General features: G+C 50.5%; 1 protein-coding gene across 2 annotated transcripts; it reads left to right on the plus strand.

The window, feature by feature from the left end:
- Positions 1-35,484: 35,484 nt before the first annotated feature.
- On the plus strand, positions 35,485-121,631 carry LOC138658198 (dual specificity testis-specific protein kinase 2-like). 2 transcript variants are annotated; one of them, XM_069745718.1, is made up of 11 exons: positions 35,485-35,580; positions 41,691-42,329; positions 77,892-78,013; positions 80,805-80,853; positions 81,103-81,249; positions 81,358-81,440; positions 100,769-100,850; positions 102,195-102,278; positions 107,369-107,458; positions 107,590-107,713; positions 117,364-121,631. In XM_069745718.1, the coding sequence occupies exons 2-11, from the start codon at positions 42,150-42,152 to the stop codon at positions 118,944-118,946; spliced, it is 2,544 nt and encodes an 847-aa protein (XP_069601819.1). In that variant the 5' UTR covers positions 35,485-35,580; positions 41,691-42,149; the 3' UTR covers positions 118,947-121,631. The 2 variants fall into 2 exon arrangements, with proteins under 2 accessions (XP_069601819.1, XP_069601814.1); XM_069745713.1 differs by having other exon boundaries at positions 35,487-35,580; positions 41,660-42,329.
- Positions 121,632-141,395: the final 19,764 nt, after the last annotated feature.

The raw sequence follows: 141,395 nt of genomic DNA on the forward strand, positions 1-141,395 counted from the left end.
CGATGAGTCCCAGAAATAACTAATCAAAATATGTTTATCACTCATAAGGCTCACATACCTCTAGGCTATGGATTCTTTAGAACATTCAAGGTTCAACTTATTAAAGTTTATACTTTAATAGAAAAAGGTTAAATGCTTACAAGAAAAAGGTATAAAAATATGATAATAAAAAGACATACAACTTATGCAAAACAGTATAAAATAAAGAGGAGGAAACTTACAGAAATCATCTAACTTGTAGTCTGCTTTCTGCTCCCTGAGGAAGGGGGGGTGAATGTAGTTGTGGAACACATCAGCTTTTCAGGCTGCCCTCATCATGTGAACACCATTCTCTGTCTGCAGCCTAAATTTATAACTTTGGTCTGAGGTCAGGTTTCTAGACCGGCCCCTCAGGCCAATATCATAACTGCTGCCTGTTTGATTGGGCCACGGCCGCGCTACTAATGAATATATATTATTTTCCTCTGGAGACATGTGTGAAATGGTTCCCAGGGATACCTTCCCTCAAGCAGCATTTAGCATCTCCCCTCCAAGACCTCAGAGGTGTCAAGTGTTCCTTTGTTCTTGGCTCTAGCTAGACCTCCTGGTGAGATATGGAGACAGAATTCCTACTCTTCCCAAGGAAGTACATATTAACACCTAGGTGCCACTGGCCTTCAGGACAGATGCTACATTATCACTAGACAGATGTCAGAGGTGACTACACACATATAGATATATATAATATATATACACATATTCCACCACACAGCCTATGCAGCATCAATAGTAAAAACATGTTAAAAATAATAATAAAAAAAATTATATTTTCACCTTTTGGCATCCGCGGCAGTCTTTGCCGCTCCTTGCGACACCCCGGTCCCAAGAATGCATTGCGGCAATGACCCCAAATGACGTAGCGGTCTCGCGAGACCGGAACATCATCATGGGTTATTGCCGCAAGGCATTACTGGGAACGGAGTTTCGGGAGCAGCATCGCTAAACACCTAGGCTGGATCTGGGGGCCGCCAAAAGGTGAGTATATAACTATTTTTATTTTAATTCTTTTTTTAACAGGGATATGGTGCCCACATTGCTATATACTACGTGGGCTGTTATATACTGCGTGGGCTGTTATATACTACGACGCTGTGCAATACAAATATCTCGCTGAGGATCTGTTTATACCAAGGAAGGTGACGGGCACAAGGGGGCATTCTTTGCGTCTGGAGAAGAGAAGGTTTTTCCACCAACATAGAAGAGGATTCTTTACTGTTAGGGCAGTGAGAATCTGGAATTGCTTGCCTGAGGAGGTGGTGATGGCGAACTCAGTCGAGGGGTTCAAGAGAGGCCTGGATGTCTTCCTGGAGCAGAACAATATTGTATCATACAATTATTAGGTTCTGTAGAAGGACGTAGATCTGGGGATTTATTATGATGGAATATAGGCTGAACTGGATGGACAAATGTCTTTTTTCGGCCTTACTATGTTACTATATATCACTGATTAACTCAGACGTTGCCCCCAAAAAACTATCAGAGGCTTCCAAACACATTACATCATCATTTGGGCAGTCGAAAATAGTTTAAAGGCATAGTAATCTTAGTGTATTTAAACTTTTGACTTTGAAATAAGTAATAAAAACGCCTTAAAAGATTCTCTCTCTCTCATTATTCTGGCATTAGGCAAACATTAATAATTCTAGTAATCCTAATTGACCTAAAACAGGAAAGGTTTATTCTGACTTCATGTCAGATATTGATAAAAATCTGCAGATGTGTCGTTAAATTATGGATGGAAACTTATGGTTTCTACTGTATTTTGGCAGGTGTCAACTTAATGCCCTCTCTCCTGTCAGACCCTCTGTCCCCGGTATCTCCCCCTTTCTCCTGTCAGACCTCCTGTCCCCGGTATCTCCTCCTCTCTCCTGTCAGACCCTCTGTCCCCGGTATCTCCTCCTCTCTCCTGTCAGACCCTCTGTCCCCGGTATCTCCTCCTCTCTGTCAGACCCTCTGTCCCCGGTATCTCCCCCTCTCTCCTGTCAGACCCTCTGTCCCCGATATCTCCTCCTCTCTCCTAACAGACCCTCTGTCCCCGGTATCTCCCCCTTTCTCCTGTCAGACCTCCTGTCCCCAGTATCTCCTCCTCTCTCCTGTCAGACCCTCTGTCCCCGGTATCTCCTCCTCTCTCCTGTCAGACCCTCTGTCCCCGGTATCTCCTCCTCTCTGTCAGACCCTCTGTCCCCGGTATCTCCCCCTCTCTCCTGTCAGACCCTCTGTCCCCGATATCTCCTCCTCTCTCCTGTCAGACCCTCTGTCCCCGATATCTCCTTCTCTCTCCTGTCAGACCCTCGGTCCCCGGTATCTCCTCTTCTCTAATGTCAGACCCTCTGTCCCCGGTATCTCCTCCTCTCTCCCGTCAGACCCTCTGTCCCCGGTATCTCCCCCTCTCTAATGTCAGACCCTCTGTCCCCGGTATCTCCTCCTCTCTCCTGTCAGACCCGCTGTCCCCGGTATCTCCCCCTCTCTATTGTCAGACCCTCTGTCCCCGATATCTTCTCCTCTCTCCTGTCAGACCCTCTGTCCCCGGTATCTCCTCCTCTCTCCCGTCAGACCCTCTGTCCCCGGTATCTCCTCTCTCCCATCAGACCCTCTGTCCCCGGTATCTCCCCCTCTCCTGTCAGACCCTCTGTCCCCAGTAATCTCCCCTTTCTCCTGTCAGACCCTCTGTCCACGGTATCTTCTCCTCTCTCCTGTCAGACCCTCTGTCCCCGGTATCTCCTCCTCTCTCCCGTCAGACCCTCTGTCCCCGGTATCTCCCCCTCTCCTGTCAGACCCTCTGTCCCCAGTAATCTCTCCTTTCTCCTGTCAGACCCTCTGTCCACGGTATCTTCTCCTCTCTCCTGTCAGACCCTCTGTCCCCGGTATCTCCTCCTCTCTCCCATCAGACCCTCTGTCCCCAGTATCTCCACCTCTCTCCTGTCAGACCCTCTGTCCCCGATATCTCCCCGTCAGACCCTCTGTCCACGGTATCTCTTCTCTCCCGTCAGACCCCCTGTCCCTCCCCCTCTCTCCTGTCAGACCCTCTATCCCCGGTATCTCCCTCTTTCTCCTGTCAGACCCCCTGTCCCCGGTATCTCCTCCTCTCTCCTGTCAGACCCTCTGTCCCCGATATCTCCTCCTCTCTCCTGTCAGACCCCCTGTCCCCGGTATCTCCCTCTCTCTACTGTCAGACCGTCTGTCCCCAGTATCTCCTCCTCTGTCCTGTCAGACCCTCTGTCCCCGATATCTCCTCCTCTCTCCTGTCAGACCCTCTGTCCCCGCTATCTCCCCCTTTCTCCTGTCAGACCTCCTGTCCCCGGTATCTCCTCCTCTCTCCTGTCAGACCCTCTGTCCCCGGTATCTCCTCCTCTCTCCTGTCAGACCCTCTGTCCCCGGTATCTCCTCCTCTCTGTCAGACCCTCTGTCCCCGGTATCTCCCCCTCTCCTGTCAGACCCTCTGTACCCAGTAATCTCCCCTTTCTCCTGTCAGACCCTCTGTCCACGGTATCTTCTCCTCTCTCCTGTCAGACCCTCTGTCCCCGGTATCTCCTCCTCTCTCCCGTCAGACCCTCTGTCCCCGGTATCTCTCCTCTCTCCCATCAGACCCTCTGTCCCCAGTATCTCCCCCTCTCTCCTGTCAGACCCTCTGTCCCCAGTAATCTCCCCCTTTCTCCTGTCAGACCCTCTGTCCACGGTATCTCCTCCTCTCTCCGGTCAGACCTTCTGTCCCCGGTGTCTCCCCCTCTCTCCTGTCAGACCCTCTGTCCCCGGTATCTCCTCCTCTCTCCTGTCAGACCCTCTGTCCCCGGTATCTCCTCCTCTCTACTGTAAGACCCTCTGTCCCCGGTATCTCCCCTGTCTCCTGTCAGACCCTCTGTCCCCGGTATCTCCCCCTCTCTCCTGTCAGACCCTCTGTCCCCGATATCTCCCCCTCTCTCCTGTCAGACCCTCTGTCCCCGGTATCTCCCCCTCTCTCCTGTCAGACCCTCTGTCCCCGGTATCTCCCCTCTCTCCTGTCAGACCCTCTGTCCCCGGTATCTCCCCCTCTCTCCTGTCAGACCCTCTGTCCCCGGTATCTCCCCTCTCTCCTGTCAGACCCTCTGTCCCCGGTATCTCCTCCTCTCTCCTGTCAGACCCTCTGTCCCCGGTATCTCCCCTCTCTCCTGTCAGACCCTCTGTCCCCGGTATCTCCCCCTCTCTCCTGTCAGACCCTCTGTCCCCGGTATCTCCCCCTCTCTCCTGTCAGACCCTCTGTCCCCGGTATCTCCTCCTCTCTCCTGTCAGACCCTCTGTCCCCGGTATCTCCTCCTCTCTCCTGTCAGACCCTCTGTCCCCGGTATCTCCTCCTCTCTCCTGTCAGACCCTCTATCCCCGGTATCTCCTCCTCTCTCTCCTGTCAGACCCTCTGTCCCCGGTATCTCCCCCTCTCTCCTGCCAGACCCTCTCTCCCCGGTATCTCCTCCTCTCTCCTGTCAGACCCTCTGTCCCCGGTATCTCCCCCTCTCTCCTGTCAGACCCTCTGTCCCCGGTATCTCCCCCTCTCTCCTGTCAGACCCTCTGTCCCCGGTATCTCCTCCTCTCTCATGTCAGACCCTCTGTCCCCGGTATCTCCTCCTCTCTCCTGTCAGACCCTCTGTCCCCGGTATCTCCTCCTCTCTCCTGTCAGACCCTCTGTCCCCGTTATCTCCTCCTCTCTCCTGTCAGACCCTCTGTCCCCGGTATCTCCTCCTCTCTCCTGTCAGACCCCCTGTCCCCGGTATCTCCTCCTCTCTCCTGTCAGACCCTCTGTCTCCGGTATCTCCTCCTCTCTCCTGTCAGACCCTCTGTCCCCGGTATCTCCCCCTCTCTCCTGTCAGACCCTCTGTCCCCGGTATCTCCTCCTCTCTCCTGTCAGACCCTCTGTCCCCGGTATCTCCTCCTCTCTCCTGTCAGACCCTCTGTCCCCGGTATCTCCCCTTTCTCCTGTCAGACCCTCTGTCCCCGGTATCTCCCCCCTCTCCTGTCAGACCCTCTGTCCCCGGTATCTCCCCCTCTCTCCTGTCAGACCCTCTGTCCCCGGTATCTCCCCCTCTCTCCTGTCAGACCCTCTGTCCCCGGTATCTCCTCCTCTCTCCTGTCAGACCCTCTGTCCCCGGTATCTCCTCCTCTCTCCTGTCAGACCCTCTATCCCCGGTATCTCCTCCTCTCTCCTGTCAGACCCTGTCCCAGGTATCTCCTCCTCTCTCCTGTCAGACCCTCTATCCCCGGTATCTCCTCCTCTCTCTCCTGTCAGACCCTCTGTCCCCGGTATCTCCCCCTCTCTCCTGTCAGACCCTCTGTCCCCGGTATCTCCTCCTCTCTCCTGTCAGACCCTATGTCCCCGGTATCTCCTCCTCTCTCCTGTCAGACCCTCTGTCCCCGTTATCTCCTCCTCTCTCCTGTCAGACCCTCTGTCCCCGGTATCTCCTCCTCTCTCCTGTCAGACCCCCTGTCCCCGGTATCTCCTCCTCTCTCCTGTCAGACCCTCTGTCCCCGGTATCTCCTCCTCTCTCCTGTCAGACACTCTGTCCCCGGTATCTCCCCCTCTCTCCTGTCAGACCCTCTGTCCCCGGTATCTCCTCCTCTCTCCTGTCAGACCCTCTGTCCCCGGTATCTCCTCCTCTCTCCTGTCAGACCATCTGTCCCCGGTATCTCCTCCTCTCTCCTGTCAGACCCTCTGTCCCCGTTATCTCCTCCTCTCTCCTGTCAGACCCTCTGTCCCCGGTATCTCCTCCTCTCTCCTGTCAGACCGTCTGTCCCCGTTATCTCCTCCTCTCTCCTGTCAGACCCTCTGTCCCCGGTATCTCCTCCTCTCTCCTGTCAGACCCTCTGTCCCCGGTATCTCCCCTCTCTCCTGTCAGACCCTCTGTCCCCGGTATCTCCCCTCTCTCCTGTCAGACCCTCTGTCCCCGGTATCTCCCCTCTCTCCTGTCAGACCCTCTGTCCCCGGTATCTCCTCCTCTCTCCTGTCAGACCCTCTGTCCCCGGTATCTCCCCCTCTCTCCTGTCAGACCCTCTGTCCCCGGTATCTCCCCCTCTCTCCTGTCAGACCCTCTGTCCCCGGTATCTCCTCCTCTCTCCTGTCAGACCCTCTGTCCCCGGTATCTCCTCCTCTCTCCTGTCAGACCCTCTATCCCCGGTATCTCCTCCTCTCTCCTGTCAGACCCTCTGTCCCAGGTATCTCCTCCTCTCTCCTGTCAGACCCTCTATCCCCGGTATCTCCTCCTCTCTCTCCTGTCAGACCCTCTGTCCCCGGTATCTCCCCCTCTCTCCTGTCAGACCCTCTGTCCCCGGTATCTCCTCCTCTCTCCTGTCAGACCCTCTGTCCCCGGTATCTCCTCCTCTCTCCTGTCAGACCCTCTGTCCCCGTTATCTCCTCCTCTTTCCTGTCAGACCCTCTGTCCCCGGTATCTCCTCCTCTCTCCTGTCAGACCCCCTGTCCCCGGTATCTCCTCCTCTCTCCTGTCAGACCCTCTGTCCCCGGTATCTCCTCCTCTCTCCTGTCAGACCCTCTGTCCCCGGTATCTCCCCCTCTCTCCTGTCAGACCCTCTGTCCCCGGTATCTCCTCCTCTCTCCTGTCAGACCCTCTGTCCCCGGTATCTCCTCCTCTCTCCTGTCAGACCGTCTGTCCCCGGTATCTCCTCCTCTCTCCTGTCAGACCCTCTGTCCCCGGTATCTCCTCCTCTCTCCTGTCAGACCCTCTGTGCCCGGTATCTCCTCCTCTCTCCTGTCAGACCGTCTGTCCCCGTTATCTCCTCCTCTCTCCTGTCAGACCCTCTGTCCCCGGTATCTCCTCCTCTCTCCTGTCAGACCGTCTGTCCCCGTAATCTCCTCCTCTCTCCTGTCAGACCCTCTGTCCCCGGTATCTCCCCTCTCTCCTGTCAGACCCTCTGTCCCCGGTATCTCCCCTCTCTCCTGTCAGACCCTCTGTCCCCGGTATCTACCCTCTCTCCTGTCAGACCCTCTGTCGCCGGTATCTCCTCCTCTCTCCTGTCAGACACTCTGTCCCCGGTATCTCCCCTCTCTCCTGTCAGACCCTCTGTCCCCGGTATCTCCCCTCTCTCCTGTCAGACCCTCTGTCCCCGGTTTCTCCCCCTCTCTCCTGTCAGACCCTCTGTCCCCGGTATCTCCCCCTCTCTCTAGTCAGACCCTCTGTCCCCGGTATCTCACCCTCTCTCCTGTCAGACCGTCTGTCCCCGGTATCTCCCCTCTCTCCTGTCAGACCCTCTGTCCCCGGTTTCTCCCCTCTCTCCTGTCAGACCCTCTGTCCCCGGTATCTCCCCTCTCTCCTGTCAGACCCTCTGTCCCCGGTATCTCCCCCTCTCTCCTGTCAGTCCCTCTGTCCCCGGTATCTCCCCCTCTCTCCTGTCATACCCTCTGTCCCCGGTATCTCCTACTCTCTCCTGTCAGACCCTCTGTCCCCGGTATCTCCCCCTCTCTCCTGTCAGACCCTCTGTCCCCGGTATCTCCCCCTCTCTCCTGTCAGACCGTCTGTCCCCGGTATCTCCCCTCTCTCCTGTCAGACCCTCTGTCCCCGGTATCTCCCCTCTCTCCTGTCAGACCCTCTGTCCCCGGTATCTCCCCTCTCTCCTGTCAGACCCTCTGTCCCCGGTATCTCCCCCTCTCTCCTGTCAGACCCTCTGTCCCCGGTATCTCCTCCTCTCTGTCAGTCCCTCTGTCCCCGGTATCTCCCCCTCTCTCCTGTCAGACCCTCTGTCCCCGGTATCTCCCCCACTCTCCTGTCAGACCCTCTGTCCCCGGTATCTCCTCCTTTCTCCTGTCAGACCCTCTGTCCCCGGTATCTCCTCCTCTCTCCTGTCAGACCCTCTGTCCCCGGTATCTCCCCCTCTCTCCTGTCAGACCCTCTGTCCCCGGTATCTCCCCTCTCTCCTGTCAGACCCTCTGTCCCCGGTATCTCCTCCTCTCTCCTGTCAGACCCTCTGTCCCCGGTATCTCCCCTCTCTCCTGTCAGACCCTCTGTCCCCGGTATCTCCCCTCTCTCCTGTCAGACCCTCTGTCCCCGGTATCTCCCCCTCTCTCCTGTCAGACCCTCTGTCCCCGGTATCTCCCCTCTCTCCTGTCAGACCCTCTGTCCCCGGTATCTCCCCTCTCTCCTGTCAGACCCTCTGTCCCCGGTATCTCCCCTCTCTCCTGTCAGACCCTCTGTCCCCGGTATCTCCCCCTCTCTCCTGTCAGACCCTCTGTCCCCGGTATCTCCCCCTCTCTCCTGTCAGACCCTCTGTCCCCGGTATCTCCCCTGTCTCCTGTCAGACCCTCTGTCCCCGATATCTCCCCTCTCTCCTGTCAGACCCTCTGTCCCCGGTATCTCCCCTCTCTCCTGTCAGACCCTCTGTCCCCGGTATCTCCCCCTCTCTCCTGTCAGACCCTCTGTCCCCGGTATCTCCCTTCTCTCCTGTCAGACCCTCTGTCCCCGGTATCTCCCCTCTCTCCTGTCAGACCCTCTGTCCCCGGTATCTCCCCCTCTCTCCTGTCAGACCCTCTGTCCCCGGTATCTCCCCCTCTCTCCTGTCAGACCCTCTGTCCCCGGTATCTCCCCTGTCTCCTGTCAGACCCTCTGTCCCCGGTATCTCCTCCTCTCTCCTGTCAGACCCTCTGTCCCCGGTATCTCCCCTCTCTCCTGTCAGACCCTCTGTCCCCGGTATCTCCTCCTCTCTCCTGTCAGACCCCCTGTCCCCGGTATCTCCTCCTCTCTCCTGTCAGACCTTCTGTCCCCGGTATCTCCCCCTCTCTCCTGTCAGACCCTCTGTCCCCGGTATCTCCTCCTCTCTCCTGTCAGACCCTCTGTCCCCGGTATCTCCTCCTCTCTCCTGTAAGACCCTCTGTCCCCGGTATCTCCTCCTCTCTCCTGTCAGACCCTCTGTCCCCGGTATCTCCTCCTCTCTCCTGTCAGACCCTCTGTCCCCGGTATTTCCTCCTCTCTCCTGTCAGACCCTCTGTCCCCGGTATCTCCTCCTCTCTCCTGTCAGACCGTCTGTCCCCGGTATCTCTCCCTCTCTCCTGTCAGACCCTCTGTCCCCGGTATCTCCCCCTCTCTCCTGTCAGACCCTCTGTCCCCGGTATCTCCTCCTCTCTCCTGTCAGACCCCCTGTCCCCGGTATCTCCTCCTCTCTCCTGTCAGACCCTCTATCCCCGGTATCTCCCCCTCTCTCCTGTCAGACCCTCTGTCCCCGGTATCTCCTCCTCTCTCCTGTCAGACCCCCTGTCCCCGGTATCTCCTCCTCTCTCCTGTCAGACCCTCTGTCCCCGGTATCTCCCCCTTTCTCCTGTCAGACCCTCTGTCCCCGGTATCTCCTCCTCTCTCCTGTCAGACCCTCTGTCCCCGGTATCTCCCCCTCTCTCCTGTCAGACCCTCGGTCCCCGGTATCTCTCCCTCTCTCCTGTCAGACCCTCTGTCCCCGGTATCTCCCCCTCTCTCCTGTCAGACCCTCTGTCCCCGGTATCTCCTCCTCTCTCCTGTCAGATCCTCTGTCCCCGGTATCTCCTCCTCTCTCCTGTCAGACCCTCTGTCCCCGGTATCTTCTCCTGTCTCCTGTCAGACCCTCTGTCCCCGGTATCTCTCCTGTCAGACCCTCTGTCCCCGGTATCTCCTCCTCTCTCCTGTCAGACCCTCTGTCCCCGGTATCTTCTCCTCTCTCCTGTCAGACCCTCTGTCCCCGGTATCTTCTCCTCTCTCCTGTCAGACCCTCTGTCCCCGGTATCTCTCCTGTCAGACCCTCTGTCCCCGGTATCTCTCCTGTCAGACCCTCTGTCCCCGGTATCTCCTCCTCTCTCCTGTCAGACCCTCTGTCCCCGGTATCTCCCCCTCTCTCCTGTCAGACCCTCTGTCCCCGGTATCTTCTCCTCTCTCCTGTCAGATCCTCTGTCCCCGGTATCTCTCCTGTCAGACTCTCTGTCCCCGGTATCTCTCCTGTCAGACCCTCTGTCCCCGGTATCTCCCCCTCTCTCCTGTCAGACCCTCTGTCCCCGGTATCTCCCCTCTCTCCTGTCAGACCCTCTGTCCCCGGTATCTCCTCCTCTCTCCTGTCAGACCCTCTGTCCCCGGTATCTCCCCCTCTGTCCTGTCAGACCCTCTGTCCCTGGTATCTCCCCTCTCTCCTGTCAGACCCTCTGTCCCCGGTATCTCCCCCTCTCTCCTGTCAGACCCTCTGTCCCTGGTATCTCCCCTCTCTCCTGTCAGACCCTCTGTCCCCGGTATCTCCTCCTCTCTCCTGTCAGACTCTCTGTCCCCGGTATCTCCTCCTCTCTCCTGTCAGACCCTCTGTCCCCGGTATCTCCCATCTCTCCCGTCAGACCCTCTGTCCCCGGTATCTCCCCCTCTCTCCTGTCAGACCCTCTGTCCCCGGTATCTCCCCTCTCTCCTGTCAGACCCTCTGTCCCCGGTATCTCCCCCTCTCTCCTGTCAGACCCTCTGTCCCCGGTATCTCCCCTCTCTCCTGTCAGACCTTCTGTCCCCGGTATCTCCTCCTCTCTCCTGTCAGACCCTCTGTCCCCGGTATCTCCCCCTCTCTCCTGTCAGACCCTCTGTCCCTGGTATCTCCCCTCTCTCCTGTCAGACCCTCTGTCCCCGGTATCTCCCCCTCTCTCCTGTCAGACCCTCTGTCCCTGGTATCTCCCCTCTCTCCTGTCAGACCCTCTGTCCCCGGTATCTCCTCCTCTCTCCTGTCAGACCCTCTGTCCCCGGTATCTCCCCCTCTCTCCTGTCAGACCCTCTGTCCCTGGTATCTCCCCTCTCTCCTGTCAGACCCTCTGTCCCCGGTATCTCCTCCTCTCTCCTGTCAGACCCCCTGTCCCCGGTATCTCCTCCTCTCTCCTGTCAGACCCTCTGTCCCCGGTATCTCCCCCTCTCTCCTGTCAGACCCTCTGTCCCCGGTATCCTCCTCCTCTCTCCTGTCAGACCCCCTGTCCCCGGTATCTCCTCCTCTCTCCTGTCAGACCCTCTGTCCCCGGTATCTCCCCCTTTCTCCTGTCAGACCCTCTGTCCCCGGTATCTCCTCCTCTCTCCTGTCAGACCCTCTGTCCCCGGTATCTCCCCCTCTCTCCTGTCAGACCCTCGGTCCCCCGGTATCTCTCCCTCTCTCCTGTCAGACCCTCTGTCCCCGGTATCTCCCCCTCTCTCCTGTCAGACCCTCTGTCCCCGGTATCTCCTCCTCTCTCCTGTAAGACCCTCTGTCCCCGGTATCTCCTCCTCTCTCCTGTCAGACCCTCTGTCCCCGGTATCTCCTCCTCTCTCCTGTCAGACCCTCTGTCCCCGGTATTTCCTCCTCTCTCCTGTCAGACCCTCTGTCCCCGGTATCTCCTCCTCTCTCCTGTCAGACCGTCTGTCCCCGGTATCTCTCCCTCTCTCCTGTCAGACCCTCTGTCCCCCGGTATCTCCCCCTCTCTCCTGTCAGACCCTCTGTCCCCGGTATCTCCTCCTCTCTCCTGTCAGACCCCTCTGTCCCCGGTATCTCCTCCTCTCTCCTGTCAGACCCTCTGTCCCCGGTATCTCCCCCTCTCTCCTGTCAGACCCTCTGTCCCCCGGTATCTCCTCCTCTCTCCTGTCAGACCCCCTGTCCCCGGTATCTCCTCCTCTCTCCTGTCAGACCCTCTGTCCCCGGTATCTCCCCCTTTCTCCTGTCAGACCCTCTGTCCCCGGTATCTCCTCCTCTCTCCTGTCAGACCCTCTGTCCCCGGTATCTCCCCCTCTCTCCTGTCAGACCCTCGGTCCCCGGTATCTCTCCCTCTCTCCTGTCAGACCCTCTGTCCCCGGTATCTCCCCCTCTCTCCTGTCAGACCCTCTGTCCCCGGTATCCCCTCCTCTCTCCTGTCAGACCCTCTGTCCCCGGTATCTCCTCCTCTCTCCTGTCAGACCCTCTGTCCCCGGTATCTTCTCCTGTCTCCTGTCAGACCCTCTGTCCCCGGTATCTCTCCTGTCAGACCCTCTGTCCCCGGTATTCTCCTCCTCTCTCCTGTCAGACCCTCTGTCCCCGGTATCTTCTCCTCTCTCCTGTCAGACCCTCTGTCCCCGGTATCTTCTCCTCTCTCCTGTCAGACCCTCTGTCCCCGGTATCTCTCCTGTCAGACCCTCTGTCCCCGGTATCTCTCCTGTCAGACCCTCTGTCCCCGGTATCTCCTCCTCTCTCCTGTCAGACCCTCTGTCCCCGGTATCTCCCCCTCTCTCCTGTCAGACCCTCTGTCCCCGGTATCTTCTCCTCTCTCCTGTCAGATCCTCTGTCCCCGGTATCTCTCCTGTCAGACTCTCTGTCCCCGGTATCTCTCCTGTCAGACCCTCTGTCCCCGGTATCTCCCCCTCTCTCCTGTCAGACCCTCTGTCCCCGGTATCTCCCCCTCTCTCCTGTCAGACCCTCTGTCCCCGGTATCTCCTCCTCTCTCCTGTCAGACCCTCTGTCCCCGGTATCTCCCCCTCTGTCCTGTCAGACCCTCTGTCCCTGGTATCTCCCCTCTCTCCTGTCAGACCCTCTGTCCCCGGTATCTCCCCCTCTCTCCTGTCAGACCCTCTGTCCCCTGGTATCTCCCCCTCTCTCCTGTCAGACCCTCTGTCCCCGGTATCTCCTCCTCTCTCCTGTCAGACTCCTCTGTCCCCGGTATCTCCTCCTCTCTCCTGTCAGACCCTCTGTCCCCGGTATCTCCCATCTCTCCCGTCAGACCCTCTGTCCCCGGTATCTCCCCCTCTCTCCTGTCAGACCCTCTGTCCCCGGTATCTCCCCCTCTCTCCGGTCAGACCCTCTGTCCCCGGTATCTCCCCCTCTCTCCTGTCAGACCCTCTGTCCCCGGTATCTCCCCTCTCTCCTGTCAGACCCTCTGTCCCCGGTATCTCCTCCTCTCTCCTGTCAGACCCTCTGTCCCCCGGTATCTCCCCCTCTCTCCTGTCAGACCCTCTGTCCCTGGTATCTCCCCTCTCTCCTGTCAGACCCTCTGTCCCCGGTATCTCCCTCCTCTCTCCTGTCAGACCCTCTGTCCCCTGGTATCTCCCCTCTCTCCTGTCAGACCCTCTGTCCCCGGTATCTCCTCCTCTCTCCTGTCAGACCCTCTGTCCCCGGTATCTCCCCCTCTCTCCTGTCAGACCCTCTGTCCCCGGTATCTCCCCTCTCTCCTGTCAGACCCTCTGTCCCCGGTATCTCCTCCTCTCTCCTGTCAGACCCCTCTGTCCCCGGTATCTCCTCCTCTCTCCTGTCAGACCCTCTGTCCCCGGTATCTCCCCCTCTCTCCTGTCAGACCCTCTGTCCCCGGTATCTCCTCCTCTCTGTCAGACCCTCTGTCCCCGGTATCTCCTCCTCTCTCCTGTCAGACCCTCTGTCCCCGGTATCTCCCCCTCTCTCCTGTCAGACCCTCTGTCCCCGGTATCTCCCTCCTCTCTCCTGTCAGACCCTCTGTCCCCGGTATCTCCTCCCTCTCTCCTGTCAGACCCTCTGTCCCCGGTATCTCCTCCTCTCTCCTGTCAGACCCTCTGTCCCCGGTATCTCCCCCTCTCTCCTGTCAGACCCCTCTGTCCCCGGTATCTCCTCCTCTCTCCTGTCAGACCCTCTGTCCCCGGTATCTCCTCCTCTCTCCTGTCAGACCCTCTGTCCCCGGTATCTCCCCCTCTCTCCTGTCAGACCCTCTGTCCCCGGTATCTCCTCCTCTCTCCTGTCAGACCCTCTGTCCCCGGTATCTCCTCCTCTCTCCCTGTCAGACCCTCTGTCCCCGGTATCTCCTCCTCTCTCCTGTCAGACCCTCTGTCCCCGGTATCCTCCTCCTCTCTCCTGTCAGACCCTCTGTCCCCGGTATCTCTTCTCCTGTCAGACCCCTCTGTCCCCGGTATCTCCCCTCTCTCCTGTCAGATCAGACCCTCTGTCCCCGGTATCTCCCCTCTCTCCTGTCAGACCCTCTGTCCCCGGTGTCTCTCCTGTGAAACCCTCTGTCCCCGGTATCTCCTCCTCTCTCCTGTCAGACCCTCTGACCCGGTATATCCCCCTCTCTCCTGTCAGACCCTCTGTCCCCGGTATCTCCTCCTCTCTCCTGTCAGACCCTCTGTCCCCGGTATCTCCTCCTCTCTCCTGTCAGACCCTCTGTCTCCGGTATCTCCTCCTCTCTCCTGTCAGACCCTCTGTCCCCGGTATCTCCTTCTCTCTCCTGTCAGACCCTCTGTCTCCGGTATCTCCTCCTCTCTCCTGTCAGACCCTCTGTCCCCGGTATCTCCTCCTCTCTCCTGTCAGACCCTCTGTCCCCGGTATCTCTCCTGTCAGACTCTCTGTCCCCGGTATCTCCCCCCCTCTCTCCTGTCAGACTCTCTGTCCCCGGTATCTCTCCTGTCAGACCCTCTGTCCCCGGTATCTCCTCCTCTCTCCTGTCAGACCCTCTGTCCCCGGTATCTCTCCTGTCAGACTCTCTGTCCCCGGTATCTCCCCCCCTCTCTCCTGTCAGACTCTCTGTCCCCGGTATCTCCTCCTCTCTCCTGTCAGACCCTCTGTCCCCGGTATCTCCCCTCTCTCCTGTCAGACCCTCTGTCCCCGGTATCTCCTCCTCTCTCCTGTCAGACCCTCTGTCCCCGGTATCTCCTCCTCTCTCCTGTCAGACCCTCTGTCCCCGGTATCTCCCCTCTCTCCTGTCAGACCCTCTGTCCCCGGTATCTCCCCCTCTCTCTCCTGTCAGACCCTCTGTCCCCGGTATCTCCTTCTCTCTCCTGTCAGACCCTCTGTCCCCGGTATCTCCACCTCTCTCCTGTCAGACCCTCTGTCCCCGGTATCTCCCCTCTCTCCTGTCAGACCCTCTGTCCCCGGTATCTCCCCCTCTCTCTCCTGTCAGACCCCCTGTCCCCGGTATCTCCTCCTCTCTCCTGTCAGACCCTCTGTCCCCGGTATCTCCTCCTCTCTCCTGTCAGACTCTCTGTCCCCGGTATCTCCCCCCTCTCTCCTGTCAGAGCCTCTGTCCCCGGTATCTCCCCTCTATCCTGTCAGACCCTCTGTCCCCAGTATCTCCTCCTCTCTCCTGTCAGACCCTCTGTCCCCGGTATCTCCTCCTCTCTCCTGTCAGACTCTCTGTCCCCGGTATCTCCCCCCCTCTCTCCTGTCAGACCCCCTGTCCCCGGTATCTCCCCCTCTCTCCTGTCAGACCCTCTGTCCCCGGTATCTCCCCTCTATCCTGTCAGACCCTCTGTCCCCGGTATCTCCTCCTCTCTCCTGTCAGACCCTCTGTCCCCGGTATCTCCTCCTCTCTCCTGTCAGACCCTCTGTCCCCGGTATCTCCCCTCTCTCCTGTCAGACCCTCTGTCCCCGGTATCTCCTCCTCTCTCCTGTCAGACTCTCTGTCCCCGGTATCTCCCCCCCTCTCTCCTGTCAGACCCTCTGTCCCCGGTATCTCCCCTCTATCCTGTCAGACCCTCTGTCCCCAGTATCTCCTCCTCTCTCCTGTCAGACTCTCTGTCCCCGGTATTTCCTCCTCTCTCCTGTCAGACCCTCTGTCCCCGGTATCTCCTCCTCTCTCCTGTCAGACCGTCTGTCCCCGGTATCTCCCCTCTCTCCTGTCAGACCCTCTGTCCCCGGTATCTCCTCCTCTCTCCTGTCAGACTCTCTGTCCCCGGTATCTCCCCCCCTCTCTCCTGTCAGACCCTCTGTCCCCGGTATCTCCCCTCTATCCTGTCAGACCCTCTGTCCCCGGTATCTCCTCCTCTCTCCTGTCAGACCCTCTGTCCCCGGTATTTCCTCCTCTCTCCTGTCAGACCCTCTGTCCCCGGTATCTCCTCCTCTCTCCTGTCAGACCCTCTGTCCCCGGTATCTCCCCCTCTCTCCTGTCAGACCCTCTGTCCCCGGTATCTCCCCCTCTCTCCTGTCAGACCCTCTGTCCCCGGTATCTCCTCCTCTCTCCTGTCAGACCCCCTGTCCCCGGTATCTCCTCCTCTCTCCTGTCAGACCCTCTATCCCCGGTATCTCCCCCTCTCTCCTGTCAGACCCTCTGTCCCCGGTATCTCCTCCTCTCTCCTGTCAGACCCCCTGTCCCCGGTATCTCCTCCTCTCTCCTGTCAGACCCTCTGTCCCCGGTATCTCCCCCTTTCTCCTGTCAGACCCTCTGTCCCCGGTATCTCCTCCTCTCTCCTGTCAGACCCTCTGTCCCCGGTATCTCCCCCTCTCTCCTGTCAGACCCTCGGTCCCCGGTATCTCTCCCTCTCTCCTGTCAGACCCTCTGTCCCCGGTATCTCCCCCTCTCTCCTGTCAGACCCTCTGTCCCCGGTATCTCCTCCTCTCTCCTGTCAGATCCTCTGTCCCCGGTATCTCCTCCTCTCTCCTGTCAGACCCTCTGTCCCCGGTATCTTCTCCTGTCTCCTGTCAGACCCTCTGTCCCCGGTATCTCTCCTGTCAGACCCTCTGTCCCCGGTATCTCCTCCTCTCTCCTGTCAGACCCTCTGTCCCCGGTATCTTCTCCTCTCTCCTGTCAGACCCTCTGTCCCCGGTATCTTCTCCTCTCTCCTGTCAGACCCTCTGTCCCCGGTATCTCTCCTGTCAGACCCTCTGTCCCCGGTATCTCTCCTGTCAGACCCTCTGTCCCCGGTATCTCCTCCTCTCTCCTGTCAGACCCTCTGTCCCCGGTATCTCCCCCTCTCTCCTGTCAGACCCTCTGTCCCCGGTATCTTCTCCTCTCTCCTGTCAGATCCTCTGTCCCCGGTATCTCTCCTGTCAGACTCTCTGTCCCCGGTATCTCTCCTGTCAGACCCTCTGTCCCCGGTATCTCCCCCTCTCTCCTGTCAGACCCTCTGTCCCCGGTATCTCCCCTCTCTCCTGTCAGACCCTCTGTCCCCGGTATCTCCTCCTCTCTCCTGTCAGACCCTCTGTCCCCGGTATCTCCCCCTCTGTCCTGTCAGACCCTCTGTCCCTGGTATCTCCCCTCTCTCCTGTCAGACCCTCTGTCCCCGGTATCTCCCCCTCTCTCCTGTCAGACCCTCTGTCCCTGGTATCTCCCCTCTCTCCTGTCAGACCCTCTGTCCCCGGTATCTCCTCCTCTCTCCTGTCAGACTCTCTGTCCCCGGTATCTCCTCCTCTCTCCTGTCAGACCCTCTGTCCCCGGTATCTCCCATCTCTCCCGTCAGACCCTCTGTCCCCGGTATCTCCCCCTCTCTCCTGTCAGACCCTCTGTCCCCGGTATCTCCCCTCTCTCCTGTCAGACCCTCTGTCCCCGGTATCTCCCCCTCTCTCCTGTCAGACCCTCTGTCCCCGGTATCTCCCCTCTCTCCTGTCAGACCTTCTGTCCCCGGTATCTCCTCCTCTCTCCTGTCAGACCCTCTGTCCCCGGTATCTCCCCCTCTCTCCTGTCAGACCCTCTGTCCCTGGTATCTCCCCTCTCTCCTGTCAGACCCTCTGTCCCCGGTATCTCCCCCTCTCTCCTGTCAGACCCTCTGTCCCTGGTATCTCCCCTCTCTCCTGTCAGACCCTCTGTCCCCGGTATCTCCTCCTCTCTCCTGTCAGACCCTCTGTCCCCGGTATCTCCCCCTCTCTCCTGTCAGACCCTCTGTCCCTGGTATCTCCCCTCTCTCCTGTCAGACCCTCTGTCCCCGGTATCTCCTCCTCTCTCCTGTCAGACCCCCTGTCCCCGGTATCTCCTCCTCTCTCCTGTCAGACCCTCTGTCCCCGGTATCTCCCCCTCTCTCCTGTCAGACCCTCTGTCCCCGGTATCTCCTCCTCTCTCCTGTCAGACCCCCTGTCCCCGGTATCTCCTCCTCTCTCCTGTCAGACCCTCTGTCCCCGGTATCTCCCCCTTTCTCCTGTCAGACCCTCTGTCCCCGGTATCTCCTCCTCTCTCCTGTCAGACCCTCTGTCCCCGGTATCTCCCCCTCTCTCCTGTCAGACCCTCGGTCCCCGGTATCTCTCCCTCTCTCCTGTCAGACCCTCTGTCCCCGGTATCTCCCCCTCTCTCCTGTCAGACCCTCTGTCCCCGGTATCTCCTCCTCTCTCCTGTAAGACCCTCTGTCCCCGGTATCTCCTCCTCTCTCCTGTCAGACCCTCTGTCCCCGGTATCTCCTCCTCTCTCCTGTCAGACCCTCTGTCCCCGGTATTTCCTCCTCTCTCCTGTCAGACCCTCTGTCCCCGGTATCTCCTCCTCTCTCCTGTCAGACCGTCTGTCCCCGGTATCTCTCCCTCTCTCCTGTCAGACCCTCTGTCCCCGGTATCTCCCCCTCTCTCCTGTCAGACCCTCTGTCCCCGGTATCTCCTCCTCTCTCCTGTCAGACCCCCTGTCCCCGGTATCTCCTCCTCTCTCCTGTCAGACCCTCTGTCCCCGGTATCTCCCCCTCTCTCCTGTCAGACCCTCTGTCCCCGGTATCTCCTCCTCTCTCCTGTCAGACCCCCTGTCCCCGGTATCTCCTCCTCTCTCCTGTCAGACCCTCTGTCCCCGGTATCTCCCCCTTTCTCCTGTCAGACCCTCTGTCCCCGGTATCTCCTCCTCTCTCCTGTCAGACCCTCTGTCCCCGGTATCTCCCCCTCTCTCCTGTCAGACCCTCGGTCCCCGGTATCTCTCCCTCTCTCCTGTCAGACCCTCTGTCCCCGGTATCTCCCCCTCTCTCCTGTCAGACCCTCTGTCCCCGGTATCTCCTCCTCTCTCCTGTCAGACCCTCTGTCCCCGGTATCTCCTCCTCTCTCCTGTCAGACCCTCTGTCCCCGGTATCTTCTCCTGTCTCCTGTCAGACCCTCTGTCCCCGGTATCTCTCCTGTCAGACCCTCTGTCCCCGGTATCTCCTCCTCTCTCCTGTCAGACCCTCTGTCCCCGGTATCTTCTCCTCTCTCCTGTCAGACCCTCTGTCCCCGGTATCTTCTCCTCTCTCCTGTCAGACCCTCTGTCCCCGGTATCTCTCCTGTCAGACCCTCTGTCCCCGGTATCTCTCCTGTCAGACCCTCTGTCCCCGGTATCTCCTCCTCTCTCCTGTCAGACCCTCTGTCCCCGGTATCTCCCCCTCTCTCCTGTTAGACCCTCTGTCCCCGGTATCTTCTCCTCTCTCCTGTCAGATCCTCTGTCCCCGGTATCTCTCCTGTCAGACTCTCTGTCCCCGGTATCTCTCCTGTCAGACCCTCTGTCCCCGGTATCTCCCCCTCTCTCCTGTCAGACCCTCTGTCCCCGGTATCTCCCCTCTCTCCTGTCAGACCCTCTGTCCCCGGTATCTCCTCCTCTCTCCTGTCAGACCCTCTGTCCCCGGTATCTCCCCCTCTGTCCTGTCAGACCCTCTGTCCCTGGTATCTCCCCTCTCTCCTGTCAGACCCTCTGTCCCCGGTATCTCCCCCTCTCTCCTGTCAGACCCTCTGTCCCTGGTATCTCCCCTCTCTCCTGTCAGACCCTCTGTCCCCGGTATCTCCTCCTCTCTCCTGTCAGACTCTCTGTCCCCGGTATCTCCTCCTCTCTCCTGTCAGACCCTCTGTCCCCGGTATCTCCCATCTCTCCCGTCAGACCCTCTGTCCCCGGTATCTCCCCCTCTCTCCTGTCAGACCCTCTGTCCCCGGTATCTCCCCTCTCTCCTGTCAGACCCTCTGTCCCCGGTATCTCCCCCTCTCTCCTGTCAGACCCTCTGTCCCCGGTATCTCCCCTCTCTCCTGTCAGACCTTCTGTCCCCGGTATCTCCTCCTCTCTCCTGTCAGACCCTCTGTCCCCGGTATCTCCCCCTCTCTCCTGTCAGACCCTCTGTCCCTGGTATCTCCCCTCTCTCCTGTCAGACCCTCTGTCCCCGGTATCTCCCCCTCTCTCCTGTCAGACCCTCTGTCCCTGGTATCTCCCCTCTCTCCTGTCAGACCCTCTGTCCCCGGTATCTCCTCCTCTCTCCTGTCAGACCCTCTGTCCCCGGTATCTCCCCCTCTCTCCTGTCAGACCCTCTGTCCCTGGTATCTCCCCTCTCTCCTGTCAGACCCTCTGTCCCCGGTATCTCCTCCTCTCTCCTGTCAGACCCCCTGTCCCCGGTATCTCCTCCTCTCTCCTGTCAGACCCTCTGTCCCCGGTATCTCCCCCTCTCTCCTGTCAGACCCTCTGTCCCCGGTATCTCCTCCTCTCTGTCAGACCCTCTGTCCCCGGTATCTCCTCCTCTCTCCTGTCAGACCCTCTGTCCCCGGTATCTCCCCCTCTCTCCTGTCAGACCCTCTGTCCCCGGTATCTCTCCTGTCAGACCCTCTGTCCCCGGTATCTCCCCTCTCTCCTGTCAGACCCTCTGTCCCCGGTATCTCCTCCTCTCTCCTGTCAGACCCTCTGTCCCCGGTATCTCCCCCTCTCTCCTGTCAGACCCTCTGTCCCCGGTATCTCCCCCTCTCTCCTGTCAGACCCTCTGTCCCCGGTATCTCCTCCTCTCTCCTGTCAGACTCTCTGTCCCCGGTATCTCCTCCTCTCTCCTGTCAGACCCTCTGTCCCCGGTATCTCCTCCTCTCTCCTGTCAGACCCTCTGTCCCCGGTATCTCCTCCTCTCTCCTGTCAGACCCTCTGTCCCCGGTATCTCCCCCTCTCTCCTGTCAGACCCTCTGTCCCCGGTATCTCCTCCTCTCTCCTGTCAGACCCTCTGTCCCCGGTATCTCCTCCTCTCTCCTGTCAGACCCTCTGTCCCCGGTATCTCCTCCTCTCTCCTGTCAGACCCTCTGTCCCCGGTATCTCCTCCTCTCTCCTGTCAGACCCTCTGTCCCCGGTATCTCTCCTGTCAGACCCTCTGTCCCCGGTATCTCCCCTCTCTCCTGTCAGACCCTCTGTCCCCGGTATCTCCTCCTCTCTCCTGTCAGACCCTCTGTCCCCGGTATCTCCCCTCTCTCCTGTCAGACCCTCTGTCCCCGGTGTCTCTCCTGTGAAACCCTCTGTCCCCGGTATCTCCTCCTCTCTCCTGTCAGACCCTCTGACCCGGTATATCCCCCTCTCTCCTGTCAGACCCTCTGTCCCCGGTATCTCCTCCTCTCTCCTGTCAGACCCTCTGTCCCCGGTATCTCCTCCTCTCTCCTGTCAGACCCTCTGTCTCCGGTATCTCCTCCTCTCTCCTGTCAGACCCTCTGTCCCCGGTATCTCCTTCTCTCTCCTGTCAGACCCTCTGTCTCCGGTATCTCCTCCTCTCTCCTGTCAGACCCTCTGTCCCCGGTATCTCCTCCTCTCTCCTGTCAGACCCTCTGTCCCCGGTATCTCTCCTGTCAGACTCTCTGTCCCCGGTATCTCCCCCCCTCTCTCCTGTCAGACTCTCTGTCCCCGGTATCTCTCCTGTCAGACCCTCTGTCCCCGGTATCTCCTCCTCTCTCCTGTCAGACCCTCTGTCCCCGGTATCTCTCCTGTCAGACTCTCTGTCCCCGGTATCTCCCCCCCTCTCTCCTGTCAGACTCTCTGTCCCCGGTATCTCCTCCTCTCTCCTGTCAGACCCTCTGTCCCCGGTATCTCCCCTCTCTCCTGTCAGACCCTCTGTCCCCGGTATCTCCTCCTCTCTCCTGTCAGACCCTCTGTCCCCGGTATCTCCTCCTCTCTCCTGTCAGACCCTCTGTCCCCGGTATCTCCCCTCTCTCCTGTCAGACCCTCTGTCCCCGGTATCTCCCCCTCTCTCTCCTGTCAGACCCTCTGTCCCCGGTATCTCCTTCTCTCTCCTGTCAGACCCTCTGTCCCCGGTATCTCCACCTCTCTCCTGTCAGACCCTCTGTCCCCGGTATCTCCCCTCTCTCCTGTCAGACCCTCTGTCCCCGGTATCTCCCCCTCTCTCTCCTGTCAGACCCCCTGTCCCCGGTATCTCCTCCTCTCTCCTGTCAGACCCTCTGTCCCCGGTATCTCCTCCTCTCTCCTGTCAGACTCTCTGTCCCCGGTATCTCCCCCCTCTCTCCTGTCAGAGCCTCTGTCCCCGGTATCTCCCCTCTATCCTGTCAGACCCTCTGTCCCCAGTATCTCCTCCTCTCTCCTGTCAGACCCTCTGTCCCCGGTATCTCCTCCTCTCTCCTGTCAGACTCTCTGTCCCCGGTATCTCCCCCCCTCTCTCCTGTCAGACCCCCTGTCCCCGGTATCTCCCCCTCTCTCCTGTCAGACCCTCTGTCCCCGGTATCTCCCCTCTATCCTGTCAGACCCTCTGTCCCCGGTATCTCCTCCTCTCTCCTGTCAGACCCTCTGTCCCCGGTATCTCCTCCTCTCTCCTGTCAGACCCTCTGTCCCCGGTATCTCCCCTCTCTCCTGTCAGACCCTCTGTCCCCGGTATCTCCTCCTCTCTCCTGTCAGACTCTCTGTCCCCGGTATCTCCCCCCCTCTCTCCTGTCAGACCCTCTGTCCCCGGTATCTCCCCTCTATCCTGTCAGACCCTCTGTCCCCGGTATCTCTCCTGTCAGACCCTCTGTCCCCGGTATCTCCCCTCTCTCCTGTCAGACCCTCTGTCCCCGGTATCTCCCCCTCTCTCCTGTCAGACCCTCTGTCCCCGGTATCTCCTCCTCTCTCCTGTCAGACCCTCTGTCCCCGGTATCTCCCCCTCTCTCCTGTCAGACCCTCTGTCCCTGGTATCTCCCCTCTCTCCTGTCAGACCCTCTGTCCCCGGTATCTCCTCCTCTCTCCTGTCAGACCCTCTGTCCCCGGTATCTCCCCCTCTCTCCTGTCAGACCCTCTGTCCCTGGTATCTCCCCTCTCTCCTGTCAGACCCTCTGTCCCCGGTATCTCCTCCTCTCTCCTGTCAGACCCCCTGTCCCCGGTATCTCCTCCTCTCTCCTGTCAGACCCTCTGTCCCCGGTATCTCCCCCTCTCTCCTGTCAGACCCTCTGTCCCCGGTATCTCCTCCTCTCTGTCAGACCCTCTGTCCCCGGTATCTCCTCCTCTCTCCTGTCAGACCCTCTGTCCCCGGTATCTCCCCCTCTCTCCTGTCAGACCCTCTGTCCCCGGTATCTCTCCTGTCAGACCCTCTGTCCCCGGTATCTCCCCTCTCTCCTGTCAGACCCTCTGTCCCCGGTATCTCCTCCTCTCTCCTGTCAGACCCTCTGTCCCCGGTATCTCCCCCTCTCTCCTGTCAGACCCTCTGTCCCCGGTATCTCCCCCTCTCTCCTGTCAGACCCTCTGTCCCCGGTATCTCCTCCTCTCTCCTGTCAGACTCTCTGTCCCCGGTATCTCCTCCTCTCTCCTGTCAGACCCTCTGTCCCCGGTATCTCCTCCTCTCTCCTGTCAGACCCTCTGTCCCCGGTATCTCCTCCTCTCTCCTGTCAGACCCTCTGTCCCCGGTATCTCCCCCTCTCTCCTGTCAGACCCTCTGTCCCCGGTATCTCCTCCTCTCTCCTGTCAGACCCTCTGTCCCCGGTATCTCCTCCTCTCTCCTGTCAGACCCTCTGTCCCCGGTATCTCCTCCTCTCTCCTGTCAGACCCTCTGTCCCCGGTATCTCCTCCTCTCTCCTGTCAGACCCTCTGTCCCCGGTATCTCTCCTGTCAGACCCTCTGTCCCCGGTATCTCCCCTCTCTCCTGTCAGACCCTCTGTCCCCGGTATCTCCTCCTCTCTCCTGTCAGACCCTCTGTCCCCGGTATCTCCCCTCTCTCCTGTCAGACCCTCTGTCCCCGGTGTCTCTCCTGTGAAACCCTCTGTCCCCGGTATCTCCTCCTCTCTCCTGTCAGACCCTCTGACCCGGTATATCCCCCTCTCTCCTGTCAGACCCTCTGTCCCCGGTATCTCCTCCTCTCTCCTGTCAGACCCTCTGTCCCCGGTATCTCCTCCTCTCTCCTGTCAGACCCTCTGTCTCCGGTATCTCCTCCTCTCTCCTGTCAGACCCTCTGTCCCCGGTATCTCCTTCTCTCTCCTGTCAGACCCTCTGTCTCCGGTATCTCCTCCTCTCTCCTGTCAGACCCTCTGTCCCCGGTATCTCCTCCTCTCTCCTGTCAGACCCTCTGTCCCCGGTATCTCTCCTGTCAGACTCTCTGTCCCCGGTATCTCCCCCCCTCTCTCCTGTCAGACTCTCTGTCCCCGGTATCTCTCCTGTCAGACCCTCTGTCCCCGGTATCTCCTCCTCTCTCCTGTCAGACCCTCTGTCCCCGGTATCTCTCCTGTCAGACTCTCTGTCCCCGGTATCTCCCCCCCTCTCTCCTGTCAGACTCTCTGTCCCCGGTATCTCCTCCTCTCTCCTGTCAGACCCTCTGTCCCCGGTATCTCCCCTCTCTCCTGTCAGACCCTCTGTCCCCGGTATCTCCTCCTCTCTCCTGTCAGACCCTCTGTCCCCGGTATCTCCTCCTCTCTCCTGTCAGACCCTCTGTCCCCGGTATCTCCCCTCTCTCCTGTCAGACCCTCTGTCCCCGGTATCTCCCCCTCTCTCTCCTGTCAGACCCTCTGTCCCCGGTATCTCCTTCTCTCTCCTGTCAGACCCTCTGTCCCCGGTATCTCCACCTCTCTCCTGTCAGACCCTCTGTCCCCGGTATCTCCCCTCTCTCCTGTCAGACCCTCTGTCCCCGGTATCTCCCCCTCTCTCTCCTGTCAGACCCCCTGTCCCCGGTATCTCCTCCTCTCTCCTGTCAGACCCTCTGTCCCCGGTATCTCCTCCTCTCTCCTGTCAGACTCTCTGTCCCCGGTATCTCCCCCCTCTCTCCTGTCAGAGCCTCTGTCCCCGGTATCTCCCCTCTATCCTGTCAGACCCTCTGTCCCCAGTATCTCCTCCTCTCTCCTGTCAGACCCTCTGTCCCCGGTATCTCCTCCTCTCTCCTGTCAGACCCTCTGTCCCCGGTATCTCCTCCTCTCTCCTGTCAGACTCTCTGTCCCCGGTATCTCCCCCTCTCTCCTGTCAGACCCTCTGTCCCCGGTATCTCCCCCTCTCTCCTGTCAGACCCTATGTCCCCGGTATCTCCTCCTCTCTCCTGTCAGACCCTCTGTCCCCGGTATCTCCCCCTCTCTCCTGTCAGACCCCCTGTCCCCGGTATCTCCTCCTCTCTCCTGTCAGACCCTCTGTCCCCGGTATCTCCTGCTCTCTCCTGTCAGACCCTCTGTCCCCGGTATCTCCCCTCTCTCCTGTCAGACCCTCTGTCCCCGGTATCTCCCCCTCTCTCCTGTCAGACCCTCTGTCCCCGGTATCTCCCCCTCTCTCCTGTCAGACCCTCTGTCCCCGGTATCTCCTCCTCTCTCCTGTCAGACCCTCTGTCCCCGGTATCTCCTCCTCTCTCCTGTCAGACTCTCTGTCCCCGGTATCTCCCCCCCTCTCTCCTGTCAGACCCCCTGTCCCCGGTATCTCCCCCTCTCTCCTGTCAGACCCTCTGTCCCCGGTATCTCCCCTCTATCCTGTCAGACCCTCTGTCCCCGGTATCTCCTCCTCTCTCCTGTCAGACCCTCTGTCCCCGGTATCTCCTCCTCTCTCCTGTCAGACCCTCTGTCCCCGGTATCTCCCCTCTCTCCTGTCAGACCCTCTGTCCCCGGTATCTCCTCCTCTCTCCTGTCAGACTCTCTGTCCCCGGTATCTCCCCCCCTCTCTCCTGTCAGACCCTCTGTCCCCGGTATCTCCCCTCTATCCTGTCAGACCCTCTGTCCCCAGTATCTCCTCCTCTCTCCTGTCAGACTCTCTGTCCCCGGTATCTCCTCCTCTCTCCTGTCAGACCCTCTGTCCCCGGTATCTCCTCCTCTCTCCTGTCAGACCCTCTGTCCCCGGTATCTCCCCCTCTCTCCTGTCAGACCCTCTGTCCCCGGTATCTCCTCCTCTCTCCTGTCAGACCCTCTGTCCCCGGTATCTCCCCCTTTCTCCTGTCAGACCCTCTGTCCCCGGTATCTCCCCTCTCTCCTGTCAGACCCTCTGTCCCCGGTATCTCCCCTCTATCCTGTCAGACCCTCTGTCCCCAGTATCTCCTCCTCTCTCCTGTCAGACCCTCTGTCCCCGGTATCTCCTCCTCTCTCCTGTCAGACTCTCTGTCCCCAGTATCTCCCCCTTTCTCCTGTCAGACCCTCTGTCCCCGGTATCTCCTCCTCTCTCCTGTCAGACCCTCTGTCCCCGGTATCTCCTCCTCTCTCCTGTCAGACCCTCTGTCCCCGGTATCTCCTCCTCTCTCCTGTCAGACCCTCTGTCCCCGCTATCTCCCCCTCTCTCCTGTCAGACCCTCTGTCCCCGGTATCTCCTCCTCTCTCCTGTCAGACCCTCTGTCCCCGGTATCTCCTCCTCTCTCCTGTCAGACTCTCTGTCCCCGGTATCTCCCCCTTTCTCCTGTCAGACCCTCTGTCCCCGGTATCTCCCCCTCTCTCCTGTCAGACCCTCTGTCCCCGGTATCTCCCCCTCTCTCCTGTCAGACCCTGTCCCCGGTATCTCCTCCTCTCTCCTGTCAGACCCTCTGTCTCCGGTATCTCCTCTTCTCTCCTGTCAGATCCTCTGTCCCCGGTATCTCCTCCTCTCTCCTGTCAGACCCTCTGTCCCCGGTATCTCCTCCTCTCTCCTGTCAGACCCTCTGTCCCCGGTATCTCCTCCTCTCTCCTGTCAGACCCTCTGTCCCCGGTATCTCCTCCTCTCTCCTGTCAGACTCTCTGTCCCCGGTATCTCCCCCTCTCTCCTGTCAGACCCTCTGTCCCCGGTATCTCCCCCTCTCTCCTGTCAGACCCTCTGTCCCCGGTATCTCCCCCTCTCTCCTGTCAGACCCTCTGTCCCCGGTATCTCCTCCTCTCTCCTGTCAGACCCTCTGTCCCCGGTATCTCCCTCTCTATCCTGTCAGACCCTCTGTCCCCGGTATCTCCTCCTCTCCTGTCAGACCCTCTGTCCCCGGTATCTCCTCCTCTCTCCTGTCAGACCCTCTGTCCCCGGTATCTCCTCCTCTCTCCTGTCAGACCCTCTGTCCCCGGTATCTCCTCCTCTCTCCTGTCAGACTCTCTGTCCCCGGTATCTCCCCCTCTCTCCTGTCAGACCCTCTGTCCCCGGTATCTCCCCCTCTCTCCTGTCAGACCCTATGTCCCCGGTATCTCCTCCTCTCTCCTGTCAGACCCTCTGTCCCCGGTATCTCCCCCTCTCTCCTGTCAGACCCCCTGTCCCGGTATCTCTTCCTCTCTCCTGTCAGACCCTCTGTCCCCGGTATCTCCTGCTCTCTCCTGTCAGACCCTCTGTCCCCGGTATCTCCCCTCTCTCCTGTCAGACCCTCTGTCCCCGGTATCTCCCCCTCTCTCCTGTCAGACCCTCTGTCCCCGGTATCTCCCCCTCTCTCCTGTCAGACCCTCTGTCCCCGGTATCTCCTCCTCTCTCCTGTCAGACCCTCTGTCCCCGGTATCTCCCCTCTCTCCTGTCAGACCCTCTGTCCCCGGTATTTCCTCCTCTCTCCTGTCAGACCCTCTGTCCCCGGTATCTCCTCCTCTCTCCTGTCAGACCCTCTGTCCCCGGTATCTCCTCTCTCTCCTGTCAGACCCTCTGTCCCCGGTATCTCCCCCTCTCTCCTGTCAGACCCTCTGTCCCCGGTATTTCCTCCTCTCTCCTGTCAGACCCTCTGTCCCCGGTATCTTCCCTCTCTCCTGTCAGACCCTCTGTCCCCGGTATCTCCCCTCTCTCCTGTCAGACCCTCTGTCCCCGGTATCTCCCCCTCTCTCCTGTCAGACCGTCTGTCCCCGGTATCTCCTCCTCTCTCCTGTCAGACCCTCTGTCCCCGGTATCTCCCCTCTCTCCTGTCAGACCCTCTGTCCCAGGTATCTCCCCCTCTCTCCTGTCAGACCCTCTGTCCCCGGTATCTTCCCTCTCTCCTGTCAGACCCTCTGTCCCCGGTATCTCTCCTCTCTCCTGTCAGACCCTCTGTCCCCGGTATCTCTCCTCTCTCCTGTCAGACCCTCTGTCCCCGGTATCTCTCCTGTCAGACCCTCTGTCCCCGGTATCTCTCCTGTCAGACCCTCTGTCCCCGGTATCTCCTCCTCTCTCCTGTCAGACCCTCTGTCCCCGGTATCTCCCCCTCTCTCCTGTCAGACCCTCTGTCCCCGGTATCTCCTCCTCTCTCCTGTCAGACCCTCTGTCCCCGGTATCTCCCCCTCTCTCCTGTCAGACCCTCTGTCCCCGGTATCTCCCCCTCTCTCCTGTCAGACCCTCTGTCCCCGGTATCTCCTCCTCTCTCCTGTCAGACTCTCTGTCCCCGGTATCTCCTCCTCTCTCCTGTCAGACCCTCTGTCCCCGGTATCTCCTCCTCTCTCCTGTCAGACCCTCTGTCCCCGGTATCTCCTCCTCTCTCCTGTCAGACCCTCTGTCCCCGGTATCTCCCCCTCTCTCCTGTCAGACCCTCTGTCCCCGGTATCTCTCCTGTCAGACCCTCTGTCCCCGGTATCTCCCCTCTCTCCTGTCAGACCCTCTGTCCCCGGTATCTCCTCCTCTCTCCTGTCAGACCCTCTGTCCCCGGTATCTCCCCCTCTCTCCTGTCAGACCCTCTGTCCCCGGTATCTCCCCCTCTCTCCTGTCAGACCCTCTGTCCCCGGTATCTCCTCCTCTCTCCTGTCAGACTCTCTGTCCCCGGTATCTCCTCCTCTCTCCTGTCAGACCCTCTGTCCCCGGTATCTCCTCCTCTCTCCTGTCAGACCCTCTGTCCCCGGTATCTCCTCCTCTCTCCTGTCAGACCCTCTGTCCCCGGTATCTCCCCCTCTCTCCTGTCAGACCCTCTGTCCCCGGTATCTCCTCCTCTCCTGTCAGACCCTCTGTCCCCGGTATCTCCTCCTCTCTCCTGTCAGACCCTCTGTCCCCGGTATCTCCTCCTCTCTCCTGTCAGACCCTCTGTCCCCGGTATCTCCTCCTCTCTCCTGTCAGACCCTCTGTCCCCGGTATCTCTCCTGTCAGACCCTCTGTCCCCGGTATCTCCCCTCTCTCCTGTCAGACCCTCTGTCCCCGGTATCTCCTCCTCTCTCCTGTCAGACCCTCTGTCCCCGGTATCTCCCCTCTCTCCTGTCAGACCCTCTGTCCCCGGTGTCTCTCCTGTGAAACCCTCTGTCCCCGGTATCTCCTCCTCTCTCCTGTCAGACCCTCTGACCCGGTATATCCCCCTCTCTCCTGTCAGACCCTCTGTCCCCGGTATCTCCTCCTCTCTCCTGTCAGACCCTCTGTCCCCGGTATCTCCTCCTCTCTCCTGTCAGACCCTCTGTCTCCGGTATCTCCTCCTCTCTCCTGTCAGACCCTCTGTCCCCGGTATCTCCTTCTCTCTCCTGTCAGACCCTCTGTCTCCGGTATCTCCTCCTCTCTCCTGTCAGACCCTCTGTCCCCGGTATCTCCTCCTCTCTCCTGTCAGACCCTCTGTCCCCGGTATCTCTCCTGTCAGACTCTCTGTCCCCGGTATCTCCCCCCCTCTCTCCTGTCAGACTCTCTGTCCCCGGTATCTCTCCTGTCAGACCCTCTGTCCCCGGTATCTCCTCCTCTCTCCTGTCAGACCCTCTGTCCCCGGTATCTCTCCTGTCAGACTCTCTGTCCCCGGTATCTCCCCCCCTCTCTCCTGTCAGACTCTCTGTCCCCGGTATCTCCTCCTCTCTCCTGTCAGACCCTCTGTCCCCGGTATCTCCCCTCTCTCCTGTCAGACCCTCTGTCCCCGGTATCTCCTCCTCTCTCCTGTCAGACCCTCTGTCCCCGGTATCTCCTCCTCTCTCCTGTCAGACCCTCTGTCCCCGGTATCTCCCCTCTCTCCTGTCAGACCCTCTGTCCCCGGTATCTCCCCCTCTCTCTCCTGTCAGACCCTCTGTCCCCGGTATCTCCTTCTCTCTCCTGTCAGACCCTCTGTCCCCGGTATCTCCTCCTCTCTCCTGTCAGACCCTCTGTCCCCGGTATCTCCCCTCTCTCCTGTCAGACCCTCTGTCCCCGGTATCTCCCCCTCTCTCTCCTGTCAGACCCCCTGTCCCCGGTATCTCCTCCTCTCTCCTGTCAGACCCTCTGTCCCCGGTATCTCCTCCTCTCTCCTGTCAGACTCTCTGTCCCCGGTATCTCCCCCCCTCTCTCCTGTCAGAGCCTCTGTCCCCGGTATCTCCCCTCTATCCTGTCAGACCCTCTGTCCCCAGTATCTCCTCCTCTCTCCTGTCAGACCCTCTGTCCCCGGTATCTCCTCCTCTCTCCTGTCAGACTCTCTGTCCCCGGTATCTCCCCCCCTCTCTCCTGTCAGACCCCCTGTCCCCGGTATCTCCCCCTCTCTCCTGTCAGACCCTCTGTCCCCGGTATCTCCCCTCTATCCTGTCAGACCCTCTGTCCCCGGTATCTCCTCCTCTCTCCTGTCAGACCCTCTGTCCCCGGTATCTCCCCCCCTCTCTCCTGTCAGACCCTCTGTCCCCGGTATCTCCCCTCTCTCCTGTCAGACCCTCTGTCCCCGGTATCTCCTCCTCTCTCCTGTCAGACTCTCTGTCCCCGGTATCTCCTCCTCTCTCCTGTCAGACCCTCTGTCCCCGGTATCTCCCCTCTCTCCTGTCAGACCCTCTGTCCCCGGTATCTCCCCTCTCTCCTGTCAGACCCTCTGTCCCCGGTATCTCCTCCTCTCTCCTGTCAGACCCTCTGTCCCCGGTATCTCCCCCTCTCTCCTGTCAGACCCTCTGTCCCCGGTATCTCCCCCTCTCTCCTGTCAGACCCTCTGTCCCCGGTATCTCCCCTCTCTCCTGTCAGACCCTCTGTCCCCGGTATCTCCTCCTCTCTCCTGTCAGACCCTCTGTCCCCGGTATCTCCTCCTCTCTCCTGTCAGACCCTCTGTCCCCGGTATCTCCTCCTCTCTCCTGTCAGACCCTCTGTCCCCGGTATCTCCTCCTCTCTCCTGTCAGACCCTCTGTCCCCGGTATCTCCCCTCTCTCCTGTCAGACCCTCTGTCCCCGGTATCTCCTCTCTCCTGTCAGACCCTCTGTCCCCGGTATCTCCCCTCTCTCCTGTCAGACCCTCTGTCCCCGGTATCTCCTCCTCTCTCCTGTCAGACCCTCTGTCCCCGGTATCTCCTCCTCTCTCCTGTCAGACCCTCTGTCCCCGGTATCTCCCCCTCTCTCCTGTCAGACCCTCTGTCCCCGGTATCTCCTCCTCTCTCCTGTCAGACCCTCTGTCCCCGGTATCTCCTCCTCTCTCCTGTCAGACCCTCTGTCTCCGGTATCTCCTCTTCTCTCCTGTCAGATCCTCTGTCCCCGGTATCTCCTCCTCTCTCCTGTCAGACCCTCTGTCCCCGGTATCTCCTCCTCTCTCCTGTCAGACCCTCTGTCCCCGGTATCTCCTCCTCTCTCCTGTCAGACCCTCTGTCCCCGGTATCTCCTCCTCTCTCCTGTCAGACCCTCTGTCCCCGGTATCTCCCCCTCTCTCCTGTCAGACCCTCTGTCCCCGGTATCTCCTCCTCTCTCCTGTCAGACCCTCTGTCCCCGGTATCTCCCCCTCTCTCCTGTCAGACCCTCTGTCCCCGGTATCTCCTCCTCTCTCCTGTCAGACCCTCTGTCCCCGGTATCTCCTCCTCTCTCCTGTCAGACCCTCTGTCCCCGGTATCTCCTCCTCTCTCCTGTCAGACCCTCTGTCCCCGGTATCTCCTCTCTGTCAGACCCTCTGTCCCCGGTATCTCCTCCTCTCTCCTGTCAGACCCTCTGTCCCCGGTATCTCCTCCTCTCTCCTGTCAGACCCTCTGTCCCCGGTATCTCCTCCTCTCTCCTGTCAGACCCTCTGTCCCCGGTATCTCCTCCTCTCTCCTGTCAGACCCTCTGTCCCCGGTATCTCCTCCTCTCTCCTGTCAGACCCTCTGTCCCCGGTATCTCCTCCTCTCTCCTGTCAGACCCTCTGTCCCCGGTATCTCCTCCTCTCTCCTGTCAGACCCTCTGTCCCTCCTGTCAGACCCTCTGTCCCCGGTATCTCCTCCTCTCTCCTGTCAGACCCTCTGTCCCCGGTATCTCTCCTGTCAGACTCTCTGTCCCCGGTATCTCCCCCCCTCTCTCCTGTCAGACTCTCTGTCCCCGGTATCTCTCCTGTCAGACCCTCTGTCCCCGGTATCTCCTCCTCTCTCCTGTCAGACCCTCTGTCCCCGGTATCTCTCCTGTCAGACTCTCTGTCCCCGGTATCTCCCCCCCTCTCTCCTGTCAGACTCTCTGTCCCCGGTATCTCCTCCTCTCTCCTGTCAGACCCTCTGTCCCCGGTATCTCCCCTCTCTCCTGTCAGACCCTCTGTCCCCGGTATCTCCTCCTCTCTCCTGTCAGACCCTCTGTCCCCGGTATCTCCTCCTCTCTCCTGTCAGACCCTCTGTCCCCGGTATCTCCCCTCTCTCCTGTCAGACCCTCTGTCCCCGGTATCTCCCCCTCTCTCTCCTGTCAGACCCTCTGTCCCCGGTATCTCCTTCTCTCTCCTGTCAGACCCTCTGTCCCCGGTATCTCCTCCTCTCTCCTGTCAGACCCTCTGTCCCCGGTATCTCCCCTCTCTCCTGTCAGACCCTCTGTCCCCGGTATCTCCCCCTCTCTCTCCTGTCAGACCCCCTGTCCCCGGTATCTCCTCCTCTCTCCTGTCAGACCCTCTGTCCCCGGTATCTCCTCCTCTCTCCTGTCAGACTCTCTGTCCCCGGTATCTCCCCCCCTCTCTCCTGTCAGAGCCTCTGTCCCCGGTATCTCCCCTCTATCCTGTCAGACCCTCTGTCCCCAGTATCTCCTCCTCTCTCCTGTCAGACCCTCTGTCCCCGGTATCTCCTCCTCTCTCCTGTCAGACTCTCTGTCCCCGGTATCTCCCCCCCTCTCTCCTGTCAGACCCCCTGTCCCCGGTATCTCCCCCTCTCTCCTGTCAGACCCTCTGTCCCCGGTATCTCCCCTCTATCCTGTCAGACCCTCTGTCCCCGGTATCTCCTCCTCTCTCCTGTCAGACCCTCTGTCCCCGGTATCTCCCCCCCTCTCTCCTGTCAGACCCTCTGTCCCCGGTATCTCCCCTCTATCCTGTCAGACCCTCTGTCCCCAGTATCTCCTCCTCTCTCCTGTCAGACTCTCTGTCCCCGGTATCTCCTCCTCTCTCCTGTCAGACCCTCTGTCCCCGGTATCTCCTCCTCTCTCCTGTCAGACCCTCTGTCCCCGGTATCTCCCCCTCTCTCCTGTCAGACCCTCTGTCCCCGGTATCTCCTCCTCTCTCCTGTCAGACCCTCTGTCCCCGGTATCTCCCCCTTTCTCCTGTCAGACCCTCTGTCCCCGGTATCTCCCCTCTCTCCTGTCAGACCCTCTGTCCCCGGTATCTCCCCTCTCTCCTGTCAGACCCTCTGTCCCCGGTATCTCCCCTCTATCCTGTCAGACCCTCTGTCCCCAGTATCTCCTCCTCTCTCCTGTCAGACCCTCTGTCCCCGGTATCTCCTCCTCTCTCCTGTCAGACTCTCTGTCCCCGGTATCTCCCCCTTTCTCCTGTCAGACCCTCTGTCCCCGGTATCTCCTCCTCTCTCCTGTCAGACCCTCTGTCCCCGGTATCTCCTCCTCTCTCCTGTCAGACCCTCTGTCCCCGGTATCTCCTCCTCTCTCCTGTCAGACCCTCTGTCCCCGGTATCTCCCCCTCTCTCCTGTCAGACCCTCTGTCCCCGGTATCTCCTCCTCTCTCCTGTCAGACCCTCTGTCCCCGGTATCTCCTCCTCTCTCCTGTCAGACTCTCTGTCCCCGGTATCTCCCCCTTTCTCCTGTCAGACCCTCTGTCCCCGGTATCTCCCCCTCTCTCCTGTCAGACCCTGTCCCCGGTATCTCCTCCTCTCTCCTGTCAGACCCTCTGTCTCCGGTATCTCCTCTTCTCTCCTGTCAGATCCTCTGTCCCCGGTATCTCCTCCTCTCTCCTGTCAGACCCTCTGTCCCCGGTATCTCCTCCTCTCTCCTGTCAGACCCTCTGTCCCCGGTATCTCCTCCTCTCTCCTGTCAGACCCTCTGTCCCCGGTATCTCCTCCTCTCTCCTGTCAGACCCTCTGTCCCCGGTATCTCTCCTCTCTCCTGTCAGACCCTCTGTCCCCGGTATCTCCTCCTCTCTCCTGTCAGACCTTCTGTCCCCGGTATCTCCCCCTCTCTCCTGTCAGACCCTCTGTCCCCGGTATCTCCTCCTCTCTCCTGTCAGACCCTCTGTCCCCGGTATCTCTCCTCTCTCCTGTCAGACCCTCTGTCCCCGGTATCTCTCCTGTCAGACCCTCTGTCCCCGGTATCTCCTCCTCTCTCCTGTCAGACCCCCTGTCCCCGGTATCTCCTCCTCTCTCCTGTCAGACCCCCTGTCCCCGGTATCTCCTCCTCTCTCCTGTCAGACCCTCTGTCCCCGGTATCTCCCCCTCTCTCCTGTCAGACCCTCTGTCCCCGGTATCTCCTCCTCTCTCCTGTCAGACCCTCTGTCCCCGGTATCTCCTCTCTCCTGTCAGACCCTCTGTCCCCGGTATCTCCTCCTCTCTCCTGTCAGACCCTCTGTCCCCGGTATCTCCTCCTCTCTCCTGTCAGACCCTCTGTCCCCGGTATCTCCTCCTCTCTCCTGTCAGACCCTCTGTCCCCGGTATCTCCCCCTCTCTCCTGTCAGACCCTCTGTCCCCGGTATCTCCTCCTCTCTCCTGTCAGATCCTCTGTCCCCGGTATCTCCCCTCTCTCCTGTCAGACCCTCTGTCCCCGGTATCTCCTCCTCTCTCCTGTCAGACCCTCTGTCCCCGGTATCTCCTCCTCTCTCCTGTCAGTCCCTCTGTCCCCGGTATCTCCTCCTCTCTCCTGTCAGACCCTCTGTCCCCGGTATCTCCCCTCTCTCCTGTCAGACCCTCTGTCCCCGGTATCTCCTCCTCTCTCCTGTCAGACCCTCTGTCCCCGGTATCTCCTCCTCTCTCCTGTCAGACCCTCTGTCCCCGGTATCTCCTCCTCTCTCCTGTCAGTCCCTCTGTCCCCGGTATCTCCTCCTCTCTCCTGTCAGACCCTCTGTCCCCGGTATCTCCTCCTCTCTCCTGTCAGACCCTCTGTCCCCGGTATCTCCTCCTCTCTCCTGTCAGTCCCTCTGTCCCCGGTATCTCCTCCTCTCTCCTGTCAGACCCTCTGTCCCCGGTATCTCCTCCTCTCTCCCGTCAGACCCTCTGTCCCCGGTATCTCCTCCTCTCTCCTGTCAGACTCTCTGTCCCCGGTATCTCCTCCTCTCTCCTGTCAGACCCTCTGTCCCCGGTATCTCCTCCTCTCTCCTGTCAGACCCTCTGTCCCCGGTATCTCCTCCTCTCTCCTGTCAGACCCTCTGTCCCCGGTATCTCCTCCTCTCTCCTGTCAGACCCTCTGTCCCCGGTATCTCCTCCTCTCTCCTGTCAGACCCTCTGTCCCCGGTATCTCCTCCTCTCTCCTGTCAGACCCTCTGTCCCCGGTATCTCCCCCTCTCTCTCCTGTCAGACCCTCTGTCCCCGGTATCTCCTCCTTTCTCCTGTCAGACCCTCTGTCCCCGGTATCTCCCCCTCTCTCCTGTCAGACTCTCTGTCCCCGGTATCTCCTCCTCTCTCCTGTCAGACTCTCTGTCCCCGGTATCTCCTCCTCTCTCCTGTCTCGGATTCTGTCTCCCTGGTAACCGATCACATGACCTCTGTAACTTCTCTTCTTCCGGTGTGAGATGGGCGTGGTTTCCTTCTCTCCCCGCCCCTTCAGTCTCTTCTCTGAGCTCCGCCCCCGCTGTCACTGCTCAGTGTCCGGCGGCCTGGAGCGGTGTCTGTGCAGAGGAACGAGGACGGCGGAGGAAGGGAACGGTCACCGGAGCCATCCACAGGAGCCGGGGTGAGGGAGACCGGGAGACGGCGGGTGATGTCTGGGGTTATTGGGGTGATGTGTAGTTAGGAAGGTGTTAGGGTGACAGGAGGGTGTTATTAGGGTGATCTCTGGTCAGGAGGGTGTTATTAGGGTGATCTCTGGTCAGGAGGGTGTTATTAGGGTGATCTGTGGTCAGGAGGGTGTTATTAGGGCGATCTCTGGTCAGGAGGGTGTTATTAGGGCGATCTCTGGTCAGGAGGGTGATATTAGGGCGATCTGTGGTCACGAGGGTGTTATTAGGGCGATGTGTAGTCAGGAGGGTGTTATTAGGGTGATCTGTGGTCAGGAGGGTGTTATTAGGGCGATCTGTGGTCAGGAGGGTGTTATTAGGGCGATCTCTGGTCAGGAGGGTGATATTAGGGTGATCTGTGGTCAGGAGGGTGTTATTAGGGCGATGTGTAGTCAGGAGGGTGTTATTAGGGCGATCTGTGGTCAGGAGGGTGTTATTAGGGCGATGTGTAGTCAGGAGGGTGATATTAGGGTGATCTCTGGTCAGGAGGGTGTTATTAGGGCGATCTGTGGTCAGTAGGGTGTTATTAGGGCGATCTCTGGTCAGGAGGGTGTTATTAGGGTGATCTGTGGTCAGGAGGGTGATATTAGGGCGATCTGTGGTCACGAGGGTGTTATTAGAGTGATCTCTGGTCAGGAGGGTGTTATTAGGGCGATCTCTGGTCAGGAGGGTGTTATTAGGGCGATCTGTGGTCAGGAGGGTGTTATTAGGGCGATCTCTGGTCAGGAGGGTATTATTAGGGCGATCTGTGGTTAGGAGGGTGTTATTAGGGCGATCTGTGGTCAGGAGGGTGTTATTAGGGCGATCTGTGGTCAGGAGGGTGATATTAGGGCGATCTGTGGTCAGGAGGGTGATATTAGGGCGATCTGTGGTCAGGAGGGTGATATTAGGGCGATCTGTGGTCAGGAGGGTGTTATTAGGGCGATCTCTGGTCAGGAGGGTGTTATTAGGGCGATCTGTGGTCAGGAGGGTGTTATTAGGGCGATCTGTGGTCAGGAGGGTGTTATTAGGGCGATCTCTGGTCAGGAGGGTGATATTAGGGCGATCTGTGGTCAGGAGGGTGTTATTAGGGCGATCTCTGGTCAGGAGGGTGTTATTAGGGCGATCTGTGGTCAGGAGGGTGATATTAGGGCGATCTGTGGTCAGGAGGGTGTTATTAGGGCGATCTCTGGTCAGGAGGGTGTTATTAGGGCGATCTGTGGTCAGGAGGGTGTTATTAGGGCGATCTGTGGTCAGGAGGGTGATATTAGGGCGATCTCTGGTCAGGAGGGTGTTATTAGGGCGATCTGTGGTCAGGAGGGTGTTATTAGGGCGATCTGTGGTCAGGAGGGTGATATTAGGGCGATCTCTGGTCAGAAGGGTGTTATTAGGGCGATCTCTTTTCAGGAGGGTGTTATTAGGGCGATGTGTAGTCAGGAGGGTGTTATTAGGGCGATCTGTGGTTAGGAGTGTGTTATTAGGGCGATCTGTGGTTAGGAGTGTGATATTAGGGCGATCTGTGGTCAGGAGGGTGTTATTAGGGCGATCTGTGGTCAGGAGGGTGTTATTAGGGCGATCTGTGGTTAGGAGTGTGATATTAGGGCGATCTGTGGTCAGGAGGGTGTTATTAGGGCGATCTGTGGTCAGGAGGGTGTTATTAGGGCGATCTGTGGTCAGGAGGGTGTTATTAGGGCGATCTGTGGCCAGGAGGGTGTTATTAGGGCGATCTGTGGTTAGGAGTGTGATATTAGGGCGATCTGTGGTCAGGAGGGTGTTATTAGGGCGATCTGTGGTCAGGAGGGTGATATTAGGGCGATCTCTGGTCAGGAGGGTGTTATTAGGGCGATCTGTGGTCAGGAGGGTGTTATTAGGGCGATCTGTGGTCAGGAGGGTGTTATTAGGGCGATCTCTGGTCAGGAGGGTGATATTAGGGCGATCTGTGGTCAGGAGGGTGTTATTAGGGCGATCTCTGGTCAGGAGGGTGTTATTAGGGCGATCTGTGGTTAGGAGGGTGTTATTAGGGCGATCTGTGGTCAGGAGGGTGTTATTAGGGCGATCTCTGGTCAGGAGGGTGATATTAGGGCGATCTGTGGTCAGGAGGGTGTTATTAGGGCGATCTCTGGTCAGGAGGGTGTTATTAGGGCGATCTGTGGTCAGGAGGGTGTTATTAGGGCGATCTGTGGTCAGGAGGGTGATATTAGGGCGATCTCTGGTCAGGAGGGTGTTATTAGGGCGATCTGTGGTCAGGAGGGTGTTATTAGGGCGATCTGTGGTCAGGAGGGTGATATTAGGGCGATCTGTGGTCAGGAGGGTGTTATTAGGGCGATCTCTGGTCAGGAGGGTGTTATTAGGGCGATCTGTGGTCAGGAGGGTGTTATTAGGGCGATCTGTGGTCAGGAGGGTGATATTAGGGCGATCTCTGGTCAGGAGGGTGTTATTAGGGCGATCTGTGGTCAGGAGGGTGTTATTAGGGCGATCTGTGGTCAGGAGGGTGTTATTAGGGCGATCTGTGGTCAGGAGGGTGTTATTAGGGCGATCTGTGGTCAGGAGGGTGTTATTAGGGTGATCTGTGGTCAGGAGGGTGTTATTAGGGCGATCTGTGGTCAGGAGGGTGATATTAGGGCGATCTCTGGTCAGGAGGGTGTTATTAGGGCGATCTGTGGTCAGGAGGGTGATATTAGGGCGATCTGTGGTCAGGAGGGTGTTATTAGGGCGATCTCTGGTCAGGAGGGTGTTATTAGGGCGATCTGTGGTCAGGAGGGTGTTATTAGGGCGATCTGTGGTCAGGAGGGTGATATTAGGGCGATCTCTGGTCAGGAGGGTGTTATTAGGGCGATCTGTGGTCAGGAGGGTGTTATTAGGGCGATCTGTGGTCAGGAGGGTGTTATTAGGGCGATCTGTGGTCAGGAGGGTGTTATTAGGGCGATCTGTGGTCAGGAGGGTGTTATTAGGGTGATCTGTGGTCAGGAGGGTGATATTAGGGCGATCTGTGGTCAGGAGGGTGTTATTAGGGCGATCTCTGGTCAGGAGGGTGTTATTAGGGCGATCTGTGGTTAGGAGGGTGTTATTAGGGCGATCTGTGGTCAGGAGGGTGATATTAGGGCGATCTGTGGTCAGGAGGGTGTTATTAGGGCGATCTCTGGTCAGGAGGGTGTTATTAGGGCGATCTGTGGTCAGGAGGGTGTTATTAGGGCGATCTGTGGTCAGGAGGGTGATATTAGGGCGATCTCTGGTCAGGAGGGTGTTATTAGGGCGATCTGTGGTCAGGAGGGTGTTATTAGGGCGATCTGTGGTCAGGAGGGTGATATTAGGGCGATCTCTGGTCAGAAGGGTGATATTAGGGCGATCTCTGGTCAGGAGGGTGTTATTAGGGCGATCTGTGGTCAGGAGGGTGATATTAGGGCGATCTCTGGTCAGGAGGGTGTTATTAGAGCGTTCTCTGGTCAGTAGGGTGATATTAGGGCGATCTCTGGTCAGGAGGGTGATATTAGGGCGATCTGTGGTCAGTAGGGTGTTATTAGGGCGATCTCTTTTCAGGAGGGTGTTATTAGGGCGATGTGTAGTCAGGAGGGTGTTATTAGGGCGATCTGTGGTCAGGAGGGTGTTATTAGGGCGATCTGTGGTCAGGAGGGTGTTATTAGGGCGATCTGTGGTCAGGAGGGTGTTATTAGGGTGATCTGTGGTCAGGAGGGTGATATTAGGGCGATCTGTGGTCAGGAGGGTGTTATTAGGGCGATCTCTGGTCAGGAGGGTGTTATTAGGGCGATCTGTGGTTAGGAGGGTGTTATTAGGGCGATCTGTGGTCAGGAGGGTGATATTAGGGCGATCTGTGGTCAGGAGGGTGTTATTAGGGCGATCTGTGGTCAGGAGGGTGTTATTAGGGCGATCTGTGGTCAGGAGGGTGATATTAGGGCGATCTCTGGTCAGGAGGGTGTTATTAGGGCGATCTGTGGTCAGGAGGGTGTTATTAGGGCGATCTGTGGTCAGGAGGGTGATATTAGGGCGATCTCTGGTCAGGAGGGTGTTATTAGGGCGATCTGTGGTCAGGAGGGTGTTATTAGGGCGATCTGTGGTCAGGAGGGTGATATTAGGGCGATCTCTGGTCAGAAGGGTGTTATTAGGGCGATCTCTTTTCAGGAGGGTGTTATTAGGGCGATGTGTAGTCAGGAGGGTGTTATTAGGGCGATCTGTGGTTAGGAGTGTGATATTAGGGCGATCTGTGGTCAGGAGGGTGGTGTTAGAGCGTTCTCTGGTCAGGAGGGTGTTATTAGGGCGATCTCTGGTCAGGAGGGTGTTATTAGGGCGATCTGTGGTCAGGAGGGTGTTATTAGGACGATCTGTGGTCAGGAGGGTGTTATTAGGGCGATCTGTGGTCAGGAGGGTGATATTAGGGTGATCTTTGGTCAGGAGGGTGTTATTAGGGCGATCTGTGGTCAGGAGGGTGTTATTAGGGCGATCTGGTCAGGAGGGTGTTATTAGGGCGATCTGTGGTCAGGAGGGTGATATTAGAGCGTTGTCTGGTCAGGAGGGTGATATTAGGGCGATCTCTGGTCAGGAGGGTGTTATTAGGGCGATCTGTGGTCAGGAGGGTGATATTAGGGTGATCTCTGGTCAGGAGGGTGTTATTAGAGCGTTCTCTGGTCAGTAGGGTGATATTAGGGCGATCTCTGGTCAGGAGGGTGTTATTAGAGCGTTCTCTGGTCAGGAGGGTGTTATTAGGGCGATCTCTTTTCAGGAGGGTGTTATTAGGGCGATATGTAGTCAGGAGGGTGTTATTTGGGCGATCTGTGGTCAGGAGGGTGATATTAGGGCGATCTGTGGTCAGGAGGGTGATATTAGGGCGATCTGTGGTCAGGAGGGTGATATTAGGGCGATCTGTGGTCAGGAGGTTGATATTAGGGCGATCTGTGGTCAGTAGGGTGATATTAGGGCGATCTGTGGTCAGGAGGGAGATATTAGGGCGATCTCTGATCAGGAGGGTGTTATTAGGGCGATCTCTGGTCAGGAGGGTGTTATTAGGGCGATCTGTGGTAAGGAGGGTGTTATTAGGGCAATCTCTGGTCAGGAGCGTGTTATTAGGGTGATCTGTGGTCAGGAGGGTGTTATTAGGGCGATCTGTGGTCAGGAGGGTGTTATTAGGGCGATCTGTGGTCAGGAGGGTGATATTAGGGCGATCTGTGGTCAGGAGGGTGATATTAGGGCGATCTCTGATCAGGAGGGTGTTTTTAGGGCGATCTGTGGTCAGGAGGGTGTTATTAGGGCGATCTGTGGTAAGGAGGGTGTTATTAGGGCGATCTCTGGTCAGGAGCATGTTATTAGGGTGATCTGTGGTCAGGAGGGTGTTATTAGGGCGATCTCTGGTCAGGAGGGTGTTATTGTGGTTGTGATCTCTGGTTAGGAGGGTGTGATTAGGGTGTTCTGTGGTCAGGAGGGTGTTATTAGGGTGATCTGTGGTCAGGAGGGTGTTATTACGGCGATCTTTAGTCAGTAGGGTGTTATTAGGGTGATCTCTGGTCTGTAGAGTAGTATTAGGGCGATCTCTTGTCAGGAGGGTGTTATTGGGGTGATGTTTGTTTAGGAAGGTGTTAGGGTGTCCGGCGGGTGTTATTAGGGCGATCTCTTGTCAGGAGGGTGTTATTGGGGTTATGTTTGTTTAGGAAGGTGTTAGGGTGTCCGGAGGGTGTTATTAGGGCGATCTCTGGTCAGGAGGGTTTTATTGTGGTGATCTTTGGTCAGGAGGGTGTTATTGTGGTGGTGATCTCTGGTCTGGAGGGTGTATATTACGGCGATCTCTTGTTAGGACGGTGTAATTAGGGCAATCTCTGATCAGGAGAGTGTTATTAGGGCGATCTATGGTCAGAAGAGTGTTATTAGGGCGATCTCTGGTCAGGTGGGTGTCATTATGGCGATCTCTGGTCAGGAGGGTGTTATAAGGGTGATCTCTTGTCAGAACGGTGTTATTAGGGCGATCTCTGGTCAGGAGGGTGTTCTAGGAGTAAGGAAAGGCTAAGTGACTGTTCCAGTAGGGTGTCCACTTAGGATTGTCGTTGACCGTAGGGTGTCCACCTTGGATTCTCGTTGACCGTAGGGTGTCCACTTTGGATTGTCGTTGACCTGAGGGTGTCCACCTTGGATTGTCGTTGACCGGAGGTTTTCCACCTTGGATTGTCGTTGACCGGAAGTTGTCCACTTTGGATTGTCGTTGACCGGAGGTTTTCCACCTTGGATTGTCGTTGACCGGAAGTTGTCCACCTTGGATTGTCGTTGACTGGGTGTGTCCAACTTGGATTGTCGTTGACCGGAGGTTGTCCACCTTGGATTGTCGTTAACCTGAGGGTGTCCTCCTTGGATTATCAGTGACGTGGCATATCCACCTTGGATTGTCGTTGATTGAAGAGCGTAAACCTTGGATTGTCGATAACCAGCCGCACATGGGGATAACCCCGCTGCATTTAGTGGCTGTATCTGGTGTGTGGACTGTGGCCCCCGCTGAGTGTCGGGGGCCCCTCCCCTGTGGTGTCGAGATACATGTGACCAGTCCTTTGCTATGGAATCGGCAGGAGAAGTGGAGGGCGATGGAGATGGGGCGATGCTGAGCAGTCAGGGTTCATGCCGTCTGCGCCCCTCCGCCTACCGGGCCCTACGCAGCGCTGTCTCCAACCTCGCCCGCATTGATGACTTCTACTGTGAAAAAATCGGGTCTGGATTCTTCTCTGAAGTCTTCAAGGTAAGACTCTAGTCACATCCAGAGCTGAATATATTCTGACATATACTCCAGTCACATCAAGAGCTGCACATGTACTGGCTTATACTCTGGTTACATTCAGAGCTGCACATGCGTGCGTGAATGCAATGGGGAGAACGTCCCCTGCGTGCGTGGACATGATGTGGAGGACACCCCCTGCGTGTATGGACGTGATGTGGAGGACGCCCCCAGTGTGTGTGGACTTGATGGGGAGGATGCCCCCAGTGTGTGTGGACGTAATGGGGAGGATGCCCCCAGTGTGTGTGGACGTAATGGGGAGGGTGCCCCCTGCGTGTGTGGACTGAATGGGCAGGATGCCCCATGTGTGCATGGATGCGATGGGGAGGACGCCCCCTGCGTGTATGGATGCGATGGGGAGGATGCCCCCAGTGTGTGTGGACGTAATGGGGAGGGTGCCCCCTGCGTGTATGGATGCGATGGGGAGGGCGCCCCCTGCGTGTGTGGACTTGATGGGGAGGATGCCCCCAGTGTGTGTGGACGTAATGGGGAGGATGCCCCCAGTGTGTGTGGACTTAATGGGGAGTATTCCCCCAGTGTGTGTGGACTTACTGTGGAGGATTCCCCCAGTGTGTGTGGACTTACTGTGGAGGATTCCCCCAGTGTGTGTGGACTTACTGTGGAGGATTCCCCCAGTGTGTGTGGACTTAATGTGGAGGGCGCCCCCTGCATGCATGGATGCGATGGGGAGGACGCCCCCTGCGTGTATGGATGCGATGGGGAGGATGCCCCCAGTGTATGTGGACTTACTGTGGAGGATTCCCCCAGTGTGTGTGGACTTAATGTGGAGGGCACCCCCTGCATGCATGGATGCGATGGGGAGGACGCCCCCTGCGTGTGTGGACTTGATGGGGAGGATGCCCCCAGTGTGTGTGGACGTAATGGGGAGTATTCCCCCAGTGTGTGTGGACTTAATGGGGAGTATTCCCCCAGTGTGTGTGGACTTACTGGGGAGGATTCCCCCAGTGTGTGTGGACGTAATGGGGAGGATGCCCCCAGTGTGTGTGGACTTAATGGGGAGTATTCCCCCAGTGTGTGTGGACTTACTGTGGAGGATTCCCCCAGTGTGTGTGGACTTACTGTGGAGGATTCCCCCAGTGTGTGTGGACTTAATGTGGAGGATTCCCCCAGTGTGTGTGGACTTAATGTGGAGGGCGCCCCCTGCATGCATGGATGCGATGTGGAGGACGCCACCTGCGTGTATGGATGCGATGGGGAGGATGCCCCCAGTATATGTGGACTTACTGTGGAGGATTCCCCCAGTGTGTGTGGACTTAATGTGGAGGGCGCCCCCTGCATGCATGGATGCGATGGGGAGGACGCCCCCTGCGTGTATGGATGCGATGGGGAGGATGCCCCCAGTGTATGTGGACTTACTGTGGAGGATTCCCCCAGTGTGTGTGGACTTAATGTGGAGGGCACCCCCTGCATGCATGGATGCGATGGGGAGGACGCCCCCTGCGTGTATGGATGTGATGGGGAGGATGCCTCCAGTGTGTGTGGACTTACTGTGGAGGATTCCCCCAGTGTGTGTGGACTTAATGTGGAGGGCGCCCCCTGCATGCATGGATGCGATGTGGAGGACGCCACCTGCGTGTATGGATGCGATGGGGAGGATGCCCCCAGTGTGTGTGGACTTAATGTGGAGGGCGCCCCCTGCATGCATGGATGCGATGGGGAGGATGCCCCTTGCGCATCTGGATGCGATGTTGAGGGTGCCTCCGGCGTGTATGGACGTGATGTGGAGGATGCCCCCAGTGTGTGTGGACACGATGTGGAGGATTCCCTCCTTCCAAATATGGAGGTCGCCTTGGCCAGTTTCGGCGTGTTCTCTGTGGCTGGATCACCCGTCTCTGTTTTTTTCCCCTCATCCGTTTGAGGTCAGCCTATCCCCTCATTCCCCATTGAGAGCACTCCAGTAATACACACAGTGTAGGATGTGTCTACAACGTCCTCCATGTTGGATGTGTAGAAATGCAGAATTTAGAATAGTGCTCTGCCCATAACATAGAATATAAGGCCTAGTTCAGACTGGAGTATTTTAGGTGTGGGGGACGTAGAGAGAACACTAATATGGACGCAGTAATGTATCATTCCTCTGGATCAAATCACTCATGTCCAGCATGGTTGACCTCGTGTGGGGTCACTTCCAAGGCTCCAGGTATTTTATTGTCTGTGATGTGAATGAAGCCTGAGGTTTCCGTGAGTGGCGGTGCAGTGCTATTCTTCTGGATATGATTGGGTTAATTCATGCTGAACGCTTACTTCAGGGCGTCATAATGCTGTAATAAGGGGCTTATGTCAGACTCCGAAGATTTAAATCTGGAACCTCCCAAACCTGAGTTAATACACTGAGACCTCAGTAACATGTTCCTCCGGAAGCCACGAGGGACCATAGGGGTAAAACTTCAAGGAAGAAAGAATGGTGGGGATCAATGTTCCTGGAGTTGAGCACTTGGTATTACGTTGATGAAGGTACAGATAATTTTTGATATTGGTTGGCGAATGTCCCTGGCGATGAGCACTTGGTATGACAGTGGTGAAGGTGCAGATGATCTGTAATATTGGTTGTCAAAGGTTCCTGGAGCTGAGCACTTGGTATGACAGTGATGAAGGTGCAGATGATCTGCAATATTGGTTGTCAAAGGTTCCTGGAGCTGAGCACTTGGTATGACAGTGATGAAGGTGCAGATGATCTGTGATAATTGTCAAAGGTTCCTGGAGCTGAGCACTTGGTATGACAGTGATGAAGGTGCAGATGATCTGCGATATTGGTTGTCAAAGGTTCCTGGAGCTGAGCACTTGGTATGACAGTGGTGAAGGTGCAGATGATCTGCAATATTGGTTGGCGAAGATTCCTGGAGATGAGCACTTGGTATGATGGTGATGAAGGTGCAGATGATCTGCGATATTGGTTGGTGAAGGTTCCTGGAGATGAGCACTTGGTATGATGGTGATGAAGGTGCAGATGATCTGTGATATTGGCTGGCGATGGTTCATGGAGATGAGCACTTGGTATGATGGTGATGAAAGTGTCTAATAACTAAAAGACGTCCAGACTCTGCAGGAATGCAGTCTAATAACCGTTTCACTGCTTCCAACTTCATGTTCCTTCTGCCATCATGCTTCCTCCACTATCGGCTCCCTCCTTTTTCTTTCTCCCACCACCATGTTGCTCAAGTTCTTGCTGCACATTTTTCCACACGAATTGTGGATGTTCCAAGTGTCTGGATTTGCAATGTTTTTTTCTGTCAGCAACGTCTTGCTCCGTATTTGTTTCCACCATTCTCGATCAGTGTTTTTTCTAATGTAGGGTAGCACGGTGGCTCAGTGGTTAGCACAGCAGCCTTGCAGCGCTGGAGTCCTGGGTTCAAATCCCACCAAGGACAACATCTGCTAGGAGTTTTTATGTTCTCTCCGTGTTTGCGTGGGTTTTCTCCGGGTTCTTCGGTTTCCTCCCACACTCCAAAGACATACTGACAGGGAATTTAGATTGTGAGCCCCATCCGGGACAGCGATGATAATGTCTGTAAAGCGCTGCGGAATATGTTAGCGCTATATAAAAATAAAGATTATTATTAATGTTGTGCTTGTATTTATTGAGTAAAGCAGCAGAGAATCCCACTGGCAGTGCCAATCTCATCTCTGTTATTGAAACACATTTTTGAGAAGTTAAGTCAGAGGCTCCCTTACGGGTATTCGCATCTCCCCGATCCTATCCCAATATATAGTAGATCTAATAACAATAATATTAGCAAATGCCTCCAATTAGAAATGTCGTCTAGTTTCTGATTCACTGTCTTTTTCCTCATGTGCAGGAATTGCAGGACCTTGAATATAAATGGTTACGACCACTAGCAACTCGCTATCTGTCACCGTATCAGTGGTCGTAACTATGGATGCCGAAGATCCTGCAATGCCTGCACATGAGGAAAGAGTGTGAATCCGAAAAATCTATACTACATTTCCAATTACAGGTATTGCTTATATTATTATTACACCTACTACATATTGGGATAGGATCTTGGAGATGGGAATAGTTAATTTCTCTCCTTGCTTTGTGAACAGGAGGTTGCAGGCAGGGCTGTGGATTCGGGAGTCGGTGTCCATTTTGGTGGAGTCAGTATAAATGGAGCGTTTCCGACTCCTAACATATATAATACGTTGGGTGCAGTAGTACAATGTAGGATGTGCTGTAAATGTTTTCATAAGAATGTCCTATAAATGGCTGTTCTGTTCCTGATCTGAGGATCTCCGTGGTGAGGCAGTGCTGGGGAGTCGGAAGTCAGGGAGATTGGGGAGTCAGAGTCGGTGCTTTGGCTTACAGACTCCACAGCCCTGGTTGCAGGGTCTTGTGTACAGTCATGGCCAAAATTTTTGAGAATGACACCAAAATAATAATAATAATAATAATAATAATTTTATTTATATAGCGCCAACATATTCCGCAGCGCTTTACAAATTATAGAGGGGACTTGTACAGACAATAGACATTACAGCATAACAGAAATACAGTTCAAAACAGATACCAGGAGGAGTGAGGGCCCTGCTCGCAAGCTTACAAACTATGGGGAAAAGGGGAGACACGAGAGGTGGATGGTAACAATTGCTTTAGTTATTCGGACCAGCCATAGTGTAAGGCTCGGGTGTTCATGTAAAGCTGCATGAACCAGTTACCTGCCTAAGTATGTAGCAGTACAGACACAGAGGGCTATTAACTGCATAAAGTGTATGAGAACATGATGCGAGGAACCTTTTTTTTTTTTTTTTTTCTTATTATAAATAGGCCACACAGGGATCGTTAGGTTAATGCATTGAGGCGGTAGGCCAGTCTGAACAAATGAGTTTTTAGGGCACGCTTAAAACTGTGGGGATTGGGGATTAATCGTATTAACCTAGGTAGTGCATTCCAAAGAATCGGCGCAGCACGTGTAAAGTCTTGGAGACGGGAGTGGGAGGTTCTGATTATTGAGGATGCTAACCTGAGGTCATTAGCGGAGCGGAGGGCACGGGTAGGGTGGTAGACTGATACCAGGGAGGAGATGTAGGGTGGTGCTGAGCCATGGAGTGCTTTGTGGATGAGGGTAGTAGTTTTGTACTGGATTCTGGAGTGGATGGGTAACCAGTGTAATGACTGGCACAAGGTAGAGGCATCGGTGTAACGGTTGGTGAGGAATATGATCCTGGCTGCAGCATTCCGGACAGATTGGATCGGGGAGAGTTTGGTAAGAGGGAGACCGATTAGTAGAGAGTTACAATAGTCCAGACGAGAATGAATAAGTGAAACAGTCAGAGTTTTTGCAGAGTCGAAAGTAAGAAAAGGGCGAATTCTAGAAATGTTTTTGAGATGCAGGTAAGAAGAGCGAGCCAGTGATCGGATGTAGGGGGTGAATGAAAGGTCAGAATCAAGGATGACCCCAAGGCAGCGGGCATGTTGCTTTGGAGTAATGGTGGAACCGCACACGGAGATGGCAATGTCAGGCAAAGGTAGGTTAGTAGAGGGAGAGAACACGAGGAGTTCAGTTTTTGACAGGTTTAGTTTCAGATAGAGGGAGGACATGATGTTAGAGACAGCGGTAAGACAATCACTGGTGTTTTCTAAAAAGGTCGGTGTGATATCGGGAGCAGAAGTGTATAATTGGGTGTCGTCAGCATAGAGATGGTACTGGAAACCAAATCTACTGATTGATATTTTATATATCTACCAAAATGATATTTTCACATGATCTGCTGCCCTCTGGTTTTTATTAGTGTTTGTCTGATGTTTATATCACATACAGAAATATAATTGCAGTCATATTATGAGTACCAATAGGTTATATTGACAGTTAGAATGAGTTAATGCAGCAAGTCAATATTTGCAGTGTTGACCCTTCTTCTTCAAGACCTTCTCCCTGGCATGCTCTCAATCAACTTCTGGACCAAATCCTGACTGATAGCAGTCCATTCTTGCATAATCAATGCTTGCATTTAGCCAGAATTTGTTGGTTTTTGTTTGTCCACCCGTCTCTTGATGATTGACCACAAGTTCTCAATGGGATTAAGATCTAGGGAGTTTCCAGGCCATGGACCCAAAATCTCTATGTTTTGTTCCATGAGCCATTTAGTTATCACCTTTGCTTTATGGCAAGGTGCTCCATCATGCTGGAAAAGGCATTGTTGGGCGCCAAACTGCTCTTGGACTGTTGGGAGAAGTTGCTCTTGGAGGACATTCTGGTACCATTCTTTATTCATGGCTGTGTTTTTCGGCAAGACTGTGAGTGAGCCGATTCCCTTGGCTGAGAAGCAACCCCACACATGAATGGTTTCAGGATGCTTTACAGTTGGCATGAGACAAGACTGGTGGTAGCGCTCACCTCTTCTTCTCCGAATAAGCTGTTTTCCAGATGTCCCAAACAATCGAAAAGGGGATTCATCAGAGAAAATGACTTTGCCCCAGTCCTCATCAGTCCACTCCCTTTACCTTTTGCAGAATATCAGTCGGTCCCTGATGTTTTTTCTGGAGAGAAGTGGCTTCTTTGCTGCCCTCCTTGAAACCAGGCCTTGCTTAAAGAGTCTCCGCCTCACAGTGCGTGCAGAAGCACTCACACCAGCCTGCTGCCATTCCTGAGCAAGCTCGGCACTGCTGGTAGTCCGATCCCGCAGCTGAAACAGTTTGAAGATACGGTCCTGGCGCTTGCTGGTCTTTCTTGGGCTCCCTGGAGCCTTTTTGACAACAATGGAAGCTCTCTCCTTGAAGTTCTTGATGATGCGATAGATTGTTGATTGAGGTGCAATCTTTGTAGCTGCGATACTCTTCCCTGTTAGGCCATTTTTGTGCAGTGCAATGATGGCTGCACGTGTTTCTTTAGAGATAACCATGGTTAACTGAAGAGAAACAATGATACCAAGCACCAGCCTCCTTTTAAAGTGTCCAGTGATGTCATTCTTACTTAATCATGACTGATTGATTGCCAGCCCTGTCCTCCGACACCCACACCTGTGTTAATGGATCAATCACTAAAACGATATTAGCTGCTCCTTTTAAGGCAGGACTGCAATGATGTTGAAATGTATTTTGGGGGTTAAAGTTAATTTTCTGGGCAAATATTGACTTTGCAAGTACAGTAATTGCTGTTAAGCTGATCACTCTGACATTCAGGAGTATATGCAAATTGCCATTAGAAAAAATGAAGCAGTAGACTTTGGAAAAATTAATATTTGTCTCATTCTCGGGGGGCGTGGCCTGAACGTTCATGTGAGCGGACGCGTGACAGAGCGCTCCCGCTGCCAAAGTTAATATTATCCTTATAAGCCGCAGCTGAGCGGCGATTCACAGCGCTTACCGGCTGCAGGAGAGTCCCGGGAGTGCGGCGGTGTATAGCGGCGGCCCCGAGGTCAATGAGTATGACCAGGAGGAGACAAAGAGACGCCGGAGCCGGCGAGGCAGGGACCGGCCAAGATGGCGCCGACGCCAGGGAGAAGGCGGAGAAGGACAACGCGGCATGCCAGAAGAGAATGTCGGCGGCGGCAAAGCTCCAGCAGTTTGCTAGAGTGGAAGCCGCAGGGAACACAGGAAAAGCAGAGGAGGACGCCGGAGTGGACACAGACACAGAAGGAGAGGAGGAAAGCCCAGCAGAGGAGCAGGAGGTACAACAGGGGAGCAGGGATGGGGACATGGCGGTGGTAGTAGGGGGACCTGAAGATAAGGAGTCAGGAGCAGAGCCCACTCTTAGAGATGTCTTTGCACTGGTATCATCCTGCAAACAATCCCTGACCCAGCAGATACAGGAGGTTAAAGGGGATACAGCCCAGATAAATGCAGCCCTGCAGAAGATTGACAAACGTGTGGGGGCTGTGGAGGAAAGAGTGAGCACGGCAGAAGACCATATAGTGCAGCTGCAGAAAGCGGAGAGGAAGTTTGCTCAAACAATATCGGAGCTAGCTGCAAAAAATGAAGATCTGGAGAATAGGTCCAGAAGAAATAACATTCGCATAGTGGGTGTCCCTGAAAAAACTGAGGGGAGGAATCCCACGGAGTATATTGAAAGCTGGCTCCTTGAGACTTTTGGTGATGCAGCACTGACAAAAGTATTTGCGGTAGAGAGAGCCCACAGGGTCCCACCGAAACCACCTGTCCCTGGAGCAAGTCCCCGTACCATGCTTGCCAAAATCCTAAACTACAGAGACAGAGACATTATCCTGAGGAAGGCTAGAGACATGACGGATCTGACAATTGGAGGTCAAAGAATCGCTATCTACCCCGACTATTCCGCCCTGGTCCAGAAACAACGGATGATGTTCACGGGTATCAAGAGACGGCTGAGAGAACTGGGAGTGCAATACTCCATGATGTTTCCGGCACGACTGAGAGTGGTAGCGATGGATAAGATTCACTTTTTCCAGACGCCGGAGGACGCTACCCAGTGGATAGATCTTAACGCTAAAAAACTTAAAGGGAAAGGAGATTGAAAATGTGGGGCGGGTTGGTCGGGAGGTATCTTAATTCTTTCAAAAAGGGGAAAAAAAGAGATTGACTGACAGTACACTGGTAATTGAAATGTGAAGGTTGAAGGGTGGAGTTGGGTATTACTCAGGGAACGCACTGGGAGAGCTGGTGCGGCGGTGAAATATGAGGGAGGAAGGGTGTGCAGCGTACTAAAAAGTTCATTTAGTTTCTTGCAGTTGTAATATAATACAGGTTTAATTATACTGTTCTTCTAAGAATTGCGCCGAATTCTGTTATAAACGGTAGCGGGAGGCGGAAAGAGAAGGTTTAGCAAGAGTGTTTGCAACGGGTGATGGTGCCCCACTCTTGATAAGAGGCAGAATGTATAATATTGGGGGGTGTGGGGGAGGGGGGGGGAGGGGTGAGGGTGGGGAGGGAAGTTAGACAGCTCAGAACCGGGAGTATTGACATAACTAAGGATGATGAGTCACATAATAGGGGACCGCTTTAAGATATTGAGCTGGAATGTGAGAGGCCTGGCGGATAAGTCTAGGAGAGCTGCGAGCTTGCAGTATGCGAAGGATCAACGGGCTTCTATGATATGCTTGCTAGAGACGCACTTGATACAGGAGAAAGTGGACGTACTGAATAGACGTTGGATACAGAAAGGGTATCACTCTACCTTCTCGACGTACTCAAGAGGGGTGTCAGTATTGGTGCCGGTGGGAGTGCAGTATGAAGAGGTGAAAGTATGCGTGGATGCTGAGGGTCAGTATGTGGTGATACAATGTATATTGTATGGAGTGAGATTGTGTGTTGCGGCAATGTATATTCCACCTCCATATTCAAGTAAGAAGATCAGGGAGGTATTGGAGAGGGTGGAACGATGGGAACCACTGCCACTCTTAATTATTGGGGATTTGAACAATATATGCGATGACTTTTGGGATAAAAATAAGAACGCCCAGAATAGGTCGGAGGGGCACACTACAACATTTGGAACCTATGTGCGTGAATTAGGCATGATTGATCTATGGAGAGTCAGACATGTTGGGGAGAGAGGATACTCGTGCTATTCGCCGGCTCATGCTACGCTATCCAGAATTGATATGGCACTGGGTAACCGCCTGTTGGACACAATGGTGGGGGAGGTGCGTTATCTGCCGAGGGCCCTTTCGGATCATAGTCCAATTGAGGTGGAGGTTAGGTTGTTGGGGACACGGACTACAAGCGGGAGAGAATGGAAGATCCACCCTAACTGGTTACAGAGTATTGACTTGGACGGTATAGGGAAAGAGGTGACGGAATTCTTTGCGTTAAATGATGGGAGTACTGATGCTCTGACTGTTTGGGATGCAATGAAAGCGTACCTGAGAGGGCTACTTTTTAGAGACATTAGTAGGTGTAAGAGGAGGACAAGGGAAGCGGAGGGAGTGGCATTGGAAGAGTTGAAAGCCGCGGAGGACGAGATGGTAGTACTGGGGACCTCCGAGGCTGAGAAAAGGTTGAGAACAGCGCAAAATTGTATGGAAAAGATTCTGCTGGGAAAAGCTGAAAGGAAGCGGGAGTTTCAGAGGGTGGCTTATTTTCAGGAGGGAGAAACAGTGGGACACATGCTATCGGTGGTAGCCGCGGCTCAGCGTAGTACCTCATATGTACACTCGTTGGTTTCGGATGGGGGGAGCAGGGTATCTGAAACACCTGATATTATAAAGGTCTTTGCGGACTTTTACGCGGACTTATATTCCTCCAGGGTCAATGAGTCAGCCGGAGATACGGAGACTTTCCTTGAGAGTCTGGGTCTTCCGAAATTGAGTGAGGAGGATAGGGTGAGCCTCGATGCCCCTATCACCGAGGAGGAACTGAGTCGGGCGCTGAAGTCTATGGCCAATGGGAAGGCACCTGGGGTTGATGGGTTACCAGCCGAAATCTATAAAAGTTTGGAGGAAGTGCTGATTCCCAGATTAAAGTTAGTACTGGAGGAGGCTGGATGTAAAGGGTATCTCCCAGCATCTATGAGGGAGGCTATTATAGTGGTTATTCCGAAGGAGGATAAGGATCTGGGGAAGCCTGAGTCATATCGGCCAATCTCTCTGTTAACCATTGATGTCAAACTCTTGGCCAAGGTGTTAGCTACCCGTCTGTCTAGTGTCATTACTAACCTTGTGCATCCGGATCAGTCTGGTTTTATGCCTGACAGATCTACAGCGGTTAATCTGCGGAGGCTGCATATGAACCTGCAGCTGAAGTCTGACAATTGTGGCCGAAGGGTTATTGCATCCTTGGACGCCCATAAGGCGTTTGACAGTGTGGAGTGGGGATATCTCTGGCGGGTGTTGAAATGTATGGGTATTGGCCCGCAATTTGTGGCGTGGACTCAACTGTTATATTCACTACCAACAGCTAGAATTAGAGTGAATGGGGAACTTTCTCAGCCTATAAAGCTGGCCAGGGGTACGAGGCAGGGTTGCCCACTGTCGCCCCTTCTGTTTGCCTTAGCTGTGGAGCCATTGGCCGCCAAGATCCGACAGTCGGATGAAGTCCCTGGGTTCAGTTATGGGAGTGTTGAGGAGAAGATTGCGTTATATGCAGACGACATCCTAGTGTTCCTAGCGGACCCGGATGAAGCCTTGAATGGGGCTATCGAGATCGTTGGGAAATTTGGAGACTTATCGGGATTGAGGATAAACTGGGATAAATCGGTCCTCTTTGAGGTGGATGGGGTGGAGGAGAGCAGAAGTGAGCCATTGGGAGAGGGGCGGCTTAGGGTGGTATCCCTTTTCAGATACCTGGGAATATGGATCTCGATGCCAGTTACAGAGTTTCTGTATAGGAATTTGACACCTCTCGTGGGCGCCCTTAAAGCAAAAGTGGATGCATGGAATAAATTGCACTTATCGGTGGTGGGGAGGGTTAATCTAATTAAAATGGTTCTGATGCCCAAATTACTCTACGTCCTACATAACGCGCCAGTTTGGATTCCACGTGGGAAATTCCGGCAGATTAATGCTCTATTTAGAAGTCTGATATGGGGGAGGCGGTACCCACATATTCGCCTGGAGACGCTTCAGCGACCCAAGGAAGATGGAGGATTGGCTTTACCCAATCCTGAGTTATACTTTCTTGCAGCCCAGAGCCAGCATTTGAAGGGCTGGGCGCGGGAGGCGTCTGCCAGTGCGGTGCAGCACTTGATGGAGAGGGTGACAGACCGACGACCGGTAGCGCAGTGTCTGGAGGATGGTTCCTTGGGAGTATTGGGGAAATTATACCCAACTATGTTTTTGATACATAAATTATGGACCAGACTGCGACATATTCGGGGGGTTACGGGGCTGACTAAATTTACACCGATATGGTTTAATAATAATTTGGTTGAGTTTGCGGCCCTTGGAGTGCTGGCGGAGTGGAGGGCCAAAGGAATCCACTTGGTGGCTCAGATAGTTCAACAACAAGGATTAAAGTCCTTTTCGCAGCTGCAAGGGGAGTTTGGACTGAGACCGACTGGTGAGTATCAATATGCCCAGATGAAGCATGCTTTTAAAGCTCAAAACAGGGGCGGTGGTGTTGAGATCCAAGAGGACATAGTTCTGGAATACGTGTGTGGGGAAGGGTCCACAAGGGGAGTCATTACCACCCTTTATAAGGACCTTCTACATGCATATTTGTTAGACTTCCCTTTAAAAGCGAGAGCGAAATGGGAAAGAGATTTAGGCCCAATGGAGGATGAAACCTGGGAATCGGTGTTGGAGTCGGTTCCACGAGTGTCGCTGAGCGAGCCGTATAGACTATCGCAGCTGTACATCTTGCACAGAGTCTATAAATCACCGGAAGTGTTGTGCAGAGCGGGGTTGCGAGCTGACTCTGAGTGCCCGAGATGTAAGACTGGGAATGCAGGAATATACCACATGATGTGGACATGTCCAAGACTGGTTGCTTTCTGGTTGGTGGTAATGAGCCGTGTGGAAGGGGCGTATAAATGCAGAGTGCCGAGAGATCCGATAGTGTGTATACTAGGATATGTAGAGGAAATTAGAGTGGATAACATCTGGAAGATAGCAATAGCTAGGCTATTATACATGGCAAGGAAGGTAATAGCAAGGAACTGGATCAAGGAGGAGCCGCCTACGAGGGGTGAATTCCTGAATTATGTTAAACATGGTCTCAATCTGGAAAAGGGGGTCTATAAAAGACGTGGGAAAATAGAAACGTTTGACAAAATGTGGTCTCCGTGGCTCGAGCTGGGATGAATAGTTATGGGAAACGGGAGAGTGAGAGCCTCTGAAAGGAAGAGAGTGCCAAAGGAACAAGCGAACATAAGTGAGTCAAATGGCTCAAGGAACCATCAATACTGGTAACAAAAGTATAACTGGGAAGGAGCTGTCAGGGGAGGGGGAGGTTTGGGTATGGTTGGGATTGTTGGGGGTTTGGAAAATGTTAAAATTTTTGTAAAATACTGGACAGTGCATAAATTGTATTGTGCATGTTTGCTTTCAATAAAAAACTATTTAACCCCTCTGTGACCTTAGACGTACTATCCCGTCGAGGTGCCCTGGGCTTATCTGACCCTGGACGGGATAGTACGTCATAGCCGATCGGCCGCGCTCACGGGGGGAGCGCGGCCGATCGCGGCCGGGTGTCAGCTGCTTATCGCAGCTGACATCCGGCACTATGTGCCAGGAGCGGTCACGGACCGCCCCCGGCACATTAACCCCTGGCACACCGCGATCAAAGATGATCGCGATGTGCCGGCGGTGCAGGGAAGCACCGCGCAGGGAGGGGGCTCCCTGCGGGCTTCCCTGAGCCCCCCCGCAGCAACGCGATGTGATCGCGTTGCTGCGAGGGTCTCCTCACCTCCCTCCCTGCTCGAGCCCCGGATCCAAGATGGCCGCGGATCCGGGTCCTGCAGGCAGGGAGGTGGCTTCACAGAGCCTGCTCAGAGCAGGCACTGTGAAGCAGCCTGCACTCCTATCAGATCAGTGATCTGACAGAGTGCTGTGCAAACTGTCAGATCACTGATCTGTGATGTCCCCCCCTGGGACAAAGTAAAAAAGTAAAAAAAAAAATTTCCAAATGTGTAAAAAAAATAAAAAAAAATATTCCAAAATAATGAAAAAAAAAAAAATATTATTCCCATAAATACATTTCTTCATCTAAATAAAAAAAACCAATAAAAGTACACATATTTAGTATCGCCGCGTCCGTAACGGCCCGACCTATAAAACTGGCCCACTAGTTAACCCCTTCAGTAAACACCGTAAGAAAAAAAAAAAAACGAGGCAAAAAACAACGCTTTATTATCATACCGCCGAACAAAAAGTGGAATAACACGCGATCAAAAGGACAGATATAAATAACCATGGCACCGCTGAAAGCGTCATATTGTCCCGCAAAAAAAGAGCCGCCATACAGCATCATCAGCAAAAAAATAAAAAAGTTATAGTCCTGAGAATAAAGCGATGCAAAAATAATTATTTTTTCTGTAAAATAGTTTTTATCGTATAAAAGCACCAAACCATAAAAAAATGATATAAATGAGGTATCGCTGTAATCGTACTGACCCGAAGAATAAAACTGATTTATCAATTTTACCAAACGCGGAACGGTATAAACGCCTCCCCCAATAGAAATTCATGAATAGCTGGCTTTTGGTCATTCTTCCTCACAAAAATCGGAATAAAAAGCGATAAAAAAATGTCACGTGCCCAAAAATGTTTTCAATAAAAACGTCAACTCGTCCCGCAAAAAACAAGACCTCACATGACTCTGTGGACCAAAATATGGAAAAATTATAGCTCTCAAAATGTGGTATTGCAAAAAATATTTTTTGCAATAAAAAGGGTCTTTCAGTGTGTGACGGCTGCCAATCATAAAAATCCGCTAAAAAACTCGCTATAAAAGTAAATCAAACCCCCCTTCATCACCCCCTTAGTTAGGGAAAAATAAAAAAAAATGTATTTATTTCCATTTTCCCATTAGGGCTAGGGTTAGGGCTAGGGCTAGGGTTAGGGCTAGGGTTAGGGTTAGGGTTAGGGCTAGGGTTAGGGCTAGGGTTAGGGCTAGGGCTAGGGTTAGGGTTAGGGCTAGGGCTAGGGTTAGGGCTAGGGTTAGGGCTAGGGCTAGGGTTAGGGCTAGGGTTAGGGTTAGGGTTAGGGCTAGGGTTAGGGCTAGGATTAGGGTTAGGGTTAGGGTTGGGGCTACAGTTAGGGTTGGGGCTAAAGTTAGGGTTAGGGTTTAGATTACATTTACAGTTGGGAATAGGGTTGGGATTAGGGTTAGGGGTGTGTCAGGGTTAGAGGTGTGGTTAGGGTTACCGTTGGAATTAGGGTTAGGGGTGTGTTTAGATTAGGGTTTCAGTTATAATTGGGGGGTTTCCACTGTTTCGGCACATCAGGGGCTCTCCAAACACGACATGGCGTCCGATCTCAATTCCAGCCAATTCTGCGTTGAAAAAGTAAAACAGTGCTCCTTCCCTTCCGAGCTCTCCTGTGTGCCCAAACAGGGGTTTACCCCAACATATGGGGTATCAGCGTACTCAGGACAAATTGGACAACAACTTTTGTGGACCAATTTCTCCTGTTACCCTTGGGAAAATACAAAACTGGGGGCTAAAAAATAATTTTTGTGGGAAAACAAAAAGATTTTTTATTTTCACGGCTCTGCGTTATAAACTGTAGTGAAACACTTGGGGGTTCAAAGTTCTCACAACACATCTAGATAAGTTCATTGAGGGGTCTAGTTTCCAATATGGGGTCACTTGTGGGGGGTTTCTACTGTTTAGGTACATTAGGGGCTCTGCAAACGCAATGTGACGCCTGCAGACCAATCCATCTAAGTCTGCATTCCAAATGATGCTCCTTCCCTTCCGAGCCCTCCCATGCGCCCAAACGGTGGTTCCCCCCCACATATCGGGTATCAGCGTACTCAGGACCAATTGGACAACAACATTTAGGGTCCAATTTCTCCTGCTAACCTTGGAAAAATACAAAACTGGGGGCTAAAATATAATTTTTGTGGAAAAAAAAATATTTTTTATTTGCATGGCTCTGCGTTATAAACTGTAGTGAAATACTTGGGGGTTCAAAGCTCTCACAACACATCAAGATGAGTTCCTTAGGGGGTCTACTTTCCAAAATGGTGTCACTTGTGGGGGGTTTCTACTGTTTAGGTACATTAGGGGCTCTGCAAACGCAATGTGACGCCTGCAGACCATTCCATCTAAGTCTGCATTCCAAATGGCGCTCCTTCCCTTCCGAACCCTCCCATGCGCCCAAACGGTGGTTCCCCCCCACATATGGGGTATCAGCGTACTCAGGACAAATTGGACAACAACTTTTGTGGTCCAATTTCTCCTGTTACCCTAGGGAAAATACAAAACTGGGGGCTAAAAAATAATTTTTGTGGGAAAAAAATTTTGTTTTATTTTTATGGCTCTGCATTATAAACTTCTGTGAAGCCCTTGGTGGGTCAAAGTGCTCACCACACATCCAGATAAGTTCCTTAGGGGGTCTACTTTCCAAAATGGTGTCACTTGTGGGGGGTTTCAATGTTTAGGCACATCAGTGGCTCTCCAAACGCAACATGGCGTCCCATCTCAATTCCTGTCAATTTTGCATTGAAAAGTCAAACGGCGCTCCTTCCCTTCCGAGCTCTCCCATGCGCCCAAACAGTGGTTTACTGCCACATATGGGGTATCAGCGTACTCGGGACAAATTGGACAACAACTTTTGAGGTCCAATTTCTTCTCTTACCCTTGGAAAAATAAAAAATTGGGGGCAAAAATATAATTTTTGTGAAAAAATATGATTTTTTATTTTTACGGTTCTGCATTATAAACTTCTGTGAAGCACTTGGTGGGTCAAAGTGCTCACCACACATCCAGATAAGTTCCTTAGGGGGTCTACTTTCCAAAATGGTGTCACTTGTGGGGGGTTTCAATGTTTAGGCACATCAGTGGCTCTCCAAACGCAACATGGCGTCCCATCTCAATTCCTGTCAATTTTGCATTGAAAAGTCAAATAGCGCTCCTTCCCTTCCGAGCTCTCCCATGCGCCCAAACAGTGGTTTACTGCCACATATGGGGTATCAGCGTACTCAGGACAAATTGGACAACAACTTTTTGTGTCCAATTTCTCCTGTTACCCTTGGTAAAATAAAACAAATTGGAGCTGAAGTAAATTTTTTGTGTAAAAAAGTTAAATGTTCATTTTTATTTAAACATTCCAAAAATTCCTATTAAACACCTGAAGGGTTAATAAACTTCTTGAATGTGGTTTTGAGCACCTTGAGGGGTGCAGTTTTTAGAATGGTGTCACACTTGGGCATTTTCTATCATATAGACCCCTCAAAATGACTTCAAATGAGACGTGGTCCCTAAAAAAAAATGGTGTTGTAAAAATGAGAAATTGCTGGTCAACTTTTAACCCTTATAACTCCCTAACAAAAAAAAAAATTGGTTCCAAAATTATGCTGATGTAAAGGAGACATGTGGGAAATGTTACTTATTAAGTATTTTGTGTGACATATCTCTGTGATTTAATTGCATAAAAATTCAAAGTTTGAAAATTGCGAAATTTTCAAAATTTTCGCCAAATTTCCGTTTTTTTCACAAATAAACGCAGGTACTATCAAAGAAATTTTACCACTATCATGAAGTACAATATGTCACGAGAAAACAATGTCAGAATCACCAGGATCCGTTGAAGCGTTTCGGAGTTATAACCTCATAAAGGGACAGTGGTCAGAATTGTAAAAATTGGCCTGGTCATTAACGTGCAAACCACCCTTGGGGGTAAAGGGGTTAAACAAAAAAAAAAAAATATTTGTCTCATTCTCAAAATTTTTGTCCATGACTGTAGTGTGGGGAATAGGCGGTTATGAGGTCTTGTGAAGTGCAGTTATATACAGTTGTATGTAAAGACACATCTACATAGTAACATAGTTAGTAAGGCCGAAAAAAGACATTTGTCCATCCAGTTCAGCCTATATTCCATCATAATAAATCCCCAGATCTACGTCCTTCTACAGAACCTAATTGTATGATACAATATTGTTCTGCTCCAGGAAGACATCCATGCCTCTCTTGAACCCCTCGACTGAGTTCATAGTAACATAGTTAGTAAGGCCGATGATTTTCTTAATATCTGACATGAAATCACAATAAGCCTTTCACAGTTTTAAGTCAATTAGGATTACCATAATTATTAATATTTGCCAAAAGCCAGAATAATGAGAGCCAGAGAATGTTTTAAGGCATTTTTATTACTTATCGAAAACTCAAACGTTTTTATGCACGAAGATTACTGTGCCTTTACACAATTCTAGACTGCCCATATGACGATGTCAGGTGTTTTGAAGCTTCTGATTTCTTTTTTTTGGCAACATCTGAGTTAGAGACACACATGTAGATATATTTTCATGCACACCTGAAACACATTGCTTCTTTGTGTAGTATCATGGGAAGGTCTCAGGAAATCAGCCAAGATATTAGGGAGAGAATTGTGGACTTGCACAAGTCTGGCTCGTCCTTGGGTACAATTTGAAGATACCTGAAGGTGCCTCATTCATCTGTCTAAACAATTATGCTCAAGTACAAACAAGATGGGAATGTCCAGCCATCATACCGCTCAGGAAAGAGACTGGTTCTGTGTCCTAGAGGTGAACGTGCTTTGGTCCGACATATGCATATCAACCCAAGGACAAAAGCATAAGACCTTGTGAAGATGATGGCGGAAGCTGGTAATATTGTGTCAATATCCACAGTGAAAAGAGCAATGTATCAACATGGGCTGAAGGCCACTGTGCCGGGAAGAAGCCATTACTCCAAAAGAAACATAAAAAAGGCAGATTAATATTTGGAAATGCACACATGGAACAAAGACCTTAATTCTTGTGTGTCTGATGAAACTAAAATTGAACTGTTTAAGCACAATGACCATCGCTACGTTTGGAGGAAAGAGGGAGAAGCTTGGAAGCCTAAGAACACCATCCCAACTGTGAAACATGGTGGTGGCAGCAACATGTAGTGGGGTTGTTTTGCTGCAGGACAGACTATTGCACTTCACAAAATAGATGACATCATGAGAATAGCAGATTATGTGGCAATACTGTAGCGGGGTCCCAGGGTCACTGCTGGAGGAGGCAGGAGTGGGGTGATACTGCAGGCAAGGATGAGGGGGGCTCCTATGTGCGGCACGCTGCTGCGGGAATCTTGTGCTGCTGCCGGGTGTCCCTTGGTGCCCAACGATTGCTGGCCGGTGCTGCAGGTCTCTCCAGTGCCCAGCTGTGCTGCATGGGTGTCCCGGGGCTCTGCCGACATTTTGATTTCGAGATCTTGGTCCTGAGATCACCATCTACGTATGCGCAGGCGGTGGCCATATTCCCGCAGACCACTGCACATGGAACCGTGGAGGTGTCGGGGCTCTGGCCAGTGGCAAAATGTCGGCAGCGCCGGACACGCACGCAACACCGCTGGGCAACAGAAATTGTCAGAGCACCGCTATTCCCGCACATGCGTAGTAACGACGCGGCTGTTACTGCTGCGGTGCCTTATAGGATTCGGGGACAGCATCCGGAAGTCCCAACTGGCGATTATTTATACAGATTATGGTAATCCTAATTGACCTAAAACAGGAAAGGTTTATTCTGATTTCATAACAGAAATTGACAAAAACATGCAGATGTGTCATATAGTGTATGCTAGTTATGCAAATTGTCTCTTCAGAGAGGAGAACTAGAACTGTAGTGCCACCTATTGGAAGTAGCGATCCTACAAGTCAATGTCGACCCTTTAACGAGCCTTGTCACATTACTTAGGATAATAGCCAAACCAGAATCTCAATTTGCAGACACTGTGTTTAGGGGTACTGCCCCTCGTCAGTGCAAAATGGAGATCTGGCTTGGCTGTGTATATAGTGTATGTAAACTTCTAGTTTCAACTGTAGCTGTGGGGTCTTGTGGAGAGTAGGTGGTTTTGGTGTCTTGTGTAGTTGGGACAGAAGGGTGTTGTATCTTGTGTGGTGGCACAGAAGATTTCAAGCTCTTGTGCACTGAAGACATGTGATTGTGGGATCTCGTGAAGTATAGATATGAGGTTGTGGGGTCTTCTGTAGTGGAGGACAGAAGGGTGTTGTATCTTGTGTGGTAGCACAGAAGATTTCAAGCTCTTGCGTACTGAAGACAGGTGGTTGTGGGATCTCGTGAAGTGCGGATATGTGGCAGTGTGGTCTTGTGTAGTGGAGGACAGGAGGGTGTTGGATCTTGTGTGGTGGCACAGAAGATTTCAAGCTCTTGTGTACTGAAGACAGCTGGTTGTGGGATCTCGTGAAGTGCGGATATGTGGCTGTGGGGTCTTCTGTAGTGGAGGACAGGAGGGTGTTGGATCTTGTGTGGTGGCACAGAAGATTTCAAGCTTTTGTGTATGGAAGACAGGTGATTGTGGGATCTCGTGAAGTATGGATATGAGGTTGTGTGGTCTTGTGTAGTGGAGGACAGGAGGGTGTTGGATCTTGTGTGGTGGCACAGAAGATTTAAAGCTCTTGTGCACTGAAGACAGGTGATTGTGGGATCTCGTGAAGTGCGGATATGTAGCTGTGGGGTCTTCTGTAGTGGAGGACAGGAGGGTGTTGGATCTTGTGTGGTGGCACAGAAGATATCAAGCTCTTGTGTACTGAAGACAGGTGATTGTGGGATCTCGTGAAGTGCGGATATGTGGCTGTGGGGTCTTGTGTAGTGGAGGACAGGAGGGTGTCAGATCTTGTGTGGTGGCACAGAAGATTTCAAGCTCTTGTGTACTGAAGACAGGTGATTGTGGGATGTCGTGAAGTGCGGATATGAGGTTGTGGGGTCTTGTGTAGTGGAGGACAGGAGGGTGTCGGATCTTGTGTGGTGGCACAGAAGATTTCAAGCTCTTGTGTACTGAAGACAGGTGATTGTGGGATCTCGTGAAGTGCGGATATGAGGTTGTGGGGTCTTGTGTAGTGGAGGACAGGAGGGTGTTGGATCTTGTGTGGTGGCACAGAAGATTTCAAGCTCTTGTGCACTGAAGACAGGTGGTTGTGGGATGTCGTGAAGTGCGGATATGTGGCTGTGGGGTGTTGTGTAGTAGAGGACAGGAGGGTGTTGGATCTAGTGTAGAAGGACTAAATAGTTGTGGTGTCTCGTGTAAAGTGGACAGATGGCTATCGTGTTTTGTGTAGTTGGGAACATGTAGTTGTTGGCTCATGTAGTGATAGTTGATTGTTGGGGTCTTGTGTAGTCACCAATATGTGGTTGCAGGGGTCATATGAAATAATTGAACACTCCAAAACTTTGTGGTATTTTAGGGCTCTGGCTGTGGTTCAGGCTTCCATATAATGGAATCTCCAGTTACTGACCCCTTATATTACAGACAGATCAGTATTTGGGAAGTGATAGCCCATATAGCTATGTTTGTACTGCTGGGATTTGTAATGACATAATCGGGTGGATCTTGGATTGCTTGCTCCATCCAGATGTCCACTACTGGCAGCGCTGACAGCGTGTGACCCTAGTGAACCCCACCCTGCTCCATTCACCTCTCCCTGTACACAAACAGGGCCACATTTGGCTCTTATCACTCCTGGTGTTGTCCATAGTCTGCGCCCTTCATACACGCCACACCTTCTTAATGATAGCACCACTGAGAGGTGTATGTGATAGGAGCCATGTGCAAAGGAACATATTTACTACATGATGGGGTGCAAAACTATCCATATTGGAAACCTGTTAGAGAGGTGTATGTGAGGAGTTGGAGGAGTTTGGGTGCACAGTAGTATGTGGGTGCAGGGTGTTAGAGTTCAGGTAGTCATGTTCATGGCCTACAGGTCATGTTGTTTCTGGGTTCCACCTTGTAATTATAATGAAATATGGATCAGCTGAAGGTTATGAGGACGACGCGGAGGAGCAGCAGCATTTTGAGTATTATTTACTTTGAAGTTAAGAAGATCCTAGTTGTTTGTCTGCCATGGAAATTAGGAATATACAGAATTGGAAAGGTCCATGACCAGTGAAGATATGTGGGGGGAGTCTTGTGTTTTTTTTTTTTTTTTTTTTTAATTTCCTGTTGATGGAGTTTTATTGAGAGTCCTAGAACAGTATAATAATCCCGATCCTGTGATTCTCTGTCCATCCTGTGCTTGCCTCTGTCCATCGTGTGATCAGTGCAGTAGTCCTGGTCCTGTGATTTTCTCCGTCCATCCTGTGATTGTCTCCATCCATCCTGAGATTAGTGCAGTAGTCCTGGTCCTGTGATTGTCTCCGTCCATCCTGTGATCAGTGCAGTAGTCCTGGTCCTGTGATTGTCTCCGTCCATCCTGTGATCAGTGCAGTAGTCCTTGTCCTGTGATTGTCTCCGTCCATCCTGTGATCAGTGCAGTAGTCCTGGTCCTGTGATTGTCTCCGTCCATCCTGTAATCAGTGCAGTAGTCCTGGTCCTGTGATTGTCTCCGTCCATCCTGTGATCAGTGCAGTAGTCCTTGTCCTGTGATTGTCTCCGTCCATCCTGTGATCAGTGCAGTAGTCCTGGTCCTGTGATTGTCTCCGTCCATCCTGTAATCAGTGCAGTAGTCCTTGTCCTGTGATTGTCTCCATTGTAGATTGTAAGCTCTCACGAGCAGGGTCGTCTTATTGTGCTTTAATTATTGTATTGTTAACGTTGTTACTTAAGACTGTTGTGTTTGAAACTGTTAAACTGTAAAGCGCTGCGGAATATGTTGGCGCTATATAAATAGAGATTATTATTATGTTATTGTTATTATCCTTCCTGAGATCAGTGCAGTAGTCCTTGTCCTGTGATTGTCTCCGTCCATCCTGTGATCAGTGCAGTAGTCCTTGTCCTGTGATTGTCTCCGTCCATCCTGTAATCAGTGCAGTAGTCCTGGTCCTGTGATTGTCTCCGTCCATCCTGTAATCAGTGCAGTAGTCCTTGTCCTGTGATTGTCTCCATTGTAGATTGTAAGCTCTCACGAGCAGGGTCGTCTTATTGTGCTTTAATTATTGTATTGTTAACGTTGTTACTTAAGACTGTTGTGTTTGAAACTGTTAAACTGTAAAGCGCTGCGGAATATGTTGGCGCTATATAAATAGAGATTATTATTATGTTATTGTTATTATCCTTCCTGAGATCAGTGCAGTAGTCCTTGTCCTGTGATTGTCTCCGTCCATCCTGTGATCAGTGCAGTAGTCCTTGTCCTGTGATTGTCTCCGTCCATCCTGTAATCAGTGCAGTAGTCCTGGTCCTGTGATTGTCTCCGTCCATCCTGTAATCAGTGCAGTAGTCCTTGTCCTGTGATTGTCTCCATTGTAGATTGTAAGCTCTCACGAGCAGGGTCGTCTTATTGTGCTTTAATTATTGTATTGTTAACGTTGTTACTTAAGACTGTTGTGTTTGAAACTGTTAAACTGTAAAGCGCTGCGGAATATGTTGGCGCTATATAAATAGAGATTATTATTATGTTATTGTTATTATCCTTCCTGAGATCAGTGCAGTAGTCCTTGTCCTGTGATTGTCTCCGTCCATCCTGTGATCAGTGCAGTAGTCCTTGTCCTGTGATTGTCTCCGTCCATCCTGTAATCAGTGCAGTAGTCCTTGTCCTGTGATTGTCTCCGTCCATCCTGTGATCAGTGCAGTAGTCCTGGTCCTGTGATTGTCTCCGTCCATCCTGTAGTCAGTGCAGTAGTCCTGGTCCTGTGATTGTCTCCGTCCATCCTGTAATCAGTGCAGTAGTCCTGGTCCTGTGATTGTCTCCATCCATCCTGTAATCAGTGCAGTAGTCCTTGTCCTGTGATTGTCTCCATTGTAGATTGTAAGCTCTCACGAGCAGGGTCGTCTTATTGTGCTTTAATTATTGTATTGTTAACGTTGTTACTTAAGACTGTTGTGTTTGAAACTGTTAAACTGTTAAGCGCTGCGGAATATGTTGGCGCTATATAAATAGAGATTATTATTATTGTTATTATCCTTCCTGAGATCAGTGCAGTAGTCCCGGTCCTGTGATTGTCTCCGTCCATCCTGTAATCAGTGCAGTAGTCCTGGTCCTGTGATTGTCTCCGTCCATCCTGTGATCAGTGCAGTAGTCCTTGTCCTGTGATTGTCTCCGTCCATCATGTGATCAGTGCAGTAGTCCTTGTCCTGTGATTGTCTCCGTCCATCCTGTGATCAGTGCAGTAGTCCTTGTCCTGTGATTGTCTCCGTCCATCCTGTAATCAGTGCAGTAGTCCTTGTCCTGTGATTGTCTCCGTCCATCCTGTAATCAGTGCAGTAGTCCTTGTCCTGTGATTGTCTCCGTCCATCCTGTAATCAGTCCAGTAGTCCTTGTCCTGTGATTGTCTCCGTCCATCTTGTAATCAGTGCAGTAGTCCTTGTCCTGTGATTGTCTCCGTCCATCCTGTAATCAGTGCAGTAGTCCTTGTCCTGTGATTGTCTCCGTCCATCCTGTAATCAGTCCAGTAGTCCTTGTCCTGTGATTGTCTCCGTCCATCTTGTAATCAGTGCAGTAGTCCTTGTCCTGTGATTGTCTCCATCCATCCTGTAATCAGTGCAGTAGTCCTTGTCCTGTGATTGTCTCCGTCCATCCTGTGAACAATTGTCTCCGTCCATCCTGTAATCAGTGCAGTAGTCCTGGTCCTGTGATTGTGTCCGTCCATCCTGTAATCAGTGCAGTAGTCCTGGTCCTGTGATTGTCTCCGTCCATCCTGTAATCAGTGCAGTAGTCCTGGTCCTGTGATTGTCTCCGTCCGTCCTGTAATCAGTGCAGTAGTCCTGGTCCTGTGATTGTCTCCATCCATCCTGTAATCAGTGCAGTAGTCCTGGTCCTGTGATTGTCTCCGTCCATCCTGTAATCAGTGCAGTAGTCCTGGTCCTGTGATTGTCTCCGTCCGTCCTGAGATCAGTGCAGTAGTCCTGGTCCTGTGATTGTCTCCGTCCGTCCTGAGATCAGTGCAGTAATCCTGGTCCTGTGATTTTCTCCATCCGTCCTGTGATCAGTGCAGTAGTCCTTGTCCTGTGATTGTCTCCGTCCATCCTGTGATCAGTGCAGTAGTCCTTGTCCTGTGATTGTCTCCGTCCATCCTGTGATCAGTGCAGTAGTCCTGGTCCTGTGATTGTCTCCGTCCATCCTGTAATCAGTGCAGTAGTCCTGGTCCTGTGATTGTCTCCGTCCATCCTGTAATCAGTGCAGTAGTCCTGGTCATGTGATTGTCTCCATCCATCCTGTGATCCGTGCAGTAGTCCTGAAATCTTGATAATCCATGTCCCTCCTGTGATCAGTCGCAATCATCTTCTTTCTCAGTTGTTGTCTTCTACGATATTTTGAATCTTGCACTGGTGAAGCTTTGGTCCAAACTGGTTCTTCATGGTGAAGATTGGATTTGGTTTAATCTAGGACCTGTTCAAGTCATAATCAGCGGAAATCATATGCTTCAGAACTTGTCATCTTCTATATATAGTACATATATTGCATAGCACAAGTCTGCAATGACTTCAGTCTGCTGTGTGATTCCTATTAGGGTGTCCTAGAAGTGTGAAGATTAATGTAGAATTAAAACCAGAATTGAACTAGAAGGGAACTGAAGGTAACTGGCCAGTCACTGTAAACAATGTTTCTGTTTATTTTCACTTTCACCCCTATAATCCTTCACTTTACACTAACCCCCTTAATCCCTACACCTGGTAAGCAAGTGGTCATTTCTTCCTCAATCCTCCCCATCCATCTCACCTCCTCCTCAGAACTGCTCCTCAACATACCATCCTCTGTCTAAAAGCACAGACAGCCACCTCATTGATATCTCTCCAAATCCTGGTCCTCCTCACCACATCCCCACAGTCAGTTCTTCCTCCCATCCACGCTCTATCACAAATTTCTGTAACCTCTCTAACCTTATACCCATTCACTCAGCCCCCACTTCCCCAGTCCCACTAACAGGAGCTCTGTGGAACGCTCGCTCTGTCTGCAACAAGCTTTCCTACATCCATGATCTTTTTATTACTAACAAACTTTCCTTCCATGCCATCACCGAAGCCTTGCTCACCCCTTTTGACACAGCCTCTCCTGCTGCACTTTCCTATGGTGGCTTCTACCTTTCTCGCACAACCCGCCGCAGCAGCAAGCATGCCGGAGGAGTTGGTTTTCTCCTGTCAGATAACTGCTCCTTCACCCAATCCCACTGCACCCTCTGTTACCCTCCCTTCCTTTGAGGTGCACTCTGTGCGCATCTACTCCCCTTCCAACCTCCAACTGGCTGTCATTTACCGCCACCCAGGGCCTACCACCACCTTCTTTGACCACTTCACCACCTGGCTACTTCATTTCCTTTCTGCGGACATCCCCACTATCATCATGGGCGACTTCAACATCCCCATTGACTCTTCCCTCTCAGCTGCCACTAAATTTCTATCTCTCACTTCCTCCTTCGGCCTCGCTCAATGGTCTTCTGCAGCCACTCACAAAGATGGTCACACTGGACCTCATCTTCACCCACCTCTGCTCCCTATCTAACCTCTCTAACTCACCTCTTTCTCTTTCTGACCACAATCTACTTACATTCTCTTCCCTCTCCACTCCCCGGCTACAATCCCCACCCCACAAACTTGCACACCCTCGCAGAAATCTTAAACCTCTTGATCTACATTCACTCTCTGAATCCCTCCTCCCTCTCACAGACATAAGTTCACAACACAATGCGGATGACGCTGCCGCTCTATATAACACCACAATAGCTGTAGCTTTGGAAACTCTTGCCCCTCTCACACATAGCAAAGCTCGCAAAATCAACAGACAGCCCTGGCACACCAGCCTGACCAAAGAACTGAGGCGAGCTTCCAGGGCTGATCAGCGGAGATGGAAAAGATCCCACTCCAACGAGCACTTCATCGCATTCAAACAGTCCCTCGCTACTTTCAAGGCCACACTCGCCACAGCAAAACAAACCTACTTCTCATCTCATATCCTCCCTGTCTCACAACCCTAAACAGTTCTCTCCTCGGTCCCCCAGCACCTCCTCCCTCCCTACTCATCTCAGCTGAAGACTTTTCCTAATTTTTAAAGCAGAAGATTGAGAACATCAGAGACAGTTTTAGTCGACAACCCCCAGAGCCCTTCCTCCCGACTTCCCAGCCCTCCACCTCCAAAACCAACTTCTCCACCATTACAGAAGCTGGACTCTCCACTCTACTCTCAAGATCGCATCTCACCACCTGTGCACTTGACCAGATCCATTCCCACTTCATCCCAAACCTCGCCACAGTTTTCATCCCAACCCTAACCCATCTGTTCAACCTATTACTAACAACTGGTGTTTTCCCCTCAAGCTTTAAACATGCCTCAATCACACCCATCCTCAAAAAGCCCTCTCTTGACCCATCCTCTGTTTCTAGCTATCGCCATATATCACTTCTCCCCTATGCCTCAAAACTACTGGAACAACACGTCCATCTTGAACTGTCCTCCCATCTATCTTCCTGCTCCCTCTTCGACCGCTTACAGTCTGGCTTCCGGCCACACCACTCCACTGAAACTGCCCTAACTAAGGTCACCAATGACCTATTAACTGCCAAGCAAGCGACACTACTCTGTCCTCCTCCTCCTGGACCTATCCTCTGCCTTTGACACAGTGGACCATTCCGTATTATTGCAGACCGTCTCATCCCTTGGCATCACAGACTTGGCCCTATCATGGATCTCGTCATACCTAACTGACCGAACATTCAGCATCTCCCACTCACACACCACCCCCTCACCTCGCCCCCTATCTGTCGGAGTCCCACAATGTTCAGTTCTAGGGCCCCTGCTCTTTTCCATTTACACTTTTGGCCTGGGATAGCTCATACAATCTCACGGTTTTCAGTATAATCTCTATGCTGACGACACACAGATCTACATCTCTGGACCAGATATCACCTCCCTACTAACCAGAATCCCTCAATGTCTATCCGCTATTTCATCCTTCTTCTCCGCTAGATTTCTAAAACTTAACAAAACCTAATTCATCATCTTTCCCCCACCTCACGCGACCGCCCCAACGAATCTATCCTTTACAGTAAACGGCTGCCCACTCTCCCCAGTCCCACAAGCTCGCTGTCTCGGGGTAATCCCTGACACTGATCTCTCCTTCAAACCACATATCCAAGCCCTTTCCACGTCCTGCCGCCTTCAATCAAAAATATTTCATGGATCCATACATTCCTAAACCAAGAATCTGCAAAAACCCTAGTCCATGCCCTCATCATCTCCCGCCTCGAGTACTGTAACCTCCTGCTCTGTGGCCTCCCCTCTAACACTCTCGCACCCCTCCAATCTATTCTAAACTCTGCTGCCCGACTAATCCACCTGTCCCCCCGCTATTCCCCGGGCTCTCCCCTCTGTCAATCCCCGCACTGGCTCCACATTACCCAGAGACTAAAGTACAAAAGCCTAACCATGACATACAAAGCCATCCACAACCTGTTTCCTCCATACATCTGTGACCTCGTCTCCCGGTACTTTCCTGCACGCAACCTCCGATCCTCACAAGACCTCCTTCTCTACTCCCCTCTTATCTCCTCTTCCCACAATCGCATACAAGATTTCTCTCGCGCATCACCCCTACTCTGGAACTCTCTACCACAACATATCAGACTCTCGCCTACCATCGAGACCTTCAAAAAGAACCTGAAGACCGACCTCTTCCGACAAGCCTACAACCTGCAGTAATCACCGATCGACCAAACCGCTGCATGACCAGCTCTATCCTCACCTACTGTATCCTCACCCATCCCTTGTAGATCGTGAGCCCTCGCGGGCAGGGTCCTCTCTCCTCCTGTATCCTCACCCATCCCTTGTACATTGTGAGCCCTCGCGGGCAGGGTCCTCTCTCCTCCTGTATCCTCACCCATCCCTTGTAGATTGTGAGCCCTCGCAGGCAGGGTCCTCTATCCTCCTGTATCCTCACCCATCCCTTGTAGACTGTTATAATAAATGAAATGTGGATTACATCCGCGCTGCTGCGACAAATAATAGATCCAGATATACTGTTAGGGTGTTCGGGTGGTTTATTCAACGCGTTTCGAAGCTCAAAGGCTTCTTCTTCAGGAAGTTTCCACACAAAGATAATCCCTTGTAGATTGTGAGCCCTCGCGGGCAGGGTCCTCTACCCTCCTGTATCCTCACCCATCCCTTGTAGACTGTGAGCCTTCGCGGGCAGGGTCCTCTCTCCTCCTGAATCCTCACCCATCCCTTGTAGATTGTGAGCCCTCGCGGGCAGGGTCCTCTCTCCTCCTGTATCCTCACCCATCCCTTGTAGATTGTGAGCCCTCGCGGGCAGGGTCCTCTATCCTCCTGTATCCTCACCCATCCCTTGTAGACTGTGAGCCCTCGCGGGCAGGGTCCTCTCTCCTCCTGTATCCTCACCCATCCCTTGTAGATTGTGAGCCCTCGCGGGCAGGGTCCTCTCTCCTCCTGTATCCTCACCCATCCCTTGTAGATTGTGAGCCCTCGCGGGCAGGGTCCTCTATCCTCCTGTATCCTCACCCATCCCTTGTAGACTGTGAGCCTTCGCGGGCAGGGTCCTCTCTCCTCCTGAATCCTCACCCATCCCTTGTAGATTGTGAGCCCTCGCGGGCAGGGTCCTCTATCCTCCTGTATCCTCACCCATCCCTTGTAGACTGTGAGCCTTCGCGGGCAGGGTCCTCTCTCCTCCTGAATCCTCACCCATCCCTTGTAGATTGTGAGCCTTCGCGGGCAGGGTCCTCTCTCCTCCTGAATCCTCACCCATCCCTTGTAGATTGTGAGCCTTCGCGGGCAGGGTCCTCTCTCCTCCTGTATCCTCACCCATCCCTTGTAGATTGTGAGCCCTCGCGGGCAGGGTCCTCTATCCTCCTGTATCCTCACCCATCCCTTGTAGACTGTGAGCCTTCGCGGGCAGGGTCCTCTCTCCTCCTGAATCCTCACCCATCCCTTGTAGATTGTGAGCCTTCGCGGGCAGGGTCCTCTCTCCTCCTGAATCCTCACCCATCCCTTGTAGATTGTGAGCCTTCGCGGGCAGGGTCCTCTCTCCTCCTGTACCAGTTGTGACTTGTATTAAGATTACTGTACTTGTTTTTATTATGTATACCCCTCCTGACATGTAAAGCACCGCGGAATAAATGGCGCTATAACAATAATAATATGATCTACCTCTTTGAAATCTCCTCTGCCGGTACAATTAAGGGTCATCCTACAAGGCTTCATTAAAATGAGTGTCCCACACTCTTGTCAGCATCCCTCTGCTCGGGGTCATTAGCCAGTGCTCCACTGTATAATGTCACACAGGAAAGCCCTTTAAATGTTTGAGCCTTAATTGTCAGGAACCTCGACTGCCATGTCTTAAATCAATCACATCCAAAGTTCTGGAGCTTCCAAGAACTTAATTATCAGGTAACCAAACACCCTGGCTGTGTACACAGAGGGAGAATGCTGACCCACTCCTCTGCGACTTTAACATTATTGCTCGTTTATGGTGCGGAGATTACAGATCTTCAACATGAAACTATTTTCTGCAAAGAGATCCCAAAAACGGCCAAATGCATAACTTTCCTTGTCCTCAGATCCATATGTAGTAGAGGCACCGTACAGATTTAGGGATTAGAAGGAATTCTGGCCATGTGTCTGATATTCACATGAATGGAGCTGGCCTGTAGTACTGGACACCACCATGGGCATGAGGGGCGCAGTACAAAGGCAGTATAACTGTTTCCCATCATCTGTTTCACCATTTTTCTGTTGTTGGCTCTTGAGGCCTGTGCGCAGCTGTCACCCGTCTAGGCCACAGACTCTGGTTTTGAGGTGTGGGCTGTGACTCGGCTGCTCCAGGACATTTCTAGCCAGTCCTGCACACGCCATGTGTCCGATATAGGGGGGAGTCTGTATTCTGAAGGGAACCTAACTAATGGCTGAATCTGAGGGGAGTGACGTCAACAGCAGCTGCTGCTGGGAGAGACTGACAAATATGGAGCGAAGGCAGCGAGGGCTGGAGAGGAAATGCTGCTCCTACTCCCGAAAAATAAACTTCTGGCTGTAGGTCCCTACAAGTGTCACACACGGCACATTGCTTGCATCAACTCTCATCACAGGAGCTCATAATCCCAAATACGCAGTATCATTACCATCATTCCTAATTCGTCTCACACTCAATTTATCACTTTCACCATGCCTGATTTATCGCCCAGCACCATAGACCGCAAGTTGCATTTCTCTGTGTTTTAACTTTGATCGGGAACACCCCACAAGATTAGATATCTACACTGAGAAGCCCCCACAAGACTCGAATTCTATACTGGGAACCCCTCTACAAGACTCTATACTGGAAAAAACCCTACAAGACCTGATATCTAGACCAGAAATACCCTACAAGATTCAATATCTAGACCATAAACACCCCTGCAAGACTCGATATCTATTCTAGATACACCCTAAAAGACTTGATATCTAGACCAGAAGCACCCTACAAGACCAGATATCTAGACCAGAAACGCCCTACAAGACTCGATCTCTAGACCAGAAGCACCCTACAAGACCAGATATCTAGACCAGAAACACCTTACAAGACCTGATATCTAGACCAGAAACGCCCTACTAGACTCGATATCTAGACCAGAAGCACCCTACAAGACCAGATATCTAGACCAGAAACACCTTACAAGACCTGATATCTAGACCAGAAACGCCCTACAAGACTCGATCTCTAGACCAGAAGCACCCTACAAGACCAGATATCTAGACCAGAAACACCTTACAAGACCTGATATCTAGACCAGAAACGCCCTACTAGACTCGATATCTAGACCAGAATCGCTCTACAAGACTAGATATCTATTCCTAAATGCCCCACAAGACTCGATATCTTTTCCAAAACGCCCCACAAGACTCGATATCTATTCCAAAACACCCTACAAGGCCCAATATCTATCCCAGGACCATCTCACAATTTTTATATACTGTGAGGAAAATAAGTATTTGATTCTGCTGATTTTGCTAGTTTTCCCACCTACAAAGAATGGATAGCTGTCTAATTCTTATCGTAGGTACACTTCACCTGTGAGAGACAGAATCTAAAAATAAAAAACAGAAAATCACATTTTTACATAATTAAATTGCATCTTATTGCATGAAATAAGTATTTGATCACTTACCAATCAGAAAAAATTCTGACTCTCAGACCTGTTAGTCTTTCTTTAAGACGCCCTCCTACTCGGCACAAATTACCTGTGTTAATTGCACTTGTTTGAACTCGTTACCTGTATAAAAGACACCTGTCCACACACTCAATCACACTCCAACCTCTCCACCATGGCCAAGAGCAAAGAGCTGTTTAAGAACACCAGGGGCAAAATTTTAGACATGTACAAGGCTGGGATATGCTACAGGACAAAAGGCAAGTAGCTTGGTGAGAAGGCAACAACTGTTGGAGCAATTATTAGAAAATGGAAGAAACACAAGATGACTATCAATCTTCCTCTTTCTGGGGCTCCATGTAAGATCTCACCTCGTGAGCTAAAGATGATTCTCCGAAAGGTCAGGAATCAGTCCAGAACTACACAGGAGGACCTGGTCAATGCCCTGAAGAGAGCTGGGAACACAGTCTCAAACATTACCATTTTTAACACACTATGCCGTCATGGATTAAAATCCTGAAAGATCCCCCTGCTCACTCCAACACAAGTCCAGGCCCATTTGACGTTTGCCAATGACTGGATGATCCAGAGGAGGCCGGGTGGTCAGATGAGGCTAAAGTAGAACTTTTTGGTATCAACTCCAATCGCCGTATTTGGAGGAAAAAGAGGGATGAGTACAACCCCTAGAACACCATCCCAACCGTAAAGCATGGTGGGGCAAACGTCGTACTTTGGAGGTGCTTTTCTGCAAAGGGGACAGTACGACTGGATGGATGGGGTCATGTATCGCAAGATTTTGGCCAACAACCTCCTCTCAGTAAGAGCATTGAAGATGGGTCATGGCTGAGTCGTCCAGCATGACAATGACACGAAAAACACACTCGGGGCAACTAAGGAGTGGCTCCATAAGAAGCATTTCAAGGTCCTGGAGAGGCCTAGCCAGGCCCAAGACCTGAACCCAATAGAATATCTATTGGCGACAGCCCCGAATCTGAAAAATCTGGAGCAGATCTGTATGGAGGAGGGGGCCAAAATCCCTGCTGCAATGTGTGCAAATTTGGTCAAGAACTACAGGAAACGTCCGACCTCGGTAACTACAAACAAAAGTTTCTGCACCAAATATTAAATTCTGTTTTTCTATTGTATCAAGTACTTATTTCATGCAATAAAATGCTAATTAATTACATAGCAGTCATACAATGTGATATTCTGATTCTTATCATTAGATTCTGTCTCTCACAGGTGAAGTGTACCTACGATAAAAATTACAGACCCTCCTTTCTTTGTAGATGGAAAAACTTGCAAAATCGTCAGTGTATCAAATACTTATTTTCCCAAATATATATATGTGTGTGGCAAAAGACCCCACAAGACCTGTCGTGTACCAGGGACTCCCTTCCAGATCTTCTGTATATTGGGAACATCTTACAAGACCCACCGTGCACAGGAAGCTCTGCGTAAGACCATCATCCACTTGTCATGGTTGCTTGGATCCTTATGTTTGCCTATTTTTCTTGCTTCCATAACATCAACTGCAAGAACTGACCAATCGCTGCATTAACCCCCTGACAAGCACCATTACCACCAAAAAATCAGGGTGATGGTATTAGTGTTATGGTTGATGACAGAATTTCTCTTTTTAAAAAAATAATATTGGGTTAGGATGCTGCAGCACATTCCAGTCTTATCAGTGGAGCCAACGCCTCATGTGACTGGTCAAAGTACCTGCGTGTAAACCACCATCGGGAGCTGGGGGAGCGTCACACGGAGCAAAGTGCACAGCACCCTCCTCACCGTTCTGCCCTACTGCCTCCTCACTGTACCTGTGTGATACATCTCCTCACTGTATCTCTGCGCTACCCTACTCCTCATCGTATCTGTTCTACCCTACTGCCTCCTCACCGCACCTGTGTGATACATCTCCTCCTCACTGTATCTCTGCGCTACCCTACTCCTCATCGTATCTGTTCTGCCCTACTGCCTCCTCACCGCACCTGTGTGATACATCTCCTCCTCACTGTATCTCTGCGCTACCCTACTCCTCATCGTATCTGTTCTGCCCTACTGCCTCCTCACCGCACCTGTGTGATACATCTCCTCCTCACTGTATCTCTGCGCTACCCTACTCCTCATCGTATCTGTTCTGCCCTACTGCCTCCTCACCGCACCTGTGTGATACATCTCCTCCTCACTGTATCTCTGCGCTACCCTACTCCTCATCGTATCTGTTCTGCCCTACTGCCTCCTCACCGCACCTGTGTGATACATCTCCTCCTCACTGTATCTCTGCGCTACCCTACTCCTCATCGTATCTGTTCTGCCCTACTGCCTCCTCACCGCACCTGTGTGATACATCTCCTCCTCACTGTATCTCTGCGCTACCCTACTCCTCATCGTATCTGTTCTGCCCTACTCGCCATATGTGTGTACCACCTCCTCACCGTGCCTGTGTGCTGCCCTATTGCCTCCTCACCACACCTATGTGATGTATCTCCTCCTCACTGTGTCTCTGCGCTACCCTCCTCACCGTGCCTGTGTGCTGCCCTACTGCCTCCTCACCGTACCTGTGTGATACATCTCCTCCTCACTGTATCTCTGCGCTACCCTACTCCTCATCGTATGTGTGCTGCCCTACTGCCTCCTCACCGTACCTGTGTGATACATCTCCTCACTGTATCTGTGTGCTGTCCTACTGCCTCCTCACCACAACTGTGTGATATATCTCCTCCTCACAGTATCTCTGCGCTACCCTCCTCACCGTGCCTGTATGCTGCCCTACTGCCTCCTCACCGCACCTATGTGATGTATCTCCTCCTCACTGTACCTCTGCGCTACCCTCCTCACCGTGCCTGTGTGCTGCCCTACTGCCTCCTCACCACACCTGTGTGATATATCTCCTCACTGTATCTCTGCGCTACCCTACTCAGTCCTCATCGTATCTGTTCTGCCCTACTCGCCATATGTGTGTACCACCTCCTCACCGTGCCTGTGTGCTGCCCTACTGTGTCCTCACTGTACCTGTATGCACACCACCTCCTCAGTGTTTTTATGCATCTTGTCCTCACCGTACCTTTGTGCACCACCTCCTCCTCCCCATACCTGTGTGTACACCACCTCCTCACTGTACCTGTGTGTATACAGTCTCCTCACCTTGCCTGTGTGTATACGGGCTCCACACCGCTCCTGTGTGTATACGGGCTCCACACCGCCCCTGTGTGTATACGGGCTCCACACCGCCCCTGTGTGTATACGGGCTCCACACCGCCCCTGTGTGTATACGGGCTCCACACCGCCCCTGTGTGTATACGGGCTCCACACCGCCCCTGTGTGTATACGGGCTCCACACCGCCCCTGTGTGTATACGGGCTCCACACCGCCCCTGTGTGCATACGGGCTCCACACCGCCCCTGTGTGTATACGGGCTCCACACCACACCTGTGTGTATACGGGCTCCACACCACACCTGTGTGTATACGGGCTCCACACCGCCCCTGTGTGTATACGGGCTCCACACCACACCTGTGTGTATACGGGCTCCACACCACACCTGTGTGTATGCAACCACACTATTGTACTTTTTTTTTCCACTTTAAAAGATCTCAGTTTAGTTTTCAATGGATTTGCATAAATTATGGATGTCATTAAAAGTTACGAAATGATTCTTCATATGACCAGAACCTAGGATTTCAATAGGGGTTGTAGACTTTTTACATCTATTGTAGGGATATCAGTGGTAAGAGTCACTGTTCTCAGATCTCTCTACTTGCGATGGAGAGGTGCCATGATGTGTGTCCTCCCTACATTACCAGTTATGGTGAGCGCAGCAGTCAGTCTGGTCAGCAGCTGTCTCCGCTTCATGGCCAGTCACTGTCTCTCAGACGGGGATATAGACTGGCATGGACACAGAGATCATGTTAAGGCCCGATGACTGATTCTTTCCTTCTATTGGTGTCTCCAGGTGCGGCATCGCCAGTCTGGTCAAATCATGGTGCTCAAGATGAACAAGATGATGAGCAACCGTGCCAACATGCTCCGAGAAGTGCAACTAATGAATCGACTGTGTCACCCCAATATCCTGAGGTAAAGGTCACTCTCATCTTATGTTTTACCCCACCACCCCAATATCATGCGGTAAAGGTCACTCTCATTCTATGTTTTACCCCATCATAACAATATCCTGCAATAAAGGTCGCTCTACTCCTATGTTTTACGCCATCACCCCACTATCCAGAGGTAAAGGTTGCCCTCATTCATGTTTTACCCCATCTCCCCACTATTGCTATAAAGGTCGCTCTCATGTTTTATGCCATCACCCCACTATCTTGCGGTAAAGAACACCCTCATCCATGTTTTACCCCATCACCCCAATATCCTGCAATAAAGGTCGCTCTCATCCTATGTTTCACCCCACTATCCAGAAGTCAGACTCCTATGTTTTACACCATCACCCCAATAACCTACAGTAAAGGTCGCTCTCATCCCATGTTTTACACCATCACCCCAATATCCTGAGGTATAGGTCTCTCTCAATCTGTTTTACCCCATCGCCCCAATATCCAGAGGTAAAGGTTGCCCTCATTCATGTTTTACCCCATCACCCCACTATCACTATAAAGGTTGCTCTCAGTCTATGTTTTATGCCATCACCCCACTATCTTGAGGTAAAGAACACCCTCATCCATGTTTTACCCCATCACCCCACTATCCTGAGGTAATGGACACACTCATCCATGTTTTACAGCATCACTCCAATATCCTAAGGTAAAGAACTGCCTCATCCTATGTTTTACACCATCAACCCAATAACATAAGATGAAGGTCGCCCTCATCCTATGTTTTGCATCATCACGCTTGGTCACCTACGAAGGTCGCCTATGACTACAGTAGAGGAGGAAATATAACTACACCCACCGGTAGTGACCGGTAAGGCTGTGTGCCCCTGATCAGCATGTTTTCGCTGCATTGTACAGTACAATCGCCGTGGATGGGATTAATAGAAATCCCATTCTCAATGTGTTTCTTTTTTACGCTGCATTAAGTCGTCTGTAGTGCAGGTTTCCGAGCTGCGTATGTCACTTTCTCTTGTGGGAACGCTCAGTCTTCTTTGCGGAATTTCCCCAAACACTTTCTTTAGATGCGGTAAATCCACAGTTAAAAAATAAAAAGCACAGACAACTGCAGGCTTATATTGTCAAGCTGGATAGGTCCCTTTCCCAGCCTAAAAATAGCAGCCTTCAGTCACCCCGGAATTGGCGCATCTCATGGGATTCGCCAATTCTTGTGCTTTGCACAGCTCTTCTCGATTGCCCTGGTGCGGTGGCAATGGTATTTGGTGTTGATGACAGTTGCCATCAACCCCAGGTGTTAGTAATGGAGAAACGTCTATCAGACACCCCTATTACTAATCCGGTAATAAAAAATAAAAACACACTGAAAAAAAAAACACTTTATTTGAAATTTGAATTTAGATTCCCCCACACTCTCCCTGGTTCACCAATTTATTGGAAAAAAAAAATTTCACACAGGTCCACAATAATGCAACGAATCCGAAGTAGTCCAGAAAAGGATACCTGAAAGACCTAAAAAGACAGAAATAAACACGAGTCATTCCCTCGTTCACCAATTTTTCACCCAAAATGTTCCCACAAAGCTCTGATGTAGTCCACGTTCCTCGAATATGTCTCCGACATCTGTGAACAGCAGTAAAGTGGCCGCTGTTCAGAGGCGCCGGGTAGTGGTGTCAACGCTCATCAGAGACCAATATCGGGTACCCTATATCCTGACGTGAACCTCGTCCTCATCCATGTTTTACCCCATCAACTCAATATTGTGAGGTAAAGGTCAGACTCCTATGTTTTATCCCATCAGCTTAATATCCTGAGGTAAAGATCACCCTCATCCACCCAATCGCACCAATATACTGAGGTAAAGGCCAGACTCATCCACGTTTTACGCATCACCCTAAAATCCTGAGGTAAAGGTCGCCCCATCCATGTTTTACCACGTCAACCAAATATCCTAAGGTGAAGGTCGCCGTCAGCCTATGTTTTATCCCATCACCCCAATATCCTGAGGTAGAGGTCATCCTCATCTACCTGTTCGCACCAATATGCTGAGGTAAAGGTCAGCCTATGTTTTACCCCATCACCCCAATATCCTGAGGTAGAGGTCATCCTCATCCACCTGTTCGCACCAATATCCTGAGGTAAAGGTCAGCCTATGTTTTACCCCATCACCCCAATATCCTGAGGTAGAGGTCATCCTCATCCACCTGTTCGCACCAATATGCTGAGGTAAAGGTCAGCCTATGTTTTACCCCATCACCCCAATATCCTGAGGTAGAGGTCATCCTCATCCACCTGTTCGCACCAATATCCTGAGGTAAAGGTCAGCCTATATTTTACCCCATCACCCCAATATCCTGAGGTAAAGGTCAGACTCCTCCTATGTTTTACCCCATCACCCCAATATGCTGAGGTAAAGGTCAGCCTCATCCACGTTTTATGCATCACCGTAAAATCCTGAGGTAAAGGTCGTCCCATCCATGTTTTACCACATCACCCAAATATCCTAAGATGAAGGTCGCCGTCAGCCTACGTTTTATCCCATCACCCCAATATCCTGAGGTAGAAGTCATCCTCATCCACCTGTTCGCACCAATATGCTGAGGTAAAGGTCAGCCTCATCCACGTTTTATGCATCACCCTAAAATCCTGAGGTAAAGGTCAGACTCATCCACGTCTTGTCCATCTACATTCAGTGATATGTGTCACCGTCGTCACTGCTGGATCTTCATGCATGTGAGGAGCTGGCCATTTACTAAAAACTTTTTGACGAATGGCAGCTTTTATTCTTTGTTCTTTCTCTTTAGGTTCATGGGTGTTTGTGTGCAGCAGGGGCAGCTTCATGCCCTCACTGAGGTAATTGGGGTACACACGGGGGGAGGGGGTTCTGGTGCTCCCATCTCTCCTATGGTCCATTATGAACGTTCTCATTCCCTGACGAAAGATTATGTAAATACTGCAGAATGTAACCACAGCTATGCGCATGCTCGTGCCTGCAGTCGTCACCCTGCGCATGCTCGTGCCTGCAATCGTCGCCCTGCGCATGCTCGTGCGTGCAGGTGTCACTCATTGCATTCTGGGTATTCCCATCTCCTCTCCTTCCAGTACATTAATGGAGGTAACCTGGAGCAGCTGCTGCAGAGCGCGGAGCCGCTGTCTTGGTTCGTGCGTGTCAAGCTGAGCCTGGATATTGCCCTTGGCCTGCGCTACCTGCACGCAAAGGGCGTCTTCCATCGTGACCTCACCTCCAAGGTAATGACCCATGTACTGCGGGCACCATCAACAGAGATAAAAACTAACATCGTCCATATACAGCGACGTCCAGTAACCGCGGCTCGCCATCTCTGCCTCTCTCCCCAGAACTGCCTGGTGCGCTACGATGACAGTGGATACACCGCCGTGGTGGCTGACTTCGGATTGGCTGAAAAAATTCCTGACCACAGGTAAGAGCGCTGTGACATGCGACTGAACGCGGGGGGATAGACATGCTGGAACAGCCCAGCGCACATCCCATGCTGACAGCGGCACATCACACATCTCATGTGCTGACAGCGGCACAGCGCAGTGCACATCCCACACTGACAGCGGCACAGCCCAGCGCACAGCCCACACTGACAGCGGCACAGCCCAGCGCACAGCCCACGCTGACAGCGGCACAGTGCAGGGCACATCCCACACTGACAGGAGCACAGTGTAAAGTAAGGGACTTATCATGGAAGTGATCTGCGCCTCAACGCGTTCCGCCGTCCATACAGTTCATCGGCAGGCAGCCGTCCATACAGTTCATCGGGAGGCCTGGTGGATAATAGTGATGCCAAAGATACAGGATGCTGAAGTTGTCCTCATACCCATTGGCCAAATCTGTGGGCTTTAAATATCCCACCAGTGGTCAAAATCAATCAATCCACCAACTTAATAAAATAATCGATTTCACTGGGCTTCTCTGTCTGCTATAAAGTAATGCGCAGGCGTTAGGCTGAACCCTAAAGGTTGATAACCTGCGCGTGCTGTTGTGAATTCTGTGGCCAAGCTCCCTCCTGTGGTCGTGAGTGGTACTGCGGCTGGTTCTGTTTATAAGCTTCCTTTGGTGGATGAGAGTGGTACTGCGGCTTCTGAGTTTCCTTCCTCAGGTGATGAGGTTAAGTCGTTAGGTGCTGCTCTATTTAACTCCACCTGGTGCTTTGATCCTGGCCTCCAGTCAATGTTCTAGTATTGGTCTTGCTTCCTCCTGGATCGTTCCTGTGGCCTCTCTATCCTGCATAAGCTAAGTTCTGCTTGTGTTATTTTTGTTTGCCATATTTTCTGTCCAGCTTGCTATATTGGTTTTTTCTTGCTTGCTGGAAGCTCTGAGACGCAGAGGGAGCACCTCCGTACCGTTAGTCGGTGCGGACGGTCTTTTTGCCCCCTCTGCGTGGTTGTTTGTAGGTTTTTGTGTTGACCGCAAAGTTATCTTTCCTATCCTCTGTCTATTCAGTAAGTCGGGCCTCACTTTGCTAAATCTATTTCATCTCTGTGTTTGTATTTCATCTTTACTCACAGTCATTATATGTGGGGGGCTGCCTTTTCCTTTGGGGAATTTCTCTGAGGCAAGGTAGGCTTATTTTTCTATCTTCAGGGCTAGTTAGTTTCTCAGGCTGTGCCGAGTGCTACCTCTAGTGTGGTGTGATAGGATTAGGGATTGCGGTCAGCAGAGTTTCCACGTCTCAGAGCTTGTCCTATGTTTTTGGTAAATGTCAGGTCACCTTGTGTGCTCTGAACTTCAATGTCCATTGTGGTTCTGAATTACCTGTTCATAACAGCGTGCGCAGTAAAGCGGTGGTCATTCGGTGTTCATTCCACGCCAGACCACTGTTAATGCCTCGATGTTATAAGGATATATGCGCTATAAGGTTCCACATCAGTCCGCCAAATATCAGGAATAGGCAGTCTTTATCGTAGATTCAGAGGGGCGATCCCTGCCAGGTGTTGGAGAGACGGTGTGAGGATGCTTTGAGTACAGATAGACAATCTTTCCTGACTAAGGGACGGTGCAGGAAATGATGCGGCAGCACGTCATGTGCGTTCCCATGTGCAACATCCGCCGGCTGACCTCCGCTTTACTGCACAGTTTATCGGCCTTTAGTGCTCAGCCTGTCATGGTGTACGCCTAACATCCAGGGGTCACTCGTCACTAACTTAGAGAGCATACAGCGCACACCTTAGGTAAGCACACCTCAACAGACAACTAGACAGCACAGAATACACAGCGCACAGAATACACAGCGCACACCTCAACAGACACCTACACGGCACAGAACACACAGAACACACCTCAACAGACACCTACACAGCACAGAACACACAGCGCACACCTCAACAGACAACTAGACAGCACAGAACACACAGCGCACACCTCAAGAGACACCTACACAGCACAGAACACATAACGCAAACCTCAACAGACACCTAGACAGCACAGAACACACAGCGCAGACGTCAACAGACACCTAGACCACACAGAACACACAATGCACACCTCAACAGACACCTAGACAGCACAGAACACACAGCGCAGACGTCAACAGACACCTAGACCGCACAGAACACACATTGCACACCTCAACAGACACCGACACTGCATAGAACACACAGCGCACACCTCAACATACAACTAGACAGCACAGAACACAGCACACACCCCAACAGACACCTAGACAGCTCAGAGCACACAGCACACACCTCAACAGCCACCTACACAGCACAGAACACACAGCGCACACCTCAACAGACACCTAGACAGCACAAAACACACAGCGCACACCTGAACAGACACCTACACAGCACAGAACACACAGCGCACACCTCAACAGACACCTAGACAGCACAAAACACACAGCGCACATCTGAACAGACACCTACACAGCACAGAACACAGCGGAAACCTCAACAGACAACTAGACAGCACAGAACACAGTGCACACCTCAAGAGACACCTACACAGCACAGAACACACAACGCACACCTCAACAGACAACTAGACAGCACAGAACATACAGCGCACACCTCAACAGACACCTGCACAGAACACACAACGCACACCTCAACAGACACCGACACAGCACTGAACACACAACTGACACCTCAACAGACAACTAGACAGCACAGGACATACAGCGCACACCTCAACAGACACCTACACCTCAACAGACACCTAGACAGCACAGAACACACAGCGCAGACGTCAACAGACACCTAGACAGCACAGAACACACAGCGCAGACGTCAACAGACACCTAGACAGCACAGAACACACAATGCACACCTCAACAGACACCGACACTGCATAGAACACACAGCGCACACCTCAACATACAACTAGACAGCACAGCACACAGCACACACCCCAACAGACACCTAGACAGCTCAGAGCACACAACGCACACCTGAACAGACACCTACACAGCACAGAACACAGCGCACACCCCAAGAGACACCTAGACAGCACAGGACACACAATGCACACCTCAACAGACACCTACACAGCACAGAACACAGCGCACACCCCAAGAGACACCTACACAGCACAGAACACACAGCGCAGACGTCAACAGACACCTAGACAGCACAGAACACACAGCGCACACCCCAAGAGACACCTAGACAGCTCAGTGTTGTGAATTCTGCTCTTGGGTTCCCTCCAGTGGTTGTAGGTGGGAATGCAGTTGTCTCTGAGTCACAGTGCTGGCCAGGTGTATCTGCTGATTGCTGTTCTGACTGGGATATTTAAGTGTACAGGATTCATTAGCCCTTGCCAGTTGTCAATGTTTCTTCTGAAGTGTTGGATCACTTTCTGGCTTCTCCTGCTCAGCTGTCAATTCAGCAAAGATAAGTGTCTGTTTTTTTGTTTCTGTGGCACACATGCAGTATGCTTGTATTCTGTGCTATTCATTTGTTTTTCTCTTGTCCAGCTTAGACTGTGTCAGTGTTTTCACAGTCTTGTTGGATTCTCTGGAGTTGCAGATATACGCTCCACATCTTTAGTTAGATGGTGGAGTTTTTGTATTTTCTGCTGTGGATATTTTTGGAAGGATTTTTAATACTGACCGCTTAGTATCCTGTCCTATCCTTTCCTATTTAGCTAGTGTGTGCCTCATTTGCTAAATCCTGTTTTCTGCCTACGTGTGTCTTTTCCTCTACTACTCACAGTCAATATTTGTGGGGGGCTGCCTATCCTTTGGGGTTCTGCTCTGAGGCAAGGTAGATATTCCTATTTCCATCTATAGGGGTATTTAGTCCTCCGGCTGTGTCGAGGTGTCTAGGTTTTGTTAGGCACACCCCCACGGCTACTTCTAGTTTTGGTGATAAGATCAGGGTTTGCGGTCAGTATAGTTACCACCTACTCCAGTGAAAGTTATTCATGCTGCTCCAAGGTCACCTGATCATAACAGTACAACTGGCCAATAATGAGTTAAATGCATCTCAGAAGAAGGGAAGAAAGGTCTTGAGCCATTTTTTTTTTTCTTCAGTCTACTTGGTCTTCTCCTCCCTCTTTATCTCTGGGTGGCTGAAGAGCCTTGTGCTAGCATGAATGTTCAGGAATTAGCTTCTCGTGTAGACCAGCTTGCTGCTCGGGTACAGGGTATTTCTGATTATATTGTTCAGACTCCTGTTTTAGAACCGAAGATTCCTACTCCTGATTTGTTTTTTGGTGACCGGTCCAAATTTTTGAGTTTTAAAAACAACTGTAAACTGTTTTTTTGCTTTGAGACCTCGATCCTCCGGTGATTCCATTCAGCGAGTAAAAATTGTAATTTCCCTGCTGCGTGGCGACCCGCAGGATTGGGCATTTTCCCTGGAATCTGGGAATCCGGCTTTGCTTGATGTAGACTCCTTTTTTCAGGCCTTGGGATTGTTATATGATGAACCTAATTCTGTGAATCAAGCTGAAAAGACCTTGTTGGCCCTGTCTCAGGGTCAAGAGGCGGCAGAATTGTATTGTCAGAAATGTATTGTCAGAAATTCAGAAAATGGTCGGTGTTGACTAAATGGAATAATGATGCTTTGGCGGCAATTTTCAGAAAGGGTCTTTCTGAATCCGTTAAAGATGTCATGGTGGGGTTTCCCACGCCTTCCGGTCTGAGTGATTCTATGTCTCTGGCCATTCAGATTGATCGGCGCTTGCGGGAGCGCAGAACTGTGCGCGCTGTGGCGTTATCCTCAGAGCAAATTCCTGAGCCAATGCAGTGTGATAGGATTTTGTCTAGAACGGAACGACAAGGTTTCAGACGTCAGAATAGGTTGTGTTATTATTGTGGCGACGCTTCTCATGTCATTTCTGTCTGTCCTAAGCGGACAAAGAGGATCGCCAGTTCAATTACCATCAGTACTGTACAACCTAAATTTTTATTATCTGTGTCCTTGATCTGTTCATTGTCATCATTTTCTGTCATGGCGTTTGTGGATTCAGGCGCCGCCTTGAACTTAATGGACTTCGAGTTTGCCAAGCGTTGTGGTTTTCCCTTGCAGCCTTTGCAGAACCCTATTCCTTTAAGGGGCATTGATGCTACACCCTTGGCTAAAAATAAACCCCAGTTTTGGACACAGGTTACCATGCGCATGGCGCCAGTCCATCAGGAAGATTGTCGATTTCTGGTGTTGCATAATTTGCATGATGCTGTCGTGCTGGGTTTCCCATGGTTGCAGGTCCATAATCCTGTTTTGGATTGGAAGTCTATGTCCGTGACTAGTTGGGGTTGTCAGGGGGTTCATAATGATGTTCCTTTGATGTCAATCTCCTCTTTTTCCTCTTCTGAAATTCCAGAGTTTTTGTCTGATTTTCAGGATGTATTCGATGAGCCCAAGTCCAGTTTCCTTCCACCGCACAGGGACTGCGATTGTGCTATTGACTTGATTCTAGGCTGTAAGTTTCCTAAGGGTCGACTTTTCAACCTGTCTGTGCCTGAACATACCGCCATGCGGAGCTATATTAAGGAGTCTTTGGGAAAGGGCATATTCGGCCATCTTCTTCACCGTTGGGAGCGGGGTTCTTTTTTGTTGCTAAAAAAGATGGTTCCTTGAGACCCTGTATTGATTATCGGCTCTTGAATAAGTTCATGGTCAAGTTTCAATACCCTTTACCTTTGCTTTACGATTTGTTTGCTAGGATTAAGGGGGCTAGTAGGTTTACGAAGATTGACCTTCGGGGGGCATATAATCTTGTTCGTATTAAGCTGGGTGATGAATGGAAAACTGCGTTTAACACGCATGAAGGCCGTTTTGAATACCTTGTGATGCCATTCGGACTCTCTAATGCTCCATCTGTTTTTCAGTCCTTCATGCATGATATCTTCCGGACTTACCTTGATAAATTCTTGATTATATATTTGGACGATATTTTGATTTTTTCAGATGATTGGGAGTCTCATGTGCAACAGGTCAGGATGGTATTTCAGATCCTTTGTGACAATGCTTTGTTTGTGAAAGGGTCTAAGTGTCTCTTTGAGGTGCAGAAGGTTTCTTTTTTGGGCTTTATTTTCTCTCCCTCGTCTATAGAGATGGATCCGGTTAAGGTTCAGGCCATTCATGATTGGATTCAGCCCACATCCGTGAAGAGCCTTCAGAAATTTTGGGGTTTTGCAAATTTTTATCGCCGTTTCATTGCTAATTTTTCCAGTGTGGTTAAACCCTTGACGGATTTGACGAAGAAAGGCGCTGATGTGGCGAATTGGTCCTCTGCGGCTGTCTCTGCCTTTCAGGAGCTTAAACGTCAATTTACTTCTGCTCCGGTGTTGCGCCAACCGGATGGTTCTCTTCCATTTCAGGTTGAGGTTGACGCTTCTGAGATTGGGGCAAGGGCCGTTTTGTCTCAGAGGGATCCTGTTGGTTCCTTGATGAAACCGTGTGCCTTCTTTTCCCGTAAGTTTTCGCCTGCTGAACGCAATTATGATGTCGGCAATCGGGAGTTGTTGGCTATGAAGTGGGCGTTTGAGGAGTGGCGACATTGGCTTGAGGGAGCTAAGCACCGTATTGTGGTCTTGACCGATCATAAGAATCTTATTTACCTCGAGTCTGCCAAACGGCTGAATCCTAGACGGGCTCGATGGTCCTTGTTGTTTTCCCGTTTTGATTTCGTGGTCTCGTACCTTCCGGGTTCTAAGAATATTAAGGCTGATGCCCTCTCTAGGAGTTGTTTGCCCGATTCTCCTGAGGTCTTAGAACCGGTCGGTATTCTGAAAGAAGGGGTGGTCCTTTCTGCCATTTCCCCTGATTTACGACGGGTTCTTCACGAATTTCAGGCTGACAAACCTGACCGCTGTCCTATGGGGAAACTGTTTGTTCCTCACAGATGGACTAGTAGAGTGATTTCTGAGGTTCACTGTTCCGTGTTGGCTGGTCATCCTGGCATTTTTGGTACCAGAGACTTGGTTGGTAGGTCCTTTTGGTGGCCTTCTTTGTCGCGTGATGTGCGTTTTTTTTGTGCAGTCCTGTGGGACTTCTGCGCGGGCCAAGCCTTGTTGTTCCCGTGCTAGTGGGTTGCTTTTGCCATTGCCAGTCACTGAGAGGCCCTGGACGCATATTTCGATGGATTTTATTTCTGATCTTCCGGTATCCCAGAAAATGTCTGTTATCTGGGTTGTTTGTGACCGGTTCTCTAAGATGGTTCATTTGGTGCCTTTGCCTAAATTTCCTTCCTCTTCAGATTTGGTTCCGTTGTTTCTTCAGCATGTGGTTCGTTTGCATGGGATTCCGGAGAATATTGTGTCCGACAGAGGTTCCCAGTTTGTTTCTAGGTTTTGGCGGGCCTTTTGTGCTAGGCTGGGCATTGATTTGTCTTTTTCTTCTGCATTTCATCCTCAGACAAATGGCCAGACCGAGCAAACTAATCAGACTTTGGAAACTTATTTGAGATGCTTTGTGTCTGCTGATCAGGATGATTGGGTGGCCTTCTTGCCATTGGCCGAGTTTGCCCTTAATAATCGGGTTAGGTCGGCTACTTTGGTTTCGCCTTTCTTTTGTAATTTTGGTTTTCATCCTCGTTTTTCTTCTGGGCAGGTTGAGCCTTCTGACTGTCCTGGTGTGGATTCTGTGGTTGACAGGTTGCAGCAGATTTGGGCTCATGTGGTGGACAATTTGGTGTTATCTCAGGAGGAGGCTCAACGTTTTGCTAACCGTCGTCGGTGTGTTGGTTCCCGGCTTCGGGTTGGGGATATGGTCTGGTTGTCTTCCCGTCATGTTCCTATGAAGGTTTCTTCCCCTAAGTTTAAGCCTCGGTTTATTGGTCCTTATAAGATTTCTGAGATTATTAATCCAGTGTATTTTCGTTTGGCGCTTCCGGCCTCTTTTGCTGTCCATAATGTCTTCCATAGATTTTTATTGCGGAAATATGTGGTGTCCGTTGTTCCCTCTGTTGATCCTCCGGCCCCTGTGTTGGTTGATGGTGAGTTGGAGTATGTGGTTGAGAAGATTTTGGATTCTCGTTTTTCGAGGCGGAGGCTTCAGTACCTTGTCAAATGGAAGGGTTATGGCCAGGAGGATAATTCTTGGGTTTTTGCCTCTGATGTCCATGCTGCTGATTTGGTCCGTGCCTTTCATCTGGCTCATCCTGGTCGTCCTGGAGGCCCTGGTGAGGGTTCGGTGACCCCTCCTCAAGGGGGGGGTACTGTTGTGAATTCTGCTTTTGGGTTCCCTCCAGTGGTTGTAGGTGGGAATGCAGTTTTCTCTGAGTCACAGTCCTGGCCAGATGTATCTGCTAATTGCTGTTCTGACTGGGATATTTAAGTGTGCAGGATTCATTAGCCCTTGCCAGTTGTCAATGTTCTTTGTGAAGTGTTGAATCCCTTTCTGGCTTCTCCTGCTCAGCTGTCAATTCAGCAAAGATAAGTGTCTGGTTTTTTGTTTATGTGGCACACATGCAGTGTGCTTATATTCTGTGCTATTCATTTGTTTTTCTCTTGTCCAGCTTAGACTGTGTCAGTGTTTTCTCAGTCTTGTTGGATTCTCTGGAGATGCAGATATACACTCCACATCTTTAGTTAGATGGTGGAGTTTTTGTATTTTCTGCTGTGGATGTTTTTGGAAGGATTTTTAATACTGACCGCTTAGTATCCTGTCCTATCCTTTCCTATTTAGCTAGTGTGTGCCTCATTTGCTAAATCCTGTTTTCTGCCTGCGTGTGTCTTTTCCTCTACTACTCACAGTCAATATTTGTGGGGGGCTGCCTATCCTTTGGGGTTCTGCTCTGAGGCAAGGTAGTAATTCCTATTTCCATCTATAGGGGTATTTAGTCCTCCGGCTGTGTCGAGGTGTCTGGGTTTTGTTAGGCACACCCCCACGGCTACTTCTAGTTTTGGTGATAAGATCAGGGTTTGCGGTCAGTATAGTTACCACCTACTCCAGTGAAAGTTATTCATGCTGCTCCAAGGTCACCTGATCATAACAGCTCAGAGCACACAGCACACACCTCAACAGACACCTACACAGCACCGAACACACAGCGCACACCTCAACAGACACCTAGACAGCACAGAACACACAGCGCACACCTCAACAGACACCTGCACAGCACAGAACACACAGCGCACACCTCAACAGACACCTGCACAGCACAGAACACACAACGCACACCTCAACAGACAACTATACAGCACAGAACACACAGCGCACACCTCAACAGACACCTAGACAGCACAGAACACACAGCACACATCAACAGACAACTAGACAACACAGAACACACCTCAACAGACACCCTAGACAGCACAGAACACACAGCGCAGACGTCAGCAGACACTCACACAGCACAGAACACACAGCGCACACCTCAAGACACCTAGACAGCACAGGACACACAACGCACACCTCAACAGACACCTAAACAGCACGGAACACACAGCGCAGACGTCAACAGACACTCACACAGCACAGAACACACAGCGCACACCTCAAGACACCTAGACAGCACAGGACACACAATGCACACCTCAACAGACACCTGCATAGCACAGAACACACAATGCACACCTCAACAGACAACTATACAGCACAGAACACACAGCGCACACCTCAACAGATACCTAGACAGCACAGAACACACAGCACACATCAACAGACACCTAAACAGCACAGAACACAGCGCACACCTCAACAGACACCTAGACAGCACAGAACACACAACGCACACCTCAACAGACAACTAGACAGCACAGAACACACAACGCACACCTCAACAGACACCTAAACAGCACAGAACACACAGCGCACACCTCAACAGACATCTAGACAGCACAGGACACACAATGCACACCTCAACAGACACCGACACAGCATAGAACACACAGCGCACACCTCAACAGACAACCAGACAGCATAGAACACACAGCGCACACCTCAACCGACACCTACACAGCACAGAACACACAGCGCACACCTCAACAGACAACTAGACAGCACAGAACACACAACGCACACCTCAACAGACACCTGCACAGCATAGAACACGCAATGCACACCTCAACAGACACCTAGACAGCACAGAACACACAGCGCAGACCTCAACAGACTTCTACACAGCACAGAACACACAATGCACACTTCAACAGACACAGCATAGAACACAAAGCGCACACCTCCACAGACACCTAAACATCACAGAACACACAATGCACACCTCAACAGACACCTACACAGCACAGAACACACAGCCCAGATGTCAACAGACACCTACACCTCAACAGACACCTAGACAGCACAGAACACAAAACGCACACCTCAACAGACAACCAGACAGCACAGAACACACAGTGCACACCTCTACAGACAACTAGACAGCACAGAACACACAGCGCACACCTCAACAGACACGTACACAGCACAGGACACACAGCGCAGATGTCAACAGACACCTACACCTCAAGAGACACCTAGACAGCACGTAACACAGCGCACACCTCAACAGACACCTAGACAGCACAGGACACAAAACACACACCTCAACAGACAACTAGACAGCACAGAACACACAGTGCACACCACTACAGACACCGACACAGCATAGAACACACTGCGCACACCTCAACAGACAACTAGACAGCACAGAACACACAGCGCACACCTCAACAGACACCTACACAGCACAGAACACAGCGCACACCTCAACAGAAAACTAGACAGCACAGAACACACAGCGCACACCTCAACAGAAAACTAGACTGCACAGAACACACAGCGCACACCTCAACAGACAGCTAGACTGCACAGAACACACAGCTCACACCTCAACAGACACCTGCACAGCACAGAACACACAACGCCCACCTCAACAGACACCTGCACAGCACAGAAGACATAGCGCACACCTCAACAGACTTCTACACAGCACAGAACACACAGCGCACACCTCAACAGACATCTAGACAGCACAGAACACACAGCGCACACCTCAGCAAACTACACAGCACAGAACACACAGCGCACACCTCAACAGACACCTACACAGCAAAGAATACACAGCACAGAACACAGTGCACACCTCAACAGACACCTAGACAGCACAGAACACACAGCGCACACCTCAACCGACACCTGCGCAGAACACACAGCGCACACCTCAACAGACACCTACTCAGCACAGAACACAACGTACACCTCAATAGACACCTAGACAGCACAGAACACAGCGCACCTCAACAGACACCTAGACAGCACAGAACACACAGCGCACACCTCAACAGACACCTGCGCAGAACACACAGCGCACACCTCAACAGACACCTACTCAGCACAGAACACAACGCACACCTCAATAGACACCTAGACAGCACAGAACACAGCGCACCTCAACAGACACCTACACAGCACAGAACACACAGCGCACACCTCAACAGACACAGCATAGAACACAATGCACACACCTCAACAGACACAGCATAGAACACAAAGCGCACACCTCAACAGACACCTAGACAGCACAGAACACACAATGCACACCTCAACCGACACAGCATAGAACACAAAGCGCACACCTCAACAGACTTCTACGCAGCACAGAACACACAGCGCACACCTCAACAGACACCTACACAGCACAGAACACACAGCGCACACCTCAACAGACTTCTACACAGCACAGAACACACAGCGCATACATCAACAGACACCTAGACAGCATAGAACACACAGCGCACACCTCAACAGACACCTAGACAGCACAGAACACACAATGCACACCTCAACCGACACAGCATAGAACACACAGCGCACACCTCAACAGATACCTAGACAGCACAGAACACAGCGCAGACCTCAGACACCTAGACAGCACAGAACACACTGCTGTATAGGTGTCTGTTCAGGTGTGTGTTCTGTGCTGTGCAGGGGTCTGTTCAGGTGTGCACAGTGTTCTGTGCTGTCTAGGTGTCTGTTGAGGTGTGTGCTGTGTTCTCTGAGCTGTGTAGGTGTCTGTTGAGGTGTGCGCTGTGTGTTCTGTGCTGTCTAGTTGTCTGTTGAGGTGTGTGTTGTGTGTTCTGTGCTGTCTGGGTGTCTGTTGAGATGTGCGCTGTGTTCTGTGCTTTCTAGGTGTCTGAGGTGTGCGCTGTGTGTTCTGTGCTGTGCAGGTGTTTGTTGAGGTGTGCGCTGTGTGTTCTGTGCTGTGCAGGTGTCTGTTGAGGTGTGTTCTGTGCTGTCTAGGTGTCTGTTGAGGTGTGCGCTGTGTGTTCTGTGCTGTCTAGTTGTCTGTTGAGGTGTGCGCTGTGTGTTCTGTGCTGTGCAGGTGTCTGTTGAGGTGTGCGCTGTGTTCTGTGCTGTCTAGGTGTCTGAGGTGCGCTGTGTGTTCTGTGCGGTCTAGGTGTCTGTTGAGGTGTGCACTGTGTGTTCTGTGCTGAGTAGGTGTCTGTTGAGGTGTGCGTTGTGTGTTCTGTGCTGTCTAGGTGTCTGTTGAGGTGTGCGCTGTGTGTTCTGTGCTGTCTACGTGTCTGAGGTGTGTGTTCTGTGCTGTCTAGGTGTCTGTTGAGGTGTGCGTTGTGTGTTCTGTGCTGTCTAGGTGTCTGTTGAGGTGTGCGCTGTGTTCTGTGCTGAGTAGGTGTCTGTTGAGGTGTGCGCTGTGTTCTGTGCTGTCTAGGTGTCTGTTGAGGTGTGCGCTGTGTGTTCTGTGCTGTCTACGTGTCTGAGGTGTGTGTTCTGTGCTGTCTAGGTGTCTGTTGAGGTGTGCGTTGTGTGTTCTGTGCTGTCTAGGTGTATGTTGAGGTGTGCGCTGTGTGTTCTGTGCTGTGTCGGTGTCTGTTGAGGTGTGCGCTGTGTTCTGTGCTGTGTAGGTGTCTGTTGAGGTGTGCGTTGTGTGTTCTGTGCTGTCTAGGTGTCTGTTGAGGTGTGCGCTGTATGTTCTGTGCTGTGTCGGTGTCTGTTGAGGTGTGCGCTGTGTTCTGTGCTGTGTAGGTGTCTGTTGAGGTGTGCATTATGTGTTCTGTGCTGTCTAGGTGTCTTGAGGTGTGCGCTGTGTGTTCTGTGCTGTGTGAGTGTCTGTTGACGTCTGCACTGTGTGTTCTGTGCTGTCTAGGTGTCTGTTGAGGTGTGTGTTGTGTAGGTGTCTGTTGACGTGTGTGCTGTGTGCTGTCTAGGTGTCTGTTCAGGTGTGCGCTGTGTGTTCTGTGCTGTCTAGGTGTCTGTTGATGTGTGTGCTGTGTGTTCTGTGCTGTGTGTTCTGTGCTGTGTGTTCTGTGCTGTCTAGGTGTCTGTTGATGTGTGTGCTGTGTGTTCTGTGCTGTGTGTTCTGTGCTGTCTAGGTGTCTGTTGATGTGTGTGCTGTGTGTTCTGTGCTGTGTGTTCTGTGCTGTCTAGGTGTCTGTTGATGTGTGTGCTGTGTGTTCTGTGCTGTGTGTTCTGTGCTGTGTGTTCTGTGCTGTGTGTTCTGTGCTGTGTGTTCTGTGCTGTCTAGGTGTCTTGAGGTGTGCGCTGTGTGTTCTGTGCTGTGTAGGTGTCTGTTGAGGTGTGCATTATGTGTTCTGTGCTGTCTAGGTGTCTGTTGAGGTGTGCGCTGTGTGTTCTGTGCTGTCTAGGTGTCTGTTGAGGTGTGCATTATGTGTTCTGTGCTGTGTTTTCTGTGCTGTGTTTTCTGTGCTGTGTGTTCTGTGCTGTGTGAGTGTCTGTTGAAGTCTGCACTGTGTGTTCTGTGCTGTCTAGGTGTCTTGAGGTGTGCGCTGTGTGTTCTGTGCTGTGTAGGTGTCTGTTGAGGTGTGCGCTGTGTGTTCTGTGCTGTCTAGGTGTCTGTTGACGTCTGCACTGTGTGTTCTGTGCTGTCTAGGTGTCTGTTGAGGTGTGTGCTGTGTGTTCTGTGCTGTCTAGTTGTCTGTTGAGGTGTGCGCTGTGTGTTCTGTGCTGTGTAGGTGTCTGTTGAGGTGTGTGCTGTGTGTTCTGTGCTGTCTAGGTGTCTGTTGACGTCTGCACTGTGTGTTCTGTGCGGTCTAGGTGTCTGTTGACGTCTGCACTGTGTGTTCTGTGCTGTCTAGGTGTCTGTTGAGGTGTGTGCTGTGTGTTCTGTGCTGTCTAGGTGTCCGTTGAGGTGTGTGCTGTGTGTTCTGTGCTGTGTAGGTGTCCGTTGAGGTGTGCGCTGTGTGTTCTGTGCTGTCTAGGTGTCTGTTGAGGTGTGTGCTGTGTGTTCTGTGCTGTCTAGGTGTCTGTTGAGGTGTGTGCTGTGTGTTCTGTGCTGTCTAGGTGTCTGTTGAGGTTTGCGCTGTGTGTTCTGTGCTGTGTAGGTGTCGGTTGAGGTGTGCGCTGTGTGTTCTGTGCTGTCTAGGTGTCTGTTGAGGTGTGCGCTGTGTGTTCTGTGCTGTCTAGGTGTCCGTTGAGGTGTGTGCTGTGTGTTCTGTGCTGTGTAGGTGTCTGTTGAGGTGTGCGCTGTGTGTTCTGTGCTGTCTAGGTGTCTGTTGAGGTGTGTGCTGTGTGTTCTGTGCTGTGTAGGTGTCTGTTGAGGTGTGCGCTGTGTGTTCTGTGCTGTCTAGGTGTCTGTTGAGGTGTGCGCTGTGTGTTCTGTGCTGTCTAGGTGTCCGATGAGGTGTGCGCTGTGTGTTCTGTGCTGTCTAGGTGTCCGATGAGGTGTGTGCTGTGTGTTCTGTGCTGTGTAGGTGTCTGTTGACGTCTGCACTGTGTGTTCTGTGCGGTCTAGGTGTCTGTTGACGTCTGCACTGTGTGTTCTGTGCTGTCTAGGTGTCTGTTGAGGTGTGTGCTGTGTGTTCTGTGCTGTCTAGGTGTCCGTTGAGGTGTGTGCTGTGTGTTCTGTGCTGTGTAGGTGTCTGTTCAGGTGTGCGCTGTGTGTTCTGTGCTGTCTAGGTGTCTGTTCAGGTGTGCGCTGTGTGTTCTGTGCTGTCTAGGTGTCTGTTGACGTGTGTGTTCTGTGCTGTGTAGGTGTCTGTTGAGGTGTGCGCTGTGTGTTCTGTGCTGTGTAGGTGTCTGTTGAGGTGTGTGCTGTGTGTTCTGTGCTGTGTAGGTGTCTGTTCAGGTGTGCGCTGTGTGTTCTGTGCTGTCTAGGTGTCTGTTGAGGTGTGTGCTGTGTGTTCTGTGCTGTCTAGGTGTCTGTTGACGTCTGCACTGTGTGTTCTGTGCGGTCTAGGTGTCTGTTGACGTCTGCACTGTGTGTTCTGTGCTGTCTAGGTGTCTGTTGAGGTGTGTGCTGTGTGTTCTGTGCTGTCTAGGTGTCCGTTGAGGTGTGTGCTGTGTGTTCTGTGCTGTGTAGGTGTCCGTTGAGGTGTGCGCTGTGTGTTCTGTGCTGTCTAGGTGTCTGTTGAGGTGTGTGCTGTGTGTTCTGTGCTGTCTAGGTGTCTGTTGAGGTGTGTGCTGTGTGTTCTGTGCTGTCTAGGTGTCTGTTGAGGTTTGCGCTGTGTGTTCTGTGCTGTGTAGGTGTCGGTTGAGGTGTGCGCTGTGTGTTCTGTGCTGTCTAGGTGTCTGTTGAGGTGTGCGCTGTGTGTTCTGTGCTGTCTAGGTGTCCGTTGAGGTGTGTGCTGTGTGTTCTGTGCTGTGTAGGTGTCTGTTGAGGTGTGCGCTGTGTGTTCTGTGCTGTCTAGGTGTCTGTTGAGGTGTGTGCTGTGTGTTCTGTGCTGTGTAGGTGTCTGTTGAGGTGTGCGCTGTGTGTTCTGTGCTGTCTAGGTGTCTGTTGAGGTGTGCGCTGTGTGTTCTGTGCTGTCTAGGTGTCCGATGAGGTGTGCGCTGTGTGTTCTGTGCTGTCTAGGTGTCCGATGAGGTGTGCGCTGTGTGTTCTGTGCTGTCTAGGTGTCCGATGAGGTGTGTGCTGTGTGTTCTGTGCTGTGTAGGTGTCTGTTGAGGTGTGCGCTGTGTGTTCTGTGCTGTCTAGGTGTCTGTTGAGGTGTGTGCTGTGTGTTCTGTGCTGTGTAGGTGTCTGTTGAGGTGTGTGCTGTGTGTTCTGTGCTGTGTAGGTGTCTGTTGAGGTGTCAATACCCAAAATCCTAAATTTATATACACCTCAACAACAATACATAATAAACACTTTTCGCCATCTAACGAGGAGAAAAAAATAGAGGAATCCACAAGAGAAATAAAAATGTATGAAATTTATTACAAAAAATTATACAATATGTAAATGGCAACAGATTCAAACAATACAAAGGAATCTAAATTAAAAACATACGGCAAATGGGCAAGTAGTAATCATATAGATATTTCATAGCATCTAATATACAAGAGAGAAATGATGGTATAATTCAGACCCTCTATATCCCAAAATCTGATGGAAAGCAACACTGCTGTAGTCCTATACTGATATAGGCAACATATGAATTAACAGCAAAAAATGCATTAATAAAAAATAAAGCAAGGGATAAATAGATATGGTCAAGGAAAGCCGACAAATAGGATATTTGAAAAAAGGCTATTTGAAAATACACCGATAGTATGAAATATCAGAGGATCAATCAGTTCAAATTGAACAAACCTGATCACTCTATGGAGTGAGACAATGCATAGCTATGCCTATATACCAGGCTTCTTCCATATGGGGGCCGAATGTGGAAGAAGCCTGGTAGGCGAAACGGCGCTGTCGGAGTAACAGCACGGGATCTAAACATATCATGTAAGTTAACTTATATTTTGGTTTTAACAACTATGATGGGTATTTAGCACATCACTCTAGCTGACTTAAGGTCTTATAGGCATAGCTATGCATTGTCTCACTCCATAGAGTGATCAGGTTTGTTCAATTTGAACTGATTGATCCTCTGATATTTCATACTATCGGTGTATTTTCAAATAGCCTTTTTTCAAATATCCTATTTGTCGGCTTTCCTTGACCATATCTATTTATCCCTTGCTTTATTTTTTATTAATGCATTTTTTGCTGTTAATTCATATGTTGCCTATATCAGTATAGGACTACAGCAGTGTTGCTTTCCATCAGATTTTGGGATATAGAGGGTCTGAATTATACCATCATTTCTCTCTTGTATATTAGATGCTATGAAATATCTATATGATTACTACTTGCCCATTTGCCGTATGTTTTTAATTTAGATTCCTTTGTATTGTTTGAATCTGTTGCCATTTACATATTGTATAATTTTTTGTAATAAATTTCATACATTTTTATTTCTCTTGTGGATTCCTCTATTTTTTTCTCCTCGTTAGATGGCGAAAAGTGTTTATTATGTATTGTTGTTGAGGTGTATATAAATTTAGGATTTTGGGTATTGACACCTCAACAGACACCTAGACAGCACAGAACACACAGCGCACACCTCAACAGACACCTACACAGCACAGAACACACAGCACACACCTCAACAGACACCTAGACAGCACAGAACACACAGCGCACACCTCAACAGACACCTACACAGCACAGAACACACAGCACACACATCAACGGACACCTAGACAGCACAGAACACACAGCGCACACCTCAACAGACACCTAGACAGCACAGAACACACAGCACACACCTCAACAGACACCTAGACAGCACAGAACACACAGCACACACCTCAACAGACACCTAGACAGCACAGAACACACAGCGCACACCTCAACAGACACCTACACAGCACAGAACACACAGCACACACCTCAACGGACACCTAGACAGCACAGAACACACAGCGCACACCTCAACAGACACCTAGACAGCACAGAACACACAGCACACACCTCAACAGACACCTAGACAGCACAGAACACACAGCACACACCTCAACAGACACCTAGACAGCACAGAACACACAGCACACACCTCAACAGACACCTAGACAGCACAGAACACACAGCACACACCTCAACGGACACCTAGACAGCACAGAACACACAGCGCACACCTCAACGGACACCTAGACAGCACAGAACACACAGCGCACACCTCAACAGACACCTACACAGCACAGAACACACAGCACACACCTCAACGGACACCTAGACAGCACAGAACACACAGCGCACACCTCAACAGACACCTAGACAGCACAGAACACACAGCGCACACCTCAACAGACACCTAGACAGCACAGAACACACAGCACACACCTCAACAGACACCTAGACAGCACAGAACACACAGCACACACCTCAACAGACACCTAGACAGCACAGAACACACAGCACACACCTCAACGGACACCTAGACAGCACAGAACACACAGCACACACCTCAACGGACACCTAGACAGCACAGAACACACAGCGCACACCTCAACAGACACCTAGACAGCACAGAACCCACAGCACACACCTCAACAGACACCTAGACAGCACAAAACACACAGCACACACCTCAACAGACACCTAGACAGCACAGAACACACAGCGCACACCTCAACAGACACCTAGACAGCACAAAACACACACCACACACCTCAACAGACACCTAGACAGCACAAAACACACAGCACACACCTCAACAGACACCTACACAGCACAGAACACACAGCACACACCTCAACAGACACCTAGACAGCACAAAACACACAGCACACACCTCAACAGACACCTAGACAGCACAGAACACACAGCACAGAACACACAGCACAGAACACACAGCACAGAACACACAGCACACACATCAACAGACACCTAGACAGCACACAGCACACACGTCAACAGACACCTACACAGCACACACCTCAACAGACACCTAGACAGCACAGAACACACAGTGCAGACGTCAACAGACACTCACACAGCACAGAACACACAGCGCACACCTCAAGACACCTAGACAGCACAGAACACATAATGCACACCTCAACAGACACCTACACAGCACAGAACACACAGCACAGAACACACAGCACAGAACACACAGCACAGAACACACAGCACACACATCAACAGACACCTAGACAGCACAGAACACACAGCGCACACCTGAACAGACACCTAGACAGCACAGAACACACAGCGCACACCTGAACAGACACCTAGACAGCACAGAACACACAGCGCACACCTGAACAGACACCTAGACAGCACAGAACACACAGCGCACACCTGAACAGACACCTAGACAGCACAGAACACACAGCGCACACCTGAACAGACACCTAGACAGCACAGAACACACAGCGCACACCTGAACAGACACCTAGACAGCACAGAACACACACGTCAACAGACACCTACACAACACACACCTCAACAGACACATAGACAGCACAGAACACACCTTATGTAAGCACGCCTCTGGCAGACATCACGCGGGCAGCAGCGCCACACAGAACACAGACACCGGCACATCACAGCGCAGACATCTGCAGGAGCACCATGCAGGATTCCTCCTCCTGGTGACCCTTTCTTTTGCTTTTGCAGTCAAACGGAACCACTTTCAGTAGTGGGCTCCCCATATTGGATGGCCCCTGAGGTCCTGCGGGGGGATGTGTACAACGAGAAGGTGAGAAGTTGCAGCTATTTCTCATATATTAAGATTTGTGGTGATCCCTGCTCCTCTCCCCTTACCATACTTTCTCCCAATCACCCCGCCCCTGTCTCCCAGTCGCCCCGCCCCTGTCTCCCAATCACCCCTCCCCCAATCACCCCTCCCCCCGTCTTCCAATCACCCCCCCCCGTCTTCCAATCACCCCGCTGTTGGCTCCCAATCACCCCTCCCCTGTCTCCAAATCACCCCTCCCCCGTCTCCCAATCACCCCTCCTCCGTCCCCCAATCACCCCTCACCCGTCCCCCAATCACCCCGCCCCTGTCTCCCAATCACCCCGCCCCTGTCTCCCCATCTCCCAATCACCCCGCCCCTGTCTTCCAATCACCCCTCCCCCAATCACCCCGCCCCCGTCTCCCAATCACCCCTCCCCCAATCACCCCGCCCCCGTCTCCCAATCACCCCGCTGTTGGCTCCCAATCACCCCTCCCCTGTCTCCAAATCACCCCTCCCCCGTCTCCCAATCACCCCTCCTCCGTCCCCCAATCACCCCTCACCCGTCCCCCAATCACCCCGCCCCTGTCTCCCAATCACCCCGCCCCTGTCTCCCCATCTCCCAATCACCCCGCCCCTGTCTTCCAATCACCCCTCCCCCAATCACCCCGCCCCCGTCTCCCAATCACCCCTCCCCCAATCACCCCGCCCCCGTCTCCCAATCACCCCGCTGTTGGCTCCCAATCACCCCTCCCCTGTCTCCAAATCACCCCTCCCCCGTCTCCCAATCACCCCTCCTCCGTCCCCCAATCACCCCTCACCCGTCCCCCAATCACCCCGCCCCTGTCTCCCAATCACCCCGCCCCTGTCTCCCCATCTCCCAATCACCCCGCCCCTGTCTTCCAATCACCCCTCCCCCAATCACCCCGCCCCCGTCTCCCAATCACCCCTCCCCCAATCACCCCCCCCCGTCTTCCAATCACCCCGCTGTTGGCTCCCAATCACCCCTCCCCTGTCTCCAAATCACCCCTCCCCCGTCTCCCAATCACCCCTCCTCCGTCCCCCAATCACCCCTCACCCGTCCCCCAATCACCCCGCCCCTGTCTCCCAATCACCCCGCCCCTGTCTCCCCATCTCCCAATCACCCCGCCCCTGTCTTCCAATCACCCCTCCCCCAATCACCCCGCCCCCGTCTCCCAATCACCCCTCCCCCAATCACCCCGCCCCCGTCTCCCAATCACCCCGCTGTTGGCTCCCAATCACCCCTCCCCCGTCCCCCAATCACCCGTCCCCCAATCACCCCTTCCCTGTCTTCCAATCACCCCTCCCTTGTCTCCCAATCACCCTGTTCTTGTCTCATCCTCTAGGCCGATGTCTTTGCCTTTGGAATCATATTATGTGAGATAATTGCTCGGATTCCTGCAGACCCTGACTATCTTCCTCGCACTGAGGTGAGTCCTCCAGACCCTCGATATCCCCCCTGCACTGAGGTAACTCTTGCGGACTTTCATCATCCATCTTCGCACTAAGGTGACTCTTGTGGACCCTCGATATCCCCCACCTGAGGTGAGTCCTCCAGACCCTCGATATCCCCCACCTGAGGTGAGTCCTCCAGACCCTCGATATCCCCCACCTGAGGTGAGTCCTCCAGACCCTCGATATCCCCCGCCTGAGGTGAGTCCTCCAGACCCTCGATATCCCCCGCCTGAGGTGAGTCCTCCAGACCCTCGATATCCCCCGCCTGAGGTGAGTCCTCCAGACCCTCGATATTCCCCGCCTGAGGTGAGTCCTCCAGACCCTCGATATCCCCCGCCTGAGGTGAGTCCTCCAGACCCTCGATATCCCCCGCCAGAGGTGAGTCCTCCAGACCCTCGATATCCCCCTACACTGAGGTGAGTCCTCCAGACCCTCGATATCCCCCGCCTGAGGTGAGTCCTCCAGACCCTCGATATCCCCCGCCTGAGGTGAGTCCTCCAGACCCTCGATATCCCCCTACACTGAGGTGAGTCCTCCAGACCCTCGATATCCCCCGCCTGAGGTGAGTCCTCCAGACCCTCGATATCCCCCGCCTGAGGTGAGTCCTCCAGACCCTCGATATCCCCCGCCTGAGGTGAGTCCTCCAGACCCTCGATATCCCCCGCCTGAGGTGAGTCCTCCAGACCCTCGATATCCCCCGCCTGAGGTGAGTCCTCCAGACCCTCGATATCCCCCGCCTGAGGTGAGTCCTCCAGACCCTCGATATCCCCCGCCAGAGGTGAGTCCTCCAGACCCTCGATATCCCCCGCCTGAGGTGAGTCCTCCAGAGTATCGATATTTCCCCTACACTGAGGTGAGTCCTCCAGACCCTCGATATCCCCCGCCTGAGGTGAGTCCTCCAGACTCTCGATATCCCCCGCCTGAGGTGAGACCTCCAGCCCCTCGATATCCTCCCTACACTGAGGTGAGTCCTCCAGACCCTCGATATCCCCCGCCTGAGGTGAGTCCTCCAGAGTATCGATATTTCCCCTACACTGAGGTGACTCTTGTGGCGTCACACACGCCGATTCAGCGATGTCAGCGGGTGATCCAGCGACTAAATAAAGTTCTGGCCTTCTAGCTCCGACCAACGTTGGCACAGCAGGATCCAGATCGCTGCTGCATGTCAAACACAACGATAGCGCTAGCCAGGACGCTGCAACGTCACGGATCGCTATCGTTATCGCTCTAAAGTTGCTCAGTGTGAAGGTACCTTAAGGCGAGTCTTCAGTCCTGTAGTAACGGCGGACCCTCATTACATTGTGCCTCTTTCAGAGGAGTGAGCAGAGCGCGGGCCTCCCACTACTTGCTTATAATATGTGGCTCCACAGTATGAGCCCGCGCCAATCATCCTCTGTGTTATGGCGCCATCTTGTGGTCACACTTGGGTTTTACATGCCGATATTTTTGGGTGTCATGGCCGCAGCACAGCTTAAGTCCTAATTCGTGGCCACTCATCATGATGAGGCAGATGGCTCCGTTTGCCTCTTTTCTGGCAGTGTCCATCTTTCTTAGACTCCAATGTGGGAAGACGATGCTGTGTGACTTGTCTGAATGTGTCATGTGTCATCGTCTGCTGCTCTACACGCATTAGGCCATATTCACACATCTGACAGAGAAGCACCAATTGTTTTATCTCAGGTGTTTTTTTTTTCTCTGCTTTTTTCACTGGAGCAGGTGGAAACTTTATGAACTTTTTTATCCATCAACAATTACAATATATCTGTTCTAAATGGATGAAGCTCGAAGTATAAAGTCCGTCTTCTGTGAGTCATCCGTGTCTCACGGGACCACATAAACTATGTCTTTCCTGCAAAACGGATACGGGTGGGAGGCGTCTGAGTCTCAGGGACCGGAAACGTTTGTAAAAATTATGTCTGTATAGAACAGTGAAAATATGAGACCGTGTGCTGCCGAGAAAAACAGCGTGTTCCTTTGGGCAGGGGGATGGGTTATCTTATACGGGGAGGTTGGTTCATTTGGATGGGTATGCAGGTTATCTTATACGGGGAGGTGAATTCCTTTGAATGGGTATGCAGGTTATCTTATACGGGGAGGTGGATTCCTTTGGATGGGTATGCAGGTTATCTTATACGGGGAGGTGAATTCCTTTGAATGGGTATGCAGGTTATCTTATACGGGGAGGTGGATTCCTTTGGATGGGTATGCAGGTTATCTTATACGGGGAGGTGGATTCCTTTGAATGGGTATGCAGGTTATCTTATACGGGGAGGTGGATCTTTGGATGGGTATGCAGGTTATCTTATACGGGGAGGTGGATTCCTTTGGATGGGTATGCAGGTTATCTTATACGGGGAGGTTAGTTCCTTTGGATGGGTATGCAGGTTATCTTATACGGGGAGGTGGGTTCCTTTGGATGGGTATGTAGGTTATCTTATACGGGGAGGTGAATTCCTTTGGATGGGTATGCAGGTTATCTTATACGGGGAGGTGAATTCCTTTGGATGGGTATGCATGTTATCTTATACGAGGAGGTTGGTTCCTTTGGATGGGTATGCAGGTTATCTTATACGGGGAGGTGGGTTCCTTTGGATGGGTATGTAGGTTATCTTATACGGGGAGGTGAATTCCTTTGGATGGGTATGCAGGTTATCTTATACGGGGAGGTGAATTCCTTTGGATGGGTATGCAGGTTATCTTATACGGGGAGGTGAATTCCTTTGGATGGGTATGCAGGTTATTGTATACGGGGAGGTGGATTCCTTTGGATGGGTATGCAGGTTATCTTATACGGGGAGGTGGATTCCTTTGGATGGGTATGCAGGTTATCGTATACGGGGAGGTGGATTCCTTTGGATGGGTATGCAGATTATCTTATACGGGGAGGTGGGTTCCTTTGGATGGGTTTGCAGGTTTTCTTATACGGGAGGTGGATTCCTTTGGATGGGTATGCAGGTTTTATACAGGGAGGCAGGTTCGTTTGGATGGATATGCAGGTTATCTTATACAGGGAGGTGAATTCCTTTGGATGGGTATGCAGGTTATCTTATACGGGGAGGTGGATTCCTTTGGATGGGTTTGCAGGTTTTCTTATACGGGGAGGTGGGTTCCTTTGGATGGGTATGCAGGTTTTATACGGGGAGGCAGGTTCGTTTGGATGGATATGCAGTTTATCATAGACGGGGAGGCGGGTTCCTTTGAATGGGTATGCAGATTATCTTATACGGGGAGGTGGATCTTTGGATGGGTATGCAGGTTATCTTATACGGGGAGGTGGATTCCTTTGGATGGGTATGCAGGTTATCTTATACGGGGAGGTTGGTTCCTTTGGATGGGTATGCAGGTTATCTTATACGGGGAGGTGGGTTCCTTTGGATGGGTATATAGGTTATCTTATACGGGGAGGTGAATTCCTTTGGATGGGTATGCAGGTTATCTTATACGGGGAGGTGAATTCCTTTGGATGGGTATGCATGTTATCTTATACGGGGAGGTGGGTTCCTTTGGATGGGTATGCAGGTTATCTTATAAGGGGAGGTGAATTCCTTTGGATGGGTATGCAGGTTATCTTATACGGGGAGGTGAATTCCTTTGGATGGGTATGCAGGTTATCTTATACGGGGAGGTGAATTCCTTTGGATGGGTATGCAGGTTATCGTATACGGGGAGGTGGATTCCTTTGGATGGGTATGCAGGTTATCGTATACGGGGAGGTGGATTCCTTTGGATGGGTATGCAGGTTATCGTATACGGGGAGGTGGATTCCTTTGAATGGGTATGCAGGTTTTCTTATACGGGGAGGTGAATTCCTTTGGATGGGTATGTAGGTTATCTTATACGGGGAGGTGAATTCCTTTGGATGGGTATGTAGGTTGTCTTATACGGGGAGGTGGGTTCCTTTGGATGGGTATGCAGGTTATCTTATATGGGGAGGTGGATACCTTTGGATGGGTATGTAGGTTATCTTATACGGGGAGGTGGGTTCCTTTGGATGGGTATGCAGGTTATCTTATATGGGGAGGTGGATACCTTTGGATGGGTATGTAGGTTATCCTATACGGGGAGGTGGGTTCCTTTGGATGGGTATGTAGGTTATCTTATACGGGGAGGTGAATTCCTTTGGATGGGTATGCAGGTTATCTTATACGGGGAGGTGAATTCCTTTGGATGGGTATGCAGGTTATCCTATACGGGGAGGTGGGTTCCTTTGGATGGGTATGTAGGTTATCTTATACGGGGAGGTGGGTTCCTTTGGATGGGTATGCAGGTTTTCTTATACGGGGAGGTGGGTTCCTTTGGATGAGTATGCATGTTATCTTATACGAGGAGGTGAATTCCTTTGGATGGGTATGCAGGTTATCTTATACAGGGAGGTGAATTCCTTTGGATGGGTATGCAGGTTATCTTATACAGGGAGGTGAATTCCTTTGGATGGGTGTGCAGGTTATCTTATACGGGGAGGTGAATTCCTTTGGATGGGTATGCAGGTTATCTTATACGGGGAGGTGGATTCCTTTGGATGGGTTTGCAGGTTTTCTTATACGGGGAGGTGGGTTCCTTTGGATGGGTATGCAGGTTTTATACGGGGAGGCAGGTTCGTTTGGATGGATATGCAGGTTCTTATACAGGGAGGTGAATTCCTTTGGATGGGTATGCAGGTTATCTTATACGGGGAGGTGAATTCCTTTGGATGGGTATGCAGGTTATCTTATACAGGGAGGTGGATTCCTTTGGATGGGTTTGCAGGTTTTCTTATACAGGGAGGTGGGTTCCTTTGGATGGGTATGCATGTTTTATACGGGGAGGCAGGTTCGTTTGGATGGATATGCAGTTTATCATAGACGGGGAGGCGGGTTCCTTTGGATGGGTATGCAGGTTATCTTATACGGGGAGGTGAATTCCTTTGAATGGGTATGCTGGTTATCTTATACGAGTAGGTGGGTTCCTTTACATCAGAAGGTGGGCTCTGTGATACGAGTGCCTGGGTTCATTTCTATCCATGTTTGTGTTGTAAGGTGTCTCGACTCTTGTAGTCTTCTTTCATTTGCTGCTTTGGTTTCTGTAGGACTTTGGCTTGGATATCACAACGTTCCGGGACATGGTGCCTCTGGACTGCCCACCGGCCTTCGTACAGCTGGCATTCCACTGCTGCTGGGTATGGGTTGCTGTGTGATTGGTCCATTAATGACAGCAGCTCTGGGTGTGACTGGAGTGTACGTTGTGATGTAACCTCTTCATCTCTCTTGAATAGTTTGAGTGAAGCCTTCTGTTTTCTTTTTCTTATAGATGACGCCAGAGTCCAGGCCGTCCTGCTGCGAGATTAGTCAGCGACTTGAGGTCATCCTGGACAGCATGGATGCCCCAATTTCCCCCCAGATTGAGGTTTTTGAACTGAATACGCCAGGGAGAGGTGAGTCATAAGTGACCCCGGGATTTCCTTTCAACTATTACCATTTCTCGTGTTTTATAGTTTCCCCTCCTGTGAACCCCTGCAAGATTGTCTCTGGAAGCAGCTGCCACTTCCCATACTGTGAACTCATCTCCCGCGTTTCCACAAAAATAAGACCTACCCTGAAAATAAGCCCTAACATGGTCTTATGGGATTTATGGAGTATGCTTGGAATATAAACCCAACTCCAAAAATAAGACCTAGTTACCTAGGGCAGTGAGAATCTGGAATTCCTGCCTGAGGAGGTGGAGATGGTGAACTCAGTCGAGGGGTTCAGGAGAGGCCTGGATGTCTTCCTGGAGCAGAACAATATTGTATCTTACAGTGATTAGCTTCTTTACAAGGACGTAGATCTGGGGATTTATTCTGACGGAATATAGGCTTGATGGACAAATGGTTTTTTTTTAGCCTTGCTAACTATGTTGCAGTCAAGGCCGCCATTAGGGACTATCAAACTGGGCTGTCGCCCAGGGCCCCACACTTAGATGCCCACAGTACTTGTATTCTGATGCTAAGCCTGCTTGAGGACCTTTGGTGACTTCAGTCACGTGACCATGATGCCACCAAAGGTCTCTTAAATGCAGGAATCTGGAGCTGTAGAGAAGACAATGGTATGTATGTGCTGTGTGTGTAAATATATGTGTATGCAGCGTGTGTGTGTACATACATACATACATACATACATACATGCATACACACATGCACAGTTGTGTGGAAAAGTGTTTGCCCCTTCATTATTTCCTATTCTTTTCCATGTTTGTCACTTAAATGTTTCCGATCACCAAACAAATGTAAATATTAGACCGAGATAACACAAGTAATCACAGAATGCAGTTTTTAAATGAAGGTCTTTATTATTAAGGGGTAAAGAAATCCAAACCCCCAGGGCCCTGTGTGAGAAAGTGATTGCCCCCTAAACCTGATAACTGATTGGGCCGCCCTTCCAGCAACAACAGCGATCAAGCGTTGGGGGATAACTAGCAATGAATCTTTTACAATTCTCTGGAGGAATTTCACAGAATTGTTGTAGTTCAGCCACGTTGGAGGGTTTACGACCATGAACCGCCTTTTAAAGGTCATGTCACAGCGTTTCAATCAGATTAAGGTCAGGACTTTGACTAGGCCATGCTAAAGTCTCAATTTTGTTTTTTAAGTGACTACACGCAGTGTCAGGATGGCACCGTTTTACTGATTACAATAATACCTGGTGATGAAATCCGTCTTGTGGTTCTTGTTTATTCTTTATTGGTAGTTTTCAGTTAATGAGATTCTCGGGCTTCGGGTGGGCCTGTGGGCGGGGCTTTATGTGGTGTTCTACTTACGTATGCATGTTTATAGACTTATGACAGGTCTTTGACCCTTCAGTGACCTGCCCCCTATTTTACATACTGCATAGAATATTGTCTAGGGGAAAAAAAAATTAGCATTCAACACACCGGCGCCTGCACTTTAGCATTTTTTTCCAACACAATTTTCTATGCAGTATGTAAAATCGGGGGCAGGTCACTGAAGGATCATAGACCTGTCATAATCCCATAAACATGCATACGTAAGCAGAGCTGTTGTGAATTCTGTTGTCGGGCTCCCTCCTGTGGTCACGAATGGTACTTCGGCTGGTTCTGTCCATGGACTTCCTCTGGTGGGTGTTTCTGAGTTTCCTTCCACAGGTGACGAGGTTAATTCGTTAGCTGGCTGCTCTATTTAACTCCACTTAGATCTTTGCTCCATGCCACCTGTCAATATTCCAGTATTGGTCTAGTTCACTCCTGGATCGTTCTTGTGACCTGTTTTCCCAGCAGAAGCTAAGTTCCAGCTTGTATTTCTTTGGTTTGCTATTTTTCTGTCTTGCTTGCTGGAAGCTCTGGGACGCAGAGGGAGCACCTCCGCACCGTGAGTCGGTGCGGAGGGTCTTTTTGCGCCCTCTGCGTGGTCTTTTGTAGGTTTTTGTGCTGACCGCAAAGTAACCTTTCCTATACTCGGTCTGTTCAGTAAGTCGGGCCTCACTTTGCTAAATCTATTTCATCTCTGTGTTTGTATTTTCATCTTTACTCACAGTCATTATATGTGGGGGGCTGCCTTTTCATTTGGGGAATTTCTCTGAGGCAAGGTAGGCTTTATTTTTCTATCTTCAGGGCTAGCTAGTTCCTTAGGCTGTGCCGAGTTGTTAGGCGCAATCCACGGCTATTTCTAGTGTGTTTGATAGGATTAGGGATTGTGGTCAGCAGAGTTCCCACGTCCCAGAGCTCGTCCTTTATTATCAGTAACTATCAGGTCATTCCGTGTGCTCTTAACCACCAGGTCCATTATTGTCCTGACCACCAGGTCATAACACAGAGCCCTTCCCACAGGCCGCCCCAAAGTACCGAAATTACAAATACAGATTAAACAAGAACCACAAGACTGATTTCATCACCCAAGGTATCATTGTAATCAGTATAATGGTGCCGACCTGACACTGTCTGTCAGAGGTGGACTTGCTGGTGTGTTTTGAATCATTGTCCTGCTTCATAACCCATGTGTGCTTCGTCGTGAGGTCACGAACAGATGGCCGGACATTCTCCTTCAGAATTTCTTGGTAGACAGCAGAATTCATGGTTTCATTCAGGCCTGTGGAGTCGGTAAGCCAAACCTCCGACTCCTCAATTCTCATGACTTCGACTCCCTCATACATGGCTCGTCATTATTATGATACAATAATCAAGCCATTTGGATAGAACATAAAATATATTTATTGGAATACAACTTTAGAACAAATTTTTTTTTCATATTTACAATTTATTATTCACTCTGCAGTAAGTGTAAAAAAAAAATAAAGTTTTCAACAAAAACGTACTGAATAACATTTGTGCAGTCTATGAATTTGTTCTGATAAATAGTATCGCCTCCATCATATCCTCCTTCATAGATGACCTCACATCTGACCTAATTATTTTAAGGCTGGAGAACGACCTCTCTACACTAACTTGGGTTGGTGGTAAAGCAGTGACCACATGGGTGACATCGCTAACAATTTCAGGGTATAAAGGAATTGCCTCGTGCACAGTCAGTTTTGAGAAACGGCTGAACTCTTCTACTTCTTTGAGACCAAGTGAAAAATGTTGCTGAAATATGCTCAATCTGTTTTCTATGGGAGTGGAATCTTTTTCCCTGCGGCAACGCTTTGCCTGCGCCATGTCGTCCAAATACTTTCCGAAATCAATCTCATCTGATGAGGATGAAGGAACGGCAGCAGCACTGGCAGGACCCGAGTCCTCTTTCTCTTGGCCGTCCTGTAGTCCACTTATCCTAACTGCTACCTCAATCAGAGCTTCTTTTCCTTTAGTAAGCTGTTGATCATCCAGCAATATAGCATGACTCGGGTCCACATAAACAGCTGCCTGAAGAATTGTATTTTCTAATAGCAGTGTTTCTCTCCATTTCATTGGCCATCTGCCATTAAACCTCCTCTTTGGGACAGGCAAAACAACAAGTTCTTCCACTCCTTTATAAATAATACCGGGAGTTAAATCCTCAGCTTGTAACTTTTTAGTCACAGTAAATGGGTGATGAAGCAATTCCTTCCATTCAGCCACCTGTGTCCATTGACCTTCATGTAGTGTTACCTGAGGGTTGACCATATCTAGAAGGATGGGTTTCAGCTCAAGCAATCGCTCAATCATTAAATAGGCGCTGCCCCACCGAGTGACTTGATCCACAATCGCCCCTTCTCCAGCACGTCTCTTCAAGATGGAATCAATTTTAGGGGTTCTGGCAGTAATAGCCAATTTACTCACTTTGCTAATCAGAGTTCCAGCATGTCCCTCTTGCAGACTATCTCTTATTGTCAGCTGCAGCGTGTGCACAACACAGCACATGTGATGAATAGGAAAGAGGTGTGAAGCAGCTTCAACAAGAACATCTAATTGTAAAGAATCATTTTGCTGTTCTTCTGTAGTAATGCAGTGGGGCAAAAAAGTATTTAGTCAGTCAGCAATAGTGCAAGTTCCACCACTTAAAAAGATGAGAGGCGTCTGTAATTTACATCATAGGTAGACCTCAACTATGGGAGACAAACTGAGAAAAAAAAATCCAGAAAATCACATTGTCTGTTTTTTTAACATTTTATTTGCATATTATGGTGGAAAATAAGTATTTGGTCAGAAACAAACAATCAAGATTTCTGGCTCTCACAGACCTGTAACTTCTTTAAGAGTCTCCTCTTTCCTCCACTCATTACCTGTAGTAATGGCACCTGTTTAAACTTATCAGTATAAAAAGACACCTGTGCACACCCTCAAACAGTCTGACTCCAAACTCCACTATGGTGAAGACCAAAGAGCTGTCAAAGGACACCAGAAACAAAATTGTAGCCCTGCACCAGGCTGGGAAGACTGAATCTGCAATAGCCAACCAGCTTGGAGTGAAGAAATCAACAGTGGGAGCAATAATTAGAAAATGGAAGACATACAAAACCACTGATAATCTCCCTCGATCTGGGGCTCCACGCAAAATCCCACCCCGTGGGGTCAGAATGATCACAAGAACGGTGAGCAAAAATCCCAGAACCACGCGGGGGGACCTAGTGAATGAACTGCAGAGAGCTGGGACCAATGTAACAAGGCCTACCATAAGTAACACACTACGCCACCATGGACTCAGATCCTGCAGTGCCAGACGTGTCCCACTGCTTAAGCCAGTACATGTCCGGGCCCATCTGAAGTTTGCTAGAGAGCATTTGGATGATCCAGAGGAGTTTTGGGAGAATGTCCTATGGTCTGATGAAACCAAACTGGAACTGTTTGGTAGAAACACAACTTGTCGTGTTTGGAGGAAAAAGAATACTGAGTTGCATCCATCAAACACCATACCTACTGTAAAGCATGGTGGTGGAAACATCATGCTTTGGGGCTGTTTCTCTGCAAAGGGGCCAGGACGACTGATCCGGGTACATGAAAGAATGAATGGGGCCATGTATCGTGAGATTTTGAGTGCAAACCTCCTTCCATCAGCAAGGGCATTGAAGATGAAACGTGGCTGGGTCTTTCAACATGACAATGATCCAAAGCACACCGCCAGGGCAACGAAGGAGTGGCTTCGTAAGAAGCATTTCAAGGTCCTGGAGTGGCCTAGCCAGTCTCCAGATCTCAACCCTATAGAAAACCTTTGGAGGGAGTTGAAAGTCCGTGTTGCCAAGCGAAAAGCCAAAAACATCACTGCTCTAGAGGAGATCTGCATGGAGGAATGGGCCAACATACCAACAACAGTGTGTGGCAACCTTGTGCAGACTTACAGAAAACGTTTGACCTCTGTCATTGCCAACAAAGGATATATTACAAAGTATTGAGATGAAATTTTGTTTCTGACCAAATACTTATTTTCCACCATAATATGCAAATAAAATGTTAAAAAAAACAGACAATGTGATTTTCTGGATTTTTTTTTCTCAGTTTGTCTCCCATAGTTGAGGTCTACCTATGATGTAAATTACAGACGCCTCTCATCTTTTTAAGTGGTGGAACTTGCACTATTGCTGACTGACTAAATACTTTTTTGCCCCACTGTATCTGTTTGTTCCTCCGTTATGGGAACAGGACTGTGGCCTTCAATCGCAAACATACTGAATGTGAAATGTTCTTCTAGCTGCTGTTCACCTTCATTATTCTCATTCATCAGTTTAATTGTACTTATGTTTGAAGTATTATCAGTTACAATAGCAGGAACCTGTTCTTTTTTGAGTTCATAATCTTGCAAAACTTTTTCCATTAAGTTCTGGAGAAACTGGCTGCTGTGATAAGCTTTAGTATCTTTTACTGCCAGGGTCTTAGTATTATTGTCTTAGTAACAGTTTTTGTTCTCACAAACACATCGAACGTTGATAGCAAAATATTTCAGTCTGTGACGTGTGCAGGCTTCCATTTAAAGAAATTCATAGCGTCTATTGAGAGTCTTTTTAAGATCTTCCTTTTGGTTAAGGGCTTCTTCAATCACTCATTTTCGAATACTTTCTCTTTCCAGAGAAACACTAAGTTTGTGATCCATTTTTCCATGAAGAGCTGTTAAAGCTGTTCGTGCAAATAATGATAATGATATTCAGTCCTTCACAACAAGCTTGATGAGCTGTCTTTTAAACACATCTGCTGTCATTGTTACAGTAACTTGGTCACTTACAAAATATCTTGTAACTGATGTTTGAGACACTCTTTCCTCCTCCTTTGCTTGGCGGGAAGTGCAGGTTTCTTGGTGCTGCTGTGATCTTTTTCACTCACAGCTTTGTAAACATCTGGGTGGCAGTGTTGTAAACCTTTTTAGATTGGAAGCTCTTGAAGGAGCATTTTTACCACTGCCTGAGAATGCACTGATTTTGGCATCACAGCATTTGTTTTCACCTGGGTCACTTATACACTGACACACAAAATGTTTATCTTGAGTCACTGTGAAATGCTCAAATACAGCTGACTTCATAAGATGCTTCTTAGACATTTTGTAATTATGTAAATTCGCTCTCAAAATAATTTTGTCCTGTAAAAAAAAAAGTATATTGTAATTCTTGCAAAAATAGAGGATCATACACTGTATCATTTTGGATAGAAATAAAACACTCTTTGCATAAATCAATAGGACAGATGATGAGTATAAAGTTTGTAAAATGTGGTGTTACCCAATTGTACCCAATTTATTATATATCTTTGGAGTCGGTCCATTTTATACTGACTCCTACTCAGACTTCATCAAAATGGACTCCGACTCCACAACTCAGACTCCACAGCCCTGGCCCTGGTTTCATGTACCACAGCAAGTCTTCCAGGTCCTGAAGCAGCAAAACAACCCCAGACCATCACACTACCACCACCATATTTTACTGTTGGTATGATGTTCCTTTTCTGAAATGCTTTGTTACTTCTACACCAGATGTAATGGGACATACACCTTCCAAAAAGTTAAACTTTTGTCTCATCAGTCCACAAAACTCTTGGGGATCATTGGGATGTTTTCTGAAAAAACGGAGACAGGTCTTTATGTTCTTATTGCTCAGCAGTAGTTTTCGTCTTGGAACTCTGCCATGCAGGCGATTTTTGTCCAGTCTCTTTTGTCAGTGGTGGAGTCATGAACACTGACCTTAACTGAGGCAAGTGAGGCCTACAGTTTTTTTGAATGTTATTGTGAGGTGTTTTTGACCTCTTGGATGAGTCATCGCTTCACTCTTGAGGTTATTTTGGTCAGCCTGCCACTCCTGGAAAGGTTCTCCTCTCTTCCATGTTTTCGCCATTTGTGGATAATGGGTCTCACTGTGATTTTCTTGAATCTGAAAGCTTTAGCAATGACTTTATAACATTTTCCAGACTGATAGATCTCAATTATTGTGTGTCTAATTTATTCCAGAATTTCTTTGGATCTCGGCATAATGTCTAGCTTTTGAGGAGCTTTTGGTCGGCTTTACTTTGTCAGGCAGGTCCTATTTAAGTGATTTCTTGATTGAGAACAGGTGTGGCAGTAATGAGGTTTGGGTGTGGCTAGAGAAATTGATCTAAGCTTTCCAAAGATGTGATAAATCACAGGTAATTTATGCTTAAAGAGGGGAGAGGGGCAGTCACTTTTTCACACAGGACCCTGGAGGTCTGGATTTCATCTTTCATTAATAATGAAGATTTTCATTCATAAGCTACGTTTTGTGATTACTTGTGTTATCTGTCTAATATTTACATTTTTTTGGTGTTATGGAACATTTAAGTGTGTGTATATACTGTATACAATGCTAAAAAAAATTAAAAGGAACACTAAAATACCACCTCCTAGCTATCTCTAAATAAAATATTCCAGTTGCAAATCTGTATTAATTACATAGTGGAATTAATTGAGGTCAATAAAAATTAAAAATGATTAATGTAAATCCCATGGAGATCTGGAGTTGGAATGATACTCAAAAAGCGGAAAAAATTACAAGCTGATCCAACTTCAGTGGAAATGCCTCAAGACAAGGAAATGATGCTCAGTAGTGTGTGTGGCCTCCACGTGCCTGTATAACCTCCCTACAACACCTGGGTATGCTCCTGGTGAGGCGGTGGATGGTCTCCTGAGGGATCTCCGCCCAGACCTGGATTAAGAAGGGACAAAAAAACGGTTATAGGAGCGCGTGCGAGAGGGTGAGTTGATATAAAATCGTCATTTATTAGATTAAAGCCTCAGTCAACCCCTGGACAGACTTTGGTGCAATGTGGCGTTAGTGGATGGAACGAGACATGATGTCTCACATGCGCTCGATTGGATTCAGCTCTGGGGAACGGGTGGGCCAGTCCATAGCTTCAATGCCTTCATCTTGCAGGAACTGCTGACACACTCCAGCCACATGAGGCCTCACATTAATATGCATCAGATATAAAAACACATGTATACACAGTGTGTGTGTATGTATATATGTATGTATGTATGTATATATATATATATATATATATATATATATATATGTATATATATATATATTTTGTAGTGCAACACTTATGCAGTGAGGAGGCAGTGGCCCAACAAAGTTCCAGCACAAAGTGTTTGTAATTTCGTTTACATCACAGCATTAATATCCAATTCATACAAGTATGTGTCATTTATGTCCTATTCACAGCACTATAGAGTACCCAGTATCCTCCGGATTGCTGCTTGGAATCATATCCTCCGGATTACAGTCACTAAACATGCCAGTCCTCCTTCGAGCACAGGATAGTCTACCTCCGGTTCACCACTGGGCACAAGACAGTCCACCTCCGAGACTGGTTGACTGCACCACTGAGTTAATGTCTCTTTACTCACAACTTTCCACAGTACACAATATCCTTCAGTTTACAGTCACTAAACACGCCAGTCCACCTCTGTCTGGTTACCATGGGCGACTGGACCGCTGTTCACACTGTGGGTGCCAGAAATTCGCTCTGCTGGACTCTGTGTTACTCACACAGAGCTGAGCTTTTGCAGAGCCATCTGCTTTGCTTGCTGCAAACTTCACTCTGATACTGACACGCAACCCTTTACTGCAGGGCTTTTTACAAGCAGCCTTTGGCCTTCAGCCACATGGAAAACCCGGGCCTGGAATAAAACGGACTGCACGACTACCATCCTGCAGTCTGTTTCAAAATTTAAAAAAAAAACCAAAGCAAGTTTTCCTAACTCTGCCTTGGACACGAACATGCCCAAGACTAACACTTATTTTTAGTCTGCATTGCAATCACAACTATGCCTGTGACTGCAATGCACTCTCATGGCCTCCATACGCCTCTCCGTGCACATCCCGGGGAGAACATACGGCAGTGACCCCAACCTGTGGCACCGGTCATTGCCTCACATAATTATACATGTACATGCAGTGTGTTTGTGTGTATACATTGATGGGAATGTGCAGTGTTTGTATGTATATACCAAATGTAAAAACATGCGTATATGCAGTGTGTGGTGTGTCTGTATGTATATACATACACATGCAGTGTGTGTGTGTATATATATATATATATATAAATGTAGATTGTTGTTCGTGTGGAAAAAAAAATAAGATCTTTCCTGAAAATCAGCAAAAAATAATATAAGACCCTGTCTTAGTTTTGAGGAAACACAGTTCATATCTTTATAACAAGTCTTTATTTCTCATCTAGATGGAGGAAGACATTCTGATCCCTCAGACAATGAAGCGCGGACCTGGGATCTTCCCACCTCGCCAGACCAGCGCTTGTCCAGGAGTCAGTCCGACATGTTCTCTCCTCAGACACCACTGGCTCTAACTGGTCCCTACTCTGACTTTTTACCTGACACTCCAGCCCGCTTCAATCCCTTCTCACAACGAGAAGATCTGAAAGGTGGAAGAATTAAACTCTACGACACCCCAAGCAAATCGGTGATTTCGCTAACGTTTGACCTCCCCCCACCGATGTCTTACCAATTGAGTAGTCCAATAACGCCTGAGCCCATGTTGGATGCCCCGTGTGAATTTTCTGACATCATGACAAGGCCGAGACGGTGCAGATCCCTTCCTTCCTCACCTGAAATTGTACGTAGAGGGAGTTCATGCTCCGTCACCACGCCAATGCAAAGAAGTCATCAAGATAATGGAGAAAGCGGCAACTACTGGCACACGCCAGGCAGCAGGGACACCCAGACATTGAATGGTTTCTTACCAAACCATTTTCCAAATTGTCTTCCCCAGGGGAACTCTCCTGAAAATCTGTCAGTAACTATGAAATCTCCCAAAAATCAGCAATCCAATGGGATTTCCAGCCTTCGGTTAGATAAAGACTCGACTTTGAACCCCATTACTCAACCTAGCTGCCCCGAATGGAGAGCAGTGCAGCCTTCTGACCTGCAGACGATAATTGGTGATGTGAAGGAGAGCCCTACAGAAGGCAGCATCCCACAGTGTAACGTAGACAAGACCACAAGAAGTCCTCCATGTGGAGACGACAAGCTCCCAGATCCGGAACCTTTAGATTCTTCCACCCGTGTCCATGAATGTAAGGATGATCGTTTCCAAAAAAATTCTCATTCAGGAGGCCGGAAACTTCAAGACAGATTGAAGGACTGGAGTAGAAAGTTGAAACCCATTGAAGGTTCATCAGGGATTTATCCAGAGATGAATCACTCTGGGATGGGAGAACCCATGGATTGCTCAAGTAGTCCTGAGAGTGCAGAAGAGAATGCTTTCTGCAGAAGCCCACCATGCTTACAAAACAATGGATCTCTTCTGGCTGCTTCCACTTCTCCTCACTCCTCGTCATGTTCCACACCCTCATCTTCCCGTTCCCCATCCCCTCCAGTCAGCCCCTGGCAGTTAGAGGCACAAAGTGTCCCGAACAGGTTGAGCCTCTCGGACAACAACAATGTAGTGGGCAGTAAACCCATCAGGTGGGTTGGAGTGCTCAATCCACACCCAGTGGGTTCTCTGGAGGGTAATTTATGGGAAGGAAGCTTACCTGGCCTCGGCTGTGAAGGTGCGGAGAGCGATAGCATGGCTCCTCTTCACGCATCTTCCAGCTCTGTCCTGGACCATGAGGACACTGTGTCTTGTCCCACCTGCTGTTTAGGGGGATTTAGTTTTATATCCATTTGCCGAAGGTCACCCCCAGACACATCACGCTATCAGAACCTAAACTGTGAGGCGAGCCGAGGACTTATTCACACAGCACCGAGGCTCAGCACTCCACGTCCAGGACCCAGTAGAAAGCTGCCGGAAGCACAGACTTAGCGGTGTGCGCATGAACTGATGCCTGAAGCCCTATACAGCCACGCGGCCTGTGGTGGCTATGTTTACAGTATCCGGTTGACGTCTTTACTCGAGAATTTCTCTCAGCTTTAGCTACGACCAGTGCAAACGAGGAATGGATAAAATGTACAAAACATGTCATGAGCGTGTGAGGCACAAGCTTGGCTACGATCTATGGGTCCTCCAGGCATGTTTTTGTCTAGTACACTCTGGGACACTGACACTCATCCCTCTCCACTATAAGTTCTTATATCAGTACAGTAATGGCGGGAATGTTTGGCACGCAGTCTGCGGGTCTATGAGCCTAATGCATAGATAGGTCAATGTACAACAGTCTTGCACAACTATCAGCAGCCTATCTATGTCACTGCAGTGGCAGCTCGTCATGCACACTACAGCTGGTCTTCCACGCCGCAGCGGCTGCTCGTCTTGCACACTGCAGTGGCAGCTTTCCTTGCACACTGCAGCTGGTCTTGCACACTGCAGCAGCTGCTCGTCTTGCACACTGCAGAGTCTGCTCGTCTTGCACAGTTTCACAATGCTGCAGCAGTTTGTAAGGTATGAAGCTGTTTACAAGTTGTAGTAGTAAAACTGGTGGGTGCTAAACCTAGACGAAACATAAATGGGATTTAAGAAATTGTGACCCGATGACTGCTTGCTATTTGTCATTCCTTGAAGTGAAGCATTATGGGTAATTTGTTCCTGTCGCCTGGTGGTGGTAGCCATTTTTCTGTCACTTTATTTGGAAATGATCTGTGACATGTTTGGCACCAAGTGTCTCAGAAATGTCAGGAAATGCTGCTATGTTTGGGCAGATAATTGCTGCCTCCACATGAGGTGAGAGATGGGAGAATGGACAGACCGTGGGTGGATGGAGGTGATGATATTGATGGAAGGCTGACCGGCCGGTTGAGTGACCCCTGCCATCTCCATGACACACAATTCACCATACAATATCCTATCTCCATGTAAACGCTGAGTGTCTGTTATCCCCACTGTTTTATGCTGCAGTCACACATCCCTCAATCCTCAGCGCTCTGCTGCAGTGCTTAGCGGGAGCTTTCTGGTCAGTGCCCTTTAAACACTGTCTCCCACAATGCACTACAGCGCACTGCATTAGTATGCGGCAGCAGGGAAGTGAGAGGTGGATCTGTAGATGGAGCCCTGGATGTGACTGGAGTATAAGACGAGTGAACTATTCAGTCATCCTGCGACTTCAGAGCGTCCGGCTCCTGCAATCTTCAGCACTTTTGACAATCTTCTGTCCAATCATCCGCATTTTTAGGTTCTTCACTGTGTCTCCCCCTAAACAAGCACTTTATCCCACATTGACCTTCTTGCTGCCTGGTCCAGTCACCAGCGTGAAGCACTTTATGTCCCATCACTGGATTTTGTACAACGGTTTTGCCTTGATGAAGACTTTGGTGATGATGATGAAGGACGTGACGATGTTGGTTCTGATGAGGGTCATGCTGATGATGGTCGTGATGATGGACGTGACGATGTTGGTTATGATGAGGGTCACGCTGATGGTGGTCGTGATGATGGACGTGACGATGTTGGTTATGATGAGGGTCACGCTGATGGTGGTCGTGATGATGAAGGACGTGACGATGTTGGTTTTGATGAGGGTCACGCCGATGGTGATGGTCGTGATGATGGTGATGACCCGGTCCTTTTTCAGTGACCTGCACTTTGTCGTCTTGTTCCCGGTTATGCTACTGAAACTTTTGGTGAACTAAAGCACTTAACCTCCCCGATGACCCATCCACTCCTCACACTGCTTCGTACTACCTCAATGCATGTAACACTGATCCCCACACTGTATTCTCTAGAACATTCTGTAACCTTTTTTTTCTGTAAATTATAAACTCTGCGAAATCCCTCAGATTGGTTGACTCTGCCCTATATAGCGGGAGAGTCCAACCATGATATTTATTTGTGCATCTTTACTCCTTGGGTTTCCCTTCGGTTCTCTCAGTATCTTCATTGACTGATGATCATAGTTGGGTCTGGGCAAATGTCCTTTCAGAGCAATATTAAGGGGCAGACAGCGAGATCCCCCTTCTATGCAATCAGTTATTCCTGAGGCAGTGTTGCGCTGACACAAACCCCGATCCCACCAGATGCCGATCTTCAGTATCTGCTCTGATTTCCCCTGCAACAGGCTGATTGACCCCCATTGACACAATAGATTTGTAGCAACCCCCCAAAATAAGAAGGGCTTCAATGTACCCAGCTGAACGGGTGTAGCCAGCCCCCACGCATGGCCCCAGTAAATGGACACTCGCCCATCTACTTCTCCCCGCGAAACATCCAGTTCTAGAATAGTTTGACCCCTCTGATGTTTTTGCCTTTGACCATTAAGGGCTTTTCGTATCTGCATTGCATCTGCAACTCGCGCCTTGTGTTCATCATAACAATCTGCAATGGTTTTCGCTCTTGAAATTTTTGCAGCTTATTCTCTCCTTTAAAAATCTACTTTTCAGTAATGCCCTCCCATGTAAATAAAGGTTTTTGTCCTGACCCCTGACCTTGTAACCATGCACTGCCGATTTGTGTTTATTTTCTTATGATTTTATTTTTGAAATGGTACCCAAAAAAGAATGCGAGTAATATATACCAAGCTTATTTAAAATGTTCAATAAAATTATCTATTACAAAAGACTGAGGTGTTGTGTGTTATTCCAGACCCGTGCCTGGGGTTATCATAGACCCGTGTCTAGTGTTATCATAGCCCCGTGCCTAGTGTCATCATAGACCCGTTCCTAGTGTCATCATAGACCCGTGCCTAGTGTTATCATAGACCCGTGCCTAGTGTTATCATAGACCTGTGCCTAGTGTCATCATAGACCCGTGCCTAGTGTCATCATAGACCCGTGCCTAGTGTCATCATAGACCCGTGCCTGGGGTTATCATAGACCCGTGCCTAGTGTTATCATAGACCCGTGCCTAGTGTTATCATAGACCCATGCCTAGGGTTATCGTAGACCCATGCCTGAATTATCATAGCCCCGTGCCTGGTGTCATCATAGACCCATGCCTGGATTATCATAGCCCCGTGCCTAATGTTATCATAGACCCGTGCCTAGAGTTATCATAGACCCGTGCGTAGTGTCATCATAGACCCATTCCTAGGGTTATCATAGACCCTTGTCTAGGATTATCATAGACCCGTGCCTAGTGTTATCATAGACCCATTCCTAGGGTTATCATAGACCCGTGTCTAGGATTATCATAGACCCGTGCCTAGTGTTATCATAACCCCGTGCCTAGTGTCATCATAGACCCGTGCCTAGTGTTATCATAGACCCATTCCTAGGGTTATCATAGACCCGTGTCTAGGATTATCATAGACCCGTGCGTAGTGTCATCATAGACCCATTCCTAGGGTTATCATAGACCCGTGTCTAGGATTATCATAGACCCGTGCCTAGTGTTATCATAACCCCGTGCCTAGTGTCATCATAGACCCGTGCCTAGTGTTATCATAGACCCGTGCCTAGTGTTATCATAGACCCGTGCCTAATGTTATCATAGCCCCGTGCCTAGGTTTATCATAGACCCGTGCCTGGATTATCATAGACCCGTGCCTGGATTATCATAGACCCGTGCCTGGATTATCATAGACCCGTGCCCAGTGTTATCATAGACCCGTGCCTGGATTATCATAGACCCGTGCCTGGATTATCATAGACCTGTGCCTAGTGTTATCATAGCCCCGTGCCTGGATTATCATAGACCCGTGCCTGGATTATCATAGACCCGTGCCTGGATTATCATAGACCCGTGCCTAGTGTTATCATAGACCTGTGCCTAGTGTTATCATAGACCTGTGCCTAGTGTTATCATAGACCTATGCCTAGTGTTATCATAGCCCCGTGCCTAGTGTTATCATAGCCCCGTGCCTAGTGTTATCATAGCCCCGTGCCTAGTGTTATCATAGCCCCGTGCCTGGATTATCATAGACCCGTGCCTAGTGTTATCATAGACCCGTGCCTAGTGTTATCATAGACCTGTGCCTAGTGGTCTTAGGTTATTAGAGACCTGAAGCAGTTTATAATATTATCACAGTCTTGCACACCTAATTATTGATCTGCGACTCTCTTCTCATATACTTATATAGAAAATGTTCAGCACAGCCAAAAGGAGGAGGTGCACGGTCATAGGTTCCCAAGCCTTTATGTAAAATGTAAGTGACTAGCACACTCCAAAAGTATTGTGATGCAAAGTGGGGGTTTTATTTACATACAGTATTCACAAACGTTTCGGTCGTTACTGGACCTTCATCAGTGTGCTAATATACTAGTATGCTTAGAGAAGCCCCGAGTAGCAAGGTTAGATTGCATCAATAAAAAGCCTGAAGACATAGTATATTAGCACATTGATGAAGGTCCAGTAACGACCGAAACGTTTGTGAATACTGTATGTAAATAAAACCCCCACTTTGCATCACAACACTTTTGGAGTGTGCTAGTCTCTTCTCGTATACAGCTTACTGTTTTGGTTGGGCTCTTGATGTACTGCTAAAGGGATTTTCTCACAAACACGTTCATTTTAATATAGATCTTGGAATAATAATAATTTCCACAATTGGATGTGATAAATGTTCGAGTGCTGAGATAATCTTATACATGTGCCTCTGCTGTGTACTGTGTAATGGCCGTATCTGACCATACAGGCACATGGTCTGATCATACCACATCTCTTGGGCAGGAGAGCAGGAAAAGAGTATAAAGACATTACAGCACTGAATCACAAATTTCTTTGAGGTAAAACTTTTTACAAAAACACGCAGTGAAATGCTTTCCTTCACAAAAAGAATCAGCTGTGCCCCCGTGCTGTGGTATCTTTATACTCCTTTTCTTCCTCACCAGGTGATGGTGATGCTCAGTGGTAGGGGTCAAATCTCGACATAATAGTAGACGAAGGCACTATAGTATCAATAAATCTTGCACTTTAATTGCATAATTCAGTATATGGAAAAAATAATACTTAGACCAATCGGGAGTAGAGTTGAGCGACTTTTACTTTTTAAGGATCGAGTCGGGTTTCGCGAAACCTGACTTTCTCAAAAGTCGGGTCGGGTGAAATCAGCCGATTGTTGCGAAAAGTCGGGGATCAACTGAAACACGAAACCCAATGCAAGTCAATGGGGAATCAAAGTCGGCAGTCAGTGGAGGCCAGGAAAACACCTACAGTGCCCATTTTAATGCCAAAAACATCAATTCTTATTACTTAAGCTTGTCCATCTTAATTTACTTTATAATAATAGTTATGCATTGAAAACGGGGTCATTTGGCTAAAGTTGTGGGGGGGTAGGGCTGGCTCAAGATTTTCGTGGGCCCAGGAAACGCGGAATACGTCACGGCGGTGGTGCAGGGAGAGGTAAGTATTTCAACTTTGCAAGTGCTGTGATCCTGAGCAAGCAGGGGGGGCCCACTAGATGACACTGGCACAGGGCCCCTCATAGTACGGTGGTGTGTTTGACGGCGGGCGGCGCCTCCCACTGCCAGAGACACTTTTGCGTACTATGAGGGGCCCTGTGCCAGTGACGTCGCCAACGAGTATGCCCCCCCCACCTGATGAAGGAACCTGCACTTTCATCTGCACCTTCCTCTTTGTCCCCGTGTAAGGTGGTATAGTATGCGGGAAGGGGAACCTGACTTTCAGCAGGGTCACATTCTGGCTGTGTAGCGTGCAAGGGAAATGTAGCGGTCTGGGTCAATGTACCAGCAGACTCATCTAGCAGTGGCTGGGCAATGGGCAGGATGAGGAGGAAACACAGATATAGGCCTAAAATTAAAAAGTAGGCTAAAAGCAGTTCAAAATTGGTAACAGGACTAAACAGGCGGCATTGCTTTGTTCAGTGGAGGACAATTGTAACGAGTGGCGCAGACACAGTTAGTAGGCCCAAAATAAAAAGTAGGCCAAATGCAGTTCAAAATTGGTAACAGGACTAAGCAGGCGGCAAAGCTTTGTTCAGCGGAGGACAACTGTAATGAGAGGCTGACAGTTACTAGGCCCAAATAAGTAAGTAGGCTAAATGCTGTTCAACATTTGTTAAAAGGAGTACACAGGCGGCCTTGCTTTGTTCAGTGGAGGACAACTGTAATAAGTGGCTCAGACAGACTTAGTAGGCCTAAAATAAAAAAGTAGGCTAAATGCAGTTCAAAATTGGTAACAGGACTAAACAGGCGGCATTGCTATATTCAGTGGAGGACAACTGTAATGAGTGGCTGACACAGTTAGTAGGCCAAAATAATAAAGTGGGCTAAATGTCTGCCAAAAAATGTTGATAAATAAACCGCTGACATAGCTAGGTACAAGGGTGGGCTCTTCTGCTGAGTAGCAGACAGTGGTAGTTGGCGCAAAGTATTAACTGGTCTAAATGGAGGCCAGGGCCCCTGTATATTTTTACTATCATCTATCATTGTAACAAATTTGTATTGGCAGTACCATTGAAGGATTTAACAGCACAGACTACACAGTAGTGGAGCAGGGAGAGGTAAGTTTTGCAAGTGGTAGAGCGCTGTTCGAGCTGGGGGGAACACTCTCGTGAGCGGCGGTACTGGCACAGGGCCCCTCATATTACGATGGTGTGTCTGACGTTGGTTGTCCACCACCACCATCAGAGACACTTCATTGTACTATGAGGGACCCTGTGCCAGTGCCGTCGCCCAAGAGTGGGCACACCCACCTGTCCAGGCAAACTGCACTCGCACGGGTGCTTGCGCGAGGTGGTGACCACGGCCCTGTGGGGGGAGTCAGCCCATTTAGGGAGGCATAAAAATGGCCTATGGTGGACATTCAGCAGATGCAAATGGAGGAATTGGAGCAGTCAGTAAGAGGAGGCCAAAAGCAAGACATTTTTCAGGCAAGCTATGTGTCAGCAGGGGAAGATGGGGCAAAATAATTTGAAATCCATGATTGGTCCATTTTAATGAAGGTTAGATCATCAGCATTTCGGGTAGCCAGACATGTCCTTTTTTCGGTCAGTATTGAACCAGCAGTACTGAAGACTCTTTCTGATAGCACACTAGCTGCTGGGCAAGCGAGCTCCTGCAATGCATATTCTGCCAATTCAGGCCAGGTGTCTATTTTAGATGCCCAGTAAGCAAAGGGGAATGACCTGTGAGGGAGAACATCGATAAGGGAGGAAAAATAGTTCGTAACCATACTGGACAAATGTTGTCTCCTGTCACTTTGAATCGATGCTGCAGTACCTGTCGTGTCAGCGGTCATTGCGAAATCACTGCACAACCTGGTCATGAAACCCCTCTGTCCAACGCCACTTCAGATTTGTGCACCTCTAACACCTCTGCCATGTTGCCCCCTACAGTTCGTGTGAGAACTATCACAGGTGCTGTGTGCTGGGAATGCCTGAACCAAACGGTCTACAAGAGTTGCTTGTTTGGTAGCCAATATTTGCTCAAGGTTCTCATGTGGCATGATATTTTGTAATTTTCCTTTATATCATGGATCCAGGAGGCAGGCCAACCAGTAATCGTCATCGGTCATCATTTTGATAATGCGTGGGTCCCTTTTTAGGAGACGCAAGGCATACTCAGCCATGTGAGCCAATGTTCCAGGTGTCAATTCACTGCTTGTGCTTGGTTGAGGAGCACTTTCTTGCAAATCAACATCTCTTGTGGCCCGCAAAAACCCTGTACCTGACCTTGCAACGCCACCAGTTTCTATTGCCCCCTGAGAAGAATCCTCCTCCCATAAATATTCATCCCCATCATCCTCCTCCTCTTCGTCGGCCACCTCGTCCAGGAGAGTTCCCTAAGCAGACAATGGCTGACTGCAGCCAAGGAGGAGGGAGGCCTTGATGACAGACGCCTGCTCCTTGATGTGCGTCAAACTTTGCATCAGCAGATGCATTAGTGGGATGCTCATGCTTATGATGGCGTCGTCCGCACTTACCAGCCGTGTGCATTCCTCAAAACACTGAAGGACTTGACAGAAGTCTTGGTCGACCACTGCACACCAGACAACTCCATGTCTGCCATCCTACTGCCTGCCCGTGTATGTGTATCCTCCCACAAATGCATAACAGCATGCCTCTGTTCGCACAGCCTCTGAAGCATGTGCAGTGTGGAGTTCCACCTTGTTGCAACGTCGATTATTAGGCGGTGCTGGGGAAGATTCAGCATACGGCTGGAGTGTAGGGGCAACCGGTGGATGTGCGAGCAAAGTCTTCGCACCTTCAGGAGCAGGGCTGGTAACTCCGGATAATTTTTCAGGAAGCACTGCACCACCAGGTTCAATGTGTGAACCAGGCAAGGTATGTGTTTAAGTTCTGAAAGGGCTATGGCAGCCATAAAATTCCTTCCGTTATCAATGACTACCTTGCCTGCCTCAAGATGTACACTGCCCAGCCATGACTGAGTTTCTTGCTGCAAGTACTCGGCCAGTACTTCCACGGTGTGTCTGTTGTCGCCCAAACACTTCATTTCGAAAAACAGCCTGCTGACACTTCCCACTAGCTGTTCCATAATGGGACACCTCTTGTGCAACACTGGCAGCTGCGGATGGAGTGGTCATGCGACTGCGCTCTGTGGACGAGCTTTCGCTTCTGGAGGAGGAGGGGTGGCGAACGCCTACAGCCAACTGTTTCCTAGACCGTGGGCTAGGCAGAACTGTCCCACTATGGCTGTCCCCTGTGGACCCTGTATCCACCACATTAACCCAGTGCGCCGTGATGGACACGTAACATCCCTGGCCATGCCTACTGGTCCATGCATCTGTTGTGAGGTGCACCTTTCTACTGACTGTTTGCTTCAGTGCATGGACAATGCGGTCTTTGACATGCTGGTGGAGGGCTGGGATGGCTTTTCTCGCAAAGAAGTGTCGACTGGGTAGGTCATAGCGTGGTACTGCGTAGGCCATCAGGGCTTTGAAAGCTTCGCTTTCAACCAACCGGTAGGGCATCATCTCTAACGAGATTAGTCTAGCAATGTGGGCGTTCAAACCCTGTGTACGCGGATGACAGGATGAGTACATCCTTTTCCTAAGGAGAGTATCTTGTAGTGTGAGCTGGACTGGAGAGCTGCTTATGGTGGAACTAGCAGGGGTGGTGGTGGACATGGCAGATTGAGAGAGGGTTGGTGATGGTATTCTTGATGTTGGCCTACATACAGTGTTTCCTACCAAGAACCTTGTGATTCCCTGACTGCTTTGGCCTTGCGACGATACCTCCACATTTGCTGCTGGTGTTGTCCTAACCGGTGGGCTTACAGTGAGGGAAGCAATGTAGCGTTGCTGACTACCTTCATTCTGAGCAGGTGCACCAATGGTACGGGATGTATGGTAGTTAGTCCAGGCTTGCAAGTGCATGCTGGTTAAATGTCTAAGCATGCACATTGAATTTAAATTTTGAAGATTCTTCCCTCTGCTAAAGGTCTTTGAGCATTTCTTACAGATAACTTTGCACTGATCATTCGGATCTTGGTTAAAAAATTCCCACGCTGCACTCTTCCTACTATGGAATACCTTTTCAGGCATTGCACGCTGTGCTACTTTAACTGGATGGCCATGCTGTCCTAAAACTGTTTTTGGTTTTGACAAACGTTTTTGGCCTGATACGGGCCTGCCAGATGAAAGCTGTGGTGATGTAGATGGCTGCTGCGGATCATCCTCCTCCGCTTCTGAGCTACTGGCAGCAGCACCCTCTTCCCCCAGTGGCTGCCAATCTGGGTCAACAACTGGGTCATCTATCACCTCTTTAATGTCATGTGCTCCATCCTCTGTGTCACCGTGTAAGGTGCTATAGCGTTCGGGACGGGGCACCATAGTCTCATCAGGGTCAGATCCTGGCTCCGTACACTTCGAGGGCAATGTAGCGATCTGAGTCAATGGAACAGCATAATAATCTAGCTGTGGCTGTGCATCAGTGCACTCCATGTCCGATTCATCTTGTAATGGGCTTTTAACAATTTCTCTCTCTAACCCAGGCACGGTATGTGTAAAGAGCTCCATGGAGTAAACTGTAGTGTCGCCTGCCGCATCCTTCACTTTTGGTTTGGGTGAAGGACAGAAGGAAGCGACTTGTTCCTGACCAAGAGCATCCACTGACGACTCACTGCTTTTATATTTAAAACTTTCTGAAGAGGCCAAAGAGCTACAGGCTGAGTCAGCAAGGAAAGCCAAAACTTTTTCTTGCTTCTCTGGCTTTAAAAGCTGTTTTCCTACTCCCAGATAAGGGAGCCTTCGAGGCCTTGTGTAGCCAGACGATGACGCTGGCTCAACATCTCGAGCCTTTGGTGCTATTTTGCTTTTCCCACTACCACCAGATGCTCCACCACCACCATCAGTACCAGCTGGCAACGACCGCCCACGGGCTCTCCCACCAGACTTCCTCATTTTTGGAAAAATCTAACCAAAATAACAACCGTTATATGGTACTGTGAAACAAGGTAGAAGGTGTATATAAACTTGTTGAGAATTTAAATCTCCCTTTTTTGGGGGGAGACTAAACCAACACTCAGGCCCAGTGTATTACACTACACAATGTAAGTGGCAGAACGTGGCTGGAAGATATATAAAAAAATTGAAATTGTACTACAGTCCCTCTATCTCCATACAATGATCTCAGTACAAGTATGGCGGCAATAAAAAGGACTGCTGCACACAAGTGTGGACAAATAAACAAGAGAACTGTGCAGAAAGGAGCAACAGGATTTTTGCTTTTAAAAAAGCAGTTGGTTTGCACAGCGGCGTACAAACAGCAATGCAGCTATCAGGAAGCCTTATAAGGCAACCTAATAAGCTACAGAGCTGATGCACAAAAATATAAACTCCACTGTCCCTGCAAAGAAAAGGTGGTGTTGGACAGTGGAAATTGCTACAGCACAAGCAGTTTCGGGGGTTAATCTTTCCTCCCTAACTATATCCCTTCTGATGAAGCTGCGGCAACCTCTCCCTATGCTACGATCGGCAGAAGTAAGATGGCGGTCGGCGTGCACGCCCCTTTATAGCCCCTGTGACGCCGCAGAAAGCAAGCCAATCACTGCAATGCCCTTCTCTAAGATGGTGGGGACCGAGACCTATGTCATCACGCTGCCCACACTCTGCATCCTCCTTCATTGGCTGAAAAATGGCGCTGAAAACATAAGAAACGCGACTTTGGCGCGCTGATCGCCGACCTCATGGCTGATCCCACAATAGGATCGGGTCGGGTTTCACAAAACCTGACTTTGCCAAAAGTCAGCGATTTTTCAATTTGTCTGATCCGTTTCGCTCAACCCTAATCGGGAGGAATGGCCACAAGCTGGCTGCTTCTCATGGTCATGATATCGGATTATTACAGCTCCCATTAGCTTAGTAGAGCAGTGAACCTTTATGAAACGGTAGGAAGAATGTGGAGTCAATGAGAAAAACTTTCAGCTCCTAGGTGGCACATGGGCTCTTTGTGTCCATAGCGGGTTAATGCCGAGGACAATGTCTGACATTTACGCTCTGAACAGAGTCCTTTTGTCTTTAGTTCTATAAATCCATGGTAGGTGTGAGCAGTGAATGGACTCTTTGTCTGGATGGTGGCTTTCTGCTTGTATAATATAACAACATATGAGGCGCAGATGAAACAACATTTGTTGTGTCTATGGAGAACTGGGCTGCAGACTCTAGGCTAGTGAAGGGCTGCGTTAACATATTGAGGCGGCTTCTTTGCTGGGAAAAAAATGGTTGTAAGGTTGGAGAAGATGTAAAAGAAAGTTCTTGGGGAGAAAGGTGGTAGCAAAACAAAGATGGATTCATTTACTGTTGGTAGGTCACTGGTAATATGAAATATATGCAGGTCAATGCAAGTAGTAGCGAAAAAAACCAAAACAAAATGAAACTTAGCAACAAGAAAAATATGGAGCTGTACTGGGAACAGAGGAGACTGCTAAGGTTCTATAATGGAAGCAGAGGAAACCGCCAAGGATCTGTACCGGGAATAGAGAGGGGACCGCCAAGGATCTGTACCGGGAATAGAGAGCGGACCGCCAAGCATCTGTACCGGGAATAGAGAGGGGACCGCCAAGGATCTGTACCGGGAATAGAGAGGGGACCGCCAAGGATCTGTACCGGGAATAGAGAGGGGACCGCCAAGGATCTGTACCGGGAATAGAGAGGGGACCGCCAAGGATCTGTACCGGGAATAGAGAAGGGACCGCCAAGGCTCTGTACTGGGAATAGAGAGGGGACCGCCAAGGATCTGTACCGGGAATAGAGAGGGGACAGCCAAGGATCTGTACCGGGAATAGAGAGGGGACCGCCAAGGATCTGTACCGGGAATAGAGGGGGGACCGCCAAGGATCTGTACCGGGAATAGAGAGGGGACCGCCAAGGATCTGTACCGGGAATAGAGAGGGGACCGCCAAGGATCTGTACCGGGAATAGAGAGGGGACCGCCAAGGATCTGTACCGGGAATAGAGAGGGGACCGCCAAGGATCTGTACCGGGAATAGAGAGCGGACCGCCAAGCATCTGTACCGGGAATAGAGAGGGGACCGCCAAGGATCTGTACCGGGAATAGAGAGGGGACCGCCAAGGATCTGTACCGGGAATAGAGAGGGGACCGCCAAGGATCTGTACCGGGAATAGAGGGGACCGCCAAGGATCTGTACCGGGAATAGAGAGGGGACCGCCAAGGATCTGTACCGGGAATAGAGAGGGGACCGCCAAGGATCTGTAACGGGAATAGAGAGGGGACCGCCAAGGATCTGTTCCAGAGGCAGAGCAGACCACAAGGATGTGTACCAGGAGCAAAGGTGAAAGCCACAAGGGTCTATAATGGAAGACTACAATTTCAGTACTTGGAAGAGTAGACCATATTATGTTCTATAGTGGGAGAGAGCAAATCCTAATAATCTAAATTGGAAGCAATGAAAACCAGAAGGATCTATACTAGGGGAAGTGAAGCCCACAAGATACTATAGGGAGTAAAGTAGACCACAAGATTCTGTACTGGGAGAAATGAAGACCACTAGGTTCTGTAGTGTTAGAGAAGATGAGTATTGACTGAGCTAGAAATATCAGACTGTCATATCAAAAATCAGAAGGTATAAAAGGAGGAAGGATGCTAACATGGATCACTGGTCTTCATGGTGGAAGGTTGCCACTTAATTAAGGGTATCCAGCTATTTACCACCTAGTGCTAATGTTAAAATACCATACAAACGCTGAGTCTTCAATTGCTTTCATTTTCACTAAATAACTAGTTCCTTGTACCGATGTGTTCTGTGTGGTAATGACATTCATCACCACAGATATTATTTATTTATATAGCACCATTAATCCTGTGACTGATTTAATAATGATGGTACAGAGGATGGGTGTGTGGGTCACAGTGTGTACACAGACATCAGTGCTATTCTCAGTTCAGAGCTGTGCCCCAAATCAGATCTGTTATTAAGGGAAATAAATCTGTTATCCCCCTTTCACATGTCTGTTTTTTTTTTGGTGGATCATCAATAGAATATTATGTTCTTTGTATGGTACATTTTGGTCGTATTTAGCACTCCAAAAACATGGAAAAAAGTTTATTGACTCAATTAATCATCAGTAGAGTATTTTGTGCTGTCTGTTAAATATTTGGGGTATATAACACTCCAAAATAGCATTGAAAAATGTTTCTGAATTCAGTTAGTCATCCATAGAGTAGTACATGCTTAGTGGGTGACAAAGATGGTAAAATCCCGTGAGACTCCCAAGGGAGCAAACACGACAATGGAGGTGGCAGGAGCCTGTGGTCCGGAAATGGACACTTTCCCGGAACCACCAAGGCCCAAACCTAGGCAGCAGCTTTCACCACTGGTGACCTTGCGGACTGCAGACAGGAGAGCTGGGATCCAGCAACTAGTGAGTAGACTGCGGGGCCTATGCTGGTTGGAAGAGAGAATGAGGTTAGCCAGTACCAGGGTTGGAGACATGCTAATGGGCCCGCTAGCCGCAAGGTATCTAGCGTTAGCACTCTGGGGGGAGGTCGTTACATGCAACCAGCAGCAGAGAAAGTGGTCCATAGAAGAGTGGGTATTAGAGGCGGAACACTTAACTCGAAGGCTGCAAGAGCTGACGGTTGGAACCAGGGTCACGTTCCTCAAAATGGAGGGACAACATTGCTGGTATGCGGTGGGTGTGATCCGAGAAGGACGGGTGCAGGATAAACCCTTGTGAAATGAACGGACCTGGGAAAGGCTCCTCAAGGCGGTTCAAGATGTGGCTACCACCCACGAGAGATGGCACGATTCTTGGGGTTACCCACCTCCTGTATCGGAGCAGAAGATGGTGCAGGTAACATGGGGGCTGTCACCCATTTCCACTTGTTAGGGGCTCCAACACTATCTGAAGGGTCACTTACAGCCCAGTCACCTTGAAATCGAGCACCAGGAAACAGGTGGATGCAGTCCCCCAGTCTCCCGAGGAACAAGAAGCAGTGGACACATGAAGAGTATTACTGTATTACCTTCCTTATAGTTTTTTCCTGGCTTTGCACTTTATGTAAAGCCTTTGAGTTCAGGAGACTGGAGTACATTAACTACACTTTCAAAATATTTTAATGAGGCCCGCCAGTTGTTGCCTTTAGGTAAAAATGATATAGTCATCCATTCGCCCTAATCAGCATAGGAGTACAGTCATTCAAAAACCATTTGGCCCTCTCTGAATTCCTATTCTTTAGTATGTCTGTCACACTTAAATGTTTCAGATCACCAAACAAATTTGAATATTGAACAAAGATAACACAAGTAAACACAAAATGCAGTTTATAAACGAAGGTCTTTATTATTCAGGGAAAAAGAAATCCAGGGCCCTGTGTGAAAAAGTGTTTGCCCCTACTCCCTCCTTAAAACATAAATTATCTGTTGTTTATCACATATTTGCGAAGCTCAGTTCAAATTCCCTAGCCATACCCAGGCCTGATTACTGCCACACCAGATCTCAATCAAGAAATCACTTAAATAGGACCAAAATATGTTCAAAAGCTAGACATCATTCTGCTATCCAAAGAAATTCAGGAACAAATGAGAAAGAAATTAATTGAGATCGATCAGTCTATCAGTGATCAACCTTCTCAGGAGTGACATTTACATTTCTTTGGTGATCGGAAACATTTAAGTGTGACTGTCAGGGATATATTAATTTGTCAGGAGCTTTTTAATCCCACAAATCCCTGATATCACAGGCTGGGAAGGTCACGAGTACCATCCGCTGTGATCTTTGGAGCGAACCGTTCTCTGCTGCCCCTATCATCTAGACAATTACACGATTGGCTGATGATCAATGGAGAAGGCCGCAGCCTGTTCGCCCCACTAGGCCGGCTATCGAAAAATTAATGGAGAGCATACGGCATATACACCTCCAGATTCTAACAGATGGAATATGTGTACACATCCCGACATGGTCACAGCTAACTCTCCTATAATCCCAGACTACTCGCTGCCACCACCACTCTGTTTCGGTCGAATGGACACCGTACGGTACCATGGCTTCAATTTGGCTGTCGATAAACAGGGCATACATAATATCTAGCTCTCTGCACGAATACTGATGATAATTGGGATTGATCTTTTATCAGACCTTGAGTCCCACCCACACCCTCTGTAATGACCTAACAATGGCCTGGTTGTGGGCTGGTCTCAGCCCCTCATGATTTTAGGAAATCCCAATTTATGCAATAATTCTTCATAAGATGACCGCAGAAGTTTGAGGCCAATGTCATCTTTTCTATCGGGATTTTAGCTACGCTTAGAGACCAAACATGGCTTATCTGCTGGTGGTATTATGGCCCCTATGGATTTGGTGCCTTTTGGTGGGGTTATGATTATGAGAAAATATGTGTATTTTTACCTAGTTATCCTGGTGCCAACAATGTATGTCTCATTAATATCGGATGGATAGAAATTCCAATATTCCATATTTTTTCCCAGAGACATACTGTCTGCTAATTTATTGTAACTGCAGTGACCATAACAAATGGTAGATGAAACAAAAAAGGGGAGGATATGAGGGACCTCAAGAATTTTTAATACTTTCTATGACGGTGACAAACATGCAAAAGAATAGCAAGTCTTGAAGGGGGCAAACACTTTTTCACACAAATATACTGTACATGAACTACACTTTCAAAATATTTACATTCAAAAAAATTTCCGAATTCAATTAGTCATCCATAGAGTTTTGCGCATTTTGTTTCACATTTCTGTGATATATAATATTCAGAAAAAAATATAAAACATTCCAAAAAAGTGTTAATAAGTCATATATGTCATCTATAGAATATTACTTTGTGTTACATTATGGTGGTTTACAATTAAAAACCGCTGGGTCTGGTACAGATCACAAAATATTTTTGTTTCAAAAATTGACTATTGACTTGCTGTATAACCTGCTTTTGTGTGAAATTTCTTTGGTTTGAATTCAAAATCAAAATTGGCCTGCTATAAATGTACAAACTTGGTTGTTCAAAATTGACTATTGTCATATATAATGTAGAACTGGGTTTGTGTGAAATTTTGTTGGCTTGCAATAAAAACAAAAATTGCTACAGGTGTACAAATTTGGTCCCTCGATACTCTGTCCCCAGCCGCCACCATTTTTCCCGCTGTGGCGTCCCTGCCTTGTACCAGCATGTGTCCCAGAACATCACCTGTGCCCTTACCAATGTAGGTAGTGGGATTGCCCACTTAATGGCCGACACATGGGCAAGCGCTTGTGGCCAGAGACGTTATATTTCCCTGACAACACTTGGTGAACTTTGTGGATGCTGGGGACTAGTCCCACCCTGGCATGGCACATGTGCTACCGATTCCACGGATTGTTGGCCCTACTTCTATCAGGGTTTCCTCCACATCCTACCCCAGTTCCTGCTACTCCGTATCCTCCATCTCAGATGTTCTATGTCAGAGCACATTGTCCACATGAGTAGTAAGCTCTGCAGCACTGCCTCAGCAAAGCAGCAACAGGCTCTGCTGAAGCTAATTTGTCTAGGAGACAAACTGCTCACCGCGTCAGAGTCATTGAAAGGAGTAACAGACCGGATGGATTGGTGGCTATCGCTGCTGAACCTACAACCAGGTGTGGTCATGTGTGATAATGGGCATAACCTGGTGGTGGCTGAGAAGCTTGGCAGGCTCACACACATACCATGATTGGCCCACATGCTAAAGTTGGCAGTTCAGCAGTTTCTGAAAACCTACAAAGATTTTCCTGAGCTTCAGGTCAAGGTACGCCACATCAGTGCCTGTTTCTGCAAGTCCGCAACTGCTGCTGCCTGTCTGGCAGTGCTGCAGCAGTGCATGCAAGTGCCAACTCACCGACTAGTGTGCGACTTGACCATCCGATGGAACACTACACTGCACATACTGGCAAGGCTTCGTGGGCAGCAGAGGCCAGTTGTGGAATCCAACACCAACACACCTGTTGGTATTCTGGTCATCCTCCGCACATAGCAACTGAAGAGTGGGAATGGATGTCTGACATTTGTGTGGCTCTCCAAGGCTTTGAGGACTCCACAACGATGGTGATCGTCAAAGACGCCATTATCAGCACAATGTTGCCGCTTCTGTGCCTGAGGACCAGGTGTTGGATGGAGGAAGATGATAATAGCACGTACATTGCTTTTATTTGAATGAGGCTCTCCAGTTGTTGCCTTCAAGAGTCTATGGATGACTGGATGACCATCTTTATAATTTTTTCCTGGCTTTTCACTTTGAGCAAAGCCTTTATGAGTGTAGGAGTACAACTACATGACAATTTGAACAGATTGTGTATGAGGTCCTCTTTTATGTCTAATACAAGGTGTATCTGAGTCCCTCTTCCATCTAAATTCCCTCTTTCCTTCATAAATTACACTGAAATTTGTATTTTTTTCATATAAAATTTATAAAAATGTAATAAAAATTAATTTTAAAAAATCAAGTTTGGTTTACTTAAATTATTTGTTTAACTCCTTCACCCCGAAGCCTGTTTTCACCTTCCTGACCGGGCCAATTTTTACAATTCTGACGACTGTCACTTTATGAGGTCATAACTCTAGAACGCCTAAATGGGTCCCACTGATTCTGAGAATTTTTTCTCGTGACATATTGTACTTCATGATAGTGGTAAAATTTCTTTGATATGACTTCATCAGCACAATATTTAAAACATAATTTTTTTGGTAGGACGTTATAAGGGTTAAAAATTGACCAGCGATTTCTCATTTTCACAACAAAATTTGCAAAACCATTTTTTTAGGGACCACATCACACTTGAAGTGACTTTGAGGGGCATATATGACAAAATACCCAAAACTGACATCATTCTAAAAACTGCACCCCTCAAGGTGCTCAAAACCACATTAAAGAAGTTTATTAACCCTTCAGGTGCTTCACAGGAATTTTTGGAATGTGGAATGAAAACAAACATTTACTTTTCTTTCACAAAAATTTTCCTTTAGACTTTTTTTTATTTTTGCAAGGGTAACAGGAGAAAATAGACCATATATTTTGTTGTGCAATTTCTCCTGAGCATTCTGGTACCCCATATGTGGGGGAAATCTACTGTTTGGGCGCACGGCAGGGCTCGGAAGTGAAGGAGATCCATTTGACTTTTTGAATGAAAAATACGATGGAATAATTAGCAGATGCCATGTTGTGTTTGGAGAGCCCCTGATGTGGAAACCACCCACAAATGACACCATTTTGAAAACTAGACCCTTTTAGGAACTTATCTAGATGTGTATTAAGTACCTTGAACCCCAAGGTGCTTCACAGAAGCTTATAACATAGACCCATGGAAATAAAAAAAAATCACATTTTTCCCAGATAAATCCTTTTTAGCTCTAAATTTTGCATTTTAATAAGGGTAAAAGGAGAAATTGTTCCATACAGTTTGTTGTGCAATTTCTCCTGAGTGCACAGCATGTGGGGGAATACTACTGTTTGGGCGCACGGCAGGGCTTGGAAGGGAAGGAGCGCCATTTGACTTTTTGAATGTCAAATTTGCTGGAATAATTAGAGGATGCCATGCTGCTTTTGGAGAGCCCCTGATGTGCCTAAACAGTGGAAACCCCCCTCAAGTGACACCATTTTGGAAACTAGACCCCTTAGGGAACTAATCTAGATGTGTATTGAGCACCTTGAACCCCCAAGTGCTACACAAAAGTTTATAACGTTAAGCCATGAAAATAAAAAAAATCATATTTTTCCTGCAAAAATCTTTTTTAGCTCCAAATTTTGTATTTTCACAGGGTAACAGGAGAAATTGCACAACAAATTATGGGGTCCATTTTCTCTTGAGTTCACTGATAGTCCCTGAGGTGCCAAAACAGGAGAATCCCCCTTAAGTGACCCCATTTTACAAACTGCACCTCTCAATGAATTCATCTAAGGGTGCAATGCTCGTTTTGACACCACAGGTGCATCACAGACTTTTATACCATTGAGCAATAAAGATAAAATAATTTACATTTTTACCACAAAGATTGTGTGTTAGCCCCAAGTTTTGCACAAGAATGTGTCCCACAATTTCTACTGAACATGGCAATACCAAACATGTGGCAGTACAGTACTGCTTGGCCATATGGAGAAGACTCGGGAGGGACGGAGCGCTATTTGCCTCCTGGAGCGCAGATTTTCCTAGACTAGTTTGCAGATTCCATATAAAGAGCAGCTAATTGCTAGAAAAGTAGAATCCCCCCTTAAGTGACCCCAGTTTGGAAATTATACCCCTTTGGGAATTTATCTACAGATGTAGTGATGATTTTGACTCCATGAGCGTTTTCCAGAAACAAGCAGTAGTTGATGTAGCTGAGTGAAAATTGCAAACTGCTGTTGAAAAGACCAGTACGCTGTAGTGACCAGTGCACTGTAGTGACCAGTACGCTGTAGTGACCAGTGCACTGTAGTGACCAGTACGTTGTAGTGACCAGTACGCTGTAGTGACCAGTACGCTGCAGTGACCAGAATGCTGTAGTGACCAGTGCACTGTAGTGACCAGTACGCTGTAGTGACCAGAATGCTGTAGTGACCAGTACGCTGCAGTCACCAGTACGCTGTAGTGACCAGAATGCTGTAGTGACCAGTGCACTGTAGTGACCAGTACGCTGCAGTGACCAGTGCACTGTAGTGACCAGTACGTTGTAGTGACCAGTACGCTGTAGTGACCAGAATGCTGTAGTGACCAGTACGTTGTAGTGACCAGTACGCTGTAGTGACCAGTACGCTGTAGTGACCAGAATGCTGTAGTGACCAGTACGTTGTAGTGACCAGTACGCTGTAGTGACCAGAATGCTGTAGTGACCAGTATGTTGTAGTGACCAGTACGCTGTAGTGACCACTGCACTGTAGTGACCACTGCACTGTAGTGACCAGTAAGTTGCAGTCACCAGTACATTATGCCCAGCTCATGCTTCTGAGGACACGCACCTGTATATCAGGCGGGCTCTAATCACTACAGAAATGCCAAAAATGTGGGCGCTAAATGGTTTAGCCACACTGGGGCTAAGAAGGGAGGGGGGCATTTGGATTTGAGAGCGGAGAATTTGCTGAATTTCTTTTTGGGGGTGAGGAGCCATTTCGCTCTTCCAGAGTCTTTGTGCTACCAGTAACGTGGAAGCCCCCTATACTTCCATTAACAGATGACAAATCTGAGTGGGGACTTGCTTTTTTCTGTGGATTGAATTGAAGCTTTTATTCGGAGCACATTTATCCGGCGCTCTACGCTGAGCACTTGCATCCGGGTTTCCATCTACATCTCCGAGTGACGTGACAGATGAAACCCCCAAGGGATCCATTCACTTTAATGAGGCTGCAGAGTTATTCTGGATTCCGTCTGGTCTCTGTTCAGAGGTGCACAAAACTGTGGCCAACGGCACTTACATGCAATCCTGAAAAGACGGACACCACCAGATCACAGGACCTATGGCGTCCACAGTGCCTCCTTACAGAGAATCTTCCACCGGGGCTTCTGTCTGAATCACACCGGGATTTGCATGTAAATCTCTGAAATATGTAAGGGCTCAGCGCAGAGCGCAGGATAAATGTGCGCCGAACCTTAATGCGATTTTTTTGGAGGCAGAATGAAAAAAATCAACAACAGGTGAAGAATTGGTTTCATTTATTTTTTACGCCATTTTTCGTGTGGTATAAGTGATTAGGCGACTTTATTCTTTCGGTCGGTGCGATTACAGCGATACCAGATTATATCACATTTTTATGTTTGGCTGCTGTCACACACTAAAAGACGCTTTTTATTGCAAAAACTAGTTTTTGCATCACGATATTTTTAAAGCTATAATTTTTCCATATTTTGGCGGACAGTCATGTGAGGTCTTGTTTTTTGTGGGACGAGCTGTTTTTATTGGTACCATTTTCGGGCACATGACATTTTTTAATCACTTTTTATTGCGATTTTTGGGATACAGTTAACAAAAACCAGCAATTCAGGAATTGCTTTTAGTTTTTTTTTTTAAATATTGTTCCACGTGTGGTAAAATTGGTAAGACAGCTTTATTCTTCGGGTCAGTACGATTACAGCGATACCTCATTTATATTTTTTTTATGTTTTGGACCTTTTACATGAGAAAAGCTATTTTATAGAAAAAATTATTATTTTTGCATCGCTTTATTCTGAGAGCTATAACTTTTTTATTTTTCCGCTGATGGAGCTGTTTGGCAGCTTGAATTTTGCGGGACAAGATGACGTTTTTATCGGTATCATGTTCATTTATATCCTTTTTAACCCCTTAGCGACCGCCAATACGCCTTTTAACGGCGGCCGCTAAGGGTACTTAAACCACAGCGCCGTTAATTAACGGCGCTGTGAAAAAAGTAAATAGCGCCCCCCAGAGTCGGATTTTCTCTGCCGGGGGTAGCCGAGACCCCAGAGAACATGATTCGGGGTTTTTTTTACCGACCCTGCATTTGCAATCGCCGGTAATTAACCGTTTACCGGCGATCGCAAAAAAAAAAGCGATCTCTTTTTAATTTCTCTGTCCTCCGATGTGATTGCACATCAGAGGACAGAGAAAAGGGGTCCCCGATCGCCCCCCGATACTCACCTGTCTCCCCCGGTGCTCCTCGTGGCTCCCGGTGGGCGCCGCCATCTTCAAAATGGCGGGCGCATGCGCAGTGCGCCCGCCGGCCGGCCCCGGGAGAATCTTTGGGGTCTCGGCTACCGGGGGTAGCCGAGACCCCAAAGAGCATTATCGGAGTCGGTTTTATCGACCCCTGTTTTGCGATCGCCGGTAATTAACTGTTTACCGGCGACCGTAAAAAAAAATCAAAGTGTAATTCTCTGTCCTCTGATGTGATCGCACATCAGAGGACAGAGAAATAGGGGGATTCGGGGACCCTATTATACTTACCGGTGTCCCTGGATCCTCCTGCTGCTCCTCCTGGCTGCCGGGGAAAAGAAAATGTCGGGCAGTGCGCCCGCCATCTATCGCCATCTGCCGGCCGACAG

This window comes from Ranitomeya imitator, chromosome 1 (assembly GCF_032444005.1).
Source record: "Ranitomeya imitator isolate aRanImi1 chromosome 1, aRanImi1.pri, whole genome shotgun sequence".
In the NCBI taxonomy this organism is placed as follows: domain Eukaryota; kingdom Metazoa; phylum Chordata; class Amphibia; order Anura; family Dendrobatidae; genus Ranitomeya; species Ranitomeya imitator.

Bases quoted from the DNA above. Each gene is read 5' to 3' on its own strand.
- LOC138658198 (XM_069745718.1), top strand. From the start codon at position 42,150: ATGGAATCGGCAGGAGAAGTGGAGGGCGATGGAGATGGGGCGATGCTG. The intron at 42,330-77,891 runs GTAAGACTCTAG...TGGTGTCTCCAG, and splicing joins TCTTCTCTGAAGTCTTCAAG to GTGCGGCATCGCCAGTCTGG. The intron at 80,854-81,102 runs GTAATTGGGGTA...CTCTCCTTCCAG, and splicing joins AGCTTCATGCCCTCACTGAG to TACATTAATGGAGGTAACCT.